The sequence below is a fragment of the Schistocerca americana genome, chromosome 4 (genome assembly GCF_021461395.2).
Source record: "Schistocerca americana isolate TAMUIC-IGC-003095 chromosome 4, iqSchAmer2.1, whole genome shotgun sequence".
NCBI classification, from domain to species: domain Eukaryota; kingdom Metazoa; phylum Arthropoda; class Insecta; order Orthoptera; family Acrididae; genus Schistocerca; species Schistocerca americana.
The window spans coordinates 704,602,164-704,746,342 of NC_060122.1; positions in this window are offsets into that span (position 1 = coordinate 704,602,164).

Consider the following 144,179-nt stretch of genomic DNA (forward strand, 5'->3'; position numbering starts at 1 on the left):
AACCGAAGTTTAACGGATTCCTTTGAGCACGCATGTAGATGACCTCACACTTTTCATTAATAAGAATCAATTGCCAATTTACGCACTTTTCTAAATCGTTTTTCAACTTGTTTTGATCTTCTTATGAGTTTACTAGGCGAAAACGACAGCTTCTCAGATTGTCACCTAAATCGTTCCTATAGGTAAGGAACAGCACAGGGCCTAAATACTGCCTTGGAGAACGCCAGAAATAACTTCTGTTTTACTCGATGACTTTCCGTCAGTCACTTCGAACTGTGACCTTTCTGAGAGGAAATCACGAATCCAGCCACATAACTGAGACGATATTTCATGAGCACACAATTTCACTACAAGCCGCTTGTGTGGTACACTGTCAAAAGCATTTGGAAATATAGAAATACGGAATCAATTTGATATCCCTTGTCAATAGCACTCAACACTTCATGTGTGTAAACAGCTAGTTGTGTTTCACAAGGACGATGTTTTCTAAACCGTGTTGACTATGGGTCAATAGACCGATCTCTTTAAGGTAATTCATAATGATCGAACACAATATATGTTCCAAGATCCTGCTGCATATCAACGTTAGTGTTATGGGCCTGTAATTTATTGGATAACTTCCACTATCTTTCTTGAATATTGCTGTGACCTGTGCAACTTTCCAGTCTTGGGCTACGGATCTTTCGTCGAGCGAGCGATTTTGTATGATTGTTAAGTATAGAGGTTCTGCATTAGCATACTCTGAAAGGAACCTAACTGGTATGCCATCTGGAACAGAAGACTTGCTCTTATTAAGTGATTTAAGTTGCTTCAGTACTCTGAGGATATCTACTTCTAAGTTACTCATATTGGGAGCTGTTCTTGATTCTAACACCGCAATATTTACTTCGCCTTCTTTGGTCAAGGAATTTCGAAAGGATGTGTTTAGTAAGTCTGCTTTCGCAGTACTTTCACTGCTATCGCGCAGAAGAGGCATTGACTGCGTCTTGCCGACAGCATACTTTACATACGGTCCATGAAAATAAAGCGTAGACTATGGAAGCGTCCTTCTCAGTTCTATCTCTTTTGCCGTGTAAATAGTCAGTGTGAATGTTCGTGTGTGTGTAAATCAAGTCCTACCAGTTATGTAGCAGATTTTGTTCCTCGTGTAGAGGCTGTGTTATTATTATAGATGGGGTAACATGTGTCGAAGTTTAAGCACCAGCATTCCAAGTAATGGTGTTTTCTTTAATATCCTCGTGTGTTTTAATTCAGAAATAAATGTTGAGTGATCTCTTGATTAGCTACTGTTATATCTCACGGCACAACCCTACTTCCTAGATTGGCTCCTAAAAATCATTCAGTTTTTGTATTCCCTTGATAACGACCAGTAAAATTTTAATATGTTGTCTTGTGTATCCAGTACGAGGGTATTTATTTCTTTCGATCATATAAAGATCTGACAGGTGGTGCTTTTTGGCAATTTGTTTAACCTGCATTTAAATGAATTTGAACCACCAGTCCAAATTTTTGTGTCTGTTACTTGTTCAAGGCAAACGAAAGTAAGCTGTGTTTGCATATTAGCTGTTGGAATTTAAAGTCTGGTAAAGATTTCATCCAGAAAAATGGCTTTGTCATTATATCTAGTTTTGAAAAGAACACTTATCGCTCAATAGGAACATCTATTAAGTATCTAGGCGAACTTTGCAAAGCGATTTGGGATGGAACGAGCACCTAATGGCGATAGTAGGGAAGGCTAATGGTCAACTTCGGTTTATTGAGAGAATTTTAGGATCTATAAAGGTGACCACGTGTAGAAAACTGGTGCTGCCCATTCTTAAGTACTGCTTCAGTGTTTGGAATTCCTACCAGGTCGGATTAAAAGCAGAAATCGAAGCAAATTAGAGGTGAGCCGTTATCGGTAGGTTCGAGCGACATCTGAGTATTACGGAGATGATTCTTGTACTCAGATCGTAATCCCTGGAGGCAAGACGACGTTCTTTTCGTGAAACACTACTGAGAAAATTTAGAGAACCGTCATTTGAAAACGATTGGAGAACGATTCTAATGCTGCCAATGTACATTTCATGTAAGGACCTCGAAGAAAAAAAGATAAGAGAAATTAGGGCTCATGTGGAGGCATATAGACAGACGTTTTTCTCTCGTTCTGCGCGCAAGTGGAACAGGAAAGGAAATGGGTAGTAGTGGAACGAGGTACCCTCCTCCATGCACCACACATTGGCTTGCGGAGTATGTATGCTGATGTAGATGTAGAATTACAGAGAGAAAATCATGCAAGGTAAACGGGAATGTATTACAAGAAAGATTTAGACTTAGATTTAGATTTGAAAACGTTAGTTATTACCTTCAAATTTATCGTTCTGTTGTAAGCCTACGTATTAAACGTGGAACATGCAGAATAGTACAGACACTTTTGTAGTTCTTAGAGAAGTGTTTATACACTAGAATGATTATTTTAAAATTCACACGTCACAAAGGTTACAAGACATCAATTTCAAAGCACATATCTACAGTTTCACTGTGGAACAAAACGTGCGAAAATGAAAGCCAAAATCACTTACTGCAGCTCATATTTCTCTTCGTTAATAGCGATGGTCAGTGTAATTGCGAAGCAACAAAATATGTTGGCATTCGTAGGGGAACGTCGTTCGTTCCAGTTTTGTGAAAAGATTTCGAACAATTATGCGAATAATGAAAAACGTCTTTTTTTGTTCCTTCCCCAATTCGAGCTTTGGTTCTAATAACATTGTTGTCGACGGGGAAGTTAACTCCAATATTTCCTTCTTTCCTCCTCTCATTGTATAGTGAGTTAGGCAGCTGCCTTTGGTGTATAGATTTAGGAACGAAAAGTTTGGGCGGAAACCGAGAAAATTTCAAAAAATTTTATTCCCTGTCCTTTTAGCCTTCTGACTAGCTTAAATGTTTATAGGATTTTTTTTCAATTATTTGTGTCCACGCCGGTCTATAGTATTCTAAGAGCGGCCTATACATGTGAAATGGTTCCCCGCTACGACAATACGAATTATTTTGCTCCACCCTGCGCTAAGGAGAATACAATGCTTTGAGGTAACAACATTGTAAGTTAATTACAAATGAATCTTAACTACCGATTACATGAATATTATTACTGTAGTTCCAGCTAGCGTCGATGGATGAGTCTTTTATTGTGTCACAGTCTAGCACCCAAAGCCGTGGGTTAAATACCTACTTGAAGCTACAGGTTTTTTTAATAGACTCTAATATCCACATGTGCCTCCAAAAGAACGTTACCCGGATGAGCAATTTAAGTTACAGAGAATGCGACTATTGCAGTTTGAAATGTTTACCTAGGAACAGTGAATATTAGTGTTTAAAAATCATCATTTGGCGCAATAGTTGTGTGTCACACTATCGGTTTCAAACATCAGACCTTCTTCAAGGTTATAAAAGACAATTTCGGGACATATCGCTGTTTATAGCTTAGGATGGTCTGTTGTTTGATCGAAAGTGGCATACAGCTGTTGACAGAAATCGTAATTTTTCAAAAATATTTAAATATTTAAAAACTGTAACTTCATATTATTGTTATTGTTTTTTCTGGGCTTACGATAATTCTGACACATTTTAATTTACATTTTTCTGCTGTTACTCTGTTTTATATTTAAATTTATTTAAGGCTGTTACAAAATTAAATTCCGACGCATTGTAATTATTGTAATTACTGCGTTGATCACCTATGTTGAGCACCTACACAGTTAAATATAGTTTCCCATTTTTTATAGGAAAAACGTCGAATTCACAGTGTTTCTGAGAATATAGAGTTCTTTCGTCGTGCTGTATTTCACCAGTTTCTTTTCTGTTCTGAATTATTTACGCACATATTCAACACAAAATCGTCGCCGAACAAAGAATGCTATCAACTCACATAGTGCAATTCGTATTTCTGGTTCCTGATTCCCAGTTCTAAGGTGCAGTCTGCAATTTTCGATACAAAAGGATTTATAAGAAAATTCTTGTATCTGATTTCTTTGATGTAGCTGGTTTACTGAAGGTAGAAATTCAGAATGTGATGTAGAAGAAAGGATTATCGAAGAAAATGGAATAATTTAGGTGTGTTAGATAAGGTCACGTTAAAAGAGAGAAAAGTTTACATTATAGTCGACTAAAAAGAAATTGTTCGAAAGGTTCTCTGGATATATTAAATGAAGCAATCCATCTTCGAATTGCTGCCCCGTTTCATGTAATGCACTGTACTTTAATTGTTCTTCTCTTGTCAAAAGAATTTATTACTGAAATTCATACTGTTTTAAGTGTAAAATAGTGGTGAATTCTAAAAATTTGAATTCATAAACAGTATATAAAGACTACTGAAATTACTTGAAAAATATCCCATAAACGTTCTATGTACAAAAAATACAGAATACGTCATAATTTCAATGCTAATTAACCTGAAAACGGCGCCCCTATCGAATTTTTTCTAACTGTTACTTAAATGTTTTATGTACTTCTAAATTACACATACCCAAACAGGAGGAAAATAAGACGAACAACTGAGCTAGCATTGAGTCAGTTACCATTCATACTGTTCCGCATTTACGTCATTTTAGAACTTTAATCTCTACCCCAAATATTGCAAAATTGCTAGATGGAAACTGACGGTAAATAGTAATTAACTGTAAGGGGAACGAGGAAGGTAGGCAAGCGATGATTCACCCTCCAGAGCGGAACGCACGTTTTCGTCACTGCCGAGTCCGCACTGATGGGTCGTGGACCACGCGAGTCAGCTATCCACGCGGAATAAAAGTGGGCATTTCTACCGGCCGGGGTATCGCTGTTGCTGTTGTCAGCCACCGGGTTTCCGCGAGGCATACGAGTCGGTAAGCTGCATGGACACTGATCGTTACGGTCTGTGTATGTAACATGAGTGAATAAAGTTAAGTAAATCAACGGATGCAATTTTCGCCGCGCGTGGTAGCCGCGCGGTCTCCGGCGTCTTGTAACAGTTCGCGCGGCTGTCCCCGTCGGAGGTTCGAGTTCTCCCTAGGGCATGGGTGTGTGTGTGTTGACCTTAGCGTAAGTTGGTTTAAGTTAGATTAAGCAGTAGTGTGTAAGCCTAGGGACCGATGACCTCAGCAATTTGGTCCCACAGGACTTTACCACAAGTTTCGAAATTTCCAAATCAACTGACTGTGTTCGAATGCTGATCGCCTGCAAACCATAAGAACCTCACACTCACACCGCCACCCATCCTGACCAATGAAACACCTTATAGAATATCTGGGGTAAAATAAAGTGTTTTGTTGAAGTGACTTTGTCAATAGCAGGGAGCTTAAGCAGGTTGGTCAGAAATAATCAGAGAAGCTTGTAGCGTAAGGGTGTTGAAGGATAGGTCGCACTGTGAAATAACTGTTAAGAAAAAAATTCGATACGTTGAGCCGTATTGAGTCAATTAGCACTGAAGTCAGCCAATCAGGCTGCTGTGCTCGGAAATTCGAGTGGCCCACCAGAGACCGTGTCTCCAGGTTTCCTAAAACCCAACAAGAGAGCGAAACAAAAATTGAATGTGTCCCTGTAATAAGGATCACACTCAAGACAAAGGGTGAGCAGTCTCGTGCACTATCGTCTACGCTAACTACTGAAACTAACTGTACCTGGCGGGCTGCTTGAATTGGCGCTCACAACGGCCTGGGATCCCTAGCTCTTTAAATAAGTGTCTGCAGGATGATCTTGGATGAGCTCCAGCAATTATTCTGATTACACGCTTTTGTGCAATGAACACTCTTTTACTCAATGATGAGTTACCCCAGAATATGATGCCATACGAAAGCAGAGAATGAAAATAGGCGTGGTAAGCTAATTTACTGCGATGTATATCGACAAAATTTGCAATTAACTTGGGAAGGGCGTAACGTATCGAATTTTTTCTTAACCATAATTTCTCAGCACAATATACTGCGCCACACCCTTGCAGGCCTTTCAGACTGTTTCTGGTAACCCTATAGTTGTTAAATGTTCTACTGTATTTCTATTTACTTTTAGCAGCTAAGCGACTATCATGATCTGTTAAAATACTTGAAATTGTTTGTAATTTTCTCCATTGAAGACGTTATAATAGTTCAAAAGGCCAATATACAGGGACCAAGTGAATTATTTCATCTTTCTCACTAACAGTTTCGTTCTGTAAACTACAGCCCTATACAAACTGTCTTCAAAGAGACGCAACTGTTTCCTTCTGAGAGAAATTTCCACAATTTTGCTGTAAATTGCTATTGATTATTTTATTTTTTTTATTGCACATGCTTCTGATCTTCACAAGCTATATTTAGTAAGAATACATTACTACGAAGTTATAGGATATTCATGTGATATTGTAGTACATGCTGAAGTGCATAATACAGCATAACGCTGAACCATCTTTTGTCTATCCCCCCTCTGCCCATCCCGCAACTCTACTTCATCCACCATCCATCCCCACCCAACTATACCATCCTCTCCTCCACAACACCCCATCTCCCGTACAATTCCTCCTGCGATCCACATTCCCCACACAACCCTCCCCCCTTCATCCCCCACCACCCATTAACCCTCCTGCCACCCAGCCACTTGACCTCCCATAAAAATCTCCTTTCTATCTCCTCACCTCCCCTGCAACTCACCCCGCCCCCCCCATACCCCACTTCCGCTTCATCCATCTTCACCCCCATCTAATACACTGTCTTCCACCCTTGCCACTTCCTCTCCTAGCACTCCATCCCTCTCTGTCCACCCTCCACATCCACTCTTATGTGGCTAAGTCTCTCAGAAACTGTCATGCAACATATTTCAGAATATTTTGTGCTCATTCCCCTGATCAACTCGTCGCCCAGTACCGACAATGGCTGTCTCTTTTATTGTTTTATTTTCCCTTCTTTTTATCTTGTTGCAGAACCATGAATTGGAATCATTCAAGCTGATAGTGAAAAGAGAGGTGTGTTTCCTTAAAAGGTAGGGATCACACACTTGTAAGGGCCCAATGGAAAGTATCATCTCCAAGCAGTCAGAGTAGCTTTCGTGGTCCGCGCGCCCACGCTCTCCTGGCGGTAAACAGCACAGATTTTCCGTCAAATAACAGCTGCATTGTTCCTAGCATCCAGATTTTCTGCCTTCTTCTCTAATCTTCGCGCAGTGGTTAGACACTGGACTCGCATTCGGGAGGACGACGGTTCAATCCCGCGTCCGGCCATCCTGATTTACGTTTTTCCGTGATTTCCCTAAATCACTCCAAGCAAATGCCGGGATGGTTCCTCTGAAAGGGCACGGCCGACTTCCTTCCCCATCCTTCCCTAATCCGATGAGACCGATGATCGCGCTGTCTGGTCTCCTTCCCCAAAAACAACCAACAACCCTAATCTTCCCCAACCCAGAGCATTGCTGGTGAGCTATAGCTAAAATAGTAAAAGGCGTGGGATGTTGTTTAACCCTTTTATTTGAGTTTTACTGAACAGAACTCACGATGTCCGCCACTACTGGCTGGCGAGAACATTCCTCTAAAAAAAGAAAAAAAAGAAAAATAAAAATAAAAAAAGAAGAAGAAGTTCGAGAGTAACTAGATGATAGACGATGTTTCCATATGAGCAATGAGTACAGAGAATCCTCAAGAGTCTCCAGCCGCTACTGCCATCACCTGCATATGTATGTCACAAGTTTTGTGAGATGGGCCAACATTGTGATCACTGATTCTGTAGCGACGCAATATTAATTCACTGCATCAAGAGTGCATTATCAAGTTTTAATGCTTCATAGCCAGCTAGTTGCTTTCAATACGCGTTTTGGCCATCTCATTGATGTTCCCTATTATTTTTCATTCTTCATGTCATTTATTAACCATGCTTGCAGTCAGTGGTCATATTCAAGTATTCACATAATTTTGGTTTTATGATGCTCACCCACCTATGACAAGGTTAGGGTACATTATTAGAACCCATTATCTAAGTATTAAATATCTTTATCCCAGTGGGTAACTCATGTGCTCTGCTTTTCAATTATAAAAATGTTTGTTACAGTGATCACCTGTTTCTGTTATAGATTAGATGATCACTCCACTCATTAGTATGTATAGCTGCAAGGCATGTTACCCATATTCTCATGCTTGATGTGGTCACCCCTATTAATTACCATTCAATAATGCATTTCTGTTGTGTGACATTGTTCTTCCTTTAATTAAGTTACATGATCATATGGGATGCGACATTGCTTTTTCTTTAATTACGTAGCATGATCATATGGGCTGCTTCCCTTCTCTGTGGTTGACTGGAGATTGGACTTGAGCATATTAGGGGTATGAAAAACAGGATAACTGACACCCAATGTACTTCAGCCCCACCCACTTACCTCATTTCCTACAGTGCCCTCCCCACTCCATGCCCACCCTTCCCTAACACCCCACCTGTTACCCACCCCACCACCCCTACAACTTCCTTGCCACCCCATACACAGCCCTCTACCCTCCACCTCTCTCCCACCATCTCTGCAAAACACCTGTCATTCCTCTCAACTCCGCTACAACTTCCCCTGCTGCCCACTGCCCACCTTCCCATCACCACTAGAACTCTTCATCTCCCATGCAACTCCCCACCTCCCATACAATTCCCACTGCCACTTCCTCCTACAATGTGTTCCCCCTCCAATCCTCCCCCCACCTCCCATAAACACCCTGCTATTTCCATTACCTCCCCTACAACACCCCCTGATACCCCACCTCCCCTACAATTTCCCACCACCCCACTAAATCTCCCCCTGCCACCCACCACTCTGTGTTTTCCCTCTCCCTTCATGTCACAGGCACTTTTGTGTTTTTGGAATGTGTCTAGAGTGTCGTTGAGCATATTTTAGCTAAAGACTTTGCAGGTGTGCTGGTTTCTGGGATTTATAGTGTGGCCCGTGTTTCCTGTGTGTCTTCTGTGCTGCTGCATGTGCCTACTTTCTTTTCTGCAAGTCACCAGGAATCAGTGGATTACAACTGTATAATATTGCTTCTATGTGGTTGTTTTTGTGATCTAGTTTTGTTGCACATGGTAATCTTTTCACTTAGAGAACAGAATACTTCATTGTAACTCGCTATGAGGTTGTTATGAGCATGTATTATAAGGATATGTTAAACACTTCGCCATATAGTAAATATTCGAGTTTGGCAAGTGTTAAAGTAAGCTGATATACGGACATGATTGGAAGCAAGTGACATCAAAGTACTGGCTTTCAAATTCTCTATACAGATCGTTAGTGTATACTTTCTGTGCACTGTGTCAGCCATATTATGTAACTTTGACATATACTTACATCCGGTAATACGACGACTGGTTTATAAGACCAGAATGTGTTATTTCGACGATGACATGTCATTTCGGAAAATCACATAGTGTGTGATATGAAAGTAATGTTCTTAAATATGTAATGACATTTTGTTCTTCACATTGTGCCCTCCATTGTATGACTGATATGCTTTATTAATTTCGGTTAGATTAGCACTTGAGAGTAAATATAAAACAGAAATCATACTTGTGTGAAGTAAATGAAGAATAATTTACAGTCAAATGGCGGAAATTACACATTTCTAGCAATCTTTCTGTGTCCTAATTTTTACTGTTTGATATGAAATGAACCCAGAAAGAGAAAGGTAGCCAAAAATATCATTTAAACATTATGTCTGTATTTTGTAAATCATTAAGATATAATACAGTATTTGTCAGTAATCTCTGCAGAATATTGCAGTTTGCTAATAAACGTGTAACTTTTTTATTTGTTTTTGTTTTGCAGCATTGTTTCAACTCTATATTTTCCATGGTATTCATTGGGCAAAGATGGCTTCTGTCTTACTCCTCACATGGCCACAATTAAATAAAAATTGAGCAGCATCTAATGTCAGCTGCACAGTTTCTGTAAAATGTCCCTTAATGCTACGCTTACTTAAACTCTAATGTTAAGGAATATTTATTGATATAATTCAATAAACGTACACTTTGATCGAAATTTTATTCTATTTAAACGTTCTACTCTATTCATATCATTAGTGATACTTATGTTCTAATATTTACACATCTAAAACTGTTCTGTCGTAAATTTGTGTGTTTATACTGTAACCTGTTGCAGCTTGTAGCGGAAGCGTAGGCTGAGTTAGTAATAAAATAACAAATAACTCAGTAACAAAATAACAAAAAATATGCTAAAAAAGAACTGGTAGTCACATACACATGGCAAGTAGTGTGGTATGAACTACGTCTGAGTACGTCTGATTTGGGCAAAACGAAGCCCATTCTAAAACTGTGACAACCACTATGTTCCATTCTATAATACACAACTTGGACGAGGAGGGAAGGAAGAAGAGAGTTTATTGTTCCGTCGAAGATGATGACATCACAGTCGGCGGACAAGTTCGAGTTCAGAGGGAATAGTGCTGTAAACTGGCAGTCTTTTTGTGAGAACCATCACGGTAACTGTCTAAAGTGCTTTAGCGAAATCGTGAAAAATCTAAATCAAAATGATAGGTCGGGGGTTTGAACCACGTTCCTTGAGAATGCGAGGTTAGTATCTCGAGTTGAGAACCAAATCTCTCGAAGTAGTAGAAAGCGACGAATGTGAATAGCGTATCATGTGAAAAAATAGAAAGAAAAAAAAAACGCGATCTGCTGTGGGAAAGGAGTGCTTCTTGAGAAACAGCCGTGTTTACGTTTTCGTTTGTTGGTCCCAAACTGTAACTGGCCGACGGAGCATCGAGTCACTTTCGAACAAAATTTACGACTGTGGCAGTAACAGCAGAAGGTCGTCATGAGATGACTACAAAACTAGAATATCATGAAGCCAAAGACGATACTGAGATCTTGTTGCAATAGGAGTATGAAATGGCTCTCACAGCTCAAAATTCTATAATTTTTTCGAAACTGAATAATTTTAAGGCTGGTAGCAGCCGGCTAGTTCGTCAGAGCTAAAAGATTTGGACGTTTTCCTTAGACGAAATTCATAAGAGTATGCATAAAAATTGCTAGATAACAGGAAATTAGATAAATACTGTGCGAGTGATGTGGCGGAAACAAGATTTACATTGCCATATTTTTACTTTTATCTGCAAAAAAGTTATCATCCATGTAGTCACATAAATCACACAATTTTCAGGTAGTGTAAGTCGTACAATAGCTTTCACACATAGAGTTTCGTGAAAAATGTCGTATTACCGCCGTGACCTGCTTATAAAATACTTTATTTATACAACCGGCTTCAGCTGTCTGACCATCAGATTCGTAAAAGTATTGACAGCATCAAGTTATGCGAAGTACAGAATCGTTATCGTCAGATGATAAAGCCATGAATAATACACTCTTATCAATCGCTCGTCAATGCATCAGCAGTCTGTGTAGTACGAATCTGTCCACAGCGTTGACGTTGATTACAGTTTTAACATGAATAAGTAGTCTACACTCCATAACACAGCTTTAATAGATTGACGGCATAGATTTTATTACAATATGATAACAGTGCATTTTTCAAGTGAAGATGAAGATTTTGTATTTGGCCTAACATGACGCTGTGATTAATTTTAAGAACCTGGTGGCTTTCAGACGACTGAAACTGTTTGTATAAATAAAGTTATTTACCAGCAGCTCAAGACGGTAATATGACATTTTTCAAATACATTAGAGATGTGAGGCACCACCTCCTGAAAATATAGTTTCTTATTGCGCTTCAAATGTATTTCTTCTTACTATTTCTTTTAGATTTGTGTTGATTCAAAAATGTCTTGTCTCTGTATCACAATAAACTAGAAGAAGTATTATAATAAACTAGAAGAAGTCACAGAATAGTCACGGGAAATGTCCTTCGTTTAGAAATACATCTACGAGGCGAATCTTTTGCATACATTCAGCGAAGCCGTAGTAGTTGGTGAGAAGACGTCAGTGGTGGGTTAGAGTGATTGGAAAACGAAGACGTTTTTGGTTACAGTCAAAATGATGGTCGCGAATTGTGAATGTCGAGAGTTGTTCAAAATTTTTAACAAAACAAGCTAACATAACAAGAAAATTTATACTCCAACTATCTATCAGTCTTCTATCCAGCAGGTCAATAAGCCGTTCGTTAGTATTTGGGAGAAAATGTGAGTGGAGTGCCGCAGCACATAGCAAGTGAGGGTGTGGATCCAAGGAGCCCTTCACTGGGCGAAAGAGAACCGAATACACATGGTTAGCTAATGCTCGTATGTTTTTAGTCGCATTCGGCAAGAGCACACACCACATGTGAATGCAGGTCCTAGCTGTCAGTGAAACTGTTACAAAGAAAATACCTCTATTAAACTACGAAATAACTAATTATATACTAAATTCGCAAATATTACAACATAATTGAAACTGTTATAAGAAAGGCACCAGATACGCTTTACGACGGCCAAACCAAAAGGAAGGAGGAATGTTGAGGCTCGCCATCCTGTCGATGAAGGGTCATTAGAGACAGAGCACTAACTGAGACCGGAGAGGCATGGGGAAGAAAATCGACCGTGTCCTTTCCGAAAGAGCCGTTACCCAATTATGCCTTAAAAGATATTGTGAACATTGGTTTCCCTCTCCCTCCCCCCCCCCCGCTCCCCCCCCCCCCTGTCCATTCGTCATCTACTTTCCCAGACTACCACCCACTGGCTACCCCCATCCCTTGCAATCCCTCCATTTTTCATTTATTATTTTTATTTTTGGTGGTTCCTATCTTCGCTCCCCTATTTGTCTCTCCCCCCCCCCCCTTTCTCCCAAATGAACATCATTCCTCGCTATGCTGCTCTCTCTCGAGTGCCTGATCTAGCCTAAAAATTTTAGAGGTTTTATGTAAGGTTTTCGTAATATCGTAACAATGTCTATAACTTTTTACTTATTGAATGCACCAATTACTGGACAATTAATTGTCTCAGGAGGTGGACCCTCCACGATACATGGTTTTAATATTGCGTTAACGCATTTTACGAACCTTACATGCGACTTTTGAAACTGGATCTCCTTGATGTTCAGTCATGTAGTATTTATTGCAAAATTAATGTAACCAGCATGTTAAATAAACATTCCTACTATCTCGTCACTTAACATATAATAGATTATATAGCGCTAATTGTGATGTCTCTGTGATGATTGATCTTTGTCGGTCATTTCACTTACGCTCACGATAGTTGACGTTTAGATATAGTGTAATGAATCTTCTACCTGTGTTTTGGACGTCTAGTTTACAACACATATTGACTACCATTTGCCATATATGCAAATTTACAGCCATATTCTGTACCAAAAAGTATCTTCTCACGCTTACTTACGGGAAAACTAATTTATATAACCTGGCATGTATTTTTCAATAACTTGTGTACGTTTTGGACGTGTAAGTGTCATAACAAAGCATGTGCTCAAACAGTAACTTTCATTTTGTGTATTTTTCCCAACTCTTTGTTATTTGTACTTTTTATTTTTTTTCATTCCAGTGTGACGCTTGAAAATCGTCTAAGGTCGAAACCTAGCCGGTCATATAAAAATACTGCATACAGCCAAATGGCGTAATATCATTTTGAAAATAAACGCTACTTATCGGCCGTTGTGGACATAGCATACTCGTACACTCATGAGCAATTCCATTAGAGATAGCTACTCTGCTGGAACAATAATTCGGCGCATTTCGTGACGTGTTGTCAGGTCTTGTTCTGCCCGTCTACGCTGCAGTCTGACCCAGGAATGGCAAGACTCACGGTATCAGTGCATTGTACAGTAGCCTATAGTTTGACACCCGACAATTTGCGCACTTTTTGCATATCATTGATGCACCGCGATTATCTCGATCGAGGACAAACCCAGCGCCGTTTAAAACCCATTCATAGCCGAGGTCGCTAGTGCACGATAGCATAATGTCGCCAGTCGCAGAGGTAACCGGTCTGAACCCCGAAGGTGTAAAAAAGTTTCATCATCAGTATTTGGTCAGCAAGGAGAGGAGAGTTGGTGGCACAAAGTTCCTGATCACAAGTCTTTGTGCCATGTGCCAGTGTCGTGGCTTAAATTCCAAACCTTCCTTGAGCGTCTCATAAAGTGAGGGCACGTGACACTGGTGAGGGAGATCCGTCCGTCGAATGGGGAAATCAGTCCCATCGATCCTCTTGAGTTTTTTCGAGAGGAGTAGGCTGTTAGTTGGCACCTAGTATCATCTTCTCTCATCGTCGAACAACACCAACATGACACCACACTACACACGCATACAGTATAGTCACATAAACTAATCACATACATACAAACAGCCGGCCGCGCTGGCCGAGCGGTTCTAGGCGCTTCAGTCCGGAACCGCGTGACTGCTACGGTCGCAGGTTCGAATCCTGCCTCGGGCATGGATGTGTGTGAAGTCCTTAGGTTAGTAAGTAGTTCTAAGTTCTAAGGGGACTGATGACCTCAAATGTTAATTCCTACACTTCTCAGAACCATTTGATACATACAAACACAGCTCTCATGCATTAGGCGTAGGGCAATAAGACCAATTCTGATAATGCGTCTGAATCTACACTCCTGGAAATTGAAATAAGAACACCGTGAATTCATTGTCCCAGGAAGGGGAAACTTTATTGACACATTCATGGGGTCAGATACATCACATGATCACACTGACAGAACCACAGGCACATAGACACAGGCAACAGAGCATGCACAATGTCGGCACTAGTACAGTGTATATCCACCTTTCGCAGCAATGCAGGCTGCTATTCTCCCATGGAGACGATCGTAGAGATGCTGGATGTAGTCCTGTGGAACGGCTTGCCATGCCATTTCCACCTGGCGCCTCAGTTGGACCAGCGTTCGTGCTGGACGTGCAGACCGCGTGAGACGACGCTTCATCCAGTCCCAAACATGCTCAATGGGGGACAGATCCGGAGATCTTGCTGGCCAGGGTAGTTGACTTACACCTTCTAGAGCACGTTGGGTGGCACGGGATACATGCGGACGTGCATTGTCCTGTTGGAACAGCAAGTTCCCTTGCCGGTCTAGGAATGGTAGAACGATGGGTTCGATGACGGTTTGGATGTACCGTGCACTATTCAGTGTCCCCTCGACGATCACCAGTGGTGTACGGCCAGTGTAGGAGATCGCTCCCCACACCATGATGCCGGGTGTTGGCTCTGTGTGCCTCGGTCGTATGCAGTCCTGATTGTGGCGCTCACCTGCACGGCGCCAAACACGCATACGACCATCATTGGCACCAAGGCAGAAGCGACTCTCATCGCTGAAGACGACACGTCTCCATTCGTCCCTCCATTCACGCCTGTCGCGACACCACTGGAGGCGCGCTGCACGATGTTGGGGCGTGAGCGGAAGACGGCCTAACGGTGTGCGGGACCGTAGTCCAGCTTCATGGAGACGGTTGCGAATGGTCCTCGCCGATACCCCAGGAGCAACAGTGTCCCTAATTTGCTGGGAAGTGCCGGTGCGGTCCCCTACGGCACTGCGTAGGATCCTACGGTCTTGGCGTGCATCCGTGCGTCGCTGCGGTCCGGTCCCAGGTCGACGGGCACGTGCACCTTCCGCCGACCACTGGCGACAACATCGATGTACTGTGGAGACCTCACGCCCCACGTGTTGAGCAATTCGGCGGTACGTCCACCCGGCCTCCCGCATGCCCACTATACGCCCTCGCTCAAAGTCCGTCAACTGCACATACGGTTCACGTCCACGCTGTCGCGGCATGCTACCAGTGTTAAAGACTGCGATGGAGCTCCGTATGCCACGGCAAACTGGCTGACACTGACGGCGGCGGTGCACAAATGCTGCGCAGCTAGCGCCATTCGACGGCCAACACCGCGGTTCCTGGTGTGTCCGCTGTGCCGTGCGTGTGATCATTGCTTGTACAGCCCTCTCGCAGTGTCCGGAGCAAGTATGGTGCGTCTGACACACCGATGTCAATGCGTTCTTTTTTCCATTTCCAGGAGTGTATGTGCCGGTGTTACCCGACAGATGATGCAATACGACTCTCTTTTTTTTTTACCACTGTCAGCGTCAACCACCGTGGACGACAACGCATTTTTCTAATCGCAGGCGTCGCCGCCTACTGTTGCGAATTACTATACTGGACATATGTGCCACAGTGCAGCAAAATCAACCTCCAATTCAGTACTGAACAATAACAGGCGGTGACAAGATTCACTGGTCTAAAGAGTTCCCGCACATGTTAGTACACGTCCAAGGCAGATAATGCCCCCGAATTGTGCCACAATGGCCTAAAGACCGCTCCACCGTATTTATGTGCACCCTCAAGCTCACCTGACTTCTGTTAAGAACATCTCGGACGCCCTCAAGTGAACTCAACTTGAACTCAACTCAGACCAAATTGCAGCAATCAATGGCTGCAGTTGTGCGTTCGTGGATCATGATGGCATCCCAGAGTTTCCTTTGTTTCGTTAAATCCACAAGACAAGCAGCCGCCCTCGTCCTCAAGACGAAACAGAGTCTGCAGGTTACTAATTTAGTTGCTCTTAACTGGGTGCCTAAGTGAACATCATACAAATAACATTTCCTCAAAGAATGAATCCTGATATATGAATCTTCCATGACCACAGACGTTTGTCACAAAAATAGTAAACTACTACGATCTTAGAAGGAACGGGTTGCTGATTTCGAACGAGCTTATCTTTGACCTTTAGTGAGAGAGATGGTGAGTGCATGCTTGCCACAAAATCAAATGAGCGAGGAGCGGATCCAGGGTTTGGTTCTGGTGGGTCCCTCTCTCTCTCTCTCTCTCTCTCTCTCTCTCTCTCTTCTCCCTCTCTCTCTCTCTCTCTCTCAACCCCCTCTCCCTCATTCGTATAACGTACCTTCATGCTCAGTTTTAGCAGCAACAGTTGCTAACGATTCTGATAAAGATAACAATAAAATATTGTGATTGTATATTACATGTTTCCACACAAAAATAATTTGTTTACCTCAGTACTTAAAATAACTTCAGCATAAGGTCCAAGAAATTATAAGTAAAAGCAAAACATACAGCATTTGAAAGGCTTTTCCCGAACATTTGAAAAGTACATATGCCTTGCAATTGTTTTAGAATCTTAATAGCAACAAGCTCTCAAAATTTGACAATGTAACTTACAGGACGTAAAATTGAAGTGTGCACTCATCATTATCTACCTGTGAATTCACGAATCGCGTCGTATTTGTTATTGCTGTAAATACTACCAGCCTCTGATGAACTGAACACTGGGAAGAAGGCAGTCACAAATTTCCAATCTCAGTGTCGTATAGACATTTAAGGCCTTTCCTTCCCTCTACATTCCCTGCTGGATGGCTAATATTTTATATTCCATGTGACGTGGTTTAAAAAAGTCATAGAAAATAAAACTTCTGAGTTTATTTGGACACTGGGATACGTATCACCAACTAATCACTAAATAAAACAGAATGCTTGAGGAATACCACGGAAATTTTCGGTGGTAATGATCTGGACATCTGCAATACTGTCCGCGTTGAGAATAGATTATAGCAACACGATACAACATGCCAGCTTTCGGTTGGGTAAGACCCTGGAATTATTGTTTCTAACAGATTAACACGAGAAAGGAATGGCCTTTTACAAGCAAACTTAGGGAAAAATACGATTATATACAATGCATATAACTTCACTTCAGTCGAGACATTTGAGAGCGAATGCTGATCGAAACTGTTCCACGAAATTAAATACCAAATAATAATTGTGTATTACATGATGGATATTTTCAATGAGTATTTGATTGTATCGATGGTAGGCAATCGAAACTTCGATACCGCATTTTGTTAAATTTTGCAAGAGAAGTAAAAGCGGTTTCTTAAAAAAATATCATAGTATTCCTTTCTTTTCAAAAGATTAGGAATCTCAGAGCCTAAAATGTTTCTTCAACGCATACAGTCATGGCAAAGTAATAACGTGACCGTATCTAAGCGCCAAAACCGGAAATAGGGATTGCGTTTTTCTACTTTCGGGAGTGTAGTGGTCAAGTCACTATTAGAAATGTACGAATAGTAAGCAGAGGTCGCTGTCGTTGCTGCATATTCGAATGTACAGACAAAGATAAAGCATAAGTGCAACGCAGCGGCAGCCATGATTCAACAAGGTGAAGAAAGCATACACACACACACACACACACACACACACACACACACACACACACAAACCGCCGGTCGGAGTGGCCGAGCGGTTCTAGGCGCTACAGTCTGGAACCGCGCGACCGCTGCGGTCGCGGGTTCGAATCCTGCCTCGGGCATGAATGTGTGTGATGTCCTTAGGTTAGTTAGGTTTAAGTAGTTCTAAGTTCTAGGGGACTGATGACCTCAGCAGTTCAGTCCCATAGTGCTCAGAGCCATTTGAACACACAAACCGACAAGTAATACTATCTGTTACTGAGACAGATCACTGTAAAGAACTAAGAATCCCGTTTTTAACAGTCTGGGTTCCGATTGTTAGGAAAGAAATTAACCACTGCTTAGGGTATAATTGAGGTATGAATGTATATTGCCCTGTATTGCAATGTGTATGAAAAATGGTTCAAATGGCTCTAAGCGCTATTGGACTTAACATCTAAGGCCATCAGTCCCCTAGACTTAGAACTACTTAAACCTAACCAACCGAAGGACAGCACAAATATCCATGCCCGAGGCAGGATTTGAACCTGCGACCGAAGCAGCAGCGCAGTTCCGGACTGAAGCGCCTAGAACCGCTCGGTCACAGCGGCCGGCACTGTGTATGAGTCCATGAAAGTTGATACAATGAAATTTGTAATGACACTTTAGTTTCTTGTGTAGCTTTGTAATGCGCTGCTAATTACATTTATTCCCAGCTTCAGTTCAGTCGGGTGGACCTTGGGAAATAATTTGAATTCAAAAAGTGCAATTCATTGAAAACTTCTGACTGTGCAATACAGGGTTCTTACAATGATCCTTCAAGTTGGGGAACAGCTTCCGAAGAAGTAAGAGGTAAAAAGATGCTGAATATTGGATTTGTAAAGGAAAATGCCATGAAATTCTGCAAACAACTAACTGGCTGACAGTAACAACAAGTGTTGGATACATGGACGACTGAGCGTATCCGAAACGGTGTGTGTTAGAATGAATAAATCCACGAAATTATAGAAGATCTAATAGTACACAAAAAATACCTCACTTAATCCAATTCCATGCTGACCGTACACAGATACGCCCCCAATAATAGAAGGATATCGGGGTGATCCTGCAGCTCAGGAGAGCTACGTAAACAGCGACGCCCCTGCACCTCCCTCACACACATTCGTAAAGAAAAACTACCTTTCTGCAATTTTTTTTATATAGGTTTAGCAACTTTTATGATTCTGTAATCGTTTTTAATAAAAAGAAGGAAAATTGGTAGAATATCACTTAAATAAAAATGTATGGTTTATTAGCAATAATACTTAAATGAACTTAAACTATTGATAATATTATACACAGCAAGTTAAATGTATAATTGTCATAAAAAATACAAAATGTATTAACTCAAAAAAACTGAAGGAAAAATCTGTATTTTATTCTTACTGGCAGCTGCAATATATTAGTTACAGTACATGTAATTACTATCAGATTTTATTTGCACTTCATGAATTATTAGTAGTGTATAAATTATTTAATAGAAATAAAATAAATTTACGAAAAATACCAATAACTGAAAATTGGGAAAATATTTGTTCAAGGAATTGTATTATTATGGTATTATATAATTATTATAATTTAGCTTTGAATTTTCGTGATATGAGCTAAGCAAACTCAAAGATTATGTCACTGAAGTCAAGTTTAGCTATGACATGTCGCATTTCATCTACAAGATAAGTCTCCTTTCATTCCTAATCGACCGTAAGCAGTTTTTGTCTTTTTCAATTTGCTGAATCTACGTTCACAAGATGCTGCAGTCACTGGCATTGCCATAAATATCCTCAGAGCTATTTCGATGTGTGGATACTTTTAAGAAAAGTAGTGCATTTGCTTCGACACCAGTTCGCTGTTTTTCCAGTCTTACAATACCGTAGCGAAGTAACAGCAAGAACTCCATTGTTGCACATAACGAGCAATATGAAGCGCACGGTTACCACATAAATATGTTAGCGATAGCCGCCTGTTGGATAGTACTCATTTCTTTGTCTCTGTTGCGCTACTTCGTCGAAATGACACTCTGGAGATGACACTATGGCAACACCTTGCCTGAACAGTCGCATGCCGCGGGAAAGCATTCTCCTCGTAGGCAGAAGAAAGGAACAAGAGGGGCAGGATAACCCTTGTATCTCTCCTGGTTCATTATTAAATCGTCAGTTCTTCTTGATTTTTTTCAGTAATTTCTTCCTCCATCCTCCCCCTCCCCCACGCTATGGCGGAGGCCTATCTCACCGTCCTCTTATAAGGCCCTGCCTAGCACCTATACAAACCTACAAAACAAACCCAAATCATGTTGACTTCAAAATATCTACAGTCATGTTATGTTGAAACCACCGCTACCTTTGCTGGATATAGGTTCCGCCTTTTATGCAAAAACAGTATTTTTCTTTTGCTACCTGAACATGTTCCGGCACCTCTGTGCCATCACCAGTGCGTTTTGTTTATTGAAAATTGTAAAAAGTGGACCTATTTTAGGTTGTAACTGATCTAACAAAGTGACCCCTAAAGATAGGTTTTGTTCATTTTTCTTCGTACTGTGATTTTACGTTATATGGTTTTGCAGGACCATCTGTACGGTGTCCTGCACTGATAGCTTGTCACCTGCAAATCATATAATGTAAATGTGAACTTTATCGGCGAGTTAACACATTCCTTAATTTTTAAAATCGTGATTTTGGTGTGACAAAGCGTTTTGCGTATGCATTTGTTATTACTCACGTTCCGTTTTGACTGACCCTCCTTATTTTGCGTTCTGAAGGCACTGCGCACACATATTACTGTACTTTGTGCAATTTCAGTTTTACAAGCGCTTTTCACTTCGCAAAACGCGGTGAGCACTATGTTGTGTTCCTAACCCCATCAACGTTCCTTTGTTACCGAGAGAGTTTGCCGCCGAATTTGAATTTTGTTTACTTTTATCTCTTTCTATCCCTCTCTCTTTCTCTCTCTCTGTATGAGTGTGGCTGTGTAAGCTCCTTTAGGTGTTCGTGTTGTCTTTTCTGTAAAGTTCCTTTAATGTGTTAGTGCTTTACAGAGTGAAGTGTTTTCATTTAAAACTTGTTTGCCTTCTGCTGTTGTCTTCTGTACGTGGACGTTCAATTGTTAGTTTAAATCTTTATCTGTTATAGGTGGGTGATGGTTATCGGCTATTAGGTGGTAAGGAAATGTGCTATGGTTGCTGTTACTTTTTGGGTCTCTGAGATGTTCTGAGTATCTCGTTTTAAAGTTCCTGTATGTTTTTCCTCTGTATACTCACTGACAAGTGTTGCATGTTAAGTTCATATATTCCTGAGCTGTTGAATTTTTCTATGGGTGTCTCCCGTGTTCTCAGTTTTTTCTGTGTTGTGTTGTCTGTTCTGTATGCTCTTTGAAGACCCCGTTTCTTCAACATGTTTCCTATTATGTGGTCAATTTTGTTGTTGTTAAGTGCGTATGTGCCATTTTATTTTGCGTGCGTGTGTTGTTGCTCTGTTGTGTCTTGCATGTGGTCATTGTTTGTATCTTTTACTGTTCTGTGATGTATAAGGTGTTGTGTGTATGTTGTGCTTTCGTTCCTTTTCTGTTTACAGATTTGTTGGTATAATTTGTGTATGAAGGGAGTGAGACAGGGTTGTAGCCTATCCCCGATGTTATTCAGTCTGTATATTGAGCAAGCATTAAAGGAAACAAAAGAAAAAATTTGGAGTAGTAATTAAAGTCCAGGAGAAGAAACAAAAATTTGCCGATGACATTGCAATTTTGGGAGAGACAGCAAAGGGCTTGGAAGAGCCGTTGAACGTAAAGGACAGCATCTTGAAAGGAGGATATAAGATGAACATCAACAGAAGCAATGGGAAGCAAAATAACTGATGATGTTCGAAGTAGGGAAAATATAAAATGCAGACTGGCTATGGCAAGGAAAGCGTTTCCGAAGAAGAGAAATTTGTTAACGTCGAGTATAGATTTAAGTGTCAGGTAGTTGCCGGCCGGTGTGGCCGAGCGGTTCTAGGCGCTGCAGTGTGGAACCGCGAGACCGCTACGGTCGCAGGTTCGAATCCTGCCTCGGGCATGGATGTGTGTGATGTCCTTAGGTTACTTAGGTTTAAGTAGTTCTAAGTTCTAGGGGACTGATGACCTCAGATGTTAAGTTCCATAGTGCTCAGAGCCATTTGAACCATTTGAATCTCTGCGAAATTAAAAAGAAATTATGTATTAACTAGCCCTTTCTTGCATTTATCAGTTTGGATATTCGGTACGACTTTGACATTGTTAGCGAATAAGTATTATAACAGACCATACGAGGGCCTTGCAGGAACAAAGCTGCAGAAGTAGCCGATTTTTGCAGCTTCTGCAATAAACACGCATGCCAGTTCTCGTCAAGTATAAAGAGAGATTGGTATGAGCCAGAAAAGAGTTCCAAATATTGTTCATAGACTTAAGTATCACCAGTTTCATATTCCTCCACATCAGTAACTACACGGCAGTGGTTTCAACATGGGTTTAAATACTACAGGGCTTGGACAAAATTGCGGAAACACTAAAAATACAACACTTTACTGTGCCTAATACACTTTGGGGAACATTTTGACATTCAGAACGTCCTCCAGTTGTCTCGGAATGGATAAAGACAGATCTTTCATGGTTTTCAAAGGTCTCTTATGCCAATCTTCCTGCAAAATAGATAACGATGATCGAGGTGGATAGCGACTACGCATCCTCCTCTCCAAAGGAAACCACAAATGCTTAATGGTATTGAGATCTGGGTCAGTGGTGGCGATGCGACAATTCATCCTGGTGCATACAAAACATGTCCTGGACTATGCAAGCTGTGTGAACAGTGTTCCTCTCGCATTAGGACACATCGTCACCACTGGGTAACAAACACCGTGCCACGGCATTAACCTGATCAGCCGAAATGGACACTTCATCCTTGACAGTAACGCCGCCTTGTCAGAGAAACCATAGGGCCCACAGGTTACCACGATGTGGCTGCCCAAATCATCACCGACACCCCCACCATGTTTCTCTCTTGTGACGTAAAATTGAAAACAGTGGGAAACAAGGCTCACTCGAATAAATAACATTCTTCCACTGCTCCATAGTCCATGTTTTATGGCTTCGGCACATCGTCCTCTTGTTACGGGCGTTTGCAACACTGATAAGTGATTTTGCGATTCCAGCTCGTCCAACAAAACCCTACTCATGGAGCTTCCTCCGTGTCGTTTTGGTGCTGACAGGGTTCGAGAGGTTGACATTAAGTTCTGCGGTGACATTTGCAGCTGTCGTTTTCTTATAATTCGTGACAATCCTGTTCGGTGATGGTCTGTCATGACCACTCAACACACAGCTTCGTCCGCGTTGTAATTTAGTGAATGATGTTTCCTTCCGCTACCCCTGTATGCGGTGTAAATCTTCGAATCTAAGAAACAGCAAACACTTCGGCGACCTTGGTTAAGAAAGTACCCGCCTTATGAGCACTAACAATTTGTCCACAACTGAATTCACTTACCTCCGACATAATGCACTCACATTTACAGAAAACAATGTTCTGGCCACATCTGACACTTGCAACGTAGTGAGGACATTGTAGAGGCAACGGTCGTGGTCAGACGTAAGACCGCAACCTGCAGGCTTGGCCAGCATCTGCATTTATGTTCAACCACATAAATACTATTTCCATTTTTTATCCAACCCCTGTATATAAATGCGAGACAATAACTTTGTGGTGAAAGTATTATTTACTGATGAGGCTACGTTCACATATTACGGTAATGTCTATTTTACAAAGCTGCACTAGTCAATGGAAAACCTACAACCAACCAAAGTGAAGTGTGTATGCGTGGTGCGGCGTAATCGGATAGCACGTTTTCTGCTCTTATTTCGCTGATATACGTTGAACGTAGAGAAATACATAATTTTTTTAAGCAGTTTCCTCCTGTTATTAGACAATGCGGCCTTGAGACCGTGTCGTATGATGTGGTTGCAACATGACTAATCTCCTACCCACAATTTCTCGATGGAAAGAGATGCATTACACCACTAATTTTTAAATCTGTGAGTTCGAATTGAGAGGTATCCGGCACGATCACCTAACTTACACTCTTAGACTTGTTTCTCTAGGGCAGTGGTCATCGAACTGCGGCCCGCGTTCCGAATCAAGTATTCGTGTGGCCCACGGCTCAGCCGTATTATATTGGCCATCTAGCAACTACAGCCAGATCCAAAAACGTCAGCTAACACTAAGAGCTCCTTAGAGACTAGTTTTCCTGTCCAGCAACAAATAAAAATACTTACAGAAACAGTAATATTTGAAGGTGTGTTTACATTTAACTGACAATGGTGAATTCGGCTGTGATATAATTAAAGCTGGCAGCTTAGCTCATGAGGGAGGGGCAGATAAATTTGTCGTTGCAGGGTGAGGAGATGCGATAGCGGGAAATTTTCTTGTCTTCCAGTGCTGACAACCCATGGGCGAGTGAGCCTCCTGCCGATCATCTGCTATGGTATTAATTTCAAACGAAAGTAGCAGTTTCTTGACTGCTCGTTGTACAGACGGTCATCTCCAAACGGTTACATGCTTGTAGCAGGGAATATAAAATTCAATTATAGCTGTTGCAATGAGCAGAAGAAAAATGATATTCAAAATATTTAGTAAACTTTTGTGATCTTGACTTATATTACATGATGCATTTAAATTCCTGTTGCTGATCAACTTACGAACCTAGCAATGCTTCGCAATTGCTAAATATTTATGGGATATAGATATACGTCTTAATGTGGGGTAACCTAGGGATTTAGATCAAGACGCAAATTTATGCACCTAGTTGTGCCTTCGATTACTTTGAAGGTATGAGAACCAAAATTATAATAAATCATATAGAAAATGAATTAAAAAGGCTCCTTTGTTTTTGGTTTTTAAATTTTAATTTTTTGTGCACAATACAATTGTAATCCTTCAGAATACACAACATTTTTAGTTCTTTGGATACGTTGTAGTAACGTATATTCAGTGTTTTCTGAACTTCCAGTTACTGAAAATACTAACCTTGCGAAAAACACTAGTAAATTAATTCGAACGTATTGTTACTGCAAATGTAACTCTGAGAACTGAAGCCGATTAAAATGAATGGGCAAATCATTTGCGATCGTTGGGATATGGCGTATGAGAGCGACCTATCCAGCTGCTGAACCAGTGAGTATAATAGCTCCAATGACATTATTTCTCGAAGTTTTAATCTGCCAACGGCTACCATTAGAAAATTACGGTAGGCTGAGACTGTGTAGTATCCTACAGGTACTTGGGTTTTAAGACTCAAACTGTGTGGCGGGAGGCCAGATGAATTCAGTGTACTTAGAAATTCTTGTGGCTATTGCGCTGCATCTACAGTGGCGTTTGAGTTCGGTCGATTCAGATTGCGTATTAGTTTGTGATCATAACCTGACAAACCATAAATACATTAATTTTCTTAATATAAAGGTTTTCTGTTAAAACCGACTGTGAGGACGAGAACGAAACAGCACATTGCTGTGTGTACAATGTTTGTTTAAAATTAAATGTACGCAGGAACAATAGATTTAAATGTCATGCTATCATAGTTAAATCTGACTGCGAAAAAGAAGACGAAACAGCATATTTTCACACGTATCCGCTTCATGTATTGGTATTGACTGATTAATGGTCCACTCACAAAACACAACACTTCATCAAACAATTACAGAGTCACAACGTCGGTGTCGTTGAGGGTGGCAGCAACCTGAAACAGCAAAGAAGCTACTGGAAGTCTGCCTCGTGATGACTGGGTGTTGTGTGCTGTCCTTAGGTTAGTTAGGTTTAAGTAGTTCTAAGTTCTAGGGGACTGATGACCATAAATGTTAAGTCCCATAGTGCTCAGAGCCATTTGAACCATTTTTTTTTTTGCTGCTGGAAGTGTTCCGAGCAGTGCCGGCTTTTACCGATCAGCACTTGGGACCGACAGCTAACTTGGTGCCTTTACTACAGCCAGTCAATTGGAGGCTCATAACATACTAATTTATGTAGGTTTCCAATTAATAATAAGGTCAGTCCCAAAGAGACCTGACATGGCGCCCCAAAATGTCGGTATTAGCTCTTCAGCAAAAACGTTTGAGGACCATCACATAAAGCATGTGGTCTACAAGATGGTTCTAACGACTGTGGAGTACATGACAAAGTGAATAACTGCTGCGTGTAAAGGATTACTCCTGATATGTTGATAGCAATGGTTACATCAGTGATCCAGCGTGTACCAAAAGATCGTGATGCAAATGGTTCTCACTTTGAACACGCTATTTAAAAATCAACAGAAATATGCAGTTTTCACTGTTTTCGTTCATGATCTCTAGTTTCCCTTATTTCATGTGTTACCTTAATGTACGACCTTTTATCGATATACACATGACGCAGCATGCGTAAAAAACGAGAAGAAATAATTTGATTTTCATTTCATATAATAAATTTTATTGTAGAAATTGTGATAATTTTTTTACTAACAAACATTCGTTTGCCGACATACGATAATCTCAGGGATATCTGACCATTTTTTGAACTCTGTGGTACGTAGGAAAAGTTAATGCCGATTGAATGACTTTCCCGTGAGACAACAATTTGTTTGGTGGGGAACGTGTTTAAAGCTTTGTGAAATCTAACGCACAAACGTAACATTGCGTCTTTAACCGGTGGCGCAAGTTTTAGTAGTGTGAACTTTCGTGTGGTGGGCCATTCAACGGCTGCAATGGCACAAAAACCTCTATATTCACTGTATTCTTACTCCACGGTTTCTTGTCAGATCTGTTGAAAAGTTACAACATTGAATTTATTTCATCGAGATCTGCTGTTCTGACTGCATAAATTAGCAAAGTTCCATTTAAAAAACCTAAGTTAATGGCAGTAGCTCGGTTATTAATGAAGTTGTTGGTGCTCATGTCTGTTTGTTTCATGAACTCCTGGTCACTGATCGTCTAGGCAAATACAGGTTACGAATGTCTTTAACAGGTCAAATATAATTTGAGGTGAAGAAGCTGGGTGCCTAGCCCTGTGTATTAGAATCAGGAATCCAATACAGATCGAATATCAAAAAAGTTACACGAAGTTGCTACAATACAGCTAGAATAATTTCAGATCTCCGTCGTATACTGAAATACATACGTGAGTATGTGAACAGTTCTTACAAAATGTTTAACACTTACCTCACATCTTCTTATGAGGTTCGAACGTTGCCACGTTAGCTGCGCACAGCGGTGTTATCTACTGCTCGTATTACTCATGCCCTCGTAGTTAAAACTGAAATATGAACCAAATGTTACTATTTTTCTGGAACACAGAATATAGGAATATCCTAACTACTCAGACTTCATAAACGCAAACAGAAATGTGCGTGTGTGTTTGATCGAAATTACTTTTTTTTTCTTTCTTTTATGGCTCACTGGATCTCCTACTTCTCTCGAGTATTCGTAGTGTTCTTAGATACGAATTTGTGGTAACAACTCTTTTTATAAGATTTTAAGAAATTTTAAGAATAATGTTCTCGCGTACCATCAATTTCTAAAATCTAGTATATCCAGCTTCCTATGTCAGTTACCGAGAATTTCCGTCGAACGCGAAGAAACTACGTAAGCGTCACTCACTCAACTGTTTCAGAGACAATATTCATAGTTTTGTTGTCAATCTTTTTCTCCGGTGTTACTGCGTCGTTGACTGTCATACAACATGATCGGACCCAACAGATTTTTCCTTGTAACTGGAACTATGTACGGTGTAACATCTAATTATGAAAATAACGCGTGCGCTCTTCGCTTTACACTAAACGAAGCGACATGCAAACTGGATACTAAACCTATGATTGTTTCTTTTATACGAGTTTATTCACTGTTGTTGATAGCTCTTCATTCTTTCCGTTTTATTTATCGAACAGATGGCTGTGGAATTTCGTCCCGTTTAATCAACGAGAGAACCGAGCAGGTAATACTCCAGGAAATATTGCGATGTTTTCAACAGACGTTCGACCCCCGTGGACATTATCATAAAGAAATGTAATGTCTTTCGGCCTTTTTTGGAAGCCATACACGCAATACTCGGGATTCTGGCTTCTCAGATGCAATCAAATGATAAACTCAAGAAGCTGTAACTGCTCTGGCTTTTTTCTCTTCTATTTTCTTGCTTGATGCTGCCATTAAGCTTTCACGTCTATCCAGGCGACATTTGAAGTTGCGAGTCAACAGCTGGGCGCTAAAGAGCTTGAGAAGCGTTTCTTTCCAACCTGCTGAAACACGTTTTTCCACTGCGCAAACGCAATTTGCGCATCCCGGAGCCTTCATAAATATGGTAAATGCTGCTAATACTAGAATCACCACTTACCGCAAGCAGTGCCTAAAGATACTACTCTGATTTCAAGGAAGTGGTTGTTTATTCGATTTGGAAGTCGAGGCTAGTGATGGGTCAATCGACGGTTTTTAACAATCGATTGCTCAGTCGATTGTTTTTTCGTTCCGTCGCTTTTTCCAGTCGAATGAAACAACAGAATGAAATTAGTTTCTGCGCAATGTCAGCTGTATGAATGTTTTCACTCACTCACCGCGTTTTAGTGGTGTTAGTGTGATTTATTCAGTGAGAGACAACCGACTGAAACAAGTACCCGTCGGTTGTGGCCGTTATATGAATGTTTTCACTCACTCAGCGGGTTTGAGTGATTTTACTTACATCTTTTTCAGCCTTTTCGGTTATTCATGAACCGTGACTAGGGTTGGCACCTTTTTTAGGGATTAATATAGTATCTGATTTCAAGGAGATGAGAATGAAAAGTATATTTCTAAAAAGAAAGTATATTCAAAGTGAAAGTGTTTACTTACTGAAATAGAAATTGTCGTACTGGTGGCATCAAATATCAATTTTTTGTTGGTTTTCAAAGTTTAATATTTGGTGCTGCACTGTAGATTTGTGTATACATAAATGATCAATTACTTTTTAACACGTTTTTATTGGATCGGTTTCTTGTCTGTTGTTTTCGGTACAAATTTTGCAATTGATTTAATACTAACTTCCCGATAAGCTAGACACTTGAAACTTTCTACTTAGCTCAGAACTGGGTGATCCTGTAATATTAACTCGCTTTCGAGTCTGGTGTGTGGCAGAGCGTACTTTGTTTTTCTGTCTGTCTGTATGTTCGGTACAAATTTAGCAATGGATTTTAAACTAACTTCCCTATAAGCTAAAGGCTCGAAACTTTCAGCTAACGTAGAACTGGATGACAATGCAAAATTAATTCGCTTTCTTTTCCGGTATTTAGCGGAGAGTAGGTACTTGGTGTAAGAACTGGATGACACTGCAACATTAACACGATTTCGAGTCTGGTGTGTGGCGGAGGGTGCTTTGTTTTTCGGTCTGTCTGTTCAGCACAAATTTTGCAATTGATTTTAAACTAATTTCCGATAAGCTATAGACTTAAAACTTCCACCTTAGCTCAGAACTGGATGACAACGCAATATTAACTCGCATTCTCTTCTAGTCTTTGGTGGAGAGTAGGTGATTGGTAAACCACTGCAGTTTCCCTGTTTTATTGCTCCAGTCGAGAATGTTTAGCAGTTGAGAACGATTCCTTCTAAGCTTCCCTGTGAGCTCCATTCTCTCTCATTTTTACGTTCGAAGTCTTTTCGCGAATTTGCCTATGAGGAAGCAATATATTGGCTGGCCCAGCTGAAGAGAAACTGAAATAAACCTGAAGCTTACCACATGTTTCTGTTGTAACCTCATCACAATGTTTTAAATCAGCTGAAAAATTTCACGCACACACGACTAAAAAGCAGAAAATAACTATTTAAATAGAGACTCCTAGCCCCATACAGATTACGAAAGTCATAAAGATAGCGCAAAAAATTTGTGCTTGTAAATTTTTAATGGCTATGACGCTAGCTGTAAACTGAATACATCGGCGGCACGTATGTAGCTGGTAACGTAATATTCTGTACAAAATATATAAATTGCACACAAATGAATGGCTTAATATTCAAATTATTTTGCATTTGTGATCTCTCACTACCTATAAAACATAATGCAAATTGTCGCTAAAGCGGTGCAAGATTCCTTTATTCTTTATATATCATCAAGAGAACCATTGCGCTCGTCTTTGCATCTCCAATTAGGGCTACATCACGTCCGGATTTATTCGGATTGGTCCTAATTTTGAGCGCTTCGAGAGATGTGATGGAGGGATTTTTATACGACTGTCCGGGCTAAACCTGGACTTGTTTTCGTGTCTGTGGAAATTCGAGTAATTAGAAATAGATTGTGATGAACCTTAGTAAAAATTCATGAAAGGAGGACCGAACTATAGATAGTTTCTTCGTCTTACTCTATTAATAACGCAGCCGCAAACACGTTTCGACGCCCTCCTGTACCCGACACTATGTTCCAAATGAATTTTACAACTTTGACCACGTATATGTCGGAAATGGGAATAGATAGAAAGGTGCGATTTACGGCATAATTTTCACACACACCTGAAGCTGATTTTTTTTCTTATTTTCCCGTGTTAGATATTGACTGGCCACCCTCCAGCCATTGGCACAGTGTATGGAACTTTTGGTACAGACCAGATCTGACACCCAGGTCCTGCGGAACCCCATTACATTTTTATCCTCGGGCGGGACTTGCACGAACTGTAATCTCGCATAAGAGCAGTATTAACACACTTTAATCACGACATCCTAGGCCGAACATGGAACTGGAATATTGCCTAGATTACCTGTGTGCTCAGACGGCGATCACATTTGTGGTGACCATCCGTCCCTCCGTCCCCCCCCCCCCTTTTTCACGTCAGTCACGATTTTCCTAGCCCTGTCCCGAATTTTTTCGAAAGTAATTCGGGCCATCTATTTGTTCTGGATTTAACAATTACAAAACGATTTATCCCGAATCATATCCACAAAAGGTAGTTTTAAGTATCTGTTGTAACAGCGACGGTGTGGTGTACTACGAATTAGTTCTCCGAGGTGTAACCATCACTGCTGACACTAATTGTCAACGTCTGAGACGTCTTACAGACGCAGTCCGAGAACAAAGATGAGATAGGCTGCGTGGAGTGATGCTACTCCCATGATAAAGCCTGCCCGCGTTCTGCTAGACTGACAAAGAACACTATACAGGAACTGAGTTGGCAAGCCACTCGGTATTCACCTTATTCACCTGATCTTGTGCCCTCAGATTTTCAACTTTGCCGCTCCCTATCGGACAACCCTTAGGGAACTTCCTTACAGGATGAATATGCGCTCCGAACATGGTTCAGCGAGTTCTTCGCCTCAAAACACGTGATTTCTACAGTGGCGGATCGAAAAGTTACCCCAGCGTTGGCAGACTGTTGTGAATAGTGAATGAGAATATATTGTTGATGACTAAAATCTCTGTTCTGTGCATCTGGTACGCTACGAACTTAGGCACCAACCTAATACCTTGTAACGCATGACTGGAGACCAAAGTTACCTTATACCACACAGAAAATGTCACTGAACAACCTCCGAAATTTTATTCGTGTTTTTCAAGTTCAATGCGTATTGTAAAAGCGTTGAAATCATTCTCGTTTTGTATCATATAGAAATTTTATATTTCAGTTTTCTAATGAGGTTAATGATAATCTGAAGTCAGACACAAACGACCATATAAAACGTGTAAGTCATATATCACACAGACAGTATATAATTGCAGAATAAAGCCAGATCATCTTGGTCATTTCTGTTCTTTCCCAGAAATCAGACAGGAATGTTGACTGCACTTCTAGCAATAACTACATCTAATAACTTTACGGATACAACACTGTGTTACTCAACATTCACCCAACGTAACCTGCTGTCGTAATTACCTGTGCGTATCAAACACACAATATCGATGGTACACGCAAGACGACAAAATTTCGCGCGCGCGTGCGCGCTTGTGTGTGTGTGTGTGTGTGTGTGTGTGTGTGTGTGTGTGTGTGTGTCTGTGTGTAGGCGTCTGTGTGTCTATTTCTTTTGCATGAGCAATCGACATAAATGTAAAAAATAGTTGCATATACAATCTGATATAATAGAAAATGAATCATTTCTACAAGAATAAAATATTTCCCTTTCTCGTACATTATCAGGCCCGTTAAGGGCCGCACACACTAGCGACGGATCGCAGCGATCCATCGCATGGGCGACTTATCAGTTCGCAGATCGCACGTGTGTTGGGCAAATCGCAGAGAGCGATTAGTCACATGGAAATCTCAGCCAGTCCGATGGGCCGCATGCGATTCGTGCACGCACTATGACAGCTTGGCTGATTAGCAGCGGTGTGTGCCAATATGTCTGCGACTGGATTCTCCATTTATTAACCGTGGTTGTGCAGTTTTGTTTCGTTTTGCTTTGCCCACGACGAGCAAGATATTTGCGTTAGAATATATAATTGTCCAGGGATCACGAACTACTCTGAGAAGTGAAGCAGAAGCCAGAGATGGGATTCATATTAAGAAATAGTACAAAATACCCAGCCCGATTTTGCAGTGATTAGCATTTCGAAGTTTGTGTTATCGAAGTAGAATTGCTGGAAGTTCGTAGTAATAGTCGTGACGCAATAGGTTCTCCCACGATTTTGAGTTATTTATGAAATAATTTTACGTGTATTAAAATTTTTTACTTCTGAACAGAATGACAAACGTCTTAATGTGATGTTAAGAGGACATTTTAATTTAAACTTTCAGGGAAAATCTATTCTACAGTTATATTCAAGTCCCTTGTCATTTCATTTAACTCTTTTTCATACAATCTGTAAAAAGAGTTGCAGTAATTAGTCGTGCTGCTATTGACATCATCTCTATAGGCACATTGAGCAAATTGTGTAAATACTTGCAGTTAAACTATAAGACTAATGCACAAAAAAGAAACTGAGGGCTAATAAACGCAAAATTTATTGTATTGGCACACTGGAAAGATGTGCGCAACCCATACGGCGTCAGTGAAAAATGTGATATAAACTGTAAAGTAACCTACAGTGCCCAAGAAACGCTTTCCGAAACAAGTTTAATACATTGTGATCCCCATTTATTTTAAATTTATGTTTTGCGAGTGTTTGTCGGGATACGGAAATCAGGTGCAACTGCTGCTAAACGCAGTAGTTAATTTTCCTTAGCAGAACTTCTCAACACAGTGACATTTTTAATACTGAGTGAAACTGTTTGACAAATCGCTCGTGCGTGGAATGTCTAGCTGAGCGACCGATTGCAGGTGATTTCACATGCGACATTTCTCTACGATCCGTCCTCGTTTCCTTCAGTGTCTGCCCGGACAATGGAGAATTTTTCCGTCTTGACTTTGACATGCTTGGTCATCTAGTGCTTAGCCGTTTTTCAAGATATTTGTCCCAGAGAGATGGTTGTAGCACTGCTTTTCAACTCTTTCCTTCAGGTTCTAGCTGTGATGACGAATATGAACTATTTTTGTTTTTTATTTTAATTTTCTTTATTGAAGTACTCTTGCTGTTGACACGAGTGTCTCAAAAGCTGACGTAACAGAAAATTAATTGTACCCTTTCGTGTGTAAGAGTTCTTCCGACTTTTCGATGCATACTCTGTGCGTCATTGTTTCATAAACTGACTAATGTTGCGGTTTGTTGGGCTGTAACGGAATTTTGTAGCACTAAAGGAAAGTCCACAGGACGCTTTTATAATGTTGCTTCTTATCGAATGGCAACAGACAGTATACCCAACAGTTATTGCTACCTCATTTTAAGTGACGATGTGACAACTAGAATAGCACCCAGTCACAGGAATGTACAAAGTACTCATTCCAGGTTGGCAGTACCCTCGTGTGTGGACTTAGACAACAATTATGTCATAAAAATCTGTCTGAAGTGAAGATCGCATAAATATTTCTTTATTGTCAACAGCCAATTTTGACAGACTTTTCTGTCTTCTTCGGGTCTTCAAAGCTTTTGTTACAAAACGTAACTGTGAGCTGAAACCTCACGCCAAGTTGTCATTTTAGTGGATAAAATGCAAAGGTTTGTCAGAAGTAAAACATTTACAATCAGAAAGCTCCTAGTGCTCTTGGCCATGTCCGCATATGTAGCACTCACAGATCATTGTTACGTCATAAAATCACAATATACAATAAAATGCACAGCAACACATCTGTTTGTTTAGTTTGACATGTTCCGTTCATTGATGATCCACCTTAGACGGCGAAGGGTTAAAGAAATATTTATGCGATCTTTGCCTTAGGATGCTTTTTAGCAATTAAAAAAGATTGCTCCTTCTCATTTATCAGCATGAGAAAATTAAACAATTACATATCTACGATAGAAAGACAGGGAGACAGTTGTCTACCTCAGTGGGAACATAGAGTATGAGAAAACACACACTCAGGGAACCAACCATCATTTCGTCGTCTTAGATGCAGAGATTACGCCCTTGCGTGCTACGACTACCATTTCACTTCAAACACTTTTATTGCAAATAGAGGTCGCATTTTTATACTTACAAGTAAGTTCATAGAATAAGTAATGTCAACATAATCAGGGTATTCCAAGATAACACGTTTAGTAATCCCTGAACATGAGGGAAATTCATAATAGAAAGAAAAATAAAACAGCGCAATTGTTGTGACGATACTTTCTCTGAAAAAAAGAAAAAAAATACTTGAGCGTTGGGTTTCCGTTGGAGGCTGTATGTACTCGTATGACATAACTAACACAATGTCCGCCTCCGAAGCGCAGCGGTACCGCTACCGCCTATCACGTACGGGGGCCCGGGTTCAGTTCCCGACAGGGAACTGGGTGTTGTGTGTCCTTCACCATCATTGACACACAAGTCGCCAAAGTGGCGTCAACTAAAAAGACTTGTAATACAGCGGCTGAACCCCGAAGGGAATATCCCGGCCAATAAATGCCATCGATCATTTCATACCACTAATACAATCTTTCCTTTGCACCTTAGTCTAAGTACAAGATTACTTTGTGCCACATTTAGCAATCGAGTCCGGATTCCAACCTTTCGAGGGCACTGCTGCGCCAACTGATAGAGTCAAACGCCACTTTCGGAAAATTCGCCAGTCTGTAATTCGTTGAGTCTCTTTTGTTAACTAGAATCGCGCTACGAGAAGCCTTCCGCGATTTAGGGGGGGGGGGGGGGGGGGAGGGGGGAGGAGGAGGGGACACTGCCTCTCGAAACTGAAAAATGAAGATTGGAATAGCGACGCTGCACGTAATTTTCATCTCTGATGCTGATTTTGTAAGTATACTGTATACACACGTCCATCTTACAGCAAAGTTATCAAGAAACTGTAATGAGAATACCGTTAGTGTTGTGTGCGTGCTATTACGTGAATTACGAAATCTTCTTATTCAGCATGGTACTGTGGATAAAGCATTTATGTCTTTCCTAACGCCGGCCGGAGTGGCCGAGCGGGTCTAGGCACTAAAGTCTGGAACCGCGCGACCGCTATGGTCGCAGGTTCGAATCCTGCCTCGGGCATGGATGTGTGTGATGACCGTAGGTTAGTAAGGTATAAGTAGTTCTAAGTAGGGACTGATGACCTCAGAAGTTAAGTCTCATAGTGCTCAGAGTCATTTCTTTCTTTCCCAACATAGACAGACATAACAGCTTTTGAACGGATCGGAATAGACGCGCTATGCTATACCACCTGAAGGACCGCATATTTTATTATTAATGGCTAGGAGAACCATCACAGCCCAACTGATTCACAATTACTATGCTCTTCGTTAGAATATTATCATGTTTCCTGCAGTTAAAAAAACTTACAAGAAATTAGCGTAAAAGTTATAGCATCTTAACAAATACAGCAGGCAACTCACACTGCGAACGAACTTATGATAAATCCTCGCCGAGCAGTGCTAGTACTATGCTATAAGAAACATGAGAGGCAAAATCAGGAAATGACGATCATGTTAACATTCTGCCGATCGCCAGGCAGTAGCATGGTGAGCAGTGAGTTTATGCGACATAGCGTGCTGTGTACACCTAACTACTTGAAATTTTGATCGGTATGTCTTTGACGGAAACGAGGTCAAGAACATATGTGTACCACCTATAATATATTTTGCAAACAGAAGTAAGGAGCTCACATCAGGAAAGCGCCATGATAATGCATACATCTAAACAGCTTGGGGACGGTATTTTCTTTGCATGTTTCATTATTTCTTCCATACTTATTAATATATTTATGCTACCTCATAAATGCAAATTTTATACGTGAGAATTTTTTACGTGTACGTTTTACGTAATTTGAATGCTATGCCCAGAGAGAAAATATTATTTAGGGTGAGGCAGCTAATAGAGGTCACCCCAGATATACCCAGAATAAATAAATATACCGAGGTGCGGTTTTCGCCAAGCTATAGCGAACGATATGACAATTTCTTGACGCCACCGAGAAATTTCTAATGTTTGTATTCACCGAATTACGTCAACGTCTGGGATTATATACTTTTTTCTGCGGCATTTGAAATAAGCTTCTAAGAGAACTTCAGCGACAGTACGGGACCTGGTTATAGTATCGAGATAATTGCGCCGCAAACCACTGTCCCACCGTCAGGAGAAGAGAGTCCAAAACGCCTGCCCTGTTGAACCAATCTAAGCAAAGGTGTAACTCAGGTATGATTCTTGTGTTTACCTGTATTGTTGAAGCCCATCAATCTGTGTTCTGCTGTTGTAGAAATAACTTGCTCGTAAAACTATTGAGACATTCACAATGTAGACGACATTCGAAAAAGTGACTATCGTTATTGCTCAATGTCGCCAAAATGTTAGAGCAGTGGTTCGGTAATATGCCGAAGAATATCGAGATCGTACCAAGCATTCACGGTCTGCCTTTGTAAACATTATAAAAAAAAGTTATAGAAAATGGAAGTGTGGAGACTAAAACACACTAAGGAAAAAGAAGAGCAAGTGATGAAGTAAATGAAAACTAACATTTTAGCAGCAGTAGCACACAATGCAAATGTCACTAAGAGGCATCTCGGAGGTACGGTAGGGATCAACCAAATGAGTGTTCTACTAACCCTACATTCCATCGCATTTCATCCTCTTCACATTTTGCTGCTCCAACAGCTTCAAGGCAATGACTTCCAGAATAGTTTACAGTTCTTCGAATGTTCTCTACCAAAAGTGCAAAGTGGTGCAGCGTATCTACGCAGTATTTGCAATTAATAATAGAATAGCTTCAAGGCAATGACTTCCAGAATAGTTTACAGTTCTTCGAATGTTCTCTACCAAAAGTGCAAAGTGGTGCAGGATATCTACGCAGTATTTGCAATTAATAATAGAACAATGTAGGTCGCAGGTACGTTTATTAGAAAGTGACCGGTTTCTATCATCCCGTGATCATCTTCACATATTCAACTATGCTGGTCGACAGTGGCTGTGCGTAGAGCGGGAATCGCTGAATGATAGTTGACTACCGTCATTCAGCAGTCCCTGCTCCACGCGCAATCTTTGTCCATCACTATGTCTGAAGGTCTGAAAATGATCATGTGATGATCGAAAGCGGTCACCTTTTAATAAAGGTGCCTTGCGATATAGACTATTTTATAATTAATTTTAAATACTACATTGTGATCGATGACTTTCTCTAGCAATGTTTTCAAAACAGTTACCTACGCAAAATTTTATCTTTTACGAACCATGGACAAATCAATCTTCGCAATATGCACCAATAGTGAACAGTAAATCCACGCTGAGTCAAAGAAGTGTGTGAAAACAACGCTCTTGTTGTATCAACGGTTGGTACGCGTTTTACAAGAACAGAATCATTGGTCCCTGTCTTATTGATGAGAATGTAAATATACTCCGCTGTCTCCAGTTCCGAAGATATGCTGCTGCCTCATTGATTGGAAGAATCCCGCTGGGCATTAGGCAATGTGATACAAGCATGACGGATGGTCTTGCTGTTCCACACATGTAATGGCAGTTCTTCCTAAGAGAACATTTGGAGAGCATTGGAACGATCGTTCAGGGAACACTAAATGGTCTGCACACTCACCAAACTTGACACTACTATATTTTTATCTGACGAAAGAGGCCTTATTAGGAAACAGGCACGAAATGTTTTATAATACGGGTCTTTACTGTCATTAACTGCAGATGAAAGTCAACGTGCAGTATTATTTCTCCTGAATCACTTTACAGCCCGTAGCAGTGATCAAGGTCAACGTTTTGAGCATGTGGTGTGACAGCCGTGATAATGAAAACACGAACTGTACTCGATTTTTGTACTTGCTTACATCTGTAAGGCCTATAATAGAGCAGATGTTTGTAGAACCCTTCTCCTGCTCGCTGGGCAGTGTTTTGCAGCTCTGTTATCTTGATACTGTTTGATAAAGTCCCATACATGTTGTGTCGCTGAAGACATCTTAGAAGCTTCATATGTCACAGTAGGAAGTATATAACACCATTAGAAACAAAAAATTCGGTATCCTATTTCGGCGAATATAAGCAATGAAAATTACTTGCGACCGTTTGGAATTATTGACCGCTATAACTTGGCGAAAACCACATTTAGATATATTTACTCGTTCCGTGTATTTCTTGTGTGGCCTGTCTTAGCTGTCTCACCCAGTATATTGTTATTTCCGTGAGAAAGCAGGAGACTATTGAAACAGTGGGGGAGGAGCTAAAGAATTTTGCTGGAGACGTCTTGCGAAATTTTTAGTGAAAGACGATTTGAAAGTGTATATAATCAATTATTTTGTGTGGACGAGTCGTTGCGGTAAGGGCTAAATGGTACAGGTACTATCCGCATGAAAATTCCACAGACAAGCCAAAGAACAATACGTAATCAGAAGAGGTTGGAATGAGGCTTGTCGATAATTTGGACTACGCGAGAAGACGTCAAAATTTAACTATCTATTTGGAAGGTACGGGAGGGGAGCTCTGGTTGCCAAGGATCTGATAATGTTATTGTAAAGGAAAGAGTCTGAGCTGAATGACTGTCCGTGGGGTATCAACTTGTTATCAATTATTTTCAATGAAGTACGTTTGGATATTTCCTTGTGTATGATTCACTTTTTGAAAACTAGTATTTAACTGAGTAGTTTATATCAATCCCATCCGAAGCTTTCATCGCAAGCTTTTAGAAATTATTTGTTTAGCCTACTCGCAAACTGTGAACTTTTCAGCAGTTCCGCACATCTCCTTAATTAGCATAATTCTGACGACAGAATTACAAGAATGCAAAATGAAGAGTCACTGTGCTGGACGCTGTGGCACGGAGGCAGAGACAACGGGAATAGGGATCGCAGCATCCCTCACCATCTACATACGTTATCATGTAGGAGAGCCTTCCTCGAACATTACTTTGGTCACCGAAAAATCTTTACAATAAACGGACCTGTGAACAAGATAACTGTGAAGTGCATCCATTCAGAGTGTAGCAAGCTTCATATTTTGAACTGATACGCAGTTTAAAGACTTCTTTCTTTTATGTGGCAAAACGAATTATTCGTTTATAAAAAATCTCGCAGGCGAAATTTCACAAATCTTTTATATATTTATGACCATGGGTAGATGGATTGTGTTACACCTTTGTTCTAATGGTTCAAATGCCTCTGAACACTATGGAACTTAACATCCGAGTATTTAGAACTATGAACTAATTTAAACACACTGTACACATCCATGCCCGAGGCAGCCTTGGAACCTGCGACCGTTGCATTCGCGCGGCTCCGGACTGAGCGCCCAGAACCACTAGACCACCGCGGCCGGCCATTACACCCCCCTATGCCGATGCGCAATAACCCTTGAAGTGTATACTACGTCGCTCAGGAACGCAAGCGGCATGCACCGCGCACCCCGCCGCTAAGGCATACAAGTGGCCACCAATGCGCGATTACAACAAAGGGGACATAATACATTATTATGGCATGCCAAGCACCTTCCACTGAACGTGGCGCTACGCTTGGAAGTGACACAAACATGACAGTGCCCTCAGCATAGTCACTAAGCCCTTGCAAACAACAACCGGGACGCTTACCGACCGCTCAACACCTTGGCGATAGAAATCCACTCGATTACCGTTTGAGAACAGCTGTGTGAACTTACTCAACGTCGAAAAATTTGCGACTGCTGCGAATCAGTTGCTCGACTATGCGGACATCGACATCTTTGGTCGGTGTCGATGACCTTCCTTTCCGACCAGCATTGCTTACGTCTGTGCAGCCTTGGTCAACCTGTTAGCACCATTTAGCTATGGCTGGAGACGACAATGAATCTAATTCGTACTCCGTGTTCAATTTAGACATTTCGCCTGCAAGACCCGTTCCGTCCCACGTACTTCAAACTTAAAAGAGTACGTCTTCAGTTGCTGATCCATTTAACTCATACACTATGAAGCAAAAAAATGGTTCAAATGGCTCTGTGCACTATGGGACTTAACATCTCAGGTCATCAGTCCCCTAGAACTTAGAACTACTTAAACCTAACTAACCTAAGGACATCACACACATCCATGCCCGAGGCAGGATTCGAGCCTGCGACCGTAGTCGTCACCTAGAACCGCTCGGCCACTCCGGCCGGCTCACCTAGGTGTACGTGCTCGTAAGCTAGCTGACTATAAACAATATTTCGACAATAGTTATGTTGTTGTGGAACCAAATCACGGAAGTGTTTAGAGAACAGAAGCGCCGGAAAGTTCGTGAGGTCACGAAGTTGCAGCAGCCACGACCCTACGCGGGCTCTCGCCAAGTGCGAACGGACACAGCGCAGTGGGCCTCTTTGACCGTCGCCACATAAATCTGCAGCATCCGGCGCATCCGTCCACCCTCTGCGAAAACAAAGCGACCTGCCGAGTCGGGCCAGACCGCATAAATTCCGCCAATATCGTAAAACGAGCAAAGTGGCGGCGGCGGCAGCGGTGGACGGTCGCGTCAGCGTGGGCCAAGTAGTTGACAAGCGCGATCAATCCGAGCAATAGCGAGCGTTTTAGCAAACAATGCGTCCGAGTTATATACTACGGCGTCTCGAAAAACAGAACTACACGAGAGCGCGAGGAGGTGGGTGGGTTAAGGGGGAGGGGGGGGGGGGAGGGGGGGGGGGAGGCCCCGGCGGGAGGGAAAAAGACGACCGAGCCTGTATGTATATGCGCGTGTCCGGCGTTCATTATGGATTCATCAATTCAAAGTCACTCTATACAGGCGGCGCTGGCCCCCGTTATCTGCCTCGGCGGACGGACGCGCCCGGCCGCTGGACAGGGTTTCCCCGGGGAGCTAACAATAAACTGGCTCCGAACAGCGGGGTATCATACGTGGAACACCCGCCGGCCGGCCGCGACATTTGTATATAAGATCTTTGCCGGTTTTGTTGTTGTGGCCCGGCCGGTCCCAAGAATTCAACATGGTCGCGGTATGGGCGGTATCTAGCATCTCGCCGGTTTTAATGGTAGCCCGCCGGTGTCGCAAGCGCGGCCGCGGCTGCAGCCGCAGATGGGCCGGCAGATAGCGGCTGCGGCTGCGGCTGCGGTTCGCTGCGGACTGGCTCGTCACTTGAGGTAATTGCTATTGGCGGCCGGACCGGCCTCCTGCGCCCGCACCGGGCGCGCTCGCACGCCGCCGTGACGTGGCGCCGAGTTCCAGCGGACGAGCGCTGATTTGCGGATACCCCCGGCCGCATGTCGCTGTCACGTGCCGGACGCACGGCTCTCCTAAGGTGGGACGAGGCCAGATTGTTTTGACACAACCAGTCGCACCTTGACCTCGGCGCTGCCGGGACCGGCGCCTCGACGACTGTGTAGCTTCGCATCATTATTGGTCTCACAAACTCACCGGACAGCACAGCATATAGCACAACACGAGCGTTGGCAACAGGCGCAGCAAGCTGTCAAATGAACTGTATTTGCTTTTTTTCTTTATAGTCTAGTCGAGCTTAGTCCGTCGAAGTACTGCACCCAAACACTGAACGCCTCATAGTCAAAAAAAGTGTGTTTCGTCTGCCAGTTGCCAATCATTATGCGCGTTGTCAGCTCTAGGACATCCTTTGCCGGTCCACAAACCTACCTCTAACAATTTATTAAAGGACATCCTCTATAAACAAAGAGCTGCACTAGAAGACTTTATGTGCCAACCGGTTTTCGGGTTTATAACTCATCGTCAATAGCATCTGATACATAGGAACAAACAACTGCATATACATCGATTTCTGCTAAATGACAACTCTACAGGGTGTTACAAAAAGGTACGGCCAAACTTTCAGGAAACATTCCTCACACACAAATAAAGAAAAGATGTTATGTGGACATGTGTCCGGAAACGCTTAATTTCCATGTTAGAGCTCATTTTAGTTTCGTCAGTACGTGCTGATCAAATTGTAAATTTTCACAATCAACATGTGTGGGCTGATGAGAATCCGCACGCAATTGAGCAGTCACGTCATCAACACAGATTTTCTGTGAACGTTTGGGCAGGCATTGTTGGTGATGTCTTGATTGGGCCCCATGTTCCTCCACCTACGCTCAATGGAGCACATTATCATGATTTCATACGGGGTACTCTACCTGTGCTGCTAGAACATGTGCCTTTACAAGTAAGACACAACATGTGGTTCATGCATGATGGAGCTCCTGCACATTTCAGTCGAAGTGTTCGTACGCTTCTCAACATCAGATTCGGTGACCAATGGATTGGTAGAGGAGGACCAATTCCATGGCCTCCACGCTCTCCTGACCTCAACCCTCTTGACTTTCATTTATGGGGGCATTTGAAAGCTCTTTGTCTACGCAATCCCGGTACCAAATGTAGAGACTCTTCGTGCTCATATTGTGGACGGCTGTGATACAATACGCAATTCTCCAGGGCTGCATCAGCGCACCAGGGATTCCAGGCGACAGAGGGTGGATGTATGTATCCTCGCTAACGGAGGACATTTTGAACATTTCCTGCAACAAAGTACGTTCTGTTGCTGTGTGCTTCCATTCCAGGATTAATGTGATTTGAAGAGAAGTAATAAAATGTGCTCTAACATGGAAAGTAAGCGTTTCCGGACACATGTCCACATGACGTATTTTCTTTCTTTGTGTGTGAGGAATGTTTCCTGAAAGTGTGGCCGTACCTTATTGTAACACCCTGTATATACAGTAGCAGTAATATAAGTACATTATGTACCTCTCTAGCAGTGATATGCATGTCAGTTAACACGATAGCATCTGAAATCTGTTCTACCACGTAGTATGCAGGTTGCCATGTGTTTTACTGTTGTCATATTCTAAGCACTGACAATTCTTGATGATTTTAAAATTCAACTCTTGACGACTTTTGACATGACTGTCATATAGTGTAAGCCCACCCGGATGGCCGTGCGGTCTAACGCACGGCTTTCCGGGCGGGAAGGAGCGCCTGGTCCCCTGCACGAATCCGCCCAGCGGATTTGTGTCGAGGTCCGGTGAACCGGCCAGTCTGTGGATGGTTTTTAGGCGGTTTTCCATCTGCCTCGGCGAATTCGGGCTGGTTCGCCTTATTCCGCCTTTGTTACACTATGTCGGCGATTGCTGCGCAAACAAGTTCTTCACGTACGCGTACACCACCATTACTCTACCACGCAAACATAGGGGTTACACTCGTCTGGTGTGAGACGTTCCCTGGGGGGTCCACAATAACCCTGGGTTCGGTGGGGGCGGCGGAGGCGTGAAGTGGACTGCGGTAGTCGTCGTGGCGTTGTGGACCACTGCGGCTGCTGCGGGGACGGAGCCTCTCCATCGTTTCTAGGTCCCCGGTTAACATACATACATACATATGGTGTAAACGTGAATCGAGGTGAACGGCGGCTCGAAACGTGTAGCGCACAGTTGACGCAGGCTGGTGGCAGCAGTATTATGCTATGGGAGACAGTTTCCTGCGCTTCGATGAAGCCTGTGGTAGTAATCGAAGACAAGCTGACAGATGAAAACCACCAAAATCCTTTCATGCTTGATGTCTTCCCCGACGGCGACGTCATCTTTTGCCGACCGATGTGGCCGAGCGGTTCTAGGCGCTGCAGTATGGAACCGCTCGACCGCTACGGTCGCAGGTCCGAATCCTGCCTCGGGTATGGGTGTGTGTGATTTCCTTCGGTTAGCTAGGTTTAAGTAGTTCTAAGTTCTAGGGGACTGATGACCTCAGATGTTACGTCCCATAGTGCTCAGAGCAATTTTGACGTCATCTTTCAACAGTATAATCGTCCGTGTCTCGGAGCGAGAACCGTGCTACAATAGTTTGAGGAGCATGATAGTGAACACATGTTGATGTCTGGGCGACCAAATTCGCCTGATGTAAATTCAGTGGAACCCATGTGGATCGCTATCGCACGCCATCACGGCGTACGCAAATAAGCGACCCATTATTTACGCGACCCATTATTTACGCGAATTACATGATCTATTCGTAGACATCTGATGTCACGTACTCCATAAAGCTGCCAAAAAACTGCCGGATCCCTGATACGCAGAATCAATGATGCATTTCGTTCCAAGACGAAAAAACAATGTATTAAGCAAGTGGTCATAATGTTTTGGCCCATCAGTGTATAACAGCCACATGCATTCATAAATGTCAATCACAAGGTTTCGGCAATTGGTATACGAAGACAAGAAATACAAAATGTAAAGAATTTCAAAATAATGCAAGATATAACGTCAAATTAGACAATTTTACATAGACGCCACAGGAAAATTATTCGGTTGAAGCACTGTTGAAATTTTGTATGTACTTCTTAGTCTGTATCTCTGTTCATTAAGTATGTTGTCCACCTGTTTTGTTATATGAGTGTATTTTTCAATTACTTCTAGGATATTTAACAATCTGCTTTTTCTGCTTTATGGAGAATTATGATGTTTTTGTTAATGTCATTAGCAGAACGCTTGTATTCCCTTAAATAAGCACTAAATGCTGAGGGATTGGGTTCACTAACATTAATACGTTAATGTTGAAATATATCGCTTTGAAATTTCTCCATGTTCAGCCAACATAAAATTCACTTTCTGTTCTTTCATAAACACCTGATGTGTTACATGTTTGGCTCTTTCCTGTCACCGGCCGCGACGGCCGAGCGGTTCTAGGTGCTTCAGTCTGGAACCGCGCGACTGCTACAGTCGCGGGTTCGAATCCTGCCTCGGGCATGGATGTGTGTGATGTCCTTAGGTTAGCTAGGTTTAAGTAGTTCTAAGTTCTAGAGGACTTATGACCTCAGATGTTAAGTCCCATAGTGCTCAGAGCCATTTGAACCATTTTTTTTCTCTTTTCTTTATTGTCAATCAGACGTGATGTTACTCCGTTATCTGTCATTAATCAAAATTGCAGCCTAGTTTTTCGAAACAAACGGTGTACTTTCTCAGAAACGTGACTGTTCTCCTTGCTCACTCTTTTCTAGTGCGATCCGATTTCCATTCTTACTTTGTTCATCTGGTTTTTGTGTATAATCTCATAACTATTTCTGGGTCGTAGCCATTGTGAGGTACTATCTTCTTAATTCAGCATTAATGCTTGTCTCCTTTAAGGGATATTTGATTAACCTGTCAGTTGCTGCGCGGAAATATGCTTCTATATGGGATTCTGGATGGCAAGAGCTGTTTTGAATTATGCAGTCAGATGTAGTGGGTTTCCGGAATAAGTCAAATAAGTTAATACTCTCTGAGACGTGCCGCGTTTCGTACCGCTCGTCACGTTTCGCACTCGTTGTCTCTGACCAGCGAAGAGGGCGCAAGGTGTGGCGGGAGCGAGTCGAGAGAGTTAGATCGACTTGGACAGTGACCGTCGTTGTGCACGGAGAGAGAGGAAGTGACTTAACGGAGAAAGTAACGGTGGAGTCGGTCAGTGTTGTGGCCGTGCCGACCTCTGGGCGTGGTTGGTTGATGGTTAAGGATGGGGCCATCTGATCAGCAGGAAGACATCCGCCTTTAGCCTGCGGAATTTTTTCGCGGGACATTATTTTGGAAAGCAGTTTCATCCCGAGAGAGTGGGAGTGGGGGCACGTTTGGTCCCTACAAGCTTCTTCCTCTGCACCGTCTACTTTCTGCATTACGCCAGGTGAACAGCTTCGAGAACAGTCTTCACTGTAAATGTTTATGTTCGGCGTTAAGCCGCCTAACACGGTATGGTTGTGCACGTGCGTGTATTCCTTCGCAACAGTCGTTTCCAGTACCATCACCACCGTCTATCGCGGCTGGTCGCGGCGGGGGTTCGAGTCCTCCCTCGGGCATGTGTGTGTGTGTGTTTGTCCTTAGGATAAGTTAGGTTAAGTAGTGTGGAAGCTTAGGGACTGATGACCTTAGCAGTTAAGTCCCGTAAGATTTCACACACATTTTTTGAACCACCGCCTATCCTCCGTTTGGTACCGAGTAACAATATTGTTAAAATGAGTGGCGTGCCATCTCTCACTGCCTCCTCGTTACCCAATAATTTCTGCAAGAGGAGTGTCACACTTCAATAAAGAGGTTAGTGTGACAAGGAGCAGAACAAATTGTGACTCTTTAACTGAGTCTTCGAGAAAGACATGCAGGGCCATGACAGCTTTGCCAACCAAAAACCAAAACTACTAAACATTGTCTTGACGTCATCCAACCAGGGTTCATACGCACACTCACTGTGGCGTGACTACAAAAGTTACGTGATATGCTGAGTGTTAGGACTGTTCCTGTGGACCCTCAGGTCTTTGACATACGCCCCTGACTCTAAATACAATGATTAAGCGGTTAAAGGTATTGCGGAAATGTAATTAACCCTTTCACACCGAAGCAGAGATGATTGATTTTCCTGACCTCAATACAATATCGTTGAGCACTGAGCATTCTCTGCCCCAGAGATCTTGTTACCCCTTTCCAAGCATTCGCAGTCATACAATAATCCATAGAGACAAATAACATGATGAATTCTTTCCAAGCATTCAGCAAATTTAGGCAAGTCAAGTGTGTGTTCTTGTGACATTTGTCATCTTTTATCTTTATTTCATAGTAAGGTGTCTTCCCGTTCTTTTAGTACAGTGGTGTAAATGGTGTTAACACAAAATAAACAGTATTTAGATGGCTTGTGAAACATGAAATGACGAAACCAAAATATGAGTCAACATTCCAAAGTGGTCTGAATATTAGTGTATTTGTTGTGTGTGATAATCAATCATGAATTTTAGGTGCGAGAGACCTTATACCACAGTCTATGCGTGAAAATGGTGTTTTCCCTCATGAGAAACATAGTAAGAAAGAACACCCTTAATTTCATTCCTGACCTGATTTACGGTTTCAACAAACTCATCAGCTCTCCTTCGAATTTCCTTAATTTCTTTCATGACATCGTCCTGTTTCTTTTTCTCCTTGTCGCTTCTGAATTCTCCTAATTTGATTAATGATGGGATCCTCTCTTTGGTCTTCTTCCCGCGCTTTCTGTTCTTCCCTTTGTTGTCGTCTCTTCTCTGCTTCATGCATAAATTGAATGATCGATTCTAATTGCATACTTCCAGTAACGTACCCTGGACTAGACGCAGGCGACTCATCTACTCTATAACGCCTTGCCCGCGACATCGTACTGTTCCTTTCGTTGAGTGTAACTCTTTCCGAATTTACAGAAACTACGTCACCTGTCGCATTGATATCATTTTGACTTTCATTTCCTGAGTGAACTGAAGCCCCACTGTCTGAGTATTCTGCATTTGACATTTGCACCCTGTTTGCAGACCGTTTCAAGGGAACATCTTCCGTCGTTCTGTCTCGTTCTGCATCAATGTTTGACTTTTGTTCCATTTTGGACGACATTAGTGCGCAGCCTTTCTCGCTATACAAACTAGCTTTATTTGTAGGAAGCATTCAAATCAATTTCTACTTCCGCAAGCTACCGACTCTAAACTATCACGCGCCACAATTCTACTCTGATTTTCTTTAAAATAATGCAAAAATTTATGCCTAAGCCTATGAAATAAAATCTACTCCAAAATGTCGTAAACATCCCCATAAACTAATTTCTTCGAAACAAGCCTGCACAACGCTGTTAACAACGTGGAACCGCGCGACCGCTACGGTCGCAGGTTCGAATCCTGCCTTGGGCATAGATGCGTGTGATGTCCTTAGGTTAGTTAGGTTTAAGTAGTTCTAAGTTCTAGGGGGCTGATGACCTCAGAAGTTAAGTCCCATAGTGCTCAGAGCCATTTGAACCATTTGTTAACAACAACGCAGCATCAGACAACACGTGATGCAGAAGTCGTTGACAAGACACAATGAGAAGAAAAAGATACAAACAATACATACTCTGAAATAAAATGACTTCAACTGCAAGCCGTCGCTCGTTTTAATCATAAACATGTGTGTGAGTGAAACTATTCACGTAACACCACAGTACAATAAAATCAGTGAGTAGTAGCGGAAGTATGAATGAGAACGGTGGCGTATTTAGATTTACAAAATAATGCCAAGTTTTGTTAAATCTTTAGTAACTACAACTAGCTGATAAATCTTACACAAAAATTTGAAACACAAATCAGATAAGGAATGGTGTTTGATAGGCAAAGCGTACATTGGGGTTGGTATCTGTAGTGACTTGGCAAGACAGCCAAGCCACTCGGAGGTAGCCGAAAGGCACGCGTTTAAGCTCACGCAGACTGGCGTGAGGTCTGGAACAGGACAATGTCTTGAGAATTGCAAATAAAGTACGAAGATCTTGGAATACTTAACTTTAATCCATATTTGGTGTACATCGCTCTTGTTGATACGTTAATAACAATCTCAATATAAACTGGTAATGGCGCCTTGCTAGGTCGTAGCAAATCACGTAGCTGAAGGCTATGCTAACTATCGTCTCGGCAAATGAGAGCGTATTTGTCAGTGTAGCATCGCTAGCAAAGTCGGCTGTACAACTGGGGCGAGTGCTAGGAAGTCTCTCTAGACCTGCAGTGTGGCGGCGCTCGGTCTGCAATCACTGACAGTGGCGACACGCGGATCCGACGTATACTAACGGACCGCGGCCGATTTAAAGGCTACCACCTAGCAAGTGTGGTGTCTGGCGGTGACACCACAGTATCTATACAAATTCTCCCCTAAATCAATCTCTTTTACAACGCAGTCTGACTTTGCTTACATGAAGCCACTGTGAGGCCCATCCCTATTCAAATGGAATCATCTACGATCAGTTATGCCACAAAATACGGTTTACCTGAGAACAGGGAGCTGTGAATGTCATTGAACAACCCTACACCTCGCAGTGGTACTTTACACTTGCGGCTTGATTCAGGCGGCAGCAGAAAACGGCGCGCTGTGGTCGAGGAGCGGTCGCTGCGGCAGCTGTAATGTTATGACACGTCCACGGAAATATGCGAACTACTCGATCTGACGTTCTGATTATCAGAAGGTGTAGAACTTCCCTATCAGAGCCCTGAAATACCGGTAGGTTTCAGTACGGGGCGCACACATTCGCTGGTCTACCCAAACCGATTCGACTCACGGGCAGGACAGTGCATGCTGGAACTGTCAAACGTCAGACGGCCGTCTAAGGACGAATAAATTCTCACTCCTGGCACACGATTTGTACAAGATAATAAGCAATTCCACTGTAGGTACAGTTGGAAATTGTGACAGGGTCTTAGTCCACCACAATATATAGACCACAAGTCTCATTCCCAATCCCAAAGAAAGCAGGTGTTGACAGATGTGAAAATTACCGAACTATCAGTTTAATAAGTCACAGCTGCAAAATACTAACGCGAATTCTTTACAGACGAATGGAAAAACTGGTAGAAGCGGACCTCGGGGAAGATAAGTTTGGATTCCGTAGAAAGGTTGGAACACGTGAGGCAATACTGACCTTACGACTTATCTTAGAAGAAAGATTAAGAAAAGGCAAACCTACGTTTCTAGCATTTGTAGACTTAGAGAAAGCTTTTGACAATGTTAACTGGAATACTCTCTTTCAAATTCTGAAGGTGGCAGGGATAAAATACAGGGAGCGAAAGGCTATTTACAATTTGTACAGAAACCAGATGGCAGTTATAAGAGTCGAGGGGCATGAAAGGGAAGCAGTGGTTGGGAAAGCAGTGAGACAGGGTTGTAGCCTCTCCCCGATGTTATTCAATCTGTATATTGAGCAAGCAGTAAAGGAAACAAAAGAAAAATTCGGAGTAGGTATTAAAATTCATGGAGAAGAAGTAAAAACTTTGAGGTTCGCCGATGACATTGTAATTCTGTCAGAGACAGCAAAGGACTTGGAACAGCAGTTGAACGGAATGGACAGTGTATTGAAAGGAGGATATAAGATGAACATCAACAAAAGCAAAACGAGGATAATGGAATGTAGTCAAATTAAATCGGGTGATGCTGAGGGAATTAGATTAGGAAATGAGACACTTAAAGTAGTAAAGGAGTATTGCTATTTAGGGAGTAAAATAACTGATGATGGTCGGAGAGGATATAAAATGTAGACTGGCAATGGCAAGGAAAACGTTTCTGAAGAAGAGAAATTTGTTAACGTCGAGTATAGATTTAAGTGTCAGGAAGTCGTTTCTGAAAGTATTTGTATGGAGTGTAGCCATGTATGGAAGTGAAACATGGACGATAACTAGTTTGGACAAGAAGAGAATAGAAGCTTTCGAAATGTGGTGCTACAGAAGAATGCTGAAGATAAGGTGGGTAGATCACGTAACTAATGAGGAGGTATTGAATAGGATTGGAGGGCAGCGTGGAGGGTAAAAATCGTAGTGGGAGACCAAGAGATGAATACACTAAGCAGATTCAGAAGGATGTAGGTTGCAGTAGGTAATGGGAGATGAAGAAGCTTGCACAGGATAGAGTAGCATGGAGAGCTGCATCAAACCAGTCTCAGGACTGAAGACCACAACAACAACAACAAGTCTCATTCACTAGCGAAAAACACGAAGTTCTCCACCAGGAAAGAACCAGAAGACGAAGATCTCAAAGAACCACAGCCACTTTCCACCAAGCCTCGGTATGGGAGCCGAATCAGCAAAACGAAACCGCTACCGCATTGCACACTCCATTCGAACTATCCTCTACTCATTAAATCTACGCCGGCCGGCGTGGCCGTGCGGTTCTAGGCACTTCAGTCTGGAACCGCGTGACCGCTACGGTCGCAGGTTCGAATCCTGCCTCGGGCATGGATGTGTGTGATGTCCTTAGGTTAGTTAGGTTTAAGTAGTTCTAAGTTCTAGGGGACTGATGACCTCAGATGTTAAGTCCCATAGTACTCAGAGCCATTTGAACCATTAAATCTACCCTCTTGACTTTTCTGTTGGCCTGGTAGCCAATCCAGGCACAGGACCAGGGATCCCACATTGGGGGAGCAAACCTCTACTTCGCATATCCTGAGAGGAGCCAATGAGCGACTCCAAATCTCTCTTGCCAGGAAAAAGAAGGTTTTAGACTAAAAAGGCGTCGTTCTCACGGTAAGCGTGGCCATGTTTCGGCAAAAGGCATCTATCTAGACAGGACCACACTCCCTCATTTACAGAATAGTCTAATCGTTCTGAACTGACCATTTCCAATTTCTGAAAGAAGGCTGTTAAGCTTCCCAGACAGTCATGCCTTTGAAATATATGTTTTTACCGCTCAGTAAAAGAATGAAGTGGCTTCCTGGCGTCAGGGGAGTGGGGTGGTTGCTACAGTCGTATCCCTCCTAGAAACGTATGCCCGTCACTCTGTATCGTCCCAGCTTCTAACACGAGAATTCACAGATTCGTATGACCTTCCCACCATTTGAACAAAATCTCAGTTGACAGCAGCCTCTCTTAAATGGCTTCATCCTCCCACATTCAGCCATCTGACCATCTTCCAGGATGGACTGGCACTTGGCCCAAGTAAAATGTTTGGCAAACTGGAGCCCTTTTGTTCAACCCTAAGCGGGAGAAGGAGAGAGCTTCATCCAAAAGTCCCTCTCCAGGTAAGAACCATTGAGCAGTTTGCCAGAATCACTCGCACGGTCAGGTCGCTGCGCTCAGCATTTATGGCCCCAAATTCATCTCACTTCCTGTCCTCGGCATCCCGGATACAAGCTCTCTAAAGGCTACACATGCAGTTACAAGAACAACCTGGAGTAAGAAGAACATTCTGCCCACAATTTCCTGAAGTAGAAATGCTCATTAAGTACACACAATATATGCAATACCAGAGAACAGCGCGTCACACCCTAAAAAATGAATGTTAATCTGACTGAGAATGAGAGAGTGGCGTTCCGTGTCTCACTGAACGTCCTCATTGAAAGTGCATCGGAAAACATATGCTGTGGACGAAGCTGGCGGTTATTCAGGTATAACAGTCTAGCATACTCGTGGCCTCCTGAATTTTCTCCACCGGGTTCTTCTCCCAGAATTTTTCATAGCTACCTCCAGTGTCCAGGAAAACAGCAACTGCTGACTTTGAGCAGTTAAAAATGTGTGTCATGTGCTCATTTAGTGGCAGCAGTTGGAGTATGTCAGAGGCCTTTGGTAAGAATCCGATTTGTTCTGAGGGTATCGTTTGATCTGAAGTGGAATGGAGGGTGAGGGGGGGGGGGCTCTTCGATCCTCTTCTTGGTTATCTATCCAAAGAACGTCTTGCTGAGGGCCCGGCTTTGCACTGGTAGCACTAACTACAGCCAACGACATGTCTGTTGTTGTGATAATAGATCGTATACACAAACCTTTCTCACAAATCAGTCTATCTGTCTGTAAAAACCGTATCAAAATCTTTGCAGTAGTTCCTGAGATTAGGCTTCTCACACAGAAAGAACGATGCATGGGATCTGTGTCAGTGAGCCGTGCACGGCTCCCGTTTATCCCATTTATTGTTTGTCATCTTCCGTTACGGTACTTCCTGCCTCACTTGCCCGTGGGCGCCAGCAGCAGCGCGTATCGATTAAGTGCAGTGTCGTAGCATCTCTGGAGCGACTGATATTATTTCCGGGTCGTCGTGTGTCTGGCAGTCAGTTCGGGACGGACCAACAGTGCAGTCGGGACGCAGCAGCAGTGAAGTCGGGGGACGGAACTCCGCTGAGGCAACGATAGCCGGTGCTCGCCGACCGCTGCCGACACACACGAACTCAGACGGAGGGAGATTGGAGCGGCACGACCGGTGGTTGGTCGATCGGTTGGTCGTCTCCTCGGCCGACGAATATTTGCTCCTCTTACCGTTTCCGGGTCTGAGCATTGGTCGGTTGGCATGGAGCAGCGAGGAAGTCTCCGTGGCGCGTGTCTGGCGGCGTCCACGCGCGGTCGGAGTGTGAGGGGTTGTTGCCATTCCTACGAGGTCCGTCGCTCACCGATCCCGGACACGAAAGATAAGTTATCCTATCGCTTGGTCCGTTGACTGTCTGTCGGTTGGGTTCTCGTCGGATCGTGAATGGTTGGCCCGACTGCTTGTCGCATCTAAGCGAGCGTTAGTGTTAGAATTCCAGGCCGACCCTCGAACATCTGAGCGCCCTTGAGTGTACTGTCCATTTTCTTAAATTTGTTCTTGTTGTTTGTACTTGTATGGCTTCTACACTTTTTTTTAATAATTAGCGTTGTTTCGCTCTTAAGGCCTTCAGCCTAGTTTAAAGAACTGTTTCACGTAAGACCTTGGCATTTTAAAAGATTTTAATGTTGTTGAATTTTAAGTCTTGGGCCTTCAGCCGAATTTTGAGTTTGAGTTGTTCCTAAGGCCTTCAGCGTAAATTAAAGAACTCTTTCACGTAAGGCCTTTGGAATTAAAAAAAAAATTATGTTATGGAGTTTTAAGTGGTCATCCTGTGGAAGAAGAGAAAACTTAGTGAGTTTTCTCTTGTAACACAGGATGACCACAGCATTTACGAAAAGACTATGTAACACCAGTATGACTATAGTGTAAAGTTGTTTTTGTAATGCCATGTAGCCTGAAGATGGGGTTTAACCCCCGAAACATGTCGCTAAATAAATACGTAGTACAATAGCTGACAAAGTTTGTGAATGGTTGCGGTAATTTAAAAAAAAACCTTTATATAAAAACACCTTTACATATTTTGATATTCGTAACTTATTCACCAAAACCTACAGATCAACTATCTAGATACATCCCAGACTTTGTGGTCAAATGGCAAAGCGCGTATCTTGAAGCCGAGAGATCGCGGGATCGAATTTCTGTGGGACCAAGGATTTTTCAGTTTTCGGGTTTTACCTAACCTTCAACGACAAACAAAACCTGGTTCGAGTTCCACGTCAAACAATAGGTCTCCACACCCGGTTGGATAAGTGGGGTAGGCTAGGAACACACAAGTCGCCGAAGCGGCGTTCAGTAGAAAGACTTGCACCAGGCTATTGAACCACAAGAAATCATACTTTAGCAAATAAAAAACAACGCACCACCAAGGAATAATCCGGAAGAGACTGAAGTCTGTGTGTGTGATGCACGTGTCCAGACAAACGATCGATCAAGTTTTTAGAAAAATTGGATGATTTATTCAAGAGAAAGACCTTCACAAATCGAGCAAGTCAGTAACGCGTTGGTTCACCTCTGACCCTTATGGAATCAATTATTCGGCTTGGCGTTGGTTGATAGAGTTGTTGGGTGGCATCCTGAGGATATCGTGCCAAATACTGCCCAAGTGTTAGAGAGACAAAATTCAGAGATAGTTAGAGGACACTGTACATGATACTCCAAACCTCAGTTGGGGAGAGATCCGGCGACCTTTCTGGCCAAGGTAGGGTTCGACAAGTGCGAAGATAAGCAGTAGAAACTTTCGTCGTGTACGGGCGGTCATTATCTTGCTGAAATATGAGCCCAGGATGACGTGGCATGAAGGGCAACAAAACGGGGCGTAGAATATCGCCGGCGTACCGCTGTGCTGCAAGTGTACCGCGGATGACAACCATTGTGGTGCTGTTATAAAATGAAGTTGCACTCCTAATCATCACTTCTGGATGTCGGGACGTGTAGCAGACGACAGTCAGACTGGTATCACACCACTGTCCAGAGCATCTTCAGACAGGTCTTCACTTGTCTTTGGGGATCAGTTCGAAGCGGGACTTACAGTTGAAGACAATTCTACTCCAGTCAATGGGATTCCAATCCGAAGACGTGTCTGGAGACGGTCCAGACTGTGTTGGGATACCAACCTGTCATCCGCGATACGGCACGATGGTGATGGCATGGGATGCCATTTCCGTACATCCGCAGCTCCCTTACATGACGTCGACGATGTTATATGCCTCGTTTTGTTCCTCTTCATGACAAGCTATCCTAGGCTTACATTTTAGGAAGATAATGACCGCCTTCTACGTGCTTACCAAATCCTACCTTGACCAGCAATGTCGCGGGATCTCTCCCCAAATGAAGCTGGGCCCTGCAACCATCTCTGGATTTTGACATTCTGACGCGGCAATTGGACGGAATTTGGCACGACATCTCTCAGGAGGATATTGAAAAATTACCAATCAGTGTCAAGCTTCCATAAGGGCCGAAGGTGGGTCATCGCATTATTTACTTGCTCAATTTGTGAATCTCTTTCTCTTGAATAAATCATTCGATTTTTCTGAAATTTTAATCGTTTTGTTGTCTGTTCATGTGGGTCACATGTACCATTTCCGTTCTATTCGGACAATTCCTTCGTGGTACACCGATTTTCTATTTTTGCTGGAGTGGATTGATGTTATGTATAAAGGGTAATCAGAAATAGTCTGAAAAGCTTGTGAGAATGTTGGAGGTTCTGGTATAAATCGTGCAAAAAAAAAAAGGTCAAATAGCGATAACGTGATATATTGATAGTAATGTGATTAGATAATATTACAGATAATAATGATAATGCAATTTATTCTAGATTCTGCACTCACGGAAACTTCTTAGCCGAACTTGGTGCAGGTCGGAGAGAGAGAGAGACCAGAGTTTTGAACTGCGTTGCGTCGGTACACGATTGTGTTCAGGAGCAATAATGTCTGATTACGCAAAGACGGCTTGAGCCTGACATTTAACCCGGGTTGCCTTCACGCAACCTGATTCTTCGATACAAATACTTAAGGGACCTGACTGACATTATAAAAGGGGAAATGGATACGCGAATGTAGATTTTGGTAATGGTTATCAAACCTGAGGTTGAATACATTAGTACCATCCCGAAAACAAACGAGATATCGCTATAAAGAGCTGGCCTGTAACATGTAGCATACATCAAAAGAACACTAAGGTTTCTCAAAGAAAAGAATACAAAGAAAAAGATTTCAGTATGACTCATCAACATATTCTAAAAGAATTCATACCACTGAACATAAAAAAATATCTAAGGAACATAAAACTTACATTTAATATTTCTTTCGCACATTGCGTGCTAAAACAATGTCCTGTTTTGTCTGTCCAATATTTTCTTGAAATTAGATGTCCTTGCATGCGCGTCAGTATTTCACTGCGTCACACGGTTTTTCGAAGCGTTTGTTCGAAGATTTACATTTTTTAATACACAAAATATAGTATAACTTGTAGCGATGATATACTGCACTTCTTCACATGTCGGCAACGAAACAGTAAAAGGTAGTCAAGTCTCTAGAACTACACATAACAAAAGATAGATTTTTATCATTCATGTGTTTCGCATCTGATTACGATTGAGTACTGTGGCAATGATTTAAATATCTGCTTCCAGCGGGTCATAGTGCTTATTTGAAGCAGTTAATGCTGGACGCACGTCTTTGTGTAGACGCACATTACAAAAATATAACAGTTTACTAGCTACAGTTTCATGGCTGTTCTTCTCTTTTACGACAAATATTTTACATACGGAACATCCGAAACCCAATAATGTTACAAGGTTAGGTTGTACTGAGAAATAACCGTTATGCAAAGTATTCTACACGTTGCACCGCTTCCGAATTAATTAGAATTGAAGTTAGCCAATCAGACCGTTGCGTGCGTAGATTCAAGCAGTCCGCCAGAGACGGTCGCAAAACGTGTTCTTCGTTTGGTTTCCTAAAACCGAACAAGAGAGCGATACAAAAATTGGTCACGGGACGGTAATAAGCAATCGAATCCGAGCCAAAGGCTGAGCAGTCTCGTGCGCTATCGTCTACGCTATGAGAACAACTTGCACTAATTGTATCTGCTGGGCCGCTTGAATTAGAGCACGCAACGGCCTAATTAGCTAGATTCAATGCTAGTTAGTTCGGAAACGGTGAAACGTATTGAAGTTTTTTCTTAGCAATTATTTCTCAGCGCAGACTTCGCTGCAACACTTTGCAAGTTTTTCTGTCTGTTTCAGACCCCCCCTATGTACATAATAAACTTTACACGGAACCCTCAGAATGCGAGTACTATTCACAGGTATCCGGTTTTTTTAAATACAAGTAGTGTTGTGCATGGATACGTTAACCGGCCTTGACCAAGGTCTTCGAGAGGTTTCCCGTAGTTGTACGGTAAATTTTCGGACTGTCTTCCTATATACCCGCGATTGAGACTTCCTCTGCACCGTTACAGCTTGCCTGGTGAAATGCACGGATCCACGATCAGTCGTTGATGGAAGGGGGATCGTTGCTTCGGTCCGTCAGGAAGGCGTAACTGCTCCTCCAGACGGGCGTTGTGGGTACGATCAACAGCCGATGGAGGCAGAAATCTGTAGAAGGTAAGGGCGCTAGCAGCAATACAGGCGGATTTATTACATCAAGTTGGGGCAGGTACAGGAGCCCCCCTCACCCAGTGGGCGCACTGGTGAGGCGGAGGGGGGGGGGGGGAATGGGAATAGATATAGATAGTGATCAGCGGTCCGCCCCCGCTACCTGAGTTGTCAGCGCGGCGGAATGCCACGCCAAGGGGCCCGCGTTCGATTCCCAGCTGGGGCAGGAAGTTTTCTCGTTTGAGGGACTGGGTGTTGTGTTGTCCTCATCACCATTTTATCCCCATCTCTGACGCGTAAGTCGCCCATTGTGGCGTCGAATGCAATAAGTACTTGCCCTCGGCGGCCGAACTTCCCCGAATGGGGGACTCCCGGCCCACAATGCCGTACGCTCACTTCCATTTTTACATCAGTGTTATTCAAAAACAGTTGGTGCAACTGATGAACAAAAATCCTGAAAGGAGTCTGCTGGAGTACACTTATGTGTAATGATACTTGTGCAAACTGAAATGGAACTATTATATTGTAAGCAATGTATTTCTCTGATGGTGTCTATAAAGCGGGTAGCTAACTTTGCACGACCACAGAGCCAAAGACAGTCTTTCTAGTCTGAGATTGTAGTGTTGGAGTAAGGAGTGCTTGGCGCACAGCAGAGTGTGTATCACTCTGTGAGCGAAAGAGGATGCAGTAGGCAGTTTTTGTGGTGTGCTCTGTAAAGCCACCAAGTGTTAGATTATAATGTAGGAATTTTCTCATACCAGTATTTTGTGTTATACAGCACGTAAAATAGGTAGTTAAAATGGTGAGTGATTTTATAATGCAATGTAAAGTCAAATGATGAAATATAAATTTAATTGTGATTTCTGGATTGATGTTACAAAGAAGTTTTACGAATACATGTATTATAGGAAATATAAATGTGGAAGCAGAAGTCTTTTCGCAGTTGAGGTAAAGAAGTCAATTTCTTATTACTTTCCTTTTCCCAGCGCGTTAGTGTAAATGCTTTGGCTGATAATTGGTAACAGTGAGTTCCATCTTGAGTAACCCCAGAATGTAGATAAACAGATTTGTTGTATAGGCTAGTCAGATATTTACCTTTTGCAATGTTTTAAGGTTTGTTAACACCGGTATACGTAATTTGATAATTTGTCTCAGTGCTTTTTAGTGATGTTAGATAATACTTGCTGTACAAATCTCATTGTTTGTGACTACGTCAGGAAAGAAAGGTATTCATTTAGTAAAAAAGGATGTAGTTTTTATGAATAATGTAATTTCAGTTGTCAGATGGTTTGAAAAGCCAAACTTCGAATACAGCTTCATTATTGAAAAAGTCAGTATAAGTAACTCACCTCAGACACTACCGCCGCCCTGTCCAGGTAATATGTTTTCTTAAAGACATTCTATTTTCCTTAAATGTTTCATTTGTCAGTCAAAAGAATTTCAGCAAAGCATACCGCTGAGTCTGTAGCTAGTATATTTTGTCCTTCTTCAATGAGAGAGCAGAATATAACACGATCCACTGTTGCTGCTTTAGAGGTAAGACAATTTTATTTATTTGTTAGTTGCTCAGAGACCAAAGTTATCAGCTTTGAAAAGGGCCAGAGGATTCAATACCTAAGGAGCCAAATGTATTTTAAAGTGACTGTATTTCTTTATTGGTATTGGGAGTTGCATTGCCCAATCAGTTCGTATAAAGTTTTGCTAACAATAACACAGAGTAAGCACACTGTGAGACGTCGTGGTCTCCTGACCTTCAGTGCTTACATATTCCGCCCTCACAATCAGGTTCCGCACATCAAGACGCTTCATTCGAACCCAAACCCGATAAGATAAAGTCAATGTTGTATAAATTCATGTAAACGATATGCAATTGACAAGTGAGCGCATCGTGGTTGAAATACTCGAGGCTGGTGTGCACGACGGTCACAGAGGCTTTTAGTTCGGGATAGGCTGCACAACAGGACGCCAGGCCCTTCAGAGGACGACCCAGCCCATGTCGGCCGGTGACCGCCTGTAGCGGACAGCGTGGGCCCGAGTGGAAAGGGGGGAACAACCCCTTTTTCGGCTTAAGAGCAAATTCCGCTACATTGTGTGGGAGCGCCCAGCCTACGCATTCTTTACACATAGCACGCAGTTTCAGAGACTTTCACAGGGAGACAGCAAACGCCAAACACCAAAGCTACAGGCTTCCGGGTTGGTCGCCTTAAACGAAAAGTCATTCTCCCGTTTTAGAAGACCAATGCTGATTGGCAGACGATATTTCTGACGCCTTGAGGCGAAGGAATAATGGTGGAGATCAAAAGATATACCCCTTCACGACTGGCGTGGAGAGGCGCCGTTCCGTTGTCGCTCTTGGAACGAGAACACGTAACGAGAGCGTGCGCGCTCGTAAGTGTACTCGAAAGAGCGAGGAACAAGTCTCTCCTCAATACTTCATTGGGAGAGCACCTTTGCCGAGAGCGAATCAAAGGGCGACTCTATATTGAGTCCTTGCGATTAAACGTTGTTCAGTGTGTTGGCTGACACACTTATTGTGCGGTGTGAACGGACAGAGTTATAGTTAAACGCCTCCGAGCGAATTTTGAGTGGCATCGTGGTGGACTGGTTATCTGACCAGTGTACAACGCCGATAGTTAGACCAGGGGCGAATAGGAATCCTTGACTTCATCAAGGCATAGGGAGAGTTTGATTCGCGAAGGTCAATCCAGATAGAACGAGAGTTATGTTATTTGTCAGCAGCGACCGGCGCAGACAGCAGTCATCGCAGCTTACGGTATTGTGCGCTACAGCTATTGCGAGCCCCATATTTCCTCCACAACAGTACACTTCACTGCATTTCACACGCGACAGCCTCGACCGTACCTAGCAACATTCTGAAGGATAATTATTCAAGTTGAGTAGGTGCGCCTCTCAGCCATTCTGCCAAGGCAACAGGAATCTTAAACTTTCTATAGAAATTTCATTAGCGAATCTTATCCTTGAAAGGTAGCTTCACATTCCGTAAAGAACCCGGATATAATTTGTTCAATTCATAACTAAAAGTGTCATTGTGATTTCTCAGAATTTTTGCAAAATAAATAATAACTCGTTAGTTTCATGTTTTTCTTACACTAACTAGCACTACTCACGTACCCAAGTATCCCACTAGTTACGTAAGAAATTTTGTGAATTTTTGTGTCATTTCATTACAGCGGACGACTCCAGAAGATATTTATTGCTGAAAGTTTTTCGGGCACATCTCTTTAGAACGTCAGCAGCGTCTGTCTGATTTCTGTAGTAGTGTGGGTGGTGGAAATTGCATCTTGCAAGAGCCACCGGGTAAAGGGTACATCTCAGATTAATCCGTTGCGCAGAATAACAGAATAACCGATTAACCCCACACCTCGGAACACCACTTGCAGTTACAACACGCTGCACGATAACTTCAGTTTTGTAAGCATTCCCAGGCATTCAGTTATGTATTTCAATTTATAAAGAAGTTACAGTCTAAACCACAAGATTGGTCTTTGCGGTGGGCGGAGACTTATCAGGGGAAATGCTGACGTAATCGGTGCTCGGCGCTACCAGTAGAAACTGCAACGTTTAGCTTCAGCACTCAATTTTATTGCAACTGCTTGGTCGCTGGCGTTGGCAGAAATTAAAAAAAATCAAAACAAAAGAAAACAGGTAAGTCGACATGAAGTGTTGCACAAATTCGATATGTGACGAAACCAAGCGACGGACACATCTTACACCTTTTATTGTGCCACGTAAATGCTGCTACATTGTTAGCTAAGTGGTTATCACCAAGCGTGAATGTGCATCGTTTTCCTTGCAGTTCTTGCTCTGAGGGGGATAGGCAGGCTGCTAGATTGTTGCTGTACAGAATATCTAAAAATAAATCGGTATTTAAATATACAGCTTTGAAACCAGCAGTCTATTTGCAATGTGAAGGCCATATTTTTATGGGCCAATACGTCGATATTTTCTCCCTCGACATATCGATAATCGATCCCTCAATATATCGAAAGCATCTTTATAAATATCGATATATCTCCGATATTTTCAAAAATACCAACAGTCACACCTCGTACACGGTGCTGCGGGAGGCGGCGTGCTGACGAAGCGCGGCAGCGGTGGCGTCGGCTGGGAGATGCCAGCCCAGCGATTTGCACGCCGGAGCGACTGCGGTTGCTACAGGCAGCGGCTCCTTGGTCAAGGTTCACCTCCTTTGTTGCATTCCTAGACCGCCCGGCGGCATCAAACATCGGACACCAAGCTCCGCGACGAGCAGCTCCTTCGCAGAGGCTGAGCCGACACACATGTCCACTTCAGCCTGTCGCAGAACTCTTCATTGCTCAGTGAGTCACCGAGCCTACCGGTCGTTCACATCGATTATATACCCGACCAATCAGGAGAACAACATTAAACCTGAATAACACAAATGCACTCTGGTGGTTCTTCTATATTATTGCCGCCGATGATGTTCAAATTTTCACTGACATCCGATCTTGTCTTCTGTGTGCTTCCCTTTTGCGTCAGGCATTGCAATTAATTACTATCTTTCTCTTGGTCACGTTAGCACAGAGTTACAATAGTCTTGGTAGTAGACGGAGTTGCTGTCTATAAACGAAGATGGGACATGTCACTATAAAATTTCGTCGTTAGCGAAAGTAGCTTTACGTGAATTTTTATTGTAAAATTTATTCGGTAATCGAATGTCAGATTTACCGAAGGAAAAAAATCGCAACACCAAGAAGGAGTTCCGTGACCTAAACGAAAGCTAGTAGGCGTGTTTCTACATCTAAAAGATGATGTCTATTCAAATTTAGCATCGGTTCCGTTAGAGCGGCGGTAGTGGCTCAGCTATGAGGGTGAAAATGAGGTTTGCTTTAAAAACACGCTGTAACGAACTTGAGCGTTAGCTACCTTTGAGATTGGACGTGGTGAGTTGATGTTAGTCAAGAATGCCTTTAAGACGTCGAAGTCTCCATTATCAACACCTCACAGAGCTTGAACGAGATCGTGTAATAGGGCTATAAGAAGCGCGATGTTCCTTCCGAGATATCGCAGAAAGACTTGGTAAGAATATAATCTCTGTACATGACTACTGGCAGCGGTGATCACGATAATGTACGGTCTCAAGAAAACCGGGCTCCAGACAGCCACATGGCACTACCGAGAGGAATGACCATCGTGTTCGGCGTATGTCTCTGACGCATCGTACTGCATCTGCAGCAGCGTTTTAAGCAACATTTGGCACCACAGTAACACAACGAAGTGTTACAAATCGGTTACTTCAAGGACTGCTCCAAGCCAGACCCCCGGTGGATTGTACGAGGGTGAGTCAAATGAAAACCTTAAATTTGTAATAACAAATCGAAATTTCTCGCCGTTGTCCTGTAAGTTGATAAGCGTGCTACAAACAGCGTGCAGAATGGCCTGTAGGTGGCAGCATAGTGCAGATGCACACTTACCGTCACAGTACCAGTATAAAGATGGCCGTCCCACTTGCGACTTGCCCCAGGGAAGAGCAGCGTTCTGTTATTCGGTTTTCGCGTAGTGAAGTTGTGAAACCTATTGAAATTCATCGACGAATAAAGGTTCAGTACGGTGATGCATGTTTGTCACAGCAGCAAGTCTACGAACGGAACAGGAAGTTCGCAAATGGCGTGACTTCAGTGGAAGATGCTCCTTGTCCAGGTCAGGCACAACGAGTTGTGACTCCACAGAACATTGCAGTAGTTGAAGCCATAGTGGAGGAAAACCGCCGAGTGACACTGAATGACATTGCAGCATGTTTACAGATTAGTCATGGGTCAGCACACCACATTGTGCACGATGTGCTCCAGTTTCACAAAGTGTCTGCAAGATGGGTGCAACGGCAGCTGATTCCTGAAATGAGATAACGACATGTTGATGCTTGTGAAGAACTTCTTCGGCGCTTTTAACGAGAAGGTGATGGCTTCCTTGCAAGAATCGTTACTAGGGACGAAATCTGGGTTCACTTCCACCAACCGGAAACGAAGAGAGCGAGCAAGGAATGGCGCCATTCCTCATAACCAAAACCAAAGAAGTTTCGAACAGGACCATCAGCTGGAAGGTTATGCTGACACTCTTTTGGGATGAAAAAGGCGTCATTTAGGAGCATTACATGCCTAGAAGGACCACTGTCACCAGCACATCATACACAGATCTCCTAAAAAATCATGTGCGGCCTGTAATCAAATCAAAGCGACGTGGATTGCTGTCAGCAGGTGTCCTTTTGCAACATGACAATGCAAGGCCCCATACTGCCCGTACAACAGTTGCAACAATCACAGACCTGCATTTTGAGTGTCTTTCTCATCCACCATACTCACTAGACCTTGCCCCAAGTGATTTCCATATCTTTGGACCACTCAAAGACGGAATGGGAGGAAAGAAGTTCCGTTCTGATGAAGAAGTACGCCACGTGGTGCATGAGTGATTGCGCGGACTATCAAAAGAATTTTTATCTAAAGGAATTTATGCACTTTGTAAGAGCTGGAGGACTTGCGTTGAGCGTGGGGGGGGGGGGGGGGATTATCTTGAAATGATACAGCTTTGTACCACTTCTGCACAATAAATAATATTTAAAAAGTTTTTAACGTTTTCATTTGACTTACCCTCGTATTCCACCGACTCCATACCACCGCCATTTGCGACTTTAGTGTTGCCAAGCGAGGCCTCATTGGAGGTTGGGTGGAGGTCTGTTGTGTTTCCTGATGAGAGCTGCCTCTGCCTCGGTGCCAGTAGTGGAGCTGTGTTGGTTAGGAGGCCAGATCGGGCCTGCAACGAGGCCGTCTGCGTGTTAGACCCGCTGGACCTACACTGAAGTTATGGTCTGGGGTGCGATTTCGTATGACAGCAGAAGCACTCGCGCGGTTATCTCACGCACCCTGACTACAAATTTGTACGCCACGCTGGTGATTCGACATGGTGCGCTGTCATTTATGAACAGCATTCCAAGGAGTGTTTTCCAATAGGATAATGCTCGGGCACATATCACTGTTGTAATCGAACTTGCTCTACAGAGTGTCGACTTGTTGCCTTGTCCTTGCTCCCTCTCCAATAGAGTACATGTGGGACACCATCGTACGATAACTCCAGCGTCATCTACAACCAGCATTAATCGTTCCTGTATTGACTGACCAAGTGCAGCAGGCATGGAACTCTGTCTCATAAATAGACATGCAGCCGCTGTACAACAGAATGCATGCACGTTTGCACGCTTGCATCTAGCGTTCTGGCGATTCCACTGGGTCTTAATGTAAGGACATTTTTCATTTGCAATAGATTATCTCGCTCTTACATTAACCTGTCATCTTGCAGTGTTAACCATTTAAATAAGTTACCTAGACAAACGTATTCCCGAAAATTCATTACTCTATTTTAATTATTTTTTGGTTTTGGGTTTTTTTCTTCGTTGTAAGTACGTTTGAATCTTGTTACGGTTTCGAGGAAGAACCTGAATTAAAGACCACGTTAGCGGTCCTACATTCATCTTTTGTAAGACGAAATCCGATTGAGTAAAAGAAGGATTTGGTGGTTGAAATTCATACGTAAATTTGTGCCAGCCGTAGCTTATGTCTGATGTAGCTAAGCCCTAGTTATTATGTTACTGCTCAGCAAATTAAAAATTAATGGAATGATAACAATTCAGTAACACTGAGCACCTTGATTTTTCTACTGGATAAAGTTTATAACAATATTTGCTTATGGTTGATTTAAATTTTCTTATAATCTTTTTTTGCTTTAAAATTTTCTCATATTGGTACTATATTTTCTGTATATGTAAAGTGAAGTGTACTATACTGGTGATTGAAGTCCTTTGCATTGTATGTGAGTAATGTACGTAAAATATCATGTAAATTGTTTATTATGTTAAACAATTTTCTGATGAGCTATTCCTATAGTATTTAAAAATACTTTTTGCGTATAAATTGTTCATGTTAAAGTAAATTTGACAATTTAAGAAATGGTCACGCATAGCAACAACACAAGAAATAGGTGTTAGGTAAAAGCAAGTGTGCTTTTGTTTAAAACGAAAGTGGCTCAGGGGAGTGGAAGAGGTGGCAAGGGCGAATTGGCGCGCTACCTTGAGCAAGCGCGGGAAGTGAAACACATAGTCTGTAGGCAGCAGTGATTGAGGCAACACCTTTGTGGAGCAGGAGAAGCTTTGCCTGCAAGCCGGCCAGACCGGAGTGGCCGAGCAGTTAAAGGCGCTACAGTCTGGAACCGCACGACCGGTACGGTCGCAGGTTCGAATCCTGCCTCGGACATGGATGTGTGTGATGTCCTTAGGTTAGTTAGGTTTAAGTAGTTCTAAGTTCTAGGGGACTGATGACCTCAGATGTTAAGTCCCATAGTGCTCAGAGCCATTTGAAGCATTTGACCCATACTAAATTTACAACAGTAATGGTAGGCCGGCCGGAGTGGCCGTGCGGTTCTAGGCGCTACAGTCTGGAGCCGCGTGACCGCTACGGTCGCAGGTTCGAATCATGCCTCGGGCATGGATGTGTGATCTCCTTAGGTTAGTTGGGTTTAAGTAGTTCTGAGTTCTAGGGGACTGATGACCACAGCAGTTAAGTGCCATAGTGCTCAGAGCCATTTGAACCAAGTAGAGGTAGGACAACACGTTGCTTACATTAAATTGGCAAACCGTTACGACACATCCAAGGAGCAAAATGTCTGACATTTCTCGACAACATTTGCCATTGCGTTCTTCCTCTTACAGCGTTTCGACATTCGGAAGACCACGAGTGCGCAACTGTGGAATGTTGCAAGCGTCGGGCTGCGATGCCAACACAGCTGGCGGCCAGCTATACTGGTAGTGAAAGCCGTCGCTGCTGCGTGTGTGTGTGTGTGTGTGTGTGTGTGTGTGTGTGTGTGTGTGCGGCCGCAGGTGTCACGGGGGTGGCGGTGTGCTGTAAAGCCGCTGACCCCTCGCTTTCTGGTGGCACATCGCGCATGCCAGGGCGCGCGCCACGCCGCTCTTCATACAATAAACTCGCTGCTTTATACGATGTGGATCCCCGCCGCCATTTCCTGCGCGGCGCGCGTGTTCCCCGCGAAATGTTGCCCACCTCCCTGACACGTGCGCTTTTTTGTATGACGGCACAATCTGTTGCCATCCAATGAGAGCCAAAAGAAATGCAAATGCGGACAAAGGACTAATTTTTCCTCACAGCATGTCTCGACCAGTATCTAATATATCCTGGCGTATGAGTTAACGCACAGGATCAGCTTCTACTTGTAGCTTCTTCTCTGTGGCTTCCTCTGATAACGATGCTCCGAGTGCACGATTTGGAGCTGCTGTTTGCCAGTCGCTTCGCTATGATGTTACGATCGTTCTGAAACCATGGCGTTTCTTTAAAGCTGTACTCTGCACGTAATGTGACAACGGGGTGTGCACTGATACGAAACTTCCTGGCAGATTAAAACTGTGTACCGGGCCGAGACTCGAATTCGGGAACTTCGCCTTTCGCGGGCAAGTGCTCTACCAACTGAGCTATCCAAACACGACTCACGACCCGTCCTCACAGCTTCAATTCTGCCAGTAACTCATCTCCTACATTCCAAACTTTACAGAAGCTCTATTGCGAACCTTGCAAGACTAGCACTTCTGGAAGAAAGGATATTGGGGAGATTTGGCTTAGCCACAGCCTGGGGGTTTGTTTCCAGAATGAAATTTCACTCTGCAGAGGAGTGTGCGCTGGTATGAAACTTCGTGGCAGATTAAAACTGTGCCGAACCGAGAGGTGCTAGTATTGCAGGGTTCGCAGGAGAGCTTCTTTGAAGTTTGGAAGGTAGGGGATGAGGTAATAACAGAATTGAAGCTGTGGAAAGGAGCTCGTGAGTCGTGCTTGGATAGCTCAGTTGGTACAGCACCTGCACGCGACAGACAAAGGTCCCGAGTTCCAGTCTCGGTCCGGTACACAGTTTTAACCTGCCAGGAAGATTTACGTGCAAAATTGCTTATAAACATCTAAGTTACCAAATATAGCTTCTAAGCTACACTGTCGGCTTCGAAGTAACAGGTCAGCGAATTACCCTTTGCATGTCGGCTTGTCCACGCACAGGCGGTATGGAAATAGGGCTCAAAATTCAGTTTTTGGTGTGTCTGAAATTGGTAAGTTAGTTTATGACCCTCATGTATTCCTTTAACACTTTTGGTGATACCTCATCTGCCAATTGGTTAACTGTTTCGCACAACATATGTAAATGACCTAACAGATAACGTCGAAAGTTCCATGAGGCTTTTCGCGGACGATGCTGCTGTACACGAGAAGTCGCGACGCTAGAAAACTGTAGCGAAAGACAGAAAGATCTGCAGAAGATCGACTTTCGGTGCAGGGAATGGCTATTGACGCTCAGTGTGGACAAACGTATCATATTGCGTATACATAGACCAAAAGACGCTCTTTAGTTAAAAAATCATTGGATGCAGTTACTTCCGTAAAATATCTAAGAGTATGACTACGGAGTGATTTGAAGTATAGCGACAACATAAAAGCAGTGGTGGGTAAGGGAGATGCCCGACTGAGATTCATTGGAAGAATCCTCTGGAACATGCAGCTCTCAACAGAGGAAATAGCTTACAAAACTCTAGTTCAACCAATACCTGAATATTACTCGTCAGTATAGGATCCTTACCAGGTAGAGGAAATAGAGAAGATACAAAGAATAGCTGCACGTTTCGTTAAAGATTCGTTTAATACGCTCGGAAGCGTGACGGAGATGCTCAGCCAACTCCAGTGGCACACGCAGCAGGAGAGGCGTTCTGCATAACGGTATTGTCTGCAGTTAAAGTTAAGACAGCGTAGGTTCCTAGAAGAGTCAACAAATATATCTCCCGGAAAGTCCACGAAGATAGAATCACAGACATTCGAGTCCACACGGAGGCTTATCAACAATCGTTTTTCTCGCGAACGACAAGTGACTGGAACAGCAGAAGGGGGAAGCAAGGAACATTGGTACGCAATGTAGTCTCCACCACACGCTGTAAGGTGACTAGCGGAGTATAGATGTAACTGTAACTGAGAAAAAATGTATTTCCTATCTCTGAAGAGGCAATAGCCAGCATATCTAAAAGCTGCTAGAGATGGCGGACAGGTGCGCGGGAGATGTGCTTGCCTGTATGGATGAATGTGTGTGTCTTTCCTTTTCTGAAGAAGGGCTTGGCGGAAAGCTAAATATGTAACATTCTTTTCGTTGTAACTGTCTGCAACTCAACGTTTCATCTTTACGTTGAGTCCGGCTCTAACCTTTCCCTTATATCGTTGATATCTAAGAGAAATAAATAAGAAAGTTCATCAAAATAGGATACATACTGAAGACGTTGAATCATGAACGGAAAGAGGAATCCAGTACTGAATATTATATTTTATACCCACTATTTAAATTGTTCAGTGTAACTTCTGTTTATGGGTGCAGGGTATATAACCGCAAAACCAGAAAAATTCGTCGGAACGTTAGGCATCTCTCGGCACGAAACAACTGAGAGAATGAAAAGAGTACAGTGTACAACCCTTTTAATGGCGCACAAACTCGCGATTCCGTCAGATAAGTGCTTCTGGAGTCAGAGTAATGTTCGCAGGGACTCTTCTAGCGATTTATTGATTTGAAACCTCTTTAGGTATGTAACTTGCAATAGCTTTACTGTTGATGAATATACTTAAATTCCGAGAGATTTACGTAAATGCCTTTCGTTTCATCGTGACGTTAATTTACCTTAGCCGTATCAGTCCACTTGTCGAGGTAGTTTCTTTATCACACCTACAGTCACAACGCGATTTTAATTGTACACGTCTCTGCGCATGAGCTGAAATCAGTCATAGCACGAGACCTCGTGAATAAGCTTGATGAAGAAAAAGAGACCTAAAAAATTTCTGTAGATCTATCGAAACAGGTATTTAAAAAAATTCTTCTTCATATATGAAGGAGAGAGAACTCGAAAAACTTGTAATTGTTGGTAGTTTATGATGATAAAACGCATGGCAGGAGAATAAAGGACAGCAGACTAAGACACACCAACAGAGCATTCCTCATCAAAAGAAGTCTACTAATATCAAAGGTAAGCGTTGATCAGAGATAGAAATTTATGATGATGTGCATCTAGATTACAGCATCGAGTGAAGGTGAATCAAGTTCTGTCTGAAAACCGGAACAGGAGAGAACTGGCACGTTTTAGGTGCGGTGTTACGGAAGGATTCTGATATTAACTTCCCCATACTAGTTGTGGAATGGAATATGGTGTGAACACTGACTAGAAGGAGAGAAGAAAGATTAGACAGCGGATTAGGAAATAAATTCCATGGTACTAGAGAAAACAATAGAGGGTAAAAATTGTAAAGGAGAAAAAGCCTGAAATATACACAAAAAATATTGGGAGTAGTAAGGATTAGCGATGAAGAAACACTAGGGCAGGTTTAGGAGGAGGTGCTAGGCATGGGTTTTGTTTGTCACCATCGTTTTCAATATTTATGCAGAGAAATTAACACAAAGCATCAGAAAAAGCTGGAAGCATAAATGTAGGACGAGAAATAATAAGGGTAATTAAGTATGCATATGATCAAGCAGTGTTAGCTGAATAAGAGGAAGAACTATTTTATGACAGAGAGGATCGCATAGGTGGGGAAAGAGAATGGAACGAGAATAAGTGTAGTAAACATCATAGTGGTGACAATCGGCAAACATCAAGGTTCCGTCAGAGTTTCATTGGAAGGGAAGACTTTGGTTCGAGTAAATATTTTAGATACTTAGGACGTGTAATGACAAAACAGAAGCTGTGTGGAGAAAATTAAAAGAAGACTATCCATGAGTAGAAGAACTTTTGATAGGTGAAAGGTTTGTCGACAGCAAAATGGATTATACAATAAAGACAGAGACTGCTGAGTGTTTTGTCAGGAGTGTTGCACTGTGTGGCAGCGAATAACGGACGAACAAAAAGAAAGAAGAAAAATACGTGGATAGTTTGGAAATGTGACTGTGGGGAAGAATGCTAAAAATGAAATGGACTGACAGAATAACGAATGAAGAAGTACTTCCAGAAAAACGAGAAGAAAGAAAGCTAGTGGATATAAGAAGAATGAGTAAAACATCTTGTCTGAGACCCACATTGCGAATAAATTGCCTGCAATGAGGAAAGTGAGAGAAAGAAGAAGACTGAATGCTGAATTCCAGTAAAAATAGTTGACGTAACCACCCGTTTAGTTTAATTTGTTGTAATTATTTGGCCACTAGCTGCCCAACTGTTTAGCCAGTTACATTGTTGTTAAATATATTACAGATACATATAATTTGTCGTGTTGACAGCGGATTTTCTATACATTTCACAATTTCTTAATTATATATAACCACTACAAATAACAGATTTAAATAAACTTTCTTTTTCTTGTGCTGCGGATGTTAATAAGTGGCAATCATTTTTCATTGGAGTTAGTTTTATGGGGTTCATCATTGGCATTAAACAGCCAATCGGGCATGAGATTGACACACTCCACATATAACCAATTATAAAATGACTGCGTACGGTTTTCCTTCTGGTAACAATGGTGTTGTAAATCTGTGGGATCAATCAAGTATTATGGTTGATGTCACTCGATGTCCTCACTTATTTGAATTTAGAGATCTTGTCCGTTTCTTGAAAGTGTCTTGCAAAGTGGACATAGATTTTTGGCTGTCGCGACACTTGTGACGAGAGGTACTCGCAATAAAGTTTCACCGAATTCTTGTCAGGTCAGATTTGTCAGTCTCGAGCTTTCTACAACTTTCTCTGTTGCCATCGTCAGGAGATTAGATTTCAGCAAGCCGTTACGCACTTTAGTTGGCCGAATTGCGTCATGGAGACGTCACGAAGTCACGGAGCTTCCATAATCTACCAGAGATTATGTCGATGTTGATAACTGAAGAACGTTGGAAGTGACGTTGTTTTTGTTGGATAGTGGACAGTGACAAATCTGTCGCGACAAGAACTATGTGAAATATTTATTCGAGAAAGTCGCCGCGAACAATTACGTTCTCAGGGGAATTACCAATTTCACGTTTGAGTTATAAAGTTTACATTGTGGAATCATTGCAGTGCTCTGTCGTTTCGTCATCTGAGAGGTTTCCCTGAATCGGTACCAGTCATCAAATGCCCTTTGTATAATGCAGACGTAGAAGGAAAGGCTTTTCTTCCGCGATGCCACTGTTTGCTAATTGGTCAAAAATTTCGTTGTCTCTGATTCCGGAATACATTTTGATCCAGAGAAGTTGCACACTTTTGTATTGTTTGAAACTCTGATAGATTAGCTGCTGCACGTTGAATGGGTCTTAGTTCGTTTGCAAGTTCCATGATTGATGATGTAGTTTTTCGAGGGCGCTCCAGGAATCTGTTGTTATTGGAGTACCATTGATATTATGCAGTGCATATCTCAGTCTCTGTTTTGTTCCCACAACCTCGCCCATAAAGCTGCTCGTTTCAGGATTAATCTTGTACACAGCTCCAGTATCGATAGTATGACCAAAGTATGCAAATTTTGTTCTTTCACTCGACCTATATCCGTCAGTATATATCGGGTTCAGAATGAGATTTTCACTCTGCAGCGGAGTGTGCGCTGATATGAAACTTCCTGGCAGATTAAAACTGTGTGCCCGACCGAGACTCGAACTCGGGAGCACACTTTTAATCTGCCAGGAAGTTTCATATCAGCGCACACTCCGCTGCAGAGTGAAAATCTCATTCTGGAAACATCCCCCAGGCTGTGGCTAAGCCATGTCTCCGCAATATCCTTTCTTTCAGGAGTGCTAGTTCTGCAAGGTTCGCAGGAGAGCTTCTGTAAAGTTTGGAAGGTAGGAGACGACGTACTGGCAGAAGTAAAGCTGTGAGTACGGGGCGTGGGTCGTGCTTCGGTAGCTCAGTTGGTAGAGCACTTGCCTGCGAAAGGCAAAGTTCCCGAGTTCGAGTCTCGGTCGGGCACACAGTTTTAATCTGCCAGGAAGTTTCATATATCGGGTTAGTTGTCGGGAATTCCGTTAAGATGTGCTAAATGACATTTATACCCTCGGTGTCAGAAATGGAGAAGGGCCTTGTTTGATAAAGTTTAGATGATAGAAGAAGGTGTCATACTCTGGTCTGAACATCGAATGTGTCTCATCATTCATTGTGAGCGGAATGATGTATTGTAGGTGACTGTAGCTGGTGGCTAATACAGGTATTTCTTTGCCGCACGTTGTATCCCAGGCAATAACAAATTCTCTAAATTTGTTAAGTTTCTGAAGAAGAGGATATGGTGATACAGCTGCTTTGCGAAGTATAAATTTCTCAGCTAATAGATTGCTACAAATTTTCAACAGCATTTTTTGCTTCCGCCCGGAGAAATTTTGTCGGGGTGGATTCCACAATTCTAATAGCACGGCGCTATATGTTGTCAATTTTGTTGAGGTTATACTTTGGGACACTGTCATACTAAATTCTACCATAATCCAGTAGCGAACTAGTGAGACCGCGACATGGTGAGAATGACACCGTTACTTCTTCTCCCAACTATATCAGCTCCCTACCATGTTCAAGCCACCGCATGTATTATGCTCAGTGACTGCTAAGTCTTTCCTGTCATATTTTCCGAGTGTTTGGCCCATATCATTCTGCTGTCTACGTGCATCCATAGTGATTTGGTAGAATTCACAGCAATGGTATATGGTCGTAGATGAAGTGAACGTAATGTTTTATTCTACTAACATCTTCAGAAAATCACAACCAATGATTTTATGTGTGAGAAGTTGAGTCCAGTTTCGTAAGACCATTCTGAGATTATTTCGGCGGCCTGTTCCAGAAGCAACAATGTCACTCTAAACTTGTCGATGATGTACAGCTACAGATATCAGCTGCTTGCTGCAGGATCTTAGTTATAGGTCCACATAGCTTTTCTGCATCGGCAGTCTACAAGGGACTTAGAATTGATCCTTGTATTTACTCCATGTAGAGCGTTAGTGGTCTATATCTCGTTGTACGTAAACGATACGACGGTTTGTTACGTTGCAGAGACAGGTGATGATAATGCCTGGGAACCTAACTGAGCAGAGTTTGTGCATCAGTAAATTAATGTGCGTACTGTGGTAAGCCCCTGTAGCATTCATAAGCACTACTGTCTAAGAGACTTTGTTTAAGAATGTGCGCTCGAGTTCACTGCTAGTAAGTGCAGAGATTCCATTGTGCTTCTTCCTTTACGTAATCCGTTCTGTTTATCAGGCAACAGTCCGGCCCCGGTAGCTGAGTGGTCAGCGTGACAGACTGTCAATCCTAAGGTCCCGGGTTCGATTCCCGGCTGGGTCGGAGATTTTCTCCGCTCAGGGACTGGGTGTTGTGTTGTCCTAATCATCATCATTTCATCCCCATCGACACGCAGGTCGCCGAAGTGGCGTCAAATTGAAAGACCTGCACCAGGCGAACAGTCTACCCGACGGGAGGCCCTATCCACACGACATTTCATTTCATCAGGCAACAACTAGTTAATTTTTAACCACCATTCAAAACGAAGCCTTAAAATTCGCTGCAAGTTTTTCAGTACACTTCAGAACAACGAGACCGGGCGATATGATGCACTTAGAAATTATGTCATATTTATTTCAGTCGTCTGGAAATTCATTCTCTTTTCATACAGGGTTGCAGACGTCTGTCAATAGGTTTTTCGCTTCAGTGGGTAAATTAGCTAGCATGGAATACTGAATCTTGTCGTATCGTGGGGTGGTGTAGCTAGAGGTCCTCAAAACCCATTCTAGTTTATTGATAACAAATGGTCTCAACAACACTAAGTTGTGCAGCGAAGAACAATCCGAGATCTAGTGTGGAAGCAATTCCGGGACGACGGTAGGTTGAGGAACGAATCTGCGCAGATGCCTATATTCAATCTTGATGGCTGTAGTTCCATGGAATCCTGTTTTAAAATTTGTCGACTGTAGGTTATACAACTGAAGTAGGTGAGCTCCTTGTAAGGTTGTTTCCAGGATCCTTTCATACTGTTCTTTAGAGTTTTGTTGGCGACGATAGCGACTCTTTGGTTGAAATACTTCTCCCATGTGTGCTGTTTGCAGATTAAAGGAGAAACAGGCAGAGGAAAGTGGATAACGTCCAGTCGGTATGTTATAAGATATGTCAAAGAACAAGCCTAGTTGTAGTGGTCCTGCCCCCGCTCCCCAACCCCTTTCCTCTGCCAAAAAATGGTATTATAACAATATCACGATAGTGCACAGTCCATCTGAAGAGGATCATATGATCGTAGCCGGTAGTGTAATAAAAATAAATTCCTTAACTATTGGTTTTGGTGGGCAAGAACGAGTTTATTTATGAATTACACACCAACAGGTCTTATTATCCTTAAAGCTGAGCATAATGTGCGCTTATGGGGGATAGAACTCACAGGATAACTTTGAACATGAAAGAGATTCGTGAAAAGTGACTGTGTTTTGAACCATTTCTTACAAAAAGGTATATAGATCATTATTTTTAAAGGGTAACACAATGACTGGTATGAGCTCTCTTGGAATGCTGCAGATGTGACTTTTTCCGCAATTTGGGAAGGACTCTAATGATTTCATATTCCAACGTGATGAAGGACTACCATACTGTTACAACAATATCCAATAGTTTCTCAGAGACCCATTGTCAAAACGCGGGTTAGGGCACACGCAATCTTGAGACATTGCCCTACTTTATTAGCTTCAAACACCTTCATTCGTGACCCCACGCAGTCTTTAGTTGTGGGGTTACGTGAAGCAATATTTTTGGTTTCCCTTTAGCTCTCGACCTAATAATGTTACTATTACTACTCGTATTAATGGTATTATTATTATGGTATGTAGTATACTGCCTAGTATATTCGTACGCAGAATTTCTGACACCAATGTTCCCTGTCTTCAGCTTCTTCCCTCTGTGAGCTGTATCTCCTTCCATATCTCATGTTATTCAGATGCTGAATTCTTCTTCTTCCTTGTCTTGTAGTTCCTTTGATCTTCTCTTCGATGACGTCGTGTGTAAGTATGTGTCCAATCCAGTCGAACGTTCTCTGAAGAATCGAATATTCAGAATAGTTTTCTTCTGTCCTACTCTTTCCAGTACATCGTCGTTTGTTACCCTGTCTGTCCACTCTATCTTCTCTCTCTTCTCCAAGTTTCGAAACTTTCCCGGTGACATATACGAAAAAAAAAACAACTTCAACAGTGATTACTGTCTATGGAGAAATTTTACGTAAATTTGTGACTGTTTTACCTGTCCTCTAGATGTTGTACGTGAGGCTGGTGGTGGACAAACGTATAGTATTTGCAGTAACATTAGAAGACGTTAGGGTTTTCTAGGTACTGAGCAGTTGTTTCTCTTCTGTGTCGTGTTTCCGTCACTAAGGACAGAGTTTTAAAGTCAGGACATTCACCTGAATCACTCTGTATATCTGAAAGTTAATTGCTTCTCCTCAGGCAGATCGTAGGAAGAAACTGACAGATGAAAATAGGCTACTTGCTTCTTTGAAAATGTTGAGTGAGACAGCCAGATCAAAGTTAACTGCTTGCGTGTTTCCGTTTCTGCCTTGTTCTGTGAAAGCCACTGCCAGTGGTTGAGCATTCTCATTGCCTTTCCATCTTTGCTGTCCGTAATCGAATTTGTCTATGATTAGATTTCTATACATTAGGCTTATAACAAGGGTGCGTAACGGATAACACGGGGACGCGAACAAGAGTGGGAAACGTGGTGTTCCAGACAGAAGCACATTGCTTTCACTGCATTGACCTCTTTTACTGACAACAAATATCTCTCCCTGATTTCTTCTTCTCCTACTGCGTTGTAATTCAAGACGAGCCTTAGCCTCTTCAGCTATCTCCTTCCATGTATCCCGGTCCCTTGCTAGCATGTTCCAGCTTCCGAAGGTTTTCTATGACTCCGTCCTCCCATCTAGTTTTCGGTCGACCACGTTCCCCGCGGTCATCTGGCATTCCTTGTAAAACCTTTTTTGGTATTTCTGTATAGTTTATCCATGCTATGTGTCCAGCCCACCTCAACTTAGATGCCTTCACAATTCTTATAACGGGCTGATCTTTGTATTTTAATGGTTGTGTCTCCTCCTCCATCTTTCCCTTTCGCAAATTGGGCCGATGATTCTCCTGAGTAACCTTTTCTCGAATGCATCAAGCGATCCAGCTTCGTTTGCTGTCACAGCCCAGGTTTCAGAGGCATATGTAAACACTGGTGTGATTAGTATTTTATAGATGGTTAGTTTAGTGGTTCTAGCCACGAGCCTTGAGGATAGAAGCCTTGTTAAGGCGAAATACGCTTTCTTGGCAGCAATTTGCCTCAGCTTTACTTCATTTGAGGTATCATTTAGACCAGTTACATCGAACCAGGGTACTTAAGATGATCGACTCTTTCCAAAGTATAACTACCCATCGTTACTTCGCCTGGCAGGTTCTGCCTGAGTGCTTTCGCAGAAGTTACGTATTTTGTTTTCTGCTCACTGTTGTTTAGTCCTATACTCCTGCCGGCCTGTTCAAGTGCGGTGAATGTCTCTTCTATTGCCGTCAGAGTTTTCCTACTATGTCGATGTCGCCCGCATAGGCCACTATCTCCACAGCTTTATGAAAGACGGCCCCCCTGTTCGAGATATTTGCTTCTCTCATCACCTTCTCCAAGGCGGCGTTGACTAGGAGGAATGCCAACTCATCACCTTGTCGTACTCGACTTTTAATTTCCAATGTATTGGACAACATTCCTCCAGTTTTTATGCTACCTTTCGTTCCTCTCATTGTGATTCTTACTACCCTTACCACATTTTTTGGAACACCCAATTCATCTAGAGCTTGATATAGTTGCTCTCTGTTTATGCTCTTGTACATTGCTTTAAAATCGATAAAAAAGTGATACGTTCCGAGCCCTTATTCCTTTGTTTTTTCCAGAATTCATCTTAGGGTAAATATCAGGTCGATAGTTGACTTACTGGGTAAACCCATATTTGTACGACCCCCGTTTCCCTCTGTATTATTGGAAGGAGTCGGTCATACAGTATGTTAGAGAGGATTCTATACACCAGATTAAGTCGTGTGATCCCTCTATAGTTACTGCATTCCTTTTGGTTTCCTTTCTTATATATATAGGGCACATAATGCCGTCTCTCCGTGTTTGAGGCATTTCCTCTTCTTCTCATTTTAGATTCACGTTTCAGCATGTTCATTTCCAATTCAGAGCCTCCTTGCTTGAAAAGTTCTGCTGGAATGCCGTCCGTTCCTGACGCCTCCTCACCACTTCTGAGTTAGGTGGGTCTGCACTATCTGGGTCCTCTTGCTCCTGTGTTTCGCCGGCCGGAGTGGCCGAGTGGTTCTAGGCGCTACAGTCTGGAACTGCGCGACCGCTACGGTCGCAGGTTCGAATCCTGCCTCGGGCATGGATGTGTGTGATGTCCTTAGGTTAGCTGGGTTTAAGTAGTTCTAAGTTCTAGGGGACTGATGACCTCAGAAGTTAAGTCCCATAGTGCTCAGAGCCTTTTGAAGTATCCTGTGTTTCTGTTGGGTTCCTTAGCACAACACTGGGTCTTGGATTAAGGAGTTTATCAAAGTCGCGATGCCACCTCTCACATATGCCCTTATTTTCGCTTATAATTTCGCCGTTCTCATCTTTTATTAAACTTGTTCTGCCCCTGAGAGGTTTCAGTGCCCTAATCACCCCTATAAAATTTCCTTTCCTAGTTCGCACTTCTCAGAAGCTCCATTTCTTCAATATTTGCGTTATCCACTCCCTCTTTTTCCTCTGATGGGTCCTTTTTTCAATTGTCCGTTTTCTTTATATTTTTCCTTGTTCCTTTCACTGTGTTAGATATCCTTGCCCTCACCCGTGTACAAACTAGGAAGTGATGAGCGTCTATATTTGGACCTCTTAAACTTCTTGCATCCATTAAGTTTGATTTGTGCCTTGCATCAATTATTAATGGCCGATCTGATTTACTGTACTTCCATCTGGTGCTGTCCATGTTTCCTTACGTATTTCCTTGTGTGGGAAGGATGTGGAGCCTACCATCATGTTTCTAGGTGTTGCAGATAGTATCAACTTAGTCACGTTCTCATTACTTACAGCTTGTTTGCTGCAGATACCAATTATTGGTCTCTTCCCACCTGATCATTTAGGTCTTTGGTTAGTACTTTTGTATCATGCCCTGGGCATTCATTATAAGCTCTTTCAAGTGATTCGTAGAAAGCTTCTTCCTCCTCATCCTCTGATTCTTCAGTTGGTGGATGGGCGTTAATTATGGCGCAATTGAGGAATTTTCGTTTTACCCTGTCGATAGTCTTGGGTTTACGGGGTTGAATTCTATTACCAAGTGTTTTAGTTGGTGATGCACCACAGATCCTGCCCAACTCATGGTTCCTTTCGCTACAGCTATAAAATATGTTTGCTTCTTTCTTTTCTAGGATTCCACTCCCGGTCCATCTTAGTTCTTGTAACGTTATGATACTCTCTTTCAGATTCATTATTTGGTCTAGCATCGTTTTCAGGCATCCTGAACGGTATACTGATCGCACATTCTAAGTATCGACAAATAAATCCTATTTACGCTTTATGTTATTTTTATATCTTTTCTTTACTCCATTGTTTGATTGCCCGTCCTCCATAACCTTGTCCATTCCATATCCATATCCGTCATCCTTTAACCATCTGGCCTTTGTTTGTTGAAGTTTCATAACAGCTGGTTTTTTTTTTCAGTGTGGGCTGTCAACACTACGTCCAGCCTCTACCGGAGGACGGGTAGTCTTTATTCGGGGTTTTCTGCCCTTAGCCTTTGGAGACCAAACTCTCAGCTGCAAAGTAGTAGTTTGCTAGTTTTGGCCCGCCCCGGGTATTTTGTTTCCTCGGTGTCCACCATACCTGGTGAATGCTCCCCTATCCGCCACCTGGGAAAGCATCCGATCGGAGACTAGCAACTCCACACTGGCTTGCTTGTTTTCGTTATCTGCCTTGTTCTGTGAAAGCCACTGCCAGTGGCTGAACATTCTCATTGCCTTTTCATCTTTGTTATCCGTAATGGAATTTAGCTATGATCAGATTTCAATACATTAGGCTTATAACAAAGGTACGTAACGGATAACACGCGAACATGAATGAGAAACGTGGTATTGTAGACAGAAGCAAATCGTTTTCACTGTATTGGCCTCTTTTTCTGACAGCAAATATCTTTCCCTGAACAGATATTGTTAGTAAAATTGTATAAATCCCCCAGAGTAGGATGGAATATGGTACGAAACCGTAATTTAAAGACTTTTTTTAACTTTGAACTACAATTTTATTAAGTCGATTATGCGTGTAACGGTTAACTTGAACAAACGGAAAATGAATTAACTGCAGACGAACACACTTCCTATGGAGGGCAAATGTTATTGTTGTCTAACCTAGCGAAAAACCAGGATGCCTTTACCGGTGCTAATTATTAATGCAGATGGTCCACTGGTACAAGAAATCAGTAACATATTGCTTTACCTAAGGGCCCATGACTTGGGACAGCATCATATCAGTCTTCACCACGACTAGTAACAACGCATCTATAGTAAACTCGTCAGAGAGAGCGTGTCTTTATTCAACGGGTGGCAACGGGATTGTAAGACCACTTCCATTCTTTAAGGTCGGATTTGCCAAGAGGCACCAAGGCAACATAACGATCCGAACACGAAAACTCTCCTTCGTGAGCACGATGGATGTAGAGAAACCTCTCTAGTTTCTTCCATCACCATCTCAAGTTGGCGGAACCACCATGTTACGCTACGGGTAACAGTTTCCCGCCAAAGTTCAAAACTAAACCCGATCTCTCAATCACCCAATCTTGTTTTCATACACAGAAGGGATACAGGCACAAAAATATGGTCGTACTAGATTGGTGTGAGAGGTTCTCTCTCTTCCAAAGGCATGTTACCTTCACATTCAGGTAACCTGCGGCGTCAGATACTGATAACGGTTAAAAGTGAAAGCCTTTCCGTATGATACAGTTCCGTATGGACCTGTTTCACGTTGACAAAGAAGAATCAAGGTTACCTGCATTAATAAGGAATCATTTGTCGTTGCACATTTACGCGAAATGGTAGAATTAAGGGTTTAATGTCCCACTGACAGTAACGGTTTAGGGACAACACGAACAATCTAAATCTGGGTGGAAATTTGAACTCCAGTTCTCCAGAGGACTGCCGTTACCATGGAGCAACCTCACTTGTTACAAGAATGAGAGTTTCTTTTCCTATCTCGGGCAGTTGTCACACGGTGTGACAAAAAAAAAAAAAAATGGCTCTGAGCACTATGGGACTTAACTGCTGAGGTCATCAGTCCCCTAGAACTTAGAACTAGTTAAACCTAATTAACCTAAGGAGATCACACACATCCATGCCCGAGGCAGGATTCGAACCTGCGACTGTTGTGACCATTTTTGTCATAATCGATCAACTCAGTAACTGTGGTGGAGCAAATTAGTACAGATGTGTCTTTCCGCTGGTCCAGAAGGCATAAAAGTCGGAGTTAATTCGCAGCCTCACTGAAAATGACATGAGAGATTCATGCAGTCTTTAAGAAAATAAGACCATATCTAGAACGCAGATTAACTGATGTGTAATAAAACTCTAGCGAGAGTCTGTTGTACTTGTAAAATTTCGATCCTGCGTCCGGGAAACCGAAAAATAGGAATATGAGCAGACACAAATCTGTGATGGTAGACGGATGGCCTATGTCCACCTAAATCAGATAGCGGCCAATGAGAAGCCAAGAGACGGATGTGGAGAGGAAACAATATGTAATCGTGCCTAAAAAGCCGGCCACAATTCGGAGAGCGCCCCACTCGTCACTGGTGACGGGCTGATGACTTGCCGAGGACCAATTAGCAACCCGGCGACGTCTCCGGGCCGGCGCGGCGGTTCGCTCTCTGGCCGGTCGCGACGCCCTATCGACGGCGCTCATCTGACTGATGGCCCCGCTGTCACGTGACGGCGCCCGTCTCGCTCGCTATTGGTCAAGACTACACACAACCTGTCCGCTCGCCGGACTTGTTACGATGCTATCTGCGACCCTGAGGCCGCGCTCCGCACGCCGCCCTCATAGCCCGCCGCTCCGCCAGTAACTTCCACAGCCGGAGACCTTCTCTGGTTTATGCGCCTCCGTAGCACTGATAGCGAGATATGCTTGCAGATGCGCTTCTCGGCACTAAAGCGGCACACACTTGCATTTTAAGGAGTTTTATCGGGTCTATTTCTTCCTGTCTTCCTATTATTAATACGAGGCTGATTCAGTAAATGACCTTAGAAGTGTATCGAAAGTTCTATCAAATGGCACACATCTTTGCTTCAGAATGGCTTTTAAGAAACAGAGATATGATTATAAAACTTTTTATTTGTTGATGGGCAACACAAAACCTCAAAGATTTTTGCTATTTGTTGTCCAAGGTTACGGCAATTGCTCTGACATAGCCGCGCGCGTCAGCATGCCGCTTCCGAGATTCGGAGAGACGTGTCGGACTCGGTCCGAATCTGTCCGGCGGGTTAACGACGAGGGCCGGTATTCCAGCCAGCCTGGACGTGATTTTTAGGCGGTTTTCCACATCCGAGTAGGTGAACACCGGCCTGGCTTCCAGTAATATTACCATGCCGGCTCCGTGAAGATGCTGTATAAAGGTCAGGAGAAGGAAGACTTCAGTTGCTATATGATCCGATTATACAACTTTCTGTCTCACAGCACTAGTTGTCGTGTCCCGAGAGGGAGTGAGATTGACACGAATCGTATTCAGGTGTCTTACCTCGATAGATCTTCTCGAAGAGTAGAAGTAGGTGCGGGCAGCTTCTGCAACTCTGACAGCTAGAGGGAGCAAGCTAATGCTAAGGTGCAGGATACGGAACTCGGTGAGGTGTGGTTACTGCTGCAGGGTAGAATTCATAACTCCCTTATCGTTTGACAACTGAGAATCCCTACTGGCACTATCCTGCTCTACTTTCTGCCAGTTGAATCTCTTACTCTGGAATCTATCTCCCTGGTTATTGCGGAGCCGAGGCTAGCGAATCGCATTAAGTCCCCCACGTCTGCCGTAGAACGACATAGGTTCTGTGTCGGTATGCCTAGCAGATCTCGACTCTATAGGGTCCTCCTGTCCCCCTATTTGTACTAACTATGTGCATCACGGAAAGCCTGTAGAATGTTTTATGCCTCCTCCCTGGAGACTGACCACGCACTTGGTATATTTATATCATCATGTGATGTGATAAAGCTACTTTGATCCCTGTTATGCATACGGCTACAGCGTCCAGCTAGTCACGTAACGCTACTTGTCTCCTGGTGCCGCTTCGCCTGCGCTGGCTCATATCATCGACAGATACTGTCGCACTGCTTCCGTCCCGGAGATTACGCCTAACCGCTGAATAAGTCCTAATACACTTAATTTGTACTCATCGCTGATTGAGATTCGCAACAAAGTGGATTCCCGGAAGGACAGGTTTGTTAATAGAATGGGAGTGGTCTAGAGTTTTATAGAAATGCCGCTCGATGCCAGGCCTTGTAATGATCGTATTTATTAACTCAGTCTGAAGTACGAAGGCGGCCGCTCAGCAGAAGGCTTTATATGAGATGCAGTGAAACATGTGTCAACCAGAGATTGCGAGGCGGCGTTCGGGTCTTGGGCATTTCAGGAAGATCAGAGGCATGCACCTTGTAGCTTCACATCCAAATCGACAATATGGTAGTGCTGTGTTTGACAAACCTAATATGTAAGTTACCTGTGTCCGAATAACAGCAGCAGCAGATACTGACATTCTCATATTCTCTTTGGCTTACAAAGAAACAACTTCTAGTTTAGTGTTAGAAGAGACCATCATTTTTCGGATCCAAACCATCAAGGGCACTGGCACTGATGTATACATCCACATCCAGCATCTAAATTGACTAGCAGAAACAAATGAATCATTGTTACGAGACAACAGTCTCTGTAGAATTGCAGATCACACCAGGAAATGATTTTTTGGTGTGGTTTCCTCAGTAGGCTCTTAAAATTGCTGACTGAGATAACCACGTCGGAGGTACCAAAGAGACCCCGTCAGACATGTGGTTTCTTACGAACAGCAGTTGCACCACGGAGGCTTTACGTGGTCCCTGGGAGACTTTAGAACTGAAAAATTCTCATTATTAGGACATTTTGCGTTTGTACCAACGCGAAGATATTATCTGAACGGGACGGAAATTGGTAGATGTGATGTACATGTACAGACAAACAAATGATTAGAATTTCAGAAAAATTGGATGATTTACTCATTAGAGCTTCATAAATTGAACAAGTCAGTAAAGCGTTCGTTCACCTCTAGCCCTTATGACAGCTGTTATTCGGCTTGGTACCCATTGACAGAGATGTTGGATGTCCTTCTGAGGGACATCATGACAAATTTTATCCAACTTGGCGAATGCGAATTAAAATGCTCGTGTATTCATAGTAGACATGCAGGGACAAATCATTAAACTAATCTTTTGGAACCGATACACAGTGTGGGAGTGCTTTATACATAGCACATTATAACATGAGGCACCTACGGTATTTTTTTACCAGCAACACGGCACTGTAAACATGTGGTCTTTTTATCCATTTCCTTTGAACTATTTACAATAAATGAAATATTGCATTAAAAAATTGGGTGCCTTCACGATGGCAACAAACACCAATAAACTGACGGCTGTGTAGGTTAATTGCCGCTTTTACCAACACTTATAAAAGCCTTATTAAGACCAGATTCGTTTCGTTTTATTTTAAAGCATTTCCAATCATCACTGTAACGATTTTTTTTTCTCTTACAATTTTATTTTTTATGATCATTAATACACTCCTGGAAATGGAAAAAAGAACACATTGACACCGGTGTGTGAGACCCACCATACTTGCTCCGGACACTGCGAGAGGGCTGTACAAGCAATGATCACACGCACGGCACAGCGGACACACCAGGAACCGCGGTGTTGGCCGTCGAATGGCGCTAGCTGCGCAGCATTTGTGCACCGCCGCCGTCAGTGTCAGCCAGTTTGCCGTGGCATACGGAGCTCCATCGCAGTCTTTAACACTGGTAGCATGCCGCGACAGCGTGGACGTGAACCGTATGTGCAGTTGACGGACTTTGAGCGAGGGCGTATAGTGGGCATGCGGGAGGCCGGGTGGACGTACCGCCGAATTGCTCAACACGTGGGGCGTGAGGTCTCCACAGTACATCGATGTTGTCGCCAGTGGTCGGCGGAAGGTGCACGTGCCCGTCGACCTGGGACCGGACCGCAGCGACGCACGGATGCACGCCAAGACCGTAGGATCCTACGCAGTGCCGTAGGGGACCGCACCGCCACTTCCCAGCAAATTAGGGACACTGTTGCTCCTGGGGTATCGGCGAGGACCATTCGCAACCGTCTCCATGAAGCTGGGCTACGGTCCCGCACACCGTTAGGCCGTCTTCCGCTCACGCCCCAACATCGTGCAGCCCGCCTCCAGTGGTGTCGCGACAGGCGTGAATGGAGGGACGAATGGAGACATGTCGTCTTCAGCGATGAGAGTCGCTTCTGCCTTGGTGCCAATGATGGTCGTATGCATGTTTGGCGCCGTGCAGGTGAGCGCCACAATCAGGACTGCATACGACCGAGGCACACAGTGCCAACACCCGGCATCATGGTGTGGCGAGCGATCTCCTACACTGGCCGTACACCACTGGTGATCGTCGAGGGAACACTGAATAGTGCACGGTACATCCAAACCGTCATCGAACCCATCGTTATACCATTCCTAGACCGGCAAGGGAACTTGCTGTTCCAACAGGACAATGCACGTCCGCATGTATCCCGTGCCACCCAACGTGCTCTAGGAGGTGTAAGTCAACTACCCTGGCCAGCAAGATCTCCGGATCTGTCCCCCATTGAGCATGTTTGGGACTGGATGAAGCGTCGTCTCACGCGGTCTGCACGTCCAGCACGAACGCTGGTCCAACTGAGGCGCCAGGTGGAAATGGCATGGCAAGCCGTTCCACAGGACTACATCCAGCATCTCTACGATCGTCTCCATGTGAGAATAGCAGCCTGCATTGCTGCGAAAGGTGGATATACACTGTACTAGTGCAGACATTGTGCATGCTCTGTTGCCTGTGTCTATGTGCCTGTGGTTCTGTCAGTGTGATCATGTGATGTATCTGACCCCAGGAATGTGTCAATAAAGTTTCCCCTTCCTGGGACAATGAATTCACGGTGTTCTTATTTCAATTTCCAGGAGTGTAGTTCATATGGTTTACTTATTACCATAAACAGTTTTTATTATTTTCGTTATTCACGGTTTTTTTGTTTTTATTGCATTGTTCCTCTTATTCCACATACATGTGTTCAATTACTGCACACAGCACGTTCACTGCACTTAACACATTCACATTTCTGTGGTGGAAGTATCAGTGTCCTCTCTCACCATTTCGCGTGTTTTGTTTTGCTTGTGCAGGATGCATTCGTCTTTTGGCTGTCTTGATAGCGTTGAGAGCGTCTGCTATCACCCTGTGAGTGTTTATATTTTCCGATTAGGGGGACAGTGTGTGTGTGTGTGTGTGTGTGTGAGAGAGAGAGAGAGAGAGAGAGAGAGTATGTGTGTGTGTGTGTAAGAGAGAAAGAGAATTACATTATTTTTATTTTATTTTAAATTGGGGTTATTCTGTTTGCGTGTGTGTGTGTGTGTGTGTGTGTGTGTGTGTGAAGGGAGCTAACACGTCCTAACTGCTGCGTCTAAGGTATTGCTTTACTATAGTACAGTGGTGGGTGATCAAGTTCGTGATATTGTTTTGTGTTATCTATTGGAAGTGTTCTCTGCCAACAATATATTTTATTAGTTTAAATAGCGACAGGTGGCCGATGTTTGTCTGGTCATTTATTATGTGTTTCTTTTCTATTAATGATTTTTGAATTTAGAAGTTTTGATGTGGGTGTAGTCGATCTTTCTTGTTCGTGAATCTGAAAACTTCACGTCCTTTCCTACTGTGGTAGGGTGATGGTTTTGATGCTGAGATGTTTTGAAAGTATTGAACGGCTGGTGCCATATTTCCACGATGCGTTCCTTATACCTTATTTCAAAAGTTCTGCCTGCCTGTCCTAGGTATAGAGCATCACAGCACTGGAACTGGTAAATGCCAGATTTTTGCTCTTCCTTTTTTAGACATTTCTGTATAGAGTTGTTACTTTGTTAGGCTATTTGTATTCCTTGTTTCTTCAGGATAATCCCAATTCCGTGTGTCAGTTTGTTTTCATATGTGAATGTGTACCAACTTGTCTATTGTGTTTCTATTTTGTTCTCTTGTTGTGAAGAGGTGATGATGTTCGTGTGTGTGTATGTGTGTGTGTGTGTGTGTGTGTTTGTGCGTGTGTTCGTGTTTGTGTGTGGTGGCCGACGTTGGTCTCTGGATTTGTGTGGTGTTTCGTTTTACTTTTATTTTTTCACTGGATTTTCTTTGTTCAGTTTCATTATAGTTAAATCTATCAGGTACTGCTGTGTTTAATCTGTGGGTTGTATATCTGAGGGCAGATTTGTTTTGGGTCTATGGGTGGTTAGGTAACTGATGTAATGTTGTGGCTGTTGTGTTCTCCCTGTAAATGCTGAATGAGTGATGGTTATTTTTCTTTGTGATGGATATAGCTAGGAAATTTATTTGACATGTATTTTCTATTTATAAGTTGATCTTCGTGTTTTTCTGTAGTATGTTTATCTCTGCATGTCGCTGTTTTGGTCAGTAATGAGGTATAGGAGTGTGCTTATCTCTATTATGTGTTCTTGTAGTAACTTATTATAAGTATCTAGGTCTCGTTGTATTATCTTGATTGTTTCTTTGACTGAGATTGTGGAGTACATGTTTTATACATCAAATGAGACCAACATACCTGTATCTGGAGTATATCTTCATCATCATTATCTTCTCTTCTGGTATTAGGCAGGAATTGCCTGTTACGGTACCCATGGAATATATCTTTTGTATGGTTTATTTGTTCTTCTGTATTTTTCACTGTCCTGTCATTTTGCGTTTTATACTGTTGTGTGAGTATGTATAGCGTGTGTATGTATGGTGAGGACGTATATGGGTGCTTTTTTTGTAGTTAATGACAGGTCTTACTTTATGAAGCTTTGGTTAGCTCCAGAGTTTAAGGCTTTAGGTTCAGTACGTGTCATACAAGCTTTTTGTCTGTCATCCAGTATCTCTTCAATAGACTATAGTACATTTTTCATTTTTGTGTGGAACCTGTTTGTTGGATCTGACGCTAGATTTGCGATTTTATTCGGTGAAATGAATTATTGTGTCTTGTTATTGCATTTTTGTTTAAGAGTACAATAAAAAGTTCATAGTTGATGGTTACAGAGATGACATAGCTTTTGCAAAGTTGTGAGCGACGTGTGGATGCTATTCTGTCATTCTGTGCAACGGATTAATCTCAGATATACCCTTTACCCTGTGGCTCCTGCAAGATGCAATTTCCACCCCCACACTACTACAGATGTCGGACAGACGCTCCTAACGTTCAAAAGAGAAATGCCTGAAAAACTTTCAGCAATAAATATCTTCTGGAGTCGTCTGCTGTAAGGAAATGACACAAAAATTCACAAAATTTCTTACGTAACTAGTGGGATACTTGGGTACTGGAGTAGTGTAACAAAAACATGAAACTAACGAAAATTACAATTTTTTTTTTGCAAAAATTCATAGAAATCACAACGGCACTTTTAGTTATGAACTGAACAAGTTATTTCCGGGTTCTTTTCGGAATGTGAAGTTACCTCTTAAGGATAGGATTCGCTAATGAAATTTCTGTACAAAGTTTAAGATTGGTATTGACTTGGCACAATGGCTGAGAGCCACGTCTACTCAACTTGAATAATTATCCGTTAGAATGTTGCTAGGTACGGTCGAGGCTGTGCGTGTGAAATGCAGTGAAGTCTACTGTTGTGGAGGAAATATGGGGCTCGCAAGAGCTGTAGCGCACAATACCGTAAGCTGCTATGACTGATGTCTGTGCTGCTCGCTGCTGACAAATGAGATAACTCTTATTCTATCTGAATTGACCTTCGCCAATCAAACTCTCCCTACACCTTGATGAATTCTAGGACTCCTATTCGCCCCTAGTCTAACTATTGGCGTGGTACACCGGTCAGATAACAAGTCCACCGCGATGCCACTCAAAAATTCGCTCGCAGGCGTTTAACTATAACTATGTCCGTTCGCGCCGCACAATAAGTGTGGCGGCTAACACAGTAAACAACGCTTAATCACAAGGACTCAATATAGAGTCGCACTCCGTTTTGCTCTCGACAGAGGTGCTCTCCCAGTGAAGTACTGAGGAGAGACTTGTTGCTCGCTCTTTGAGTACACGTACGAGCGCACACGCTCTCGTTATGTGTTCTCGCTCCAAGAGCGACAACGGAACGGCCCCTCACCACGCTTTCGGTCTCTTCCATTACTCCTTCAGCTCAAGGCATCAGGAATATCGTCAGCCAATCAGCATTGCTCTACTAAAACGGGAGAATGACGTTTCGTTTAAGGCGACCAATCCGGAAATCTGTAGCATCGGCGTTTGGCGTTTGCTGTCTCCCTGTGGTAACCTCTGAAACTGTGTGCTATGTTTGTGAAGAATATAGTCTGGGCGCTCCCACACAATGTAGCGAAATCTGCTTTTAAGCTGAACATGGGGTCGTTCTCCCTTTCACTTGGGCAAACACTGTCTGCTCTACGGGTGGTCGCCGGCTGATGTAGATAGGTTGACTCGTCCTCTGAAGGGACCGACCTCCTGGCATGTGGTTTGCCTATCCAGAACTAAAGGCTTTTGTGACCGTCGTGTCTTGAATATGTGTGTGTACACCAGCTTTGAGTATTTCAATCTCGGTGCGCACTTGCGATTTACTTGTTATTTGCATATCGATTACATGAATTCATACAACACAGACTTTATCTTATCAAACTTGGGTTCGAATGAAGCGTCTTGATGTGCGGAATATGATTGTGAGGGCGGAATATGTAAGGAATGGGGGTCAGGAGACCATGACGTCCTACAATGTTCAACGGAAGCCAGTGCATACATGTTGGCCACTGATGGGATTGGGTATACGATTGGAGGTCAGCCCCTCAGTGTCAGTTAAGACTTGAAGATGGTATATTGAGTGACCAAAACTAGTTGAAATGTAACAAAACAAGATCAAAGCGAGGGCTGCAGATGTTTCACGTAAGTGAAAGGCTGAAGTCCCACAGGCCATCAGCCACAAGGATGGACATACAAATAACCATTTTCAGTCAATGATCGGTCCAATTGGACCAGAGGAGACAGTCCATTCGATGTAAACACAGCTCATACCGTTACGGAATCACCACCAGTTTGCACATTGCTTTGTTGACAACCATGGTCCATATTTCGTCGGGTCTGCACCACACTCGAACTCTACCATTTGCTCTTACCAACTGAAATTGGGACTCACCTGACCAGGATACGGTTGTCCAATCGTCTAGAGTCCAATAGATATGGTCACGACCCAGATGTGCTCTCGGTCCAGTCGTATGCTGCCATAGCCCATTAACGCCAAATTTCGCCACCGCACTGTTCTAACGTATACGTTCATCGTACGCCCCACATAGATTTATGCGGTTATTTCACGCACTGTTGCTTATTTGTTAGCATTGACAACTCTAAGCAAACGCAACTGCTGTCGGTCATTAAGTGGAGGTCGCCGCCATTGCGTTGTCGGTGGGGAAAGGTAACGCCTGAAATCTGGTATTCTCGGTACATTCTTGACACTGTCTCTCAGAATATTGAATTCCATAACGATTTCCGAAATGGAATGTCCCAAGCGTATAGCTCCAACTACAGCTACCATTTGACGTCCAATGTCTGGTAATTCCCATCGTGCAGCCATAATCACGTCGGAAACTTTTTCACATGAATTACGTTAGTACAAATTGTTCCTTTGAAAGGCAACGCCGATTTCCTTCCCCCTTCTTCCCTAATCCGATAGAGCCGATGAGCTCGCTATTTGTTCCCTTCCCCCAAATCAACCATCTAACCAAAGCTAAAGAGAACGCACGCACTTTTTCGGGACGTTATATGTGCGCTCTGTCGTTCAGAGACAATGATTCCAAGCAAAGTCAACAGATGGCACAATATGTCACATTTGCGAAACATGTTCCTGCCGTATGATAGTTTGCAAGCCAGCCTTTCAAAATGTAATCAAGAATTAAAGGCTATTGCTCGTGTACTCTGTGTATAACTTACGCAAGAGAGTACCGGAATTACATCAAAAAGTTGAAATGTGTTCTTATTTGTTTCACTTCGGAAACACAAGATTTCTTCACACAACTTCTATCGGGTGTTTCTGATACCCCTCCGGAACACAACTACGTCAGTTGGCGAGCTAATCAGTTTAGTCAACTGTCAAGCTCTTTGGGGCTGCGCACTCTTTGGTACATTTAGCGTACACTGATGGAAAAAAATTGCATCACTAAAAAATAATCAATGTAGAGTAACGAAATTTCCGAAGTAAATTTGTCTAGGTAACATATTTAAGTGATTACTTTTGCTAGGTCACAGGGTAATGTAAGCGCGAGATAAGCCATTCCAAATGTGAAATCCTGATGCACTAATAACCGGTGTGGCCGCCAGAGTGGTGAATGCAAGCATTCAAACACGTACGAATTTGTACTGTACAGGTGGCGGATGTCACTTTGTGGGATGGAGTTCCATGAGTGCTGCCCCTTTTCGGTCAATACAAGGACGGTTAATGCTAGTTATGGATGGCGCTGGAGCTGTCGTTCAATGATGCCCCATACTTACTCGATTGGAGACAGATTTTGTGATCGAGCAGGCCAAGGTATCATGACGACACTCTGTGCAGCATGTTGGCTTACAACAGCGGTACGAGGGCGGGCGTTATCCAATTGGAAAACACCCCATGGAATTCGGGTCGAATCACCAGAATGACGTAGAAATTTGCAGTCAGGGTTCCTGAGATAACCACTTGAGTGCTCCTGCTGACATACGAAATTGCACTCTAGAACATAAACCCAAGATCATGTTCAGTGTGTCTAGATTGCAGACAGGATGGGCCATCAACTGGCCTGCTTCTAACCAACACGCGGCCATTACTGGCACCTATTCATAACCAATTTTCATCTGAAAACACAACAGGCCTCCATCCTTCCTTGCCATTGAAATCTCAGATGGCGATTGTTTGGGGTCACTGGAATGCACGCTACAGGGCGTCTGGTTCGGAGCTGTTCTTGAAGTATTCGGTTTGTGACAGTTTGTTGGGTCACTATGGTGCCAACTGGTGCTGAAATTGCCGCTGTATATGCGGTACGATGCGTCCGAGCCCCCGCCGAGCACGTTGGTCGTCCCTCTCGGTAGTGCCATCTGGCCGCCCGCAGCCCGTTCTTCTTGTAACCGTACACTCTCGTGACCACCGCTGCCAGCAGTCACGTACAGTGGCTACATTCCTGACAAGTCTTTCTGCAGTAGCGCAGAAGTAACATCCAGCCATATTACACGATCTCGTTCAAACTCAGTGAGATGTTGGTAGCAGCGTCTTTGTCGCCTTACAGGCTTTCTTAGTTTAACTCACCACGTCCAATCTCAAAGATAACTAGCGCTCACAACCGTTGCATGATTTGGGTAGCATCCTAATAGAGGCGCTACTAGCGCCGCTCTTACGCGACTGGGGCGAAATATGAGTAGACATCATGATGCAGAAATACGCCTACCAACTTTTGCTTATGTCGCACAACTGCTTCTTGGTGTTGTGATTTTTTTCCGTCAGTGTATTTCACGTGTCATTATTCCTTCTCTTCAGGGAAAGTTGCGATGGGCAACCATGCACTATCCTGCCTGAAAAATACGGCCACACTTGTCTCGGTGTCTATTTTGACAGTGCCGCCACCTTATGTTACTTACTTTATATTAAATCACATTTTTCAAAATGTCGATGTGTGGCGCCATTTCATGCTAGTAATTCAACAATTTCTATTTTCAACTAGAGATGAAAGTATGTTGAAGTTCAACTTGCGCGCAAGGTACGTTTCTTTGCCTCTGTTACGTTGATTATACATGTCTGTGATCTGACACGAAAATGTTCGTGTAATAACCCAATTTTTTTGGAATTAACCTTTCCTGTTGATGTAACACTTTACTAAAAACCGTAGTTCATGACTGTTGTTTATAACAGTTTTCCCCCTATTTATTTATACGATCGTAGATTTTTGTGAGATCTCTTAGATTTCAATTTCTGTCAATACAATTCCTCCGGGTTTGAGGCCGCATTGTCATCTGTATAATTCCGACGTTTCGGCGACTGCTGGGCAGCAGTCAACAATACACCCTGAGGAAGGCGCCTTCGGCCGGAGTGGCCGAGCGGTTCTAGGCGCTACAGTCTGGAACCGCGCGACCGCTACTGACGCAGGTTCGAATCCTGCCTCGGACATGGATGTGTGTGATGTCCTTAGGTTAGTTAGGTTTAAGTAATTCTAGGTTCTAGGGGACTGATGACCTCAGAAGTTAATTCCCATAGTGCTCAGAGCCATTTGAACCATTTTTTTGAAGGCGCCTTGCAACAGTCGCCGAAACGTCGGAATTTTACAGATAACAATGCGACCTAAAACCCAGAAGAATTTTACTGACTGTGACAACGGCCGTGGAAGTCTACGTTTAGAGATTTCAATTTTTTTGCAGTCGTCTCGGTCTTATGTTGGACAGGGAACGCTCCTTTTGTTCTCGTAAACCTGGGTATTACAAAATTGACGTTTACGTTGTGGATTTATGTAAGTTCTTCAATGAACCCGTACAATGTTTTGAGTGCAGTTGCTCTTGAATCTCTTTTGGCCGAGGGGCATGTTATGATTTCCCATCGACAGTTCTCCGTCAATTAATTTTACTCGGTCCGCTGCTGTTATTACAGTGGTGTTTCGTGTAGCTGTTCTGTGATCGGAGTTGTCCCCCACGCATGCTGGGCAGTTATGCTAAGTGCCGTTAGATCTGTTGCTAAGGGTTGTATAGCTTCTTGTGCTGAATTTTAAGAATTTAGTATTGATTTAACTGTTGGAGAGTTCATTTTTCACGTTTGTTTCATTGATGTATGATGTCGACGGTGAATCTGTTTGGGGCTGTGCGCTGTGCGCATAAAATATCCTGTTTGTTGACAAAGGACGCAGGTTCTGGGCTGACCATCATAAACTAGGGCGAGGAAACTCATAATATCCACACATGATGTGCTTCTACATCTACATGACTATTCTGCAGTTCAAAGTGAAGTGCCTGGCGGAGGGTTCATCGAATCGCCATTCCACTGTCGAACAGCGAGGGGGAGAAAAGAATACTTAAATCATTACGTGAGAGCTCCAACTTCTCTTATTTTATTCGATCATGGTAGGTTGGCACCGACAAAATATTTTCGCATTCGGAGGAGAAAGTTGGAAATTTTGGGGAAAGATCTCGCCGTAACGTTAAACGGCTTAATTTTAATGATTCAAATGGTTGAAATGGCTCTAAGTACTATGGGACTTAACATCTGAGGTCATCAGTCCCCTAGACTTAGAACCACTTAAACCTAACTAAACTAAGGACATCACACACATCCATGCCCGAGGCAGGATTCGAATCTACGACTATAGCAGCAGCGCATTTCCGAACTGAAGCGCCTAGTACCACAGCGGCCGGCTTTTAATGATTGCCACCCATACTCACGTATCATATCCGTGACCCACAGTCTCCTATTTCTTGCTGGTAAAAAAGATTTCCTTCATCACTTCCGGTTCATGTGGATCTCACACTGCGCAGCATTACTCCAGAAGAGGACGGTCGAGCGTAGTTAGGCAGTCTCTTTAGAAGACGTGCTGCATCTCTAAGGTTTTCTGTCAATAAAAAGCAATATTTCATTCGTCTTACGCACAACATTTTCTATGTGAGCGTTTAAATTTAAGTTATTCAAAATTCTGATCCCACTGTATTTAGTTGATTTGTTTGATTTATCGTGAAACCGAAACTTTAAGGATTCCTTTCAGTACACGTGCGGATGACCTCACACTTTTCATTCTGAAGAATTAACTACCGCTTTCCGCACCATACAGATGCCTTTCCTAAATAATTTTTCAGTTGGTCTTCTGATGAATTGATTAGATGGTAAATGATGGAATCAGCTGCAAACTGAGAGAGCTGGTCATATTGTCTTCTAAATCGCTTAAATACAGTAAATCGTATATATACACTACGCAGTACAATTAATGGATCACCTCACACTTGTCCCCCATTGCGACAAGAAGTTTGAAATATGGCTCAAAGGTGCCTACAATCTTCCTCTGTAATGATGCAAAAGTGTGGCGTCCTGTGACGTCTCCCTAAAGATTGAAACCACGTGTCGACACATGCTAAAAATAAGACCAGAGCCCAGAGTTCATGTGACGTGTAATGTGTGCTAATAGTGTCACATTGGCACCAGTTTTCACCACAATTCCACACATCGCCACTGTGGAAGTGTCACGTGAAGGGAACGTCGTCACACCCTTTCTTAACCCTTCTTTCAACGCCTGTGCGCTGGAGATCAGATTCGCGACCCCCAGTGTTGAAATCACGTGGTCTTCTTATGGGCGGCAGAGGAAAACATTTCAGACACACCACCGCTCGTATCTGATGTACGGGGTGTAACCATTACGGACCGTACAAAACCATTGAACGCTTGCTGTTTTGGTAGTGCGAACGGCTGAAAGCAAGGAGAAACTACAGCCGTAATTTTTCCCGTGGGTATGCAGCTTTACTGTGTGATTAAATGATGACGGCGTCCTCTTGGGTAAAATATTCCAGAGCTATAATAGTCCCCAGTTCGGATCTCCGGGCGGTGACTACTCAAGAGGACATCGTTAACAGGAGAAAGAAAACTGGGGTTCTACGGATCGGAGCGTGGAATGTCAGATCCCTATATCGGGCAGGTAGGTTAGAAAATTTAAAAAGGGAAATGGATAGGTTAAAGTTAGATATAGTGGGAATTAGCGAAGTTCGGTGGCAGGAGGAACAAGACTTTTAGTCAGGTGAATACAGGGTTATAAATACAAAATCAAATAGTGGTAATGCAGGAGTAGGTTTAATAATGAATAAAAAAAAAATAGGAGTGCGGTTAAGCTACTACAAACAGCATAGTGAACGCATTATTGTGGCCAAGATAGACACGAAGCCCACGCCTACTACAGTAGTACAAGTTTATATGCCAACTAGCTCTGCAGATGACGAAAAAATTTATGAAATGTATGATGAGATAAAAGAGATTATTCAGGTAGTAAAGGGAGACGAAAATTTAATAGTCGTGGGTGACTGGAATTCGAGAGTAGGAAAAGGGAGAGAAGGAAACATAGTAGGTGAATATGGATTGGGGCTAAGAAATGAAAGTGGAAGCCGCCTGGTAGAATTTTGCGCAGAGCATAACTTAATCATAGCTAACACTTGGTTCAAGAATCATGAAAGAAGGTTGTATAGATGGAAGAACCCTGGAGATACTAAAAGGTATCAGATAGATTATATAATGGTAAGACAGAGATTTAGGAACCAGGTTTTAAATTGTAAGACATTTCCAAGGCAGATGTGGACTCTGACCACAATCTATTGGTTATGACCTGTCGATTAAAACTGAAGAAACTGCAAAAAGATGGAAATTTATGGAGATGGGACCTGCATAAACTGAAAGAACCAGAGGTTGTACAGGGTTTCAGGGAGAGCATAAGGAAACAATTGGCAGGAATTGGGGAAAGAAATACAGTAGAAGAAGAATGGGTAGCTTTGAGGGATGAAATAGTGAAGGCAGCAGAGGATCAAATGGGTAAGTAGAAAACCTTGGCTAACAGAAGAAATATTGAATTTAATTGATGAAAGGAGAAAATATAAAAATACAGTAAATGAAGCAGGCAAAAAGTAATACAAACGTCTCAAAAATGATATGAACAGGAAGTGCAAAATGGCTAAGCAGGGATGGCTAGAGGACAAATGTAAGGATGTGGAGGCTTATCACATGAGGGGTAAGATAGATACTGCCTACAGGAAAATTAAAGAGACCTTTGGAGAAAAGGGAACCACTTGCATGAATATCAAGAGCTCAGATGGAAACCCAGTCCTAAGCACAGAAGGGAAAGCAGAAAGGTGGAAGGAGTATATAGAGGGTCTATACAGGGGCGATGTCCTTGAGGACAGTATTGTGGAAGAGGAGGTAGATGAAGATGAAATGGGAGATACGATACTGTGTGAAGAGATTGACAGAGCACTGAAAGAGCTGAGTCGAAACAAGGCCCCGGGAGTAGACAACATTCCATTAGAACCACTGACAGCCTTGGGGAGAGCCAGTCCTGACAAAACTCTACCATCTGGTGAGCAAGATGTATGAGACAGGCGAAATTCCCTCAGACTTCAAGAAGAATATAATAATTCCAATCGCAAAGAAAGCAGGTGTTGACAGATGTGAAAATTACGGAACTATCAGTTTAATAAGTCACAGCTGCAAAATACTAAGGCGAATTCTTTACAGACGAATGGAAAAACTGGTAGAAGCCGACTTCGGGGAAGATCAATTTGGATTCCGTAGAAATGTTGGAACACGTGAGGCAATACTGACCCTACGACATATCTTAGAAGAAAAATTAAGGAAAGGCAAACCTACGTTTCTAACATTTGTAGACTTAGAAAAAGCTTTTAACAATGTTGACTGGAATACTCTCTTTCAAATTTTGAAGTTGGCAGGGTAAAATTCAGGGAGCGAAAGGCTATTTACAATTTGTACAGAAAGCAGATAGCAGTTATAAGAGTCGAGGGACACGAAAGGGAAGCAATGGTTGGGAAGGAAGTGAGACAGGTTTGTAGCCTCTCCCCAATGTTATTCAAACTGTATATTGAGCAAGCAGTAAAGGAAACGAAAGAAAAGTTCGGAGTAGGTATTAAAATCCATGGAGAAGAAATAAAAACTTTAAGGTTCGCCAGTGACATTGTAATTCTGTCAGAGACAGCAAAGGACTTGGAAGAGCAGTTGAACGGAATGGACAGTGTCTTGAAAGGAGGGTATAAGTCGGGCATCAACAAAAGCAAAACGAGGATAATGGAATGTAGTCGAATAAGTCTGGTGATGCTGAGGGAATTAGATTAGGAAATGAGACACTTAAAGTAGTCAAGGAATTTTGCTATTTGGAGAGCAAAATAACATGATTGTCGAAGTAGAGAGGACATGAAGTGTAGACTGGCAATGGCAAGGAAAGCGTTTCTGAAGAAGAGAAATTTGTTAACATCCAGCCGGCCGAAGTGGCCGTGCGGTTAAAGGCGTTGCAGTCTGGAACCGCAAGACCGCTACGGTCACAGGTTCGAATCCTGCCTCGGGCATGTATGTTAGTGATGTCCTTAGGTTAGTTAGGTTTAACTAGTTCTAAGTTCTAGGGGACTAATGACCTCAGCAGTTGAGTCCCATAGTGCTCAGAGCCATTTGAACCATTTTGTTAACATCCGGTATTGATTTAAGTGTCAGGAAGTCGTTTCTGAAAGTATTTGTATGTAGTGTAGCCATGTATGGAAGTGAAACATGGACGGTAAATAGTTTAGACAAGAAGAGAATAGAAGCTTTCGAAATGTGGTGCTACAGAATAATGCTGAAGATCAGATGAGTAGATCACATAACTAACGAGGAGGTATTGAATAGAATTGGGGAGAAGAGGAGTTTGTGGCACAACTTGACTAGAAGAAGGGATAGGATGGTAGGACATGTTCTGAGGCATCAAGGGATCACCAATTTAGTACTGGAGGGCAGCGTGGAGGATAAAAATCGTAGAGGGAGACCAAGAGATGAATACACTAAGCAGATTCAGAAGGATGTAGGCTGCAGTAGGTACGGGGAGATGAAGAGGCTTGCACAGGATAGAGTAGTATGGAGAGCTGCATCAAACCAGTCTCAGGACTGAAGACCACAACAGCAACAGTGTAGAAATCACGTGTTCTTCTTATGGGCTGCAGAGGAAAACATTTCAGACACAACACCGCTCGGTATCGTCACGAAAAGGTCCCAGGGTGTTTCATAAAGGGAGTCAGTGAATCCACACTTTCCCTCGGGCACTGATTGTCTCATTTCGCTGTCGTAAACAACAGTTCATACTGCGATGAACAACAGGACTACTTTCCGGACAACCTTTGACATTGTTGCCAACCTTCTTCTACCCCCACCCCCGCTGGCCGATTTAACCCTTCTCTAAGGAAACCGTGTGCCTGTAACGCCACTGAACGTGGTCGTGCCCTTTGGAGTGTAGCGTGATTGCAATTTTTTTATCTGATGTACGGGTTGTAACCACTAGGGGCCGTACAAAACCATTGAACGTAATCAGATCTAGCAGAGGTTGTTTATTTGTTTTCACACCTCCTGTGGCGTGATCACAAGGGGCTCAGCGTGCGACATTGAAAAATACATGAATACATGAAAGCGTCCTTCTCAGTGCCCCCCCCCCCTCCCCCCAGTTCGGCGACAGCTTAAGTGCCGCCTGCTTATCTTTGTTGAGCACTTTAAAAATGTACCTCAACATGGACAGCCAGTCATTGATTCTTAGGCGCTGGTGTGACAGGCAGCTATTTCGACATCCATGAGCCGAGTCGTGCCACATCGCTGAACTAGCACCTGCTGGCCGCATGTGAAATCAGGCCGCATGACTGAAGCCAGCACCACATGGAACTGTGAATGGAGGGTCACCAACTAAGCTCGCATCGAACACAGTAAACACAGTTCTTCTCCATACAAAAGACGGCAGAACTGTCCACTAGACTATGCTTAAACACGGGACTGTGCCAAGTAAACAACAAATACTGAAGAAATACAGGAATTTGTACTAAAAAGCACACAGGACAATCAAAATAAGTTCCTTTTAAGTAGAGACTCCTAAGAACTGATAAATGAAACGGTATGCCCTAATGTGCTGCTGCAGGGATGGGAGCTGCTGCGTGACTGAGATCTATTGTTACGTGACCTTTTCCCCCAAAACTATTCTGCAACTAATATAAAATCAGAGTTAAAGAGACTACTTACTCATGTCAGAAAATTAATTCCAACTGACTAATGAGATGTAGTTCTGTACCTTTGATTGCCAGGAGCTAATAAGTGCAGCTGTATTGCTAGTTTCAGTCTAAACAGAAGGACTACATTGGAAACATATTAAGTTGAGCTGCAAGTGAGCAGGTCCTTCCCCGGATGAGTTCCCGGAAGGGGCCAGCCATGAGCTGCACAGGTCATCGTCACTTGGCTGACCAGCTTTCCTCTGAGGAGATGCTGCAGGGCTCCGGTCACAGAAGTAACAACAGAATCTCCCATAGAGGCACCTGCAAAAACTGTTTTACGACTGGAATTTGGAAGTAGAAGAAATGCCGTTTCTAGCAAAGTATGGAAAGATGCTTTCGTGAGCAAAAGACAGAAAACAGGGTTTAGTTCGAAATACACGGTCCTCAGGAGATAAAGACCGAAATGTGGAGTGAGAACCCACAGTCAGGCCACCTTTTTTGACTGTGACACGAAACCTAAGCTCTGCAAAAATGGATTGTTGAACACATTGTAAGGGCAGCCAGGATTGGCCAACGTAAAATAAATAAATAAATCAATAAATGAAAATGTGAAAGAGAGAGATATGGCTGTGCTGTTCAGGACACATCTCACCGGGCAAGGAAAACCACAGTGAGAGAGAGAGAGAGAGAGAGAGAGAGAGAGGGAGAGAGCAAAACGCAGTTTTTCAGAACCAAGTGTTAGGAAACATTTTAATGGTTAACCGCCTGCAATCTGAGACAGAGAAGAGACTAGCTTCTTTTAAGGCATATTTTTACTGGTCGCCGCTTAGAATATCCGTACTTCAGCCAGTAAAATATGACGTGGAGAACGAAATTCCGAGTCTTCCTCTTTGGAAGCAAATAGAATGAAAGCTCTTCATCACAAGACCATTTTCTTTGCCAGACTTCGTCTCCGCACCTCGCCAGCTGATCAGCCAGACGCCTGTCTGAGCAGATGAGCGGGGGCGACTTGGAAATATTTCGGGCACGCGCAGTTTGTTGGTGCGAAAACAATGACTGATTTTACGACCACTTCAGCCTCCACCTGCACATAAACATGGTGAGATATAGCGGCGACACCGAGCGTGGTGGCGCAGTGGTTAGCACACTGGACTCGCATTCGGGAGGACGACGGTTCAATCCCGTCTCCGGCCATCCTGATTTAGGTTTTCCATGATCTCCCTAAATCGCTTCAGGCAAATGCCGGGATGGTTCCTTTGAAAGGGCACGGCAGATTTCCTTCCCCATCCTTCCCTCACCCGAGCTTGCGCTCCGTCTCTAATGACCTCGTTGTCGACGGGACGTTAAACACTAAGCTCCTCCTCCTCCTCTAGCGGCGACTGTGAGACAAGCCGTAGGAACAGTCGAAACATGACTACTGAGTTTCAGTAATTTTCAAGCTTCACTCTAACGACTTCTGGCAGATTTTTACGATTAATATGCTTTCAAACCCAGCCACAGAAGCAAGAACGTGCCCTTTTTAAAGCGCTGTCTATCTTTTAACGCTAACACTTCAGCAATCACGGTATGAATTTGTTGATATTATTGTTTTATACCGAGACGCGATTATTTAGAATCAGCTCCCGATCCTGTACCCACATTTACCATGTAAATACACTCCTGGAAATGGAAAAAAGAACACATTGACACCGGTGTGTCAGACCCACCATACTTGCTCCGGACACTGCGAGAGGGCTGTACAAGCAATGATCACACGCACGGCACAGCGGACACACCAGGAACCGCGGTGTTGGCCGTCGAATGGCGCTAGCTGCGCAGCATTTGTGCACCGCCGCCGTCAGTGTCAGCCAGTTTGCCGTGGTATACGGAGCTCCATCGCAGTCTTTAACACTGGTAGCATGCCGCGACAGCGTGGACGTGAACCGTATGTGCAGTTGACGGACTTTGAGCGAGGGCGTATAGTGGGAATGCGGGAGGCCGGGTGGACGTACCGCCGAATTGCTCAACACGTGGGGCGTGAGGTCTCCACAGTACATCGATGTTGTCGCCAGTGGTCGGCGGAAGGTGCACGTGCCCGTCGACCTGGGACCGGACCGCAGCGACGCACGGATGCACGCCAAGACCGTAGGATCCTACGCAGTGCCGTAGGGGACACACCGCCACTTCCCAGCAAATTAGGGACACTGTTGCTCCTGGGGTATCGGCGAGGACCATTCGCAACCGTCTCCATGAAGCTGGGCTACGGTCCCGCACACCGTTAGGCCGTCTTCCGCTCACGCCCCAACATCGTGCAGCCCGCCTCCAGTGGTGTCGCGACAGGCGTGAATTGAGGGACGAATGGAGACGTGTCGTCTTCAGCGATGAGAGTCGCTTCTGCCTTGGTGCCAATGATGGTCGTATGCGTGTTTGGCGCCGTGCAGGTGAGCGCCACAATCAGGACTGCATACGACCGAGGCACACAGGGCCAACACCCGGCATCATGGTGTGGGGAGCGATCTCCTACACTGGCCGTACACCACTGGTGATCGTCGAGGGGACACTGAATAGTGCACGGTACATCCAAACCGCCATCGAACCCATCGTTATACCATTCCTAGACCGGCAAGGGAACTTGCTGTTTCAACAGGACAATGCACGTCCGCATGTATCCCGTGCCACCCAACGTGCTCTAGAAGGTGTAAGTCAACTACCCTGGCCAGCAAGATCTCCGGATCTGTACCCCATTGAGCATGTTTGGGACTGGATGAAGCGTCGTCTCACGCGGTCTGCACGTCCAGCACGAACGCTGGTCCAACTGAGGCGCCAGGTGGAAATGGCATGGCAAGCCGTTCCACAGGACTACATCCAGCATCTCTACGATCGTCTCCATGGGAGAATAGCAGCCTGCATTGCTGCGAAAGGTGGATATACACTGTACTAGTGCCGACATTGTGCATGCTCTGTTGCGTGTGTCTATGTGCCTGTGGTTCTGTCAGTGTGATCATGTGATGTATCTGACCCCAGGAATGTGTCAATAAAGTTTCCCCTTCCTGGAACAATGAATTCACGGAGTTCTTATTTCAATTTCCAGGAGTGTAGTCTGATATTGTCAATATTTGTCAGATGATTTAATGCACACTTAATAAACTTAATTAACTGTGATTCTTGTTTAATTTCGTATCTAAAGATTGCCACATTCATTGTTTTGGAGGCGCTCCGAGTTATTGATGTCAGATTAACAGGGCCATTTTTTTACAACTTTCAGTCAAAAACCTTCCCGTCATCTAGCCCCATTTGTAATACACGGATTCCACTGCGATCAATGAAATGTGCATTATTTGTACTAAGTTACTAGTTTATCTGGAGATTCTTGCCATAACATGTTAAGTCGGCCCGAACTTATTCATCTGGCATATTATGGGGATACTCCATATGCAAGCCAAGACCTGCATATAAAATCGTGACCTACTCTGTCTCACCACATGTGTCTTTAATATCCACGTATCCTCACGTGGACTGCATTACGCACTGGCCACAGTTTTCCGTAGAGAACATAACATATATTATGTTTGAATTGTAGAAATTGCGTCGGGGCTTTCGTCATGACATGACCAATTGTGAAAGCTAACGATCCACGAATGCCACGATACGTAGCATCACGTTTCCAAAACCAAACTAAATCGCAACGCAATTTTCTTAAATAACGCCTGGCCGACGCATGCTTAAGGAGTTGTGATTTACTGCGTAGATTTACCCTATACGCTGCGCCCACTCCTTTTTGCTATAGTTAGTTGACTGGGGCACTATTCAGCGCGTGTTGTGTGAGCCATCGAGCGGCACTACAATACATTAGTGGAACTAATTCTTGGCTATTGCTGCAGCAATTGGAATCATTATTTAAGTAGGCACAACGACAGATGAAGAACGAATTCAGAGAGGTTCTGCCATGATGATCGGAACACGTCAGTATACACCAAACAAATACCTAAGAGGCATGCTCAGGAAACTTAAATAGGAACCAGTGGAAGACAGATGAAACGCTGTAAGAAGTCTTCCCAAGATTTCTAATGCCTCCTTAGTCAATTTCGTGTAGGGATCATGGAAATAAAAGGAGCGAGATTAGGGATCAAATTGAGGCATATGCGCAGCAGTTTTTTCTTGTACCTAATTTAATATAAGGGACAGTCAAATGAAAACGAGACAGATCATGTAACGAGCATGACTCGGAAATTGGTAACGCAGTTAGAAAGTGCCCTCTATTGGTAATTAAGAAGGAACAATGCAGACGTTCACTGCTGTGCCGTTTGCCTGTTAGACGTGCTCGATGTGAGGTCAATGAGTCATGTGTGCGCCCGACTTTACTATGGAAGCCTGGAAAGAGGAACGACGAAGTGTAGCGCTGTTTTTGACTGCGGAAGGAATGCCAGTAAGGGAAATTGATGCCCGAATACCTTCTGTGTATGACGAACAAAGTATGTCATGAAACTTCTTGGCAGATTAAAACTGTGTGCCCGATCGAGACTCGAACTCGGGACCTTTGCCTTTCGCGGGCAAGTGCTCTACCATCTGAGCTACCGAAGCACGACTGACGCCCGGTCTCACAACTCTTACTTCTGCCAGTATCTCGTCTCCTACCTTCCAAACTTTGCAGAAGCTCTCCTGCGAAACTTGCAGAACTAGCACTCCTGAAAGAAAGGATATTGCGGAGACATGGCTTAGCCACAGCCCGGGGGGTGTTTCCAGAATGAGATTTTCACTCTGCAGCGGAGTGTGCGCTGATATGAAACTTCCTGGCAGATTAAAACTGTGTGCCCGACCGAGACTCGAACTCGGGACCTTTGCCTGTAAAGTTTGGAAGGTAGGAGACGAGATACTGGCAGAAGTAGGAGCTGTGAGACCTGGCGTGAGTCGTGCTTCGGTAGCTCAGATGGTAGAGCACTTGCCCGCGAAAGGCAAAGGTCCCGAGTTCGAGTCTCGGTCGGGCTCACAGTTTTAATCTGCCAGGAAGTTTCATATCAGCGCACACTCTGCTGCAGAGTGAAAATCTCATTCTGAAAGTATGTCATGTTTCCGTGTGTTTGCGTGAAGTAAACGGGCATAACTGAGAGAAAGCAGTCGGTCAGGACAGGCTAATCGCGACATGACCTCTTCTGTTGTTACTACGGTGGATCGCGCCGTGAGAAATGACCGACGGCGGACTGCGGAAGACCTTCGGCTCGTACTGAACTGAGCAGTTCAGCGACTGAAGTCTACTGACTGTTCTAGACGGCGTCAGCATCAGCCGATGGTGCTCGTCTGAAGATGGCCTAAGACTAGGTCTAAACAGTCATTTTAATAAAATAGCCATCGCTATCTAGACTGTTTCTTACTGATTTCACAAAGGTCTCGAAAGGTCCGACGGTACGCACCGACCGCCGTTTCATTCTCAGCGCACAGGCGTCACTGGATGCGGATGAGGGGCACTTGGTCAGGACACTACTCTCCCGGCAGTTACCAGTTTTCGTGCACGAAGGAGCTACCTCCTAGTGAAGTAGCTCCTCAATTGGTCTTCCAAGGGCTGAGAGCACCCGCTGCCAACAGCTCACGGCAGACCCGAACAGTCACCTATCCAGGTGCTGGCCAAGACCGGAAGCGCTTATCTTCGGTGATCTGACGCTGTTACCCCAGTGGCTAGCCCATTGGCTGATGGGAGAGCTCCTGTGGATAAATATTCGGAATATAGGAGGGAACATCAATGGGGCATTAATGAGCCGGTGGCTTTCTGGCGCTAGGCGATATCGATTCTTACTTCCATCTTTGATCCTAGTCCCTGTGCGTTTTTCTCTTTGCGTCTTTGAGGCAGGCTATTTATGGTGGCCCGCGTGCGCAAGTCGAGGAGAGTGGGTCCGCGCATGAGCCGATTCAGTCTGTGACGTGATGTGCTTTCGATGTTGTCGTTGTGGGGAGATGGCGATACCATGTCACGTGGCACGGCCGTATGCCGTGAGGACCAGTTGAGTTGGAGCAACGAAGAAGCATGGGTCGCTGCCGGAATGTATTAAAGTTGTATTGACACGGCTGGCCAGTGGCGACCAGGATTTGCTAATACCTCCAGAGCTATGTGGATGGATGGCGTGTGAATTTCACATGAAGAAGAAAAAATTAATTGACAAGCTTTCGTGATGGGTCCCTCCTTCTATATATAGTGAATATTATTGCGTACTTAAGGACTGTTGACTGTTGCAGTTGCTCGTGATAGTGGCCAGCAAAACATTCACTGCAGTGGTGGCGAGGCGAGTTATGTTCTGGAACGGCCATGAAATTATGTTACCGAACTGGCTAGAAATAGTGCCTCGCATTTGTAAGTTTGGATTTGATGCTTAGTGGCACGCTGAAGTAGCTGGTTCACTTGAACGTCATTTCTTAATTTAGTTATAGATTTAGAATTTTCTGGTTTTACGAATTACTGGTAGTTGTTATTTCTTAGTAATTTCTTATGTGTACTGAAATGACATTAGTTTCCTATTGGAATTTCAGATACCTATCTGACGGTTGATTGTCACGTTAGGTACTGCACGTTTGATTTATGTAGTGTCAGCCATTCGGCAAAGACAGATTACCTTAAGTCATTTGGTGTGGAGTGGCACATCTTTTCACGTAGTATCTAGATTTTTTTTTTTCATCAAAGGAAACTAGGGTCCTTAATTCTGTTCATTGGTTAACTTGTAATAGTGTAACTTGTATATACTACAGTATGTCTGCCGCTCATGTTTTCCTGTTTTCAGAAACGTGTATAGTTGTCGACGCGGGCAAATCTCGCCCTGCTACCTTCAGTGTGACGGAAATCTCAGGATTTGAAATCAGGGTCGTCCGGCCGCCTTTAAGGCGCGATTTCTCTATTCCATTCAACGAGAGGCTTATTGTAGGCAGAAGATTTCCTACTACCCAAAGTTGAGCATAAGTTCACCCTTTCGATCGTGTGTTTGTGAAATCGTAATAGATTAACGTTTGCTCGCGTCCATCACATTTTCATCAAATTGACCTTTATGCATAAAGTCTAGAATCTTCCGGACGTTGAGTGTAGTAGAATGCTAAGTGTAAACAGATCAATTAATAGTACCCTTCGGGTCAGATAGCATCAAATTAATTTTACCTTTTCAGTTAGTGTAAAACTGAGTGAGAAAGGCGATAGCCGACATTGTAAACATTTTGTTATCTGTTGTTACCGGCACGTAAAGGGGCCGTTGCCACAAGTGTGACGGTTAATATTGTAAATACTAATTGTGGATAGGACATTGATATGCAGATGTTGTTAATTTATCATTACTGGCGATGAATTCATGTGTATGTGTAATCAATAAAGAAGTGTTGCAGCTACAAACTGGTTGTGTTACTGGTATACAAGGTTAGAGTGTGCAATCGCCACACCAATTAAGAATCTGTATCGGGCCTGGAAGCTGGCTCCAATGGTTGCTGGCTCCCAACTAGTAAGTCACATGGAGAAATAACGCTCGTTCCCATAAATGAGAGAAAGCTTTCGTTCCGACCGCGGTCAGTCACGCTTTTCAGAAAATATGTCAACGCAGCGGGGGCACACGCCAGAAATGATGTTCACAAAATAAGTCCCCGAGCCGGCCGGAGTGGCCGTGCGGTTCTAGGCGCTACAGTCTGGAACCAAGCTACCTCACGGTCGCAGGCTCGAATCCTGCCTCGGGCATGGATGTGTTTGATGTCCTTATGTTAGTTAGGTTTAATTAGTTCTAAGTTCTATGCGACTGATGACCTCAGAAGTTCAGTCGCATAGTGCTCAGAGCCATTTGAACCATTTTAACTCCCCGAATGAAATTCCGGACTCGTTCGATCCTGCAGGACTCGAAAGCGATACGCAACAGAAAGAATAATCGAAATAACCTGGGAATGAGAGAAACAAAGTAAGGTCCGGGAGCAAAGGCCCGTTTAGTATGCGCAAAAGAGGATAGCGCGCTAGGCTATCGCGATGCCCCCGGCTAGGGGGTCCATCGGGGCAGACAGATGGCACGGCGACGCCGCTCCCACCGAAAACGTCCGCGGTCCCTTCCTCGGCGCGACGCGACGCGGCCATGTTTTACGGAGATCTATATATTCAAATTGTGGGCCCGTCAGGGGCGTGACAGCGCGGGGACGCCGGCGCTCGGAGCTCACTAAGAATATTTATAAAAGCGGCCATAAATAGCGGGCAGCCAGGCATCTGGTCGTGTGCTGCGGACGCGGCATAAATCAGCCGCCAGCAGTCGCAGCCGCCGCCGCCGCCGCCGCCGCCGCCGCTTCTGCCCGCGGCACGTCGCGTCGCGGTGCGTCGCAGCGCAGCGCCTCACGCTCGGCCCGATAAATTGACAGCGGCGGCGCTGGAAGCCGGTGGACCCGTGGCCGGGGGCCCGTGGCGCTGGCCCTAACAAAGATTAACGGGCACACCGCTCGCCGTCGCACTCCCTCCCACCCGCGACAGCTGGTCGGCGGCTCCTGCGATCGCAGACGGTAGTTCCAGACTCCATTACAGAGAGTCGAGCTTGGTATGCAGGTGCAGCTACTGTGACACCTCATAATTTGCCAGGACTGCTAAAGCTAGAATGTTTTTCTAGGTGGGGAATCCACCGCCGAAAACAAAAACAGTGGGACAAAGGGGAGGGGCGAAAACCAGTGAGGGTATGCTACCTACCGGGTGATCAAAAAGTCAGTATAAATTTGAAAACTGAATAAATCACGGAATAATGTAGATAGGGAGGTACAAATTGACACACATGCTTGGAATGACATGGGGTTTTATTAGAACAAAAAAAATACAAAAGTTCAAAAAATGTCCGACAGATGGTGCTGCTTCTGATCAAAATAGCAATAATTACCATAACAAAGTAAGACAAAGCAAAGATGATGTTCTTTACAGGAAATGCTCAATATGTCCACCATCATTCTTCAACAAAAGCTGTAGTAGAGGAATAATGTTGTGAACAGCACTGTAAAGCATGTCCGGAGTTATGGTGAGGCATTTCCGTCAGATGTTGACTTTCAGCATCCCTAGAGATGTCGGTCGATCACGATACACTTGCGACTTCAGGTAACCCCAAAGCCAATAATCGCACGGACTGAGGTCTGGGGACCTGGGAGGCCAAGCATGATGAAAGTGGCGGCTGAACACACGATCATCACCAAACGACGCGCGCAAGAGATCTTTCACGCGTCTAGCAATACGGGGTGGAGCGCCATCCTGTATTTTGGTTCTAATAAAACCCCATGTCATTCCAAGCATGTGTGTCAATTTTTACCTCTCTATCTACATTATTCCCTGGTTTATTAAGTTTTCAAATTTATACTGACTTTTTGATCACCCGGTACATCGAAGCCACGTGATTTACAAAGAGAAAGAGAGTCATTCTAAGTGACCATATTCTCTGATGCCTCTGACCATTAACACATGTGTTATTAATATGTGAATTAAGAAGATGAAAAGAAAAACTAGTAAAAGCTGACCTTGGCGAAGATCAGTTTGGATTTCGAAGAAATGTAGGAACATGTGAGGCAATATTGACTCTACTTCTGTTAGAGAACAGGTCGAGGAAAGGCAAATCTATGTTTGTGGCATTTGTAGACTTGGAGAAAGCTTTTGACAATGTTGACTGGAATGCACTCTTTGAAATGCCGAAGGTAGCAAAGTTAAATACAGGGAGCGAAAGGCTATTTACAACTTCTACAGAAACCAAACGGCAATTATAAGAGTCGAGGGATATGAAAAGAAGAAGTGGTTGAGATGAGACTGAGGAGAGATCATATCCTATCCTCACTGTCATTCAGTCTGTACACTGATAAAACAGTAAAGGAAACCAAAGAAAAATTTGGAGTAGAAATTAAAGTTCAGCGTGAAGAGATAAAAACTCTGAGGTTTGTCGATGAACACTGTAACCCAGTCAGAGATAACAAAGGACTCGTAAGAGCAGCCGAACGGAATAGCCAGCGTCTTGAAAGGAAGATATCAACAAAAGCAAAACAATGATTACGAAATGTAGTCGACTTAAATAAGGTGATGCTGAGCGAATTATATTAGGAAATGAGACACTGAAAGTAGTAGATGAACTTTGCGGTTTGGGGAGCAAAATGACTGAGGATAGCCGAAGTATGCGGGATATAAAATATAGACTGGTAATGGCAAGAAATGCGTTTCCGAAGAATAGAAATTGGTTTACATAGAATATAGATTTAATTTAAATGTTCAAATGTGTGTGAAATATGGGACTTAACTGCTAAGGTCATCAGTCCCTAAGCTTACACACTACTTAACCTACATTATCCTAAGGACAAACACACACACCCATGCCCGAGGGAGGACACGAACCTCCGCCGGGACCAGCCGCACAGTCTATGACTGCAGCGCCCTAGACCGCTCGGCTAATCCCGCGCGGCTAGATTTAATTGCTACGGAGTCTTTTGTGAACGAATTTGTCTGTACTGTAGTCATGTGTATGGAAGAGAAACACGGACGATAAACAGTTTAGACAGGACGAGAATAGAGGCTTTTGCAATGTGGTACAGAAGAATGCTGAAGATTAGATGGGCGGTTGCGTAACTAATGAGGAGGTATTGAACAGATTTGGGAAGACAAGAAATTTGTGATATAACTTGGAAAAGAAGGGTTCGGTTGATAGCACTTATTCTGCGATTCAATATATCACTAGTTTAATGTTGGAGGGAAGCGTGGAGGTACAAATCGTAGAGGGAGACCAACAGGTCAGTACAGTAAGCAGATTCAGAAGGATGTAAGTAGCAATAGGTAGTAGGAGATAAAGAAGCTTGCACAGAATAGTACAGCATCGATAGGTGCATCAAATCAATCTTCTGACTGAAGACCACAACAACAACATGTAAATAATATCTGAAATTACACCGGCCGACCGAAGTGACCGAGCGGTTCTGGGGGCTACAGTACGGAGCCGCGCGACCGATACGGTCGCAGGTTCGGATCCTGCCTCGGGCGTGGATGTGTGTGATGTCCTTAGGTTAGTTAGGTTTAAGTAGTTCTCAGTTCTAGGGGACTTATGACCTCAGAACCATTTGAACCATTTTTTGAATTTACACCCGTACTCAGTGCCCTTCGATTAAATCTTTGATTGCAAAATACCTCTCAGTGGTATCGTTCACAAGTAATCTGCTTGTCGGACCAATCGAAGCAAACACATGTTTTGCTGATGTGAGCGCTTCTGTGCTGTTCACTAACCGTGCTAAAGGGACGCCAACGGCGCAGTCAGGAGATGAAGACGGTCGCATATGTATGTAGGACGAAGAGAGAGTCAGGAGAGGCAACTGTGAATGATGTGCGATCACGGTCGGACGTAAGTAAAAATCGAATACAATTGTGGGCTTATTATTTAACATAATTTTCCTTCCCAAGAGAACTATGTCAAAAATTCACAGTGACGTAACCATGATGTGACTGATCCACTAAACTGGAGTTGCAGCCACGTAACAGGTAAAACAGAAAACATTACTGGCATGCTCTAGAATCCATCACTCTGGGCGTAGAGGACAGATGAAAACGCACATTCAACAAGAGAGCAATGAAATTTAGTATTCAAAAGTAGACATATCATGTCGCAGGTCTTTTTACTAACAGTACTCAATCATACTCTAATAAAATAAAGCCGTTGAGCAACGAAGGGTCAAATGGCAGCTGCATGGCTATAAACAGTAGAAGAGTTTTACACTAACTCAGTGTTCAACAGTAGTACAAGTAATTTATTCTTGGCTTTCGGTACCAGAATAAAGCTAACAATAAGTTGGTATATAGCTTTCATTGCCAGCTTCACATTCAGTAACTACGAGGGCAGTTCAATAAGTAATGCAACACATTTTTTTTCTGAAACAGGGGTTGTTTTATTCAGCATTGAAATACACCAGGTTATTGCCCAATCTTCTAGCTACACAACACTATTTTTCAACGTAATCTCCATTCAATGCTACGGCCTTACGCCACCTTGAAATGAGGGCCTGTATGCCTGCTCGGTACCATTCCACTGGTCGATGTCGGAGCCAACGTCGTACTGCATCAATAACTTCTTCATCATCCGCGTAGTGCGTCCCACGGATTGCGTCCTTCATTGGGCCAAACATATGGAAATCCGACGGTGCGAGATCGGGGCTGTAGGGTGCATGAGGAAGAACAGTCCACTGAAGTTTTGTGAGCTCCTCTCGGGTGCGAAGACTTGTGTGAGGTCTTGCGTTGTCATGAAGAAGGAGAAGTTCGTTCTGATTTTTGTGCCTATAAACACGCTGAAGTCGTTTCTTCAATTTCTGAAGAGTAGCACAATACACTTCAGAGTTGATCGTTTGACCATGGGGAAGGACATCGAACAGAATAACCCCTTCAGCGTCCCAGAAGACTGTAGCCATGACTTTACCGGCTGAGGGTATGGCTTTAAACTTTTTCTTGGTAGGGGAGTGGGTGTGGCGCCACTCCATTGATTGCCGTTTTGTTTCAGGCTCGAAGTGATGAACCCATGTTTCATCGCCTGTAACAATCTTTGACAAGAAATTGTCACCCTCAGCCACATGACGAGCAAGCAATTCCGCACAGATGGTTCTCCTTTGCTCTTTATGGTGTTTGGTTAGACAACGAGGGACCCAGCGGGAACAAACCTTTGAATATCCCAACTGGTGAACAATTGTGACAGCACTACCAACAGAGATGTCAAGTTGAGCACTGAGTTGTTTGATGGTGATCCGTCCATCATCTCGAACGAGTGTGTTCGCACGCTCCGCCATTGCAGGAGTCACAGCTGTGCACGGCCGGCCCGCACGCGGGAGATCAGAGTCTTGCTTGACCTTGCGGCGATGATGACACACGCTTTGCTCAACGACTCACCGTGCTTTTGTCCACTGCCAGATCACCGTAGACATTTTGCAAGCGCCTATGAATATCTGAGATGCCCTGGTTTTCCGCCAAATGAAACTCGATCACTGCCCGTTGTTTGCAGCGCACATCCGTTACAGACGCCATTTTAACAGCTCCGTACAGCGCTGCCCCCTGTCGGAAGTCAATGAAACTATACGAGACGAAGCGGGAATGTTTGAAAATATTCCACAAGAAATTTCCGGTTTTTTCAACCAAAATTGTCCGAGAAAAAAAATGTGTTGCATTACTTATTGAACTGCCCTCGTATATTAGAAAGATGAAGGTGCATATCAAACAGAGAATTAAAGGAGAAAAGCAATGGTGTCTTTCATTCATTCTCGAGTTATGACTGTTTCTTCCTCATAGGTAAAGTAAAAGCTGATTGCGTTAACACGGCCCAAAGGTGTTGAGATCGTCGCGATATCAGGAGTGAGGAGCCTCCGCTGTATCGCAGAGGACATCATGTAACGCCACCCAGACAGACCGCCCATTATCCATAGTGCGGTAATGAAACTTCTCACGAAATTCGAGGATCTTGCCCTGCTGCTGACAATCCAAAAGCTGGGCGATCGGAAACCAATACGGATGAAGTGGCATCAGCTGATGTGTTCCGAACGTCTTTGATTTGAACGTCTTTGGTTTGAATGATGAGAAATGACACCATACCCTTCTCGCACTCTTCCAAATTTCGTCCCCTTTACTCCCCATGCTTAATGTGGCCTGCTGATCCAAGACTAAGGCGTATGGTTGCTGCAGTGTCGTCCAGATTCTCTCGGATTTTTTGTTTTTAGTTCGCGGTGGCTTCAATCCTAGCAGAGCTTCAAGCGTCGTAACCCTATGTACCCGACTGGGACGAAGATCGTGAGCCACCACTTCACACCATATCTGACTCTGTCAGCGGACTTCCAGCCTTGAAGAGCACACATCGCCGTTTGGTACCTGAATTCTGCGATGATTTTAATGTATTTCACACATTTACTGCGAGGGAATATTTGTGAAATTTTAATTATTACCCAGATAAAATAAATGATGCTGTACTAACAGGTTACGCTGGTAAGGAGCATACTATCCAAAATTCCTCGACGAGATTGCAAGAGGCTTTCAAGATGAATAGTCGGGGGAAGTTGTCCAAGTGGGGCTTTGCTGCACGACACCGTCCCAGCTCACTGCGTACAGGAAACTATCATACATGCTTCTACCTCTTTCGCGGATGAAGAAATCGTTGACAGTCAGTTCCAGAATGACGAGAAAATGATTTTTGAGGCCGATGTCTACTGAAGAGCCACAATGCAGACTTCTACAATCAAAGTCTCCGCGAAGTCATCCATAATTGAGTAAACGTATTGCACTGAAGAGCGAACATGTAGTGGAACACCAGCGCCATCAACAGGTTTTCTGGTCGCAGACTGATGTTTTCGATATGATAATTAAAAATCGAAAACATCAGGCTGCTACCAGAATTATGATAATTACTTATGATCAGAAATATGATAATTAAAACTTCTTTCCCCCACGAACCATAGACCTTGCCGTTGGTGGGGAGGCTTGCGTGCCTCAGCGATACAGATAGCCGTACCGTAGGTGCAACCACAATGGAGGGGTATCTGTTTGGAGGCCAGACAAACGTATGGTTCCTGAAGAGGGGCAGCAACCTTTTCAGTAGTTGCAGGGGCAACAGTCTGGATGATTGACTGATCTGGCTTTGTAACACTAACCAAAACTGCCTTGCTGTGCTGGTACTGCGAACGGCTGAAAGCAAGGGGAAACTACGGCCGTAATTTTTCCCGAGGGCATGCAGCTTTGCTGTATGGATAAATGATGATGGCGTCCTCTTGGGTAAAATATTCCGGAGGTAAAATAGTCAACCATTCGGATCTCCGGGCGGGGACTACTCAAGAGGTTGTCGTTATCAGGAGAAATACAACTGGTGTTTTACGGATCGGAGCGTGGAATGTCAGATCCCTTAATCGGGCAGGTAGGTTAGAAAATTTAAAAAGGGAAATGGATAGGTTAAAGTTAGATATAGTGGGAATTAACGAAGTTCGGTGGCAGGAGGGGCAAGACTTTTGGTCAGGTGAATACAGGGTTATAAATACAAAATCAAATAGGGGTAATGCAGGAGTAAGTTTAATAATGAATAAAAAATAGGAGGCCGGGTAAGCTACTACAAACAGCATAGTGAACGCATTGTTGTGGCCACGATAGACACGAAGCCCACGCCTACTACAGTAGTACAAGTTTATATGCCAACTAGCTCTGCAGATGACGAAAAAATTGATGAAATGTGTGATGAGATAAAAGCAATTATTCAGGTAGTGAAGGGAGACGAAAATTTAATAGTCATGGGTGACTGGAATTCGAGAATAGGAAAAGGGAGAGAAGGAAACATAGCAGGCGAATATGGATTGGGGCTAAGAAATGAAAGTGGAAGCCGCCTGGTAGAATTTTGCGCAGAGCACAACTTAATCATAGCTAACACTTGGTCCAAGAATCATGAAAGAAGGTTGTATACATGGAAGTGGCCTGGAGATACTGTCAGGTTTCAGATAGATTATATAATTGTAAGACAGAGATTTAGGAACCAGGTTTTAAATTGTAAGACATTTCCAGGGACAGATGTGGACTCTGACCACAATCTATTGGTTATGAACTGTAGATTAAAACTAAAGAAACTGCAGAAAGGAGGGAATTTAAGGAGATGGGATCTGGATAAACTGACTAAACCAGAGGTTGTACAGAGTTTCAGAGAGAGTGTAAGGGAACAATTGACAGGAACAGGGGAAAGAAATACAGTAGAAGAGGAATGGGTAGCTTTGAGAGATGAAGTAGTGAAGGCAGCAGAGGATCAAGTAGGTAAAAAGACGAGGGCTAGTAGAAATCCTTGGTGACAGAAGAAATATTGAATTTGGTTGATGAAAGGAGAAAATATAAAAATTCAGTTAATGAAGCAGGCAAAAATAAATGCAACCGTCTCAAAAATGAGATCGGCAGGAAGTGCAAAATGGCTAAGAAGGCATGGTTAGAGGACAAATGTAAGGATGTAGAGGCTTATCTCATTAGGGGTAAGATAGATACTGCCTACAGGAAAATTTAAGAGACCTTTAGAGAAAAGAGAACCACTTGTATGAATTTCAAGAGCTCAGATGGAAATCCAGTTCTAAGCAAAGAAGGGAAAGCAGAAAGGTGGAAGGAGTATATAGAGGGTCTATACAAGGGCGATGTACTTGAGGGCAATTTTGTAGAAATGGAAGAGGATGTAGATGAAGATGAAATGGGAGATATGATACTGCGTGAAGATTTTGATAGAGCACTGAAAGACCTAAGTCGAAAAAAGGCCCCGGGAGTAGACAAAATTCCATTAGAACTACTGACAGCCTTGGGAGAGCCAGTCCTGACAAAACTCTACCATCTGATGAGCAAAATGTATGAGACAGGCGAAATACCCTCAGACTTCATGAATAATATAATAATTCCAATCCCAATCAAAGCAGGCGTTGACAGATGTGAAAATTACCGAACTATCAGTTTAATAAGTCACGGCTGCAAAATACTAAAGCGAATTCTTTACAGACGAATGGAAAAACTGGTAGAAGCCGACCTCGGGGAAGATCAGTTTGGATTCCGTAGAAATTTGGGAACACGTGAGGCAATACTGACCCTACGACTTATCTTAGAAGCTAGATTAAGAAAAGGCATACCTACGTATCTAGCATTTGTAGACTTAGAGAAATCTTTTGACAATGTTGACTGGAATACTCTCCTTCTGAAGGTGGCAGGGTAAAATACAGGGAGCGAAAGGCTATTTACAATTTGTACAGAAACCAGATGGAAGTTGTAAGAGTTGAGGGGCATGAAAGGGAAGCAGTGGCTGGGAAGGGAGTGAGGAGGGGTTGTAGCCTCTCCCCGATGTTATTCAATCTGTATATTGAGCAAGCAGTAAAGGAATCAAAAGAAAAATTCGGAGCAGGTATTAAAATCCATGGAGAAGAAATAAAAACTTAGAGGTTCGCCGATGACATTGTAATTCTGTCAGAGACAGCAAAGGACTTGGAAGAGCAGTTGAACGGAATGGACATCAACAGAAGCAAAACGAGTATAATGGAATGTAGTCGAATGAAGTCGGGTGATACTGAGGGAATTTGATTAGGAAATGAGACACTTACAGTAGTAAAGGAGTTTTGCTATTTGGAGAGCAAAATAACTCATGATGGTCGAAGTAGAGAGGACTTAAAATGTAGACTGGCAATGGGAAGGAAAGGGTTTCTGAAGAAGCGAAACTTGTTAACATCGAGTATAGATTTAAGTGTCAGGAAGTCGTTTCTGAAAGTATTTGTATGGAGCGTAGCCATGTATGGAAGTGAAACATGGACGATAAATAGTTTGGACAAGAAGAGAATAGAAGCATTCGAAATGTGGTGCTACAGAAGAATGCTGAAGATTAGATCGGTAGATCACTTAACTAATGAGGAGGTACTGAATAGGACTGGGGAGAAGAGGAGTTTGTGGCACAACTTGACTAGAAGAAGGGATCGGTTGGTAGGACATGTTCTGAGGCATGAAGGGATCACCAATTTAGTATTGGAGGGCAGCGTGGAGGGTAAAAATCGTAGAGGGAGACCAAGAGATGAATACACTAAGCAGATTCAGAAGGATGTAGGCTGCAGTACGTACTGGGAGATGAAGAAGCTTGCACAGGATAGAGTAGAATGGAGAGCTGCATCAAACCAGTCTCAGGACTGAAATCCACAACAACAACAACAACAACAATTAAAACTTTGTAAGAACTCCTCACAGTCAACAGCACTAACGTGGGTTGAATATGCCGAAGCCGGCCGCTGTCACCGAGCGGTTCTAGGCCCTTCCGTCCGGAACCGCGCTGATTCTACATTCTCAGGTTCGAATCCTGCCTCGGCCATGGATATGTGTGATTTCCTTAGGTTATTTAGCTTTAAGTAGTTCTAAGTCTAGGGGACTGTTGACCTCAGATGTTAAGTCCCATAGTGCTCAGGGCCATTTGAACCATTTTGAACCTGCCGATAATGGACGTCAACTTTGACCCGTGAAGTAATGACGTTAGGTGGCGGAATGTAAACGCGAGTGAACAGAGATATAGTAGAAGACTGACAATATTTATTTTGTTATTTCGTTATTACGTGCTGTGTACTTTTCCTATAGCTTGAGACCGGGTGTGATGAGCTACATCCCAGTCGAATTCGCACGGCAAGTCAACGACTGATGGTTCAGCAGGCAGGAAAGAGCTGTTTTTAGACAATTTTCTTTGCTCGTAGGCCGATCCACCATCTCCACCTCAGAAAATAGGTCACACAAAGAGATCAAACACAATAACACACTGGTCAAAGTTGACACTATGCACATATACTGTATATGGTGTCCACGACTACCTTACCTCAGTTTGACTGACGACTGCGGCGATAGAAATGGGATCCGGCCACAGGTTAAAATAAAGATAAAATTGTCAGACCATGAGAACAGCATATCACATATGATGGGAGAGGGAAGGGATATGTGATATTTGTGTGCCATAACCTATTCACGATGCGCAAGGTTGTGTGCATAAGAGCAGTTAACAATAATTTTTCTTTTGTTCCCCAGACCTCAGCTGAGTCCTAACGGACTCCCACTGCTGATAGCGCCCAAACAGTTCAGATGGAGCACACGTAACACTACATATAAAGTACATCCACAGAAGTTAGGTTGATGAGTGAGGGGAGGGCGGATAGTAAACATTATTCTACAACTACTGAAAGGAACTGTCCAAGACGACTTTCATTTTGTTTCTGGTATGCTTCTGCTCGGAAACCGCTTTTATAACGGATTTTCAGTGTAGCTCATGGAAAGAGAATACGTATGGTGTGACCATATTTCTTTTGCTTAAGAACTAGCACCTTCTCCTCATCTCCTGCTTACCCAAGAATAATCTCTGCAAGTATGAATGTGTGGGTGTGTTTATGCTGGTAAGGGAAAAGGAAACTTTCTTGTGCTCTCTGGTAATGTAGTGCTAAACTTGATAATCATCTTCAGAGAGGTCTGTCAAAGTAGCGTCTCCGCGATTCAGAGCGTTTCCTTCTTTTTCTCTCCGAAGTACTGTCTTGTGCTGATAAATTGTTTTATTAATTTCATTAAATACTTCTGCCGGTTTACATAGCTCTGTATTTGAAGACGCGTGCCTATATCAGTTCCTTTGGCGCTTCAGTGTATGTAAAACACTGACAAAAAGAAAGGGAAGGATGATAGAGCATGTATTACGGCATCAGGGAGTAACGCCTGTGGTACTAGTGGGAGCTGTAGAGGGTAGAAACTGTAGGGAAAGAAAGATATTGGGAATATATCCTGTAAGTAAGCTGTTTAGGTTTTTATGTTGGTAACGCCACGTAGCACTCTGTATGAAAATCACTGACTGTGCTGTGTGCAGTCTATGGCTGGTTTGCATTGTAGGAATATTTGTGATTGTAGTGTTGGGCAGTTGGATGGGAACAGCGCGTAGCGTTGCGCAGTGGGAGATGAGCCGCCAGCAGTGGTGGATGTGGGGAGAGAGATGGCAGAATCTTGAGAGCAGACGATCTGGACGTATATATATATATATATATATATATCAGTTCATGATATACAATATTACAAATTTAAGGTTAGGTTATATATATATATATATATATATATATATATATATATATATATATATATATATATATATAATTTGCTAACTACGCCTGTCAGTAGTTAGTGCCTTCAGTAGTTAGAATCCTTTATTTAGCTGGCAGTATTGCCGCTCGCTGTATTGCAGTAGTTCGAGTAACGAAGATTTTTGTGAGGTAAGTGATTCATGAAAGGTATAGGTTATTGTTAGTCATGGCCATTCTTTTGTAGGGATTATTGAAAGTCAGACTGCGCTGCGCAAAAAATATTGTGTATCAGTTTAGTGTTGATCAGAATAAGTAAAGAGAGAAATGTCTGAGTACTTTCAGTTTTGCTCAGCTGTTTGAGAATCAAATAACGAAGGAGGTTCACCAACACTGTCATTCATAAATTTTTTCTAAGGCGACGTTTCAATTCAACAAATAATTGCCGACGTATGATGCAAGTGCTACTCTGCAGCGCGGGACAGGAATTCGTGGCGGGCCGTATAAAACCATTCGGAAGACTGCTGACTCAAAAAAAGATGAGGTCATCAGCCCCAGGCTGGAGAAACCTTCGCCCAGATACTGTCTCTGGTGAAGATAATAGCCCCAGCAAGAGCATGCAGACGTGACCAAGAAATGATAAGTTACACAGTGGCTCGAAAAGTGTCGCTAACAAATTGGTGTAACGTTCATAATCCTTACACACTGTGATTGGTTGCAGTACATAGATTTATTATTATGTCACACTCACGGAGAACAAATCTTACGATATGGCTGATGATTACGTGAGTAAAATCTTGTGAGCCGGCCGGAGTGGCCGAGCGGTTCTAGGCGCTACAGTCTGGAACTGCGCGATCGCTACGGTCGCAGGTTCGAATCCTGCCTCGGGCATGGATGTGTGTGATGTCCTTAGGTTAGTTAGGTTTAAGTAGTTCTAAGTTCTAGGGGATTGATGACCTCAGCAGTTAAGTCCCATAGTGCTCAGAGACAAAATCTTGTGGCAGAAGCTGCAAACGAATTGAAACTGCTGCTTTTCCACGCGAGGAAGTCGAGCAGCCTCCGGATCCTGCGATTAAGTAGGGGCCTGCCACAGTAGTTCATTGTACCCTGGTAAATATTTAGTGGTTGAGCTGAGGAATGGCTTAAGCAGGCCCGCGGCGGCGCGACCGGAAGCCGGCGCGGCGGCCGGCCGGTTCCCGCGGGGCGGCAGGTAGCGAGACAGCGCGCGCCTTGTGGCGCCCGGTAGCTGCCTTGTAAAGCTGTCGCCAGGCGCGCTAAGCCGCCCGTGTTTGCCGTCCGGAGCCAGCAGCCGCCGCGCTATCAAACTACCGGGGTCCCGCGACGCGTAAACACCGCGCCTCGGTCTCGTCTCGTTAGCAGCGGCGGAAGGGCGCACGAGCCGTTCCCAGGGCCACAGCCAGCTGCACTATTAATCACGACAGCTGACCACCGTCTGACGGCGTCTGTCGTCTCCCAACTCCCAATTGTGGCGTCCAGTCAGCTGTTCAGTGACTTAACACGGGAAGCATTCACCCAACGGGCTGCAGACGTTACTCACCTTTCGCACCATTGTAGTTTATACACTACTGACAATTAAAATTGCTACGCCAAGAAGAAATGCAGATGATAAACGGGTATTCATTGAACAAATATATTTCACTAGAACTGCCATGTGATTACAAATAGAGCTTGGATGCCGTGTACAGGTACAGCTGCCCATGCAGCTTCAACACGATACCACAGTTCATCAAGAGTAGGGACTGGCGTATTCTGACGAACCAGTTGCTCGGCCACTATTGACCAGACGTTTTCAGTTGGTGAGAGATCTGGAGAATGTGCTGGCTAGGGCAGCAGTCAAACATTTTCTATATCCAGAGAGGCCTGTGCAGAACCTGCAACATGCGGTCGTGCATTATCCTGCTGAAATGTAAGGTTTCGCAGGGATCGAATGAATGGTAGGGCCACCGGTCGTAGCACGTCTGAAATATAACGTCCACTTTTCAAAGTGCCGTCAATATGAACAAGAGGTGACCGAGACGTGTAACCAATGGCACCCCATACCATCACGCCGGGTCATACGCCAGTATGGAGATGACGAATACACGCTTCCAATGTGCGTTCACCGCGATGTCACCAAACACGGATGCGATCATCACGATGCTGGATTCATCCAATCGTCGTTGAGTACACCATCGCAGGCGCTGCTGTCTGTGATGCGACAAGGGTAACTGCAGCCATGATCTCCGAGCTCATAGTCCATGCTGCTGCAAACGTCGTCGAACAGTTCGTGCAGATGGTTGTTGTCTTGCAAACGTCCCCATCTGTTGACTCAGGGATAGAGGCGTGGCTGCACGATCCGTTACAGCCATGCGGATAAGATGCCTGTCATCTCGACTGCTAGTGATATGAGGCCGTTGGAATCCAGCACGTCGTTCCGTATTACCCTCTTGATCCTACCGATTCCATATTCTGCTAACAGTCATTGGATCTCGACCAACGCGAGCAGCAGTGTCGCAATACGATAAATCGCAATCGCGATAGGTTACAATCCGACCTTTATCAAAGTCGGAAACGTGATGGAACGCATTTCTCCTCCTTACACGAGGCATCACAACAACGTTTCACCAGGCAACGCCGGTCAACTGCTGTTTGTGTATGAGAAATCGGTTGGAAACTTTCCTCATGTCAGCACGTTGTAGGTGTCACCACCGGCGCCAACCTTGTGTGAATGCTCTGAAAAGCTAATCATTTGCATATCATAGCATCTTCTTCGAGTCGGTTAAATTTCGCGTCTGTAGCACGTCATCTTCGTGGTGTAGAAATTTTAATGGCTAGTAGTGTAATATCATATAGGGCACCAGGGAGCAAGCAGAAGTGCCGCTATGGGGGAACATGACTTGGCATGGACTCGACTAATATCTGAAGTAGTGCTGGAGGGAACTGACACCATGAATACTGCAGGTCTGTGCACAAATCCGTAAGAGTACGAGGGGGTGGAGACTTCATCTAAACAGCACGTTGCAAGGCATCCCAGATATGCTAAACAATGTTTCTCTCTGGGGAGTTTGGTGGCCATCGCAAGTGTTCAAACTCAGAAGAATGGTCCTGGAGCCACTCTGTTGCAATTCTGGACCTATGGGGTGTCGCCTTGTGCTGCTGGAATTGTCCGAGTCCGTCGGAATGCACAATGGACATGAATGGATGCAGGTGATCAGACACCTGTTAGAGTAGTATCTAGACTATCAAGAGTCCCATATAATTCCAACTGCACACGCCCCACACCATTACAGAACCTCCAAGAGCTTGATCAGTCCCCTCCTGACATGCAGAGCCTATGGATTCATGAGGTTGTCTCTATACTCGTACACGTCCACCTGCTGGATACAATTTGAAACGAGGCAACTTGTTTCCAGCCATCAGCTGTCCAATGTCTGTGTTGACGGGGCCAGGCGAGGCGTAAAGCTTCAGGTGGTGCAGTCATCAGGGGTACAAGAGTGAGCCTTTTGCTCTGGAAGCCGATATCGATAATGTTTCGTTGAATGGTTCCCACGCTGACACTTGTTGATGGCCCAGCATTGAAATCTGAAGCAATTTGCGGAAGGGCTACACTTCTGTCACGTTGAAGGAATCTCTTCGGTCGTCGTTGGACCCGTTCCTGCAGAATCTTTTTCCGGCCGTAGCGATGTCGGAGATTTGATATTTTACAGGATACCTGATATTCACGCTACACTCGTGAAATGGTCGCAACGGAAAATCCCCACTTCGTCGCTACCTCGGAGATGCTGAGTCCCATCGCTCAAACTCACTTAAATCTTGATAACCTGCCATTTTAGCAGCAGTAACCGATATAACAACTGCGCCAGACACTTGTTGTGTTACATAAACGTTGCCGACTGCGGCAGTTTATTCGGCCAGTTTTCATATCTCTGTATTTGCTTCAGTGTAGCATGGTCCCTCCTCGTGATGTTCAGTGTCAGAGAGGGACGAGGGGCGCGGTAAGAAGACAGTGCTCTGTGCGCAAGCGCCCTGCAAGCAGCGAAGTCCTAGTGGATAATATTAAATATCAGCTGACTCATTGCTGTCGGCTGAGCAGGCCAGTTTTGATACTTCACGTTGTTACGTTGGCACCAGCTGCTATGCCAGCAGGATGCTTAGGTTTATTGGCACGCACACAGTACATGTAATAAATACTGCTCTAGTAAGATGCGCTTCTCGAGAAACCGAAGTTCAGAGGTTCACGAGCCTGTTAATTACCATAATAAAGGGCCAGATGTGTTGTAGCGGCGTTTAGCCCAAATGGCTGATGCGGCAGACTACAAATCTATCGGTACTGAGTTTTGAATATTTGTTGTACTTTTCCACCGAAAGCTTGTTTCGCTCCAAGGAATCATTATCACTGTGGAATTTAACCTCTATTCCAGTGCCCACAGAAAAAGATAATGAATGAGAGATGGTCTGTCTTCCTGCAAGAACACAGTCTTTGTTTTATTTAATCCCAAACATGTTTCACCACCGTCGTGACATATTCAGCAGAATTCTTTCTTTCATTGTTTCTGTAATAAATACATACAAAATTTAAAAATATTAGGAATATGTTGAAATCACATTTTGTTGTGTTTCGACTACATATGTGCTTTACCTTTTTCTTACAGTATGTGTGACCTATGGCTACCAACAGAAATCTGCCAAAAGTGTAAATTAATAAACCACTTCGTCTTCAACACACATTATTGTTTAGAATACAATATTAAACTATTCGCGTAAAATAGTGGCTTGAGCCCCTTTTTTAAGGTTTTCTGTTGTATTAGTTGACCTGTCCTAAGCAGTAGTTGGTTTTTATTTGCCTATTGATTGTGTTGATGTTAATGTTTTTAAATTTAAAATGGACACTGTATATAGGTAAAATTTCGTGAGGTATTTATAGATTGTGCTGTGGACTTTTAACGTCATTTGGTTAAATTTATCGTTGTCATTGGTGAATTCTGCATACTACTTTGTTGCTGTGACTTAGACATAGCCTTCACTACACATTTACTACTCGACCTCCATATTATTGCACTTGGCTCCGATGGCCGTTATTGCAAACAGGCCTTGACGTAAAGGTAAACAGTATCATCGCACTGTGAACGATTTAAAGACATTTGTGCTTATACTATCAAGTAGTTCAACGTGTCCTCGTGAACCATCACGATAAAAATTCATGGCAAGGTCACTTAAGCGTCCATACTCCCAGGTACAATAATAATGAGATCGACTGAAATTTTTAGATACGTTATTGACAGCAGTTTTTTTCACTGATGTGTTTTCGACTGATGGACGCAAAGTTTCAATTTGTTTCGATTTGTTATCATTTTGTATACGTATGTTAGTGTGTATGTGTTGAGTGCGTGTATTTGTGTGTGTGTGTGTGTGTGTGTGTGTGTGTGCTTATGTGTTTTCGACTGATGGACGCAAAGTTTCAATTTGTTTCGATGTGTTATCATTTTGTATACGTATGTTAGTGTGTATGTGCTGAGTGCGTGTATTTGTGTGTGTGTGTGTGTGTGTGTGTGTGTGTGTGTGTGTGTGTGTGTGTGTATTGGTGGGAGCTTTTTTGTGTCTAGCTTGATAGTTCGCTTAGAGTGATGAATAATGCTCTAGTGTAGAGAACCCTTTATTCCTTGACGACATTTTTGCCTTGTTTGATAGGTTTTTGGGTATGGTAATTTTATTTTATTGTTAATAAGTAGGTCGGGTGGTTACTGTATTTTAAGATCTGGAGGTATATTTCTGTGCCAATAGGTAGGTGGTTGCTTTCAGTAGAGTGGTCTGCAAAAGTAATGTGTACTGTCGCTTTGCAATGCTCTTATATATTCAGAATATCTTACTGTGAAATTTCTACGTCTATATTCCTCATAAACCGATTCACAGTCTTTGTAGGTCAACTGGTATATATACCCACTTTGCTGAATTCATATGTGGTAGCTTCGGGTGTTTTTACTTTTTTACTGCAGTATAATGTTCTTTCTGTATGGTATTCCTTATTTTCTCATAATGTTACCTGTTTTACAGGTTATTTTGTTGTCAATAGCAATGTGTAACATGTTTTCCCGTTGTTTGTGGTTTCTTCACCTTGTGTTTTCATGGCTGTTTGATCATTATTAGCTTGTTGTGCTGTAATATTCATGCGTGTGTTTTGTGTCAATTGTGTTTTTATCTATTGATCAGTTTGTATGCCGTGTTCAAGTTGTAACAATCTTCTGTGACTGTCTGTCTGCTTATATTAAGTTCTTGTAGGTAACTTACTTTATCCATTGGAGTACTGTTCAGTTTGTGTAGGAAGTATTTGATACTGGCGTGTTTGTCTGTTATAGAACCGATAGATTTGTTACGTATTATTTTACTGGTTGTTGTGGGTTTTTGCATATTCGGAACCAGTATTGGTTGTTCTTCTATCCTATTGTGATGTCTAGGAAGAGTATTTTTTTGTCTGTTTCAATTTTAGATTTGTGACACTAGTTTCGATGGGCAGTACTGATGCCTCTTAGTAACTATAGTCGTGAGTTTTATCTACGGAGGAAATTATGTCGTCAACATAGCGGTACCAAGACATTACTTTGTACTGTTTGAATTTTATTATTTCTTGACAGATTTGCATTCAAGATGGTTACGGGTGGTACTGGCCAGCATACCCTGGGGGTTTCAGATATCTGGTGAATACTGTGAGATCAGTCGTCTGATGCAATCAGTTTGTAGCTGCCTAACGACCAGTTACCTAACCATAACTCTAAATCTGTTTATGGATCGGCCGGCCGGAATGGCCGAGCGGTTCTAGGCGCTACAGTCTGGAACCGTGCGACCGCTACGGTCGCAGGTTCGAATCCTGCCTCGGGCATGGATGTGTGTGATGTCCTTAAGTTAGTTAGGTTTAAGTAGTTCTAAGTTCTAGGGGACTGATGACCTCAGAAGCTAAGTCCCATAGTGCTCAGAGCAATTTTTTTTGTCTATGGATCGTTTTAAAATTTAGGAGTTCGGTTATGCACAGTTGATTTCAACCACTGTAGAAGATTCGATAAATCATAAGACCAGCCTAAAGAACACCCAGTGAATAGTTTACAAAAGCACATAAGTGAACGAATATATAAATAAAAGAGATAAGAAAGGAATGATCCCTCAACATAAAGATGTATCATAAAGACAGGACTAACGTTCATTGTCACTTTATTGCTACTAAACACAGGCTGCCGCGAACGATTGCCTTACACAGGTTAGTATTTATACACAGTGAAGCAAATAAGGTACGAAATAACTGATACCGGTATAACAGAGCTATTTCAGGCAATAACGAATGTAAGCCAAAGGCATTGTGCCGTGCTGCTAAATCACTCAAACTGAATAACCCCTAAAGTTTAATCAGTTCATTCAAGACTGTATACAATCACCAGTTTACCTTAGCAAAGTTTAGTCTCTGATAACTGCACTAGCTCTCACTATCTACATGTTTTTCTAAACTCCAAAATTTTACATTGAAAATTCAAAACAAGTAAGCCCTGAATACACGTGCATCGAAATATTTCTACCCTCGAACTGTCGCTTAACACAGGCAGTTCATTAGCTACTCACAACTTACCAAGACACTTGCTCAACATCAAAAGACCAGGAACCATAAACTGTCTTTTTATTTAGTTTTTTTTGTCCTGTGACCAGATACTACAGTCAAGTGGGCATCTTGAAATTAGATCACCTTTCTACAGAATACAAGTGCTACAATTTTACACATTTCAAAGACATATAATATACATGTTTAGACACTTTGCAGACAGATTTTACTTCATTATACGCTAAACACTGTAGAATATTCAACTGTGATTTATATTTTGTACACCACAAAACGGAATGGCATGTGCTAGTCATGCTTGTAACATTATTCAACTTACTGCTTCAAGGCTATGCTACTGAAACATCCACCTTAGAGCCATTGACTTAGAAAAATTCGTATTAAACAAACCAACAATTTTATGTACAAATATGGACTGAAGTTGCGAGCGCAAGTAGGTACCAAGGTCGGGAATCAAACCCACGTCTCTGGCTTACTAGGCAGGTGCATTAGCCACTAAGCCACCCTGGCTCAACGGTTCACAGTATTGCACAGATTGCCCTGGCACGTCATCCTCCTCGATCCAAATTGTCACTGATATGGTGTGACGCAATGCACAAAACATTGCCGTCTCATTTGTTTTCAGGAGACACTAGGGCACGGAGTTTGTGGCATGGAGATGATGCAACATGGGACAGTACCACCATGATCCTGCGGCACAGAGGTAACAAAGCGGGTATGATGCAGCATGAAGATGGGGGCATGGAGGCAAAATAACATGGATACAGTGGCATGGAAGTAGCATGGATGTGGCAGCACAGTGGTAACATGGTATGAAGATGGCAGCATGGTAGGGAGATAGCAAGGAGGTGGTTGGGTGGGAGCTATACGGATAGAAGCAGTGTCACGAAGCTGGAAATGGACAAATCTTGGTGTGGACTGAACACAACAGGTCTATCCTGGTCAGGCCAACTCAGTTGCAACTGTATTCGGAATTTTAAGTTACTGGTTAATATTGCGAGTTCAAATCCATTTGTTGCTATATTATTTACTGACATTGAAGGAAATAAGGTCTGAAATAACTGATACTTGTATAGTAGATCAACCAGAACATTCACAGGCAATGATGATAACTGTCAGACAAAGACATTATGTAGAGCACCAAAATCACTGAAACTGAATAATCACTAAAGTTCAGTAGGTTCACTCAAGAGTGCACATTACAACCAATTCCGCATAGCTGAGTTCAGTCACTAATAGCTACATGACCACTCATTGCTGAAATGTTTTTCTAAGGGTTAAATTAATTTGTTGCAAATTACTTACTGGATGCTCATCGAACTATTCCTACCATCGAACTGTTAATTAAAATCATGCCGCTGATTGAAGACTCAGACCTTACGAAGAACCTTACCTAGCATAAAAAAAACCAAGAACCATGCTTTGCCTGCTTATTTAACACTCCTGTCCTGTGATCAGATCCTACCATCAGGCGAGTATTCTACTGAATACAAGTGTTACAGTTTTACACATTTCAGTTATATCTAATGTGCATGTCTAAACAGTTTGCAGATATTACTTCACTGTATGTTAAACATTACAGAATATTCAAGTGTGATTTATAGTGTATACATTACAAAATAGAATGACAAGCACTAGTAATTTTCGTAACAATATTCATGTTGGCATTTCCACAGAACACTACTCAATCTTACAAACTTCGACTGATAAAAATTCTTAGTAAGCAAACATAAACAAACAGGACTAATAGTGTGAGGAAACAAGTGTATCTTTACAATGATGAGTGAGAGATAGATTTTCCCTCCATTACTCAGCCAAGGTCAAGCCAGCAGCGCCTGATGCACACTGTGTACATCGAACAAAGGGTTGCGCAATGGCTGTTGCGTAAAAATAAATGTTTATATAATCTTACAAGACTTGACCAGATTATGTCAACCTAAGTCAGCGTCAAATTTTTGGAGTGTCAGTACAATGCACAAGTTAGTCTCCTCAAAAATTAGCTTTTTACGAAATTTTAAAAGCACATAATATTCCATGTAGAAAGTTGTACTTTTGGAATTATGTCCAGTTTGTTCTAAAAACATTCTGTAGAGAATTTCAAGAAGCTATCTCTTTTAATTTTTTACTTATTATATAAAAAAAACGTTTTGTACCAAAAATTGTAAAAACAAGCTAGATTAACTAACTTCTGAAATTAAACTACAAAGCAAAAATTACATTATTATATTAAATACATGTGTTAGTGAAGGTTTACCAATTTTGACGATAATATTGTAATTTAACTGAGGTATAAAAATTAGGAAAGAGACAGTTCAGAGGACGTCATCTACCCTTAGTTCCATTTGAAAAATTCTGGAAAGACGGAGTATTAGAGTTACCGAGTTGAGAATTTTACATGATATTAACAGTGTACAGGTTTACTGAGACAAGAACTGGGAATCGGTGTTTTGTGTTCAACTTACACTGATTTGTAGTCAAAGAGGATGCTGTTGGGCAGTGCTGGTGGCACTGGAAGCTTCTAACAGCAAATTTTCCGTTCGCCATCCACAGCGAGAGTATAACACCTAGTTCATCAATTGCAGACTATTGTCTAGCCACCTGCGTGATAAGTGTGATTTGTTTATTTGACGTTTCTGTGCAGCAGGCTAAGTTGTTTCCATCATATATTAGCTCATCTGTTGCCTGTGTTTGCTTTTCTGTAACCTCTGAAAGTAAGAGTTTGTCTTGCTTTGGTGTTTTATGTTTCAACTGTGTATGTTTTAATGCAGCTAATCTCTTCTAAAACCCGCTTAAGCAAATCCAAGCAACAGTGTCGAGAGGCGGCGTTTAGTAGAAGTTTAATCTCATATTTTGGTAGGCCGTTGCCCTGCAAAGTTCTCCGTGTTCAAGATTAAGATTTCCAAAATAACTACTAATTTCTGTAAATCTTTATTTAAACACCTTCACCAATGATAAAGTTTCTTACATGGACGCCGGCCGTTAATTCAGCTGCCCTGCATCTGCTCTAAAAGCTATTATGGTTCCTTGTAGTGTAATTCTGTTTATTCATGTCCATAATGAAAATTGTACGTAAAATTGTATTACCTGAAACAGCTTTTCTGTGGTAGATATTTATCATTGAGTTTTAAGCCAGGTGTGCAGCTGCTAAGAATAATTATTTGCTTTATTTTGACATGTTATTCTTTGTTAACCACTTGTACTGACATTACTTAACCCCTAAAATGTTTTTTTTTTTTTTTGGATTCTTGGTGAAAGATGTTTACCCATGGGCTTTAAAACTTTGTGTAGTTGATAATATTGTCAATTGATATTCTTGAATCATCTGTTAATGAGCGATGCTATAGGGCGATTAATAATTTGGTTACAACTGCTTAGTATTTGAATTATTTGATAGCTCCTTTTTGGTCCATCAATGTGTGGTGACCTTTGTTGCTTTTTTAATTGCCATCTTACTCCCAGTGCATTCCAATGCTTCTATTTAAGTGTGTTTTTTCTCATAGTAAATAGACAGAAAATTGCTGTTCTAGTATACCTTATATTGTGGTCACAATAACTTTCCATTCCGCATCCTGCTCCCTAGCACTTTATGAATGCCGTGAAGAGAGTTATGTTTATTTATCTACAGACTTCACCTATAATACAAAAATGCTTATGCTGTTACAGGAGATCATTTTTTTTTTAAAAAAAGGCGCTAGGGGTATTTAGCCTTTATCAGTTGCCCATACAGCATCTCCACCATAAAAGCAGATGCACAGAGCAGCAGATGTACATATTTCCTTTTAACTCTCACTGTGCAACAGTGATGCATCCCCCCATCAGCTACCTGATCTACCTGATGGAAATGCATTTGCGCTCCGCCAATGCAGGATAGCTCAGTACAGAAGGAACTATGTACAATGTACACAATGACCTGTATTAAGTAACCACCATACTCCTATGCAGAGTTTACTAGAGGTGAGTGAACTGTTTGAGATGATTGATTTGAACATCACAGCCCCATCTGGACAGGTACGGACAGGAAATCTTTACATGTTAATATACACTTCCTTACAGAGAAAGTTAAGCACCCAGAACACATAATTGGACGTCATTGTGGCTTCATACTCGTACACGCCATTGGTGGGTATATAAATAATTATTGTTCTCCGTGATAGGTAGAATGGCCACCGGATCACATTAGCGATGTTCATGTTTGGTGTTACTACCAGACATGGTAGATGTAAAGTGATGACTTTGAAGGAAACAGAGATGAAAAGTTCTTGCGGGAGATGTCGTTATCTTCACCTGACAAACTCTGAAAGGATTCTCATTGTGGATCTCCCTTTAGATGGTTGCTTGAATCACTCAGTATTCAGATTTATGAGGCATTTGTTTGTGACAGTGGCCCATTGTTGGATTGGACAGGAATGTGAGGGCAGGCATTCTCATCGTCAATGTTCTGAACAACCACTTCTGACCAACACAAGGAAGGATCTCTGTACTGTGCACCAAGGGTATTGTAGCTCCTCAAATCTATGCCTGATAGCGGAGAACAAGTGATGGACTCTCTCCAACACTCTGTGTCATCCTGTACAACTGATCAGAGACTAGAAGCTGCAGACTAGGATATTATAGTCCCATGCATAGGCTACTGTTAACACCTCGACATAAGATGCTGCCTTTGTTTTGATACCATGACCAGGTAGTGTGGACTGCTGGTGAGTGACACTGCATTGTCTTCAGCAGTGAACTGCAGTTCTGCACTATTCTAAATGACAATCATCGGTGAGTATGGCGGCCGCCTGGAGAGAAGTCCCATTCTTCCAACGGTTCAGACATGTACAGGGGTGTGGGTAACCATTGGCTGTGACTTAGGCTCAGTTGAGTGATCTCATACAATACAATAGCAAGCCATGGACATCCAACATGCTAATGATTATGTGTCATGTCGTAGTATAGTGGTTCCATTTTTCATCAGCACAATGCTCGCTCACACATTTCATGTGTCTCTATGAACTGTCTACATCATGTTGAAGTACTCCTATGGTCAGTATGATCCTCAGATTAGGCCTCAACAAAAAATGTATTTTACCTTCCAAGTGATAGTATTATGAGCCATCTTTCATCAGCACACACTCGCCCACATAAAAAATGGTTCAAATGGGTCTGAGCACTATGCGACTTAACTTCTGAGGTCATCAGTCGCCTAGAACTTAGAACTTATTAAATCTAACTAACCTAAGGACGTCACATACATCCATGCCCGAGGCAGGATTCGAACCTGAGACCATATCGGTCACTCGGCTCCAGACTGTAGCGCCTAGAACCGCACGGCCACTCCGGCCGGCCTACCCACATATGTCTTCTGTCTCTATAAAATGTATACGTGATGTTGAAGTACTCCTATGGCCAGCAAGATCCCCAGATCAGTCCGGGATAGAATATGTATTGGACTAGGTTGGACATCAACTCTGCCCCATTACCAGTCTCCAGGATATTAAGGAACAGTTACAACAGTTGTTGATAAACTGCTTCAGGAGAGGATACAATGGTTTTATGACACCATTCACTACCTAATCAGTCCATGCATCTGGGGCAGATGTCGTGCAATGTCATATTGATAAATGGGTACAAACTGCCATGATTTTTGTTAACTTGAGCTGATTTTGCAATTACTGAAATACCATCACATATCTTGTCACAAGTGCAGTTTCATTTCGATTCTTCCTACCATTCTAGGACTTAACATTTTTTTCAGGAAGTGCAATAACATATTACTTTTCATGCCTTGTGGAAATGATAGCCTTTCGAAATCAAGAAGCTATCACAGTGGTGCAAGCCACGGATAACCATTTGTCATTTAAGTTTGGCACTCCAGAGACCTCGATTATGGTCCAAGGTAGTAACCTCACATTAGCGGTAATACAACAATCTTGCTTTTGAAAGAGATTCGTAAAGTAAGAGGAAGTGCATTACAGTCACGAGCAAGTGGCAGAATGAAATTGGTTCACAGGAAGATAGGGAAGAGGATGAGTCATTTTCGACAGTAATTATATTGACTAGGATATGCTATTAGCTGACATAGTGGCAGTGTGGAGTTCAAAAATACACTGGAGTATGGAGCTTTAGCCGTAGGGGGGCGTGTATGGACGGAAGATGCCGTCACTACTTAAGGTAGTGATACACAGAGGGGTGGGAGTGGGGGACAGTGCAACCCATGCCACACCTTCCCCACTGCGTAACATTGCCGTCGGAAGTGGCTACAAGGCAAAAACGTGAACATTACTGCAGCCCACTAACATCCCTACATGCTTTATGTCTTCCCTGATGGCGATAGAATATTCCAGCAGAATAGCTGCACGTGTTACAAGGCCAGAACTGTGCTGCAGTGATCTGAGAGCAATGATAGGTCTCTCATGTTTACGTCTTTGCCACTAAATTAACCTGATCTGAACCAGGTGGAACACGTTTAGGGTGCTATCGGGTGCCAACTCGGTTTCCACCAACCTGTAATTTACAGTAAATGTTTGACCTGTGCGTGTACATCTGGTGCCACGTATCTCTGGAAACATACCAAAGTTCTGTCAAATCCAAACCATGCAGGATCGCCGCTGTACTGCGTTGCAAAGATGAACTAAAACGCAGTTAAGCAGGTGGCCAAAACGTTTCTTCTTTTCTGTGGCAACTCTTTGCACTCAACTACAATATTCGTAACGCAGAAAGGGGCGGTCGGACTGGGCTGCATTGGTAGTTGGCGAAATCTGCGTAGGCCATCTTTGAGGTGTCTCGCAATTCTAACTGTGTCTCACCTGCGTTTAAACCCCATCATGGAATATATTGTTGACCACATTTACTCTTAGAAAACAAAATGCTATATTCACTCAGTAGATATGAATATTATTTGCATTTTGATAAAAATTCCTTAAGCATTGTAGTGATATATGTGTACTACCGATCTGCTTAGGCTTCTAGCAGCAGTGAAAAAGTTGATTGATGAATTCCAAGTATTCAAATCAAAATTGAAAAGTTTCCTTTTGATCACACTACGTCTGCTCTGTCCAGAGTTATCTGTAAAACCTCTTACAATTTTTTTCATGCGTCATTCAGCCTACGATTTATTTCTTTATAAATTTTCTAATCTACATTTTGTAAACTTTGTAGTGATTCGTTCCATGACTAAACAGCCTTGTTCCCAATGGCCCCACGGACCCTGGTGCATTAGTAAAATGGCTCTGAGCACTATGGGACTTAACATCTGTGGTCATCAGTCCCCTAGAACTTAGAACTACTTAAACCTAACTAACCTAAGGACACCACACACATCCATGCCCGAGGCAGGATTCGAACCTGCGACCGTAGCAGTCGCGCGGTTCCGGACTGCGCGCCTAGAACCGCTAGACCAATGCGGCCGGCCGGTACATTAGTAAGAAAAGTGGTAATGATATTCGAAAAATGTTTCGACGTGGTATGACAGCTGAAAGAAAGCACAGTTTCTAGTGTATGGAATTTGTTTTTGTCTTGTGTAGCGCAAGAGCGATTCAGCTCAAAAGACTATGAGCAAGTGTAAAGCCCGGTGGCTGATAATACTAAATTAAGTAATAAATGTTATTGATCCGAAGGCGGCTTGTCAATGAGCTAAAGATGGTGATCAGTAAAGGAATTTTAGTGGTCTTGAGCTAAGATTTTCATCCAGATATTTCAATGTAACACATCACCTTTCTTCCGATTTGACAGTATCAAATAACAACGCATTTATACGAGTCAATAATACATTTGTGTGTGAAGGTCTTTTACTAAAAACTAAAAGTAAATATAAATGTGAAAACAAAATAACTAAAGTAGAATTCCTCCAGTAGCCACAGGCTGCTTTCTCTGTCGTAATACATCACAAAGATGGTGTCTGGAAATTACTAGGTGCAAACAATATTCAGCAATGACAGAAACACTATTACAAAGTACGAAGAATACATAGCGAACATCACTTTTTCAGAGTAAGTCTTAAAACATTTGGTTGAGCTGTCGAATACATGCGTTAGAGCAAATATTGTGAATGGTATACGAATCTTTCTCTGCCAAATCTGTGTAGAGTATATTTCGTACTCACTTATATAATCATGTGTCATGTTAAAAAACCTTAGGTGCAATAATTATGTCGCCAACAGTGACGAATATATAATTAAATAACAGTTTTGGCATTCTGGATACGCTAAAGCTGTTGGCTGTTTTAAACTTAGATCCGTTTCATGTAATTAAATGTTGAAGTATAACTAAATAACAGTTTCGGTATTCTGAGTACGATAAAGCTGTGTGTCTTTTTGAACATAGATCTGTTACATGTAAGTAAATGTTAAATTAATACAATGACACCGAAATAAAGATATCCAGGTAGATATAGTCTTAATAATGTAAACAGATGTATGTGATATCAGGCTGAGAAGGGGTAGAAAGTGCTGGTTTTATTTGGGTGGTTGTATTGAGTTTTGAGAGTTAGGAAAGTCAGTAGCTTGTCCGTTAGGAAAGTATCAAATAAAGCATACAAATAAATAAACAAATTATGGTAAATACGAAGAGGAGGATGGAGGTAGAGCGAGGGAGGGAGAGAGAGAGAGGCTGAAAGGAGGAAGGAGAACAAGTTCTTCGGAGCTATGGGTTATTAAGATTAGATCTGTTACACATTATAACTAAGTAATGGTTGGAGTAATAAATTGATAACGTTTTAAAATAATATGTAGATAGATATACTGCTTTTGCTTATGCTGTTGACTGACATACATAATCTCAAGACAGGTGGTTCAAGCTGTTGGTGTTTTGTTATATTTCTGAATAAGGAAACACTATTGTTCATTTGGGAAATGTTGTGATAACACAATAAATTATTTATAGTAAATATTAAGGGGAATATATATATATATATATATATATATATATATATATATATATATATATATATATATATATAGTGTGTGTGCACGTGCATTGCGAGTTGCTAATGTGCCCTTTTCAAAACGACCATCCCAGCATTCAGATTAACGGTCCAGTGGGAAACTGAATGCCGGTGCACCTAAATGCGCGTATAGTGTTTCTGCCACTGTGCCACACCGCCTGCTATTTCCTCCTGGAAGAAAGGCGGATGGTGTTAGGTGGAGGTGTAAGGCGGCACTGGACACGGGGTGTGCCGGGGCGGCGCGCCAGCTGGCGGCGCTATAAAGCGACGGCGGGCGCCGCGACGCCAAGCGACGCCACGGAACGGCACGGCGCGGCGCCCCCCGGCCAGGCCTGAACACTGTTTACCGTCGCGACGCCCCTAAATCACGGCCGACCGCCATTACCGCGTCACGGCCACCTGCGCACTTCTCAGACCTCTAATTGCGAGCCGCTGGGGTGGCCCGGAGCGGGCCCCTGCGCCTCGATCGCGGGAGATCGCCAAGAAACGGCGCTAGAAATCATCGCCAAACTCGGCTCTCCACAGCTATCGGCGAGCCCGCTCGTAGCAGCTGCGGCGGTCAAGGGCGGAGCAACCACCTCACCCAGTCGTCAGGAACTAAGGGAGGTCATCATGGTTGCTTCGTTATTTGCATGCTCAATAACGGCCCTCTCCCGCCACTCGTTCACTGCTGCGATACACTCGATCACAAAAATAAAAATTAAAAAAAAAGAAACGACGCACCAAGAAGGAATCATCCGAAAGGGACGGAAATCAGTAGATGTACAGACAAACAAGTAACATTTTCAGAAATATTGGACGCCTTATTCACGAGAAAGAACATCAAAAAGTGAGCAAGTCACTGTCGCGCTGTTCCACCTCTGGCTTTAATGCAACCTGTTACTCTCCTTGGTATTGATTCATAGAGATTTTGCATGTCCACGCAAATTATGTCCAAATGGCGAATAATACTGATGAAATCCCGAGCTGGTTGAAGGTCCCTGTCCTTAATACCCCAAACTTTTTCAGTTTGAGAGAGATTCGTCGACCTTGCTGGCCTAGGTAGCATTTGGAAACCACTAAAACAAGTCCAGGATGGCTTGCCACGGAGGGCAACAAAACGGTGCGTAGAATGATGATGATGTACCGCTGTGCTGTAAGAGCGCGGCGGATGACAACCAAAAGCCTCCTGCTACGAAAAGAAATGGCATCCCAGGCCAGCACTCTTGGTTGTCGAGCCGTATGGCAGGGTACAGTCAGGTTGGTATCCCACCCATGCCCAGTGCGTCTCAAGGCACGTCTTCGGTTTGGAATGTGAGTAACTGGATTAGGATTGTCTTCAGTAGTGAGTCCCGCTTCCAGCTGAACACCGATGCCCAGCAGAGATGCGTCTGGAGACGCCACGAGTACCGTTGGGATACCAACCTGACTTTCGCCTACCATATACCCAAGAGTGATGATCTGGGGCACCATTTTTTTATCATAGCAAGAAACCTTCGGTTGTCATCCTTGGAAACCTTTCAGCATAGTGTTACGTCGATGATACTCTACGACTCGTTATGTTGCCCTTCATGGCAAGCCTTCATTGGTGTACACTGAAGTAAGATAACGTCCGCCTGCAGAAGGCGAAAGTATCTACTGGTTATCTTCGTGCTTGCCAAATCTTACCTTGCCAAGCAAGGTCGGCGGATCTCTACCCAGTCGAGAATGTTTGGAGCACTGTAGGCGGGGCCCTCTAACCACCTCGGGGATTTTGACATCTAACTCACCGATTGGACAGGATTTGGCACGATCTCCCTCAGGATGACATCCAAAAGCTCTATCAAGCAATGTCGAGCCGAGGTGGATCAATGCGTTAATGACTTTCTCAGTTTTTGAAGCTCTTTCTCTTGAACACACCATCATTTTTTTCTGAAATTGCAATCATTTGTTTTTCTGTGCATGTACTGTACATCACATGTACGGATTTCTGCCTCATTCGGGTAGTTCCTTCGTAGTGCGTTGTTTTTTTTTCTCATAGAACATACATTTTCTCAAAGGGTGAAAAATGGAAAAATTCTTAACATTTCGTGGATGTTATGGTGGCAGTTCTAGTTAAAACCTAGACAGCACAATGGACGCTCGCAAGCAAACACACACACACACACACACACACACACACACACACACACACACACACACAAGCTTATACTGACTCACTCACTCATCACACACATACACTCTACCTGAAATTCATTTACAGTACCTCTGTTCTCCTTGCAACTTCTCAGCTTTCCTATCAGCTACTACGTCTCTCATAGTAGTCGATATGGTTACACCTATGAGTTCATTGTTAATAAACATTATTATTTTTAACATCAGTTCAAATGGTTCAAATGGTTCTGAGCACTATGGCACTTCTGAGGTCATCAGTCCCCTAGAACATAGAACTACTTTAACCTAACTAACCTAAAGACGTCATACACATCCATGCCCGACGCAGGATTCGAACCTGCGACCGTAGCGGTCGCGCGGTTCCAGACTGAAGCGCCTAGAACCACTCAGCCACGCCGGCCGGCTTAACATCAGTGAATGGTTATTTCCACAACATTGCGTCAAATGTTTTTGCACATTGTTTTCCTGAAAAATGTGTTAGTAGTTATTCCTGTATGAAAGCCACATGGTTATAAAATAATTCATTTATGTTTTGTAGCCTGTAATACTAGCGTGAATGTTTAATTTCATTGACAAGAATTATTTTTCTGCAGAATAAGTAAGAAAAAAAAAATTGTCTGACAGTTATGTTGTGTAACATGTAGTTATTTTTTATTATTGTGCCACTACAATATTCATGTTATTCATGACGCTCTTCGAAACTTTTAATGTCATGTCTGAAAAGTGTGTAAACAGTAAGGAAAATGTTACTTCATTGTGAAGTATGCATACATTACAAAAATCAGCAAAATTTACAGACATACTGAAAGCTTTAACCATACTGTACGTATGTTCTGCTATATGTTCCACCATAGTTTCATAAACTGGAGTTCAGTACACGATTCTGGTGCGTTGACGTGCTGACGCCGCATTGAAACTCCTTACGTAACATCTGAAGCACTCATGGCAAAGTTATGCCTTATAGACATACAAGGGTAAAGTAAAGGGCGCTACTGAAAAGTCAGTAGACGTATTTTATCATCAAGCAGTCTGTGTGGAAGGTGACAGTCTTTTACATCACTCTTAAGTTGCCTTCAGAGTTGTAACATTTTTTACATACTTTTCTCATGCCTGTGTAAGTGGTCAAAGGCATTTATGGCTGAGTACCATATTCCCTTCTGTGCGTCAGTAAGGCTGAGTGAATGATAGCTTAGATCATACCGCGTTCTATTATTGTATTTATGGATGTTACTGTCGTTTCGAATTGAAACTGATGGATGACAACGAGTTCTATAAAGGAGTAAACGTACTGTGAGGATTTCGACAGTATGTCCACCTGTTAACAGAAACATCTACTAGAGGCTTAAAGTACACACCTCATATTCTTGTTACATAATTTTATGAAATAAACCCTTACTCAGCGAATTGTTTCACCAGAGTATGATGTCATAAGACTCAGTGAATGAAAACAGGGATAGTAAGTCAATATTTTGACGCTGTCATCTCTGAACTTAGCCTATTAAATAGAATTATGTCTTGGTCTTCTTTTAGACTTAGGCTCTAATTTTTTTATCTTTCTTTAGAGCTGATTCTACTTTATATATACACTACTGACCATTAAAATTGCTACACCACGAAGACGACCTGACGCAAAATATAACCGACAGGAAGAAGATTCTGCGATGTGGAAATGAGTAGCTTTACAGAGCATTCACACAAGGTTGGCGCGGGTGGCGACACCTACAATGTGACGACATGAGGAAAGTTTCCAACCGATTTCTCATACACAAACAGCAGTTGACCGGCGTTGCCTGGTGAAACGTTGTGATGCCTCATGTAAGGTGGAGAAATGCGTACCATCACGTTTCCGACTTTGATAAAGGTCGGATTGTAGCCTATCGCGATTGCGGTTTATCGTATCGCGAGGTTGCTGCTCGCGTTGGTCGAGATCCAATGACTGTTAGCAGAATATGGAACCGGTGGGTTCAGAAGGGTAATACGGAACGCCGTGATGGATCCCAACGGCCTCGTATCACTGGCAGTCGAGATGACAGGCATCTTATCCGCATGGCTGTAACGGATCGTGCAGCCACGTCTCGATCCCAGAATCAACAGATGGGGACGTTTGCAGGACAACAACCATCTGCACGAACAGTTCGACGACGTTTGCAGCAGCATGGACTATCAGCTCGGAGACCATGTCTGCGGTTATCCTTGACACTGCATCACAGACAGGAGCGTCTGCGATGGTGTACTCAACGACGAACCTGGATGCACGAATGGCAAGACGTCATTTTTTCGAATGAATCCAGGTTCTGTCTACAACATCATGATGGTCGCATCCGAGTTTCGCGACATCGCGGAGAACGCACATTGGAAGCGTGTATTCGTCATCGCCATACTGGCGTATCACCCTGCGTGATGGTAAGGGGTGCCATTGGTCACACGTCTCGTTCACGTCTCGTTCCCATTGACGGCACTTTGAACAGTGGACGTTACATTTCAGATGTCTTACGGCCCGTGGCTCTACCCTTCATTCGATCCCTGCAAAACCCTACATTTCAGCGGGATAATGCACGACCGCATGTTGCAGGTTCTGTGCAGGACTTTTACTGCCCTGATCAGCACATTCTCCAGATCTCTCACCAACTGAAAACGTCTTGTCGATGGTGGCCGAGCAACTGGCTCGTCACAATACGCCAGTCACTACCCTTGATGAGCTGTGGTATCGTGTTGAAGCTGCATGGGCAGCTGTACCTGTACACGCCATCCAAGCTCTGTTTGACTGAATGCCCAGGTGTATCAAGGCCCTTATTACGGCCAGAGGTGGTTCTCCTGGGACTGATTTTTCAGGATCTATGCACCCAAATTGCGTGAAAATGTAAGCACGTGTCAGTTCTAGTAGAATATATTTTTCCAATGATTACCCGTTTATCATCTGCATTTCTTCTTGGTATAGCAATTTTAATGGCCAGTAGTGTATATTCTTATTCTCAGCATGGAAATTATTATTCTGGGGTTTAAACTTGTTCTCTTGGTTATTTTCGGGAATATCATCTTTTACTTTTGCACTGATTGCCTTTAAATATTCTTTGTTTAAAGGATGAATATTTCTTTGTTTAAATGGTTTAAGTATTTTAACTAAAATATTATTTTGTGGGATCAATGATATGAAATTTTTCATTTTAGGCCGTGTATTTATTTTCTTTTTGTTCTTTGAGTTTCTTCTTTGTTGTTTTTGAAGAATTATAATCTTTGTTTTATGTATCTATTATTTAAAATTGATTATAGAGTTTTTGTTGAATGAGAACTTTTTAATTTTAATGGTTCTATGGTTGTTATGGCTTTAATTTTGGATTGAATGTCTCTTGTTTTTATGTCTTTTAGGAATGTAAAAATTGCAGAGATTAAATAGTTAGGATCTGTAGCTTGTTGCCTACAGTTAATATTCCCACCAATATAAATACCTAGTAATTTTGAATGTTCTGTTTCATTCATAACGATGTGACAGAAGAGAATTGTAAGTGCTGTGTTTGATGTAGGTTCAGACTCACTGACTGTCACTAAAATTTTATCTGATTTTTGTTGAAATTTGTCAATTAAACTTAATTGTACTACAAAGATAAATGATGATATATCACTTGTATGGTGTTATTGAGCTCCTCCGATCGATCAGTTTGATGTAACCCGCACTACGTTTGTATCAGGAATGGGGCGACGGTAAGTAAACGAAATCATACTGTAAAAAATACAATTCAGGAATGACCATGAGTTACGTTATATATTTGCACCAAGCTATATCTTACTATGGCCACACCTAACCAAACGTCTCCAATCATTCATTACGTAATTAGCGATGTAGTAGTACATGTTTTGGATGCCTCTGTAAGTTTATTCCATTTGTAGTGCTTAGTCTTTCGTAACTGGTTTGCTTGATAAAGTGTTTTTCATCATCGACAACAACGAAGTTAATAGGAGACATCAAAGTGGGAAGTTTTTAAGTAACAATTTTACTGTATATAACCAAATGAAAAGATTAATGTATATGGTGACTTACCAGCCCCTGCTGCTTTCGTTTTATGCATTCCCACGTGACAGATCAGTGAGGTTGGCTATTTCACTCTGGAGATGTGAAGCACATTGTCAAAATGTCAGACAATAACTGGTAAAGTATGCAAACACATCTTACACCTATCGTACAAATTTTCTTTATGAAACTATTTTAGCACCGTATCAGCAGAGCGAGTCATACAATCTTTTCATTGGATTATATACCGGGACTTTGTCACTCCCACGCTTCTCAGTGGGATATCTCTTGTTAATTTCCGTTTCCGATGGTGAAACATGGTTTGTAAGGCAAAGTTTCTGAACCATATACGAAAGACTAAGTTCTATAAAAGGGATAAACTTGCAGAGACGTCCAAAATCTGTATGACTAAACCGCTGTTTTTACACAAAGAAAGATTGGAGAGATTTGGATAGGTACCGCAGACGTAAGATACATCTTGGTCCAAAAATACCGTGTAAGTTATGGCCAGTCCTGACTTGAAGTTTTTACCGTATGATTCCCAGTCCCCAAAGCTCTAAGAGGGAACTTACATCGATTACGTGGCTGTCAGCCGTCTGCATACCGTTGCTGAGACAGATCTAGTGCAGATTGCATAAAAGAATCGCTACGGGCAGCTGAATCCCACTGTGTGTAACAAGAAAAAGAGCAGACGTAATACTGATCCCTCCCGCAACACTGTAGTGCCCTTTCCCCTTCGCATTTGCTACTTACACTACTGGCCATTAAAATCGCTAGACCAAGAAGAAAAGCAGATGATAAACGGGTATTCATTGGACAAATATATTATACTAGAACTGACATGTGATAACATTTTCACGCAATTTGCGTGCATAGATCCTGAGAAATAAGTACCCAGGACAACCACCTCTGGCCGTAATAACGGCGTTGATACGCCTGGGCATTGAGTCAAACAGAGCTTGGATGGCGTGTACAGGTACAGCTGCCCGTGCAGCTTCAACACGATACCACAGTTCATCAAGAGTAGTGACTGGCGTATTGTGACGAGCCAGTTGCTCGACCACCATTGACCAGACGTTTTCAGTTGGTGAGAGGTGTGGAGAATGTTCTGGCCAGGGCAGCAGTCGATCATTTTCTGTATCCAGAAAGGCCCGTACAGGACATGCTACATGCGGTGGTGCATTATCCTGTTGAAATATAGGATTTCGCAGGGATCGAATGAAGGGTAGAGCCACGGGTCGTAACACATCTGAAATCTAACGTCCGCTGTTCAAAGTGCCATCAATGCGAACAAGAGGTGACCGAGACGTGTAACCAATGGCACACCGTACCATCGCGCCGGGTGATACGCCAGTATGGCAATGACGAATGCACGCTTCCATTGTGCGTTCACCGCGATGTCACTAAACACGGATGCCAGCATCATGATGCTGTAAACAGAACCTGGATTCATCTGAAAAATGACGTTTTGCCATTCGTGCACCCAGGTTCGTCTTTGAGTACACCATCGCAGGCGCTCCTGTCTGTGATGCAGCGTCAAGGATAACCGCAGCCATGGTCTCCGAGCTGATAGTCCATGCTGCTGCAAACGTCGTCGAATTGTTCGTGCAGATGGTTGTTGTCCTGCAAACGTCCCCATTTGTTGACTCAGGGATCGAGACGTGGCTGCACAATCCGTTACAGCCATGCGGATAAGATGCCTGTCACCTCGACTGCTAGTGATACGAGGCCGTTGGGATCCAGCACGGCGTTCCGAGTTACTCTCCTGATCCCATCGATTCCATATTCTGCTAACAGTCATTGGATCTCGACCAACGCGAGCAGAAATGTCGCGATACGAGAAACCGCAATCGCGATAGGCTACAATGCCACCTTTATCAACGTCGGAAACGTGATGGTACCCATTTGTCCTCCTTACACGAGGCATCACAACAACGTTTCACCTGGCAACGCCGGTCAACTGCTGTTTGTGTATGAGAAATTGGATGGAAACTTTCCTCATGTCAGCACGTTGTAGGTGTCGCCACTGGCACCAACTTTGTGTGAATGCTATGTAAAGGTAATCATTTGCATATCACAGCATCTTCTTCCTGTTGATTAAATTTCGCGTCTGTAGCTCGTCATCTTCGTGGTGTAGCAATTTTAATGGCCAGTAGTGTACTTGTCTTATCATTGTCATTTGATTTTCTGCAGTTAAGTATCATTTCATATATACTCATTGCATTGTAAGCACAATATACACATTGAGGTAGGAAGTCTCCAGATACCCAATACTGTTCATTATAAAGAAATTATCTGTGAAACAAGTGATGGTACTGTTACAGCGGCGGCCTTCAAGCACAGTCAT